The 144,179-nt window shown below is 41.9% G+C and overlaps 1 protein-coding gene across 2 annotated transcripts; it reads right to left on the bottom strand.

Annotated features, from left to right (window-relative positions):
* Positions 1–62,967: 62,967 nt before the first annotated feature.
* On the bottom strand, positions 62,968–133,646 carry TECRL (trans-2,3-enoyl-CoA reductase like). Of its 2 annotated transcripts, XM_054825707.1 has the most exons (14): positions 133,456–133,646; positions 133,316–133,374; positions 130,167–130,286; positions 115,572–115,623; positions 93,065–93,109; positions 91,714–91,817; positions 79,292–79,407; positions 76,570–76,675; positions 74,766–74,838; positions 72,661–72,704; positions 68,866–68,923; positions 67,437–67,522; positions 66,954–66,999; positions 62,968–65,377 (listed from the first exon to the last, which is right to left on the bottom strand). In XM_054825707.1, exons 2-14 carry the CDS (start codon positions 133,325–133,327, stop codon positions 65,250–65,252), a joined length of 990 nt encoding a protein of 329 aa, XP_054681682.1. In that variant the 5' UTR covers positions 133,328–133,374; positions 133,456–133,646; the 3' UTR covers positions 62,968–65,249. The 2 variants fall into 2 exon arrangements, with proteins under 2 accessions (XP_054681682.1, XP_054681680.1); XM_054825705.1 differs by lacking the exons at positions 133,316–133,374; positions 133,456–133,646 and having other exon boundaries at positions 130,167–130,490.
* Between the last annotated feature and the right edge of the window lie 10,533 nt (positions 133,647–144,179).

Here is a 144,179-nt window from a genome sequence, read left to right as displayed (position 1 = left end):
GAGGTCTCTTCACAGAAATTTACAGTCTCCATGTGCTCTTGGCTTATGTCACACTTACCCATCGTTAGGCATTTGGGAGTGGAGCAATTGCGTATTCTCTCCTTTTTATATTTTGCATGTTCCTGTTTCTAGTATGGTGAAGAGTTTTATATAGCCCCAAAGAGTTTTATGTCTTAGTGACATTTAGCCTACATACTCTCCTCTACTTCTCTGTTTCCTAATGAACAAGCTGTAGGCTGCATATTTGCATACATTAATGTTTTGTCACTTTGAACTTGAGTCAGAAGACTATTCCAGGCAGAAATACCATCTTGTTCCTGTCAGAAGGCTTAATACAGGAGAATATAAAAAAAGATAGCATTTGGAATCTTTTAACCAATTCTTTGCACGGGGTGTTTTCCTGCCTCAGCTGTTTATAATAATGTGTAAGATCTCAAATGAGAGCAGTTTCTCAGTGCGTGAGGCACTGAATACATTAATAATTAAAGAGAGCCTTTCTCCCTAAGCTGTGTGCACTTGTGATAGACAGAGGCCAGGGAATGACCATCTCTGTCCCCACGACCTGGTGCAAAAATCACCAAGCATGTCCAAGGTTCTACGGTGTGGTTCTGTCAGAAGGGAGATTTAATCTCTGCCACCAAATATATGACCACACACACACAAAATGTAATAAATTACTTAAGACTAAGGCTAACTAAAACAAACATGTAGCCTACTGCAATTTACTTTGGAAAAGAAGGAAGTGGCACCAAAAAGTTTACAAGACCTTTCCTCTTGCTTGGTAGTTGTAAATGGTGTGCTCCAGAGAAGGGAGATGTGCAAAAGGATTAAACAGTTTTGCCCATGTGAAGAAACTTCTCCCTCATTTCTGCCACTTGCACCCTTAAATTGGATTCTGAATGCATGTTTGATTGATGGCATCTGCAAAATGGTATTTTCCCAAGAACAAGCAAGCAAAATCATGTTGGGGAGCAGAGCTCTTCAGTGTTTTCTATTCCACTCATGAAATGAACTTTTTATGGCATTTATTAAAAAAACCAACCAAACAAACAAAAAATACCACAACCGCAAGAGAGCAATCATTCTTGGGTGTGTCTGTGTTTGCATTCAGGTGCAGCGGGCAATTGCTGTATAACAAGGCCAGATATCGATCTGGGGAGCAGACACTCCTTGCGAAAGGCTGAAAGGATCCACAAAGAAGCATCACAGCCCCTGGGGATCCCCTGGCTCTCCCCAACCTCTTTTGACATAAGCAACCCCGCTTCTGCTTCATTGCGTAGGGGTATAATCCCTACATGTGCCTGTGTGCACCTCTTAAATGTACTATTAAGGAGCCAGGCTCTCTATGTACAGAGGCAAGATATGCTGAGGAGCATCCCGTGCTCTCTCAAAAAGGGCACTGACTTACAAGCTCACCATCACATGTCCCCACAGAGACCCTGACATCTCAAATCATTAAGGATACAGTAAATCTAAAATATTTGTTTTAGAAGGACAGTGGTCTTGCCCTGATGATCTGTAAAGGAGCATGGAAAGCAGGATGACTTGATAGGTAGGTAAGCATGCAGCATATACCTTTCATCCTCTTAATCACTTTTCAGTGTTAGGGAAGCCTCTTTATTCTTGGCAGGGTGGGGGGTGTGTGGTGTGGTGTGTGTGTTTTACTTGTGCAAGCAGAGAAATGGGCATAAAAAGTCAGATATGCAGGTTCATAGCATCACTGGATGTCTGTAGCATCACCAAGTTTTTGTGGAGATTGCAGTATTTTGTAGCACTCCTTTACAGCAACTCAGAGAATTATTGGCTACAGATCATGGGAGTTATGTGGCAGTGGAAGAAGTATTCACTTTCTTGTGTAGCAGTTAGCTAAAACCTGACCTTTTTATCTTATTGTAAGCAAAAAGGGTGAAATCAATCATAAAATTAATATATATTCCCAAATTGAAGTGTGTTTCTTAATTGGAAACTTTTACTGCGGTAAATGCTTTCAACAAGTTTGATGTGATTTTGACATGTTGCAGTTTGGTCTGTGGAGTTTTAATGATTGTACGTGAGGCAACATTGATTTTAGACTTATTCTTCTCCTTTGCTGTTTTTCTTAGTCACCTGCTATGGCATTTGAATCTACAGACAGAAGATGAAGTGTTGCCCAATCTTGCCACTGTTGTGGCACTGTCATTCCAGCCAAGCTTCTCTCCTTCGATGTTAAGGGAGCCTGCAGAGACCAGGCTCCTGGCTTAAGCATCTGAAATTAACTGCTTAATGCAGGCTGTGTGAATACCCCTTTGCCGCCCCTTGTCATCTCTTGTAAGGCTTACTTGAAGTCAAGTACTTACTTAATTACAGCATTTTTAGAGGAATCTTTAGCATGGACTCGGTGGATTTCAGATTGGGAAATTCAAAGTGTCTCTGAATACGTTAACAGAAATATATTATGGTTTTACATGGCTACAGAGGAGAGAATAACAGTTGCAGTTTGGATATATATGCCTGCTCTGTGAAGCTGCTTGAACTGCACCAGATCTGAGTAAGAAGGATGACAGTGGGTGTAAGGAAAACATTGGGAGCTTTCATTTGGGCTGGCTAACCTTTCCATCCAAGCTGTGCATCTTCAGCAGGTCCTGTTAGAAGCAAATGTCCAAGTACCTGATTAAAATAAGTGCTCACATTACAGCAACAGTATTCCTCTTTGTAGGGAGCCTCGCACAGGCACTTCACAATCCATAGAAAAGTAATTCTTCAGGATCACAGAAATACTAATTTGGGGCCTGGCAGAAAGCAGAATATTTTTCACAGTAGTGAAAATTCATGGTGCTTTGCTAGCATTTATTTAATTGAAACATCAGACACACCAAGTTTGTGATTTGACCTTGGCTTCTGAAAATTTTGGGGTGACCCTAAAGAAAGCTTTGGCCAGAGACAATAGACCAGACAGCCAAATTCATCTAAACTGAGCTTTTGAATAGCTTGTATTTGTACTGTGCTTGTTGAAAAGCTGAATTTTTACCATTGTCCCCTAGAACAGGTTGTTGTTCTTGGCATCAGTATTCGTGTTATTGTCAATGATTGATCACTTTGTCCGCATGTGGTAGCCCCACTCCTCTTCTCCAGGTCTATCACATACACTGCTCTACTTGGAGATGCTTGGTGGGGCGGACTTGGTGCCCAGTTGCAACAGCAGAGACTCCTCCTCAAGGAGCTCCTGATTAAGATCACGAGGCAAAGTGCTGCTTAATTTAAGGGAAGGTATCCTGCCCAGAGGTGATTTATTCAGTCATAGCTTAATTGAAATCAAATAGCATGCAAAAAGGAGAGAGAGACAGCAGACGAAAGGTTAAGCAGAGCACCTTGTATCAAATGTTCGGCTGAGAATTAACTATTGATTGTGGAGCATAAGTTAAAAATCAAGTTTTATTGTGTGCCCTACAGTGATTTCTGTGTTGAAAATGAAATCTGAAAAGCAGGTACTTGTTTATGTCTGTACGTTACTGCAGCATGTGTGACAAGAAAATAAAGAAGTCATGAAATATCATTAGTGTTTTCTTTTTGTTGATTACTGAGTTTCTTTAGCTGCAGGAAATACTGGAGAAAATTTATGGCTCCAACTGTTAGTTTAAAATTAATGCAATTGTTAAGCTTTAGGATTATGAACAGCTGCTTGTTGAACAGTAACAAGCAGACAACCTTTACAAAAAACACCTAATAAGTCTAATTGCATCAGGGAACTTCTTCACAATAGGAAGAGTTGATCAGTAAGAGTAATCATCTGCTTTAAAAGGGGACTGTAGCTGACAGTAAATAAGAACAACTGTTGAAACTGGCAGTGCGAGGCACATAATGAAGCCATTTTAAGGAGGTTTGCAGTAAATACAGCTTTTTTCAATAACAGAATTATAGGATGTTTGCAAGTTCCTCTCACTTTTACTCCTGACTGTAGCATGGTAACTCCTCTGGCTTTGATGGCACAGTAATATAGTCAAGCTTGATGAGACCTAGATTTCTGTTCTGTAACTAACTCATACCAACTTCATCCTCTTAGTCCACTTTTGCTTGAAAATATTTCCTGCTGAATTCTGTCCTCTTCTTTCAGAAGAGTTAAACAGTGGGGGCAGTGGCTTTACAAATAAGGCATTGTTTTATATCAGCTTTTGGGGTTGCCTTCTGTTCATAACTTTAAGCTGCCATCGCAGTGCCATCATGTCTTCAGTGGAGTGGTGCCTCACTTTGCCCCATTCAGAGTGTCTTGCCCTTGCATGAGTTCTGTCCACAGGGACTCAGGAAAAATCCTTTTTTTTTTTTTTTTTTTTTAAAAAAACACCACAACAAAAAAAAAACCCAAAGAAACATTTTTAAAAGGTTGTTTCTGATTTTTGTATGATATTTCTGTTCCTAAGGTATCTTTCATCTGATGATTAGCATCAAAGCATTTGTAAGCCTTGATTATTTAGCCTTCTCGGTAGTCTCAGGGTATTTTGAGAAAAAGGTTTTGCGTAGGTCATGATTGAAACTTACTACTCAAAAGCACAGAGCACAGTAGCATAATAGCTTGGGCCAGAATTAAAAAAATGAGTGATGGTTGGCTAAAACCATGGGAGGAAGCTGATGTGCAAAAAGAACTGTAAAAAAGTTGAGTGTTTCACAGGCAATCAAGACCTCCCTCTCTTTATGCTCTGTCTTATCTGTAAAGCTTTGTAGGAAATAAGGAATTAAGCGCTAGGCAGAAATTGCGGAAAACCTTGTTGAGCTAGAGAATGGAAGTGTGGTTGGAGTACATCAGTGTTGGGTCTGAGGCAATGGCTAACTTATGAGAAAGCAGGGGGCTTGGGATGTTAGCTTTCTCATGGCCATCAGGTGAATTGGATGAGCAGCAGCACAGCTAGGATCTGTGGTCCTTGAAAGTCCTCGATATACTGGTAGCTGAGAACTGGGGAATCCAATAGCTCACAGGAGGGCTGCTGAGGATCTGGTAACGTAAGCCAGCTAGGCAGGAGAAAAGCAAGTCATCATCCTTCCTCAAAAGGCACGTGTTCCCAAAAAGCCTTTCAATTCTGGCCATTAGCGGTTTCTAATGGAAACAGCTCTGCTGGAAAACAGCTAGCCAATGTTAGCTATAAGCCCTCAGAGATGTTTGCACATGCTTTTTATTTCACACTAAGGAATAGTCAAAAGAATATAATTGAAGTCATTCATGGTAGGAAAACTGAACGAGCGCCCAGTCTTTCCAAGATTGAATGAGCAGATATGACCATTGGATTAACAAATACCCATCCAGTTAATCACCTTGGATGCCTGGTTTTCAGACATCTATTGCACCCAGACCAAGCATGATTGTTTAAAGAGCTCTGCAGTCAAAGGGACCGGATTTCTGAATGGCTTGGCACTCTTTGGGAACTGTATATTCCCCTAGCATCATGAAGAAATATGCACAGGGTGAGCTGGCAGAGCATGCTCGGACCCACTACAACATAGGTATGTGTCTCAGTCTTCAGTAGCTAGCTGTAAGTCCTTAAAGAGGGTGCTGAAATAGAAAAGGATATGCAGCCTGGGAAAATAATGGCCAAATTTGTTGAACACACTTTACTACAATGGTTATGTCACATAATTTTAAGTGAATCTTGTTCATTAGAGGCTGAGCCTCTGCATTCAACACTGTAGAAGTCTGAAGGAATCACGAAGAATTTGTCTAATTAGCATTGTGCATGAAGGCTGCTGAAGCGTAGGGAAAGGCTAGATCTTCCGCACCAGTAATGATCTTATTGCCATAGTTACAGTTGTCTCCTTCTTCCTGCAGGTTGACAAATAGCATTAAGGATATTTTCAAAAACCTGAAAGTCTCACCTAGGATACAAGTAGCTGAACAGCTGCTTTAAAAGCTAGCTCTGCCTATAGTCATGTGTAATCCTGCTTCATCTGTGCGTGAAGCATTCATTGTTTGTAAAAACAAAACATCTACCCACTCCTTAATCCCAGATACTGCCACCCCAGAGACTCCTTGAGCAAATACTCCGTGGAGGCTTGGGGCATGCTCAGCCCTACGGAGGTCTATGGGGTAAAGCAGCAGTTTCTTATGCGCCTCCTTTCCTAGGGAAAGGAATAAGTATGATGCTTGGAACTGCGTTCAGATCAGGATTCTGGGTTACATATCTACGGCTGGGCAGAGACACTGATTGGGATCAGGGTGGCTTGCTGTTGACTTGCCTTGGCAAGGCTGAAATTCCTCCTTTCTCCATGAGATGAGAGCTGTGATTCCAGCTGCCTCTGAAATATGGGTGAATGGAGCCATCTTTCATTCCCTGTCAGGAAGCTGTGCTCTACCTGAACCATGCAGGTGTGTAATAGCACAGGCTGCGAATAAGAGCCAGAGCAAGGGCGTTTATCACTTTTGACTGAAGAGCCTCGACTCTTGTTCTGTAAACAAAAGAAAAAAGGCTCAAAGGAATATGGTTGCTAATCCACTATGGCACTTTTACTGCCAAGTCCTGTTTCAGCCCTCCTCATCTGTATCCTTTTTTTTCCCTCTGCATCTTCATGTTAGCAAGCCATGGTAGCTTCTTTTTCCACTTTTTCCATTTCCAGCCCCCCTTGTCTCAAACCAGGTGGTGAACATAGGGGCCTGACCTAGCCAGGTGCCCGACAGGTGTTAAGAGGAATTTCTCCTTCCAAAGCACCTTGTCTCAATTTCCCAGCCTGTAAGGATCTGTGTGGTGCTTTGGGTGGTTTCAGTATACTTTGCAATCCACTGGCCGTCTTTCACCATGGAAAGTGTGAGGATGTCATGTGCTGTGCATAGGAACTAGACTGCCAGGCATTCTTGCATGCATTTTCTTTTTATTTTGTAATCTGACTTGATAAATTAAGAGTGGTTTCCATACAAACAAGCAGGCTAGCAGACTTCAGAGGACGCACTTCCCGATGCCTCGCTTAGTACAATTAATGGGATGGGCAAAGGGTCTGTCTGTCAAGCACATCGCCATTGGGTTCATTTGCCATCTCCTTTTGCAGTCTCATTCAAGGTGAGTCTGAATGTGTTAAAAGTTTCAGGAGACCCATCCATTTGAATCTTTTAATTGAGCTCAGGAAAGCAGAAGCAGCAGCAAAGTTGAAAATCTGGAAAGGGGAAAAGTCCTTTAGAGTCCAGCGCAAACCTTGTTGCAAAGGGACAGAGGTTTGAGAGGCAAGGCATGTGGGGTTTTTTGACAGTTTGCTGTAACTCTTGTGGAGGGTGACAGCGAGCTTTTCCCTCGCTCTCAGAGGCAGGGCTTCACATCTGGACCATGTCTCACGCAGGCTCTGAGGCTACAGCAGCTCAGGGAGGAGGAAGTTTTCAGCATCTCATGGGAAATGTAGTCCACTCAGGAGCCCCCGACTTGGAGGGAGAGAGGTTCTAGCACAGAAATACCCATGAGGAGCCACAGTGATATTTTCAATTAAGTGTTAGTGACACTTGACAATTGTCAGTGTTCAAATTTCCATAAAAAAGAAACTGTTTTCAGTGAAAAATGTTTTTCTAAAGGGTTGGGGTTTTTTTCAAGTCTTTGCCTACATCTTTTGCACAATTAAACCTTATTATCCAACAGTGTGAAAAGGATGAACTCCGTATCTGCCTGACATGCCCCACACTAACTGCATTAGCCTCTCCTCCTTGACCTTATGGATTAAGGTTTTGAACTGTCACCTGTAGCAGATTTCATAATAACTGTTAATAATATCTAAAAGTAGATGTATATTGGGAAGGGAGGGAAGCAAGTGCTCTCCTTTAGTTGATTGAACAGCTGCATTATATCTGTATTATCTAGGAAAAGTGACTATTTTGCTCTTAAACCATGGCTTTTTTTCTTTTTCTTTTTTTTTTTGGTTGTTGAGTGAATTGACTGAGATTGCATCAGGCGTGACTTAGAAGGCATTAGACCAATGAAATTCAATGACTTATACTGTATTATGCCATTCACAACTTGTTTGAACAATGGGTCAATAGTTTTTAATAGTTTGCAATGAGATATCAGGCTGTGGTCGCCGATATGGTTTTTAAGTTGAACCTTACTGATTTAACTGTGCATGCAGACTCTATGTCTGCAATCGCATCTTCAATTTTAAGTTATAACCAAACTGCAGGAAATAAAAACTCCATACCGAGTAAATTATAGAATACTTTATTCTACCTGATCTTGCCCAGCAAGTTAAAATAAACATGTGTCCTTAGATGTATCAGTAATTTACGTAACACGTTAATTACTCAGTGTGCAGTCATTATGTTTCCAGTAGCACTCATTACTCCGACAGCTCTCAAGTGTTTTTGCAGCAACGCTTGGCTCGTAGCTATAATGATACCATTTTGCAAGTTTCTGAAGGCGTTTTTTTGCTCTGACTTGCATTGATTGCATTTCATTTACCTTTTTGCCACTGCTATTGTTTATTACCAAGAGCTTATCAATTAGCTCAGTCAAGATCCCAACGAAAACTACTGTTTCACTCACTAAAAATCAATAAGTAAACTCAATAACTCCTTCCAAAACCCAATAAAGAAGCAGCAAATTAAAGTGTTCACAGCAGATATGTGCACAGTGCTTTGGTTGAATAGTTTATCTGATGAAAAAATGCTGGGTTTTGTTAACTGTAACTTTCCACTGAATGCAGCCTGAATCTACAAATAATTTGTTCCTGCCTTGCTCTTTTGCTTTTACTTAAAAATGCTGAAATAAAGGTGGCATTTTCAAAGAGAAAATATTTTGATTGTTTAGAAATCATATTTTGAGATAAAGTTTATGGAAATGTGAATGAGTATCATTTCTGAAGGTTAAAACTATGCTAAATCCAAACTGTAACGTTGTGTGGAGAGATGGGAAGGAAGAATTTTAATGTGGAAAGGAAACGTTGTGCTGCTCAGCTCAGACCAAAGCAACCACTCTCTGCCTCTGTTTTGTAGTTGTCATTTTGACCTCAGTGGACATTCATTCCTCATGTTTAAAATGGGAGTCCATCTGGAATATGGTTTTTGGGTCATGGACTGAAGCTCATTTGTTCTGTTTATGATGAGGCTAATGTGGCGGACTTCATAGCAGAAAGCACTAAGATATTATTATGTATTGTAGTTTGGGATGAAAAATTCAAGAGGAATATATCTGATGATGAACTAACTAATTCTAATGCAGAAGCAGTAGGGGTTTTCAGCAGTTACAGCAGGATCAGTTTTCAAATGCCATTTAGATATGGCCAATAATTCTTACTCTTTATACTACTGTAACAGCTAGATGCTACCAGCCAAGCTAGGATCTGGTATATTGTTTGATGCTGTATTGTTTGTACACATAGTGCAAGACCTTGCCATCCCAGAAGATGTGCTAAGATAAGTAGATAAGACAAAAATACTGAGGGAATGAATTTTTTTTTTTTTTTTTGGCTTGATGACCCATGGACATAGGGGAGGAGTTGAGATACTTTCTGATTACCCATGGAGTTGCAAGCACAGCCCTGAGGCAGAAACTATTACCTTGGTTTCCAGTAGGATACTTTAATCTTGTGATTAAATCCTTCATGTGCACAGGATTCAGAACACAGCAATTGGGAAACATTGTGTTTCTCACATTTTGAAATGGTCCAGAGCAAGCAGCCATTTATGCATAGCTAAAATGCTTAAGGTTTGTCAACAATTAACAGTATGTGTAGAGGGGAAAACATATATTTTTAAAATCTGTTCCACTCTGATCAGATTAGGAAATGCTGTCAAGGCAATTAGAGGAAAATAAAGAAGGATGAAATTGCTCTCAGAGTAATGGAAAAATAATTATCAGTGTGCTAGCCGATTGCATGTTGTCCCTGCTGGATGCCAGAGGAGAAATATCTATTTTCAAAATGCTTTTCAGACCTCATCCCACATCATCCCGCACCCCTCTCAGCCTGCTCAGTTCCCATGCAATGTCAATGGAAACCAGAGGCACCCAGCACCTCAGCGGCTGCCCTGAGCATCTTTCAGGATCAGCCTACCCGTCATTGACAACAGCAGCTCACACAGTGGCAATGAGAACAACACAAAGGAGTTGAAAACACAACAAATAAAAACAAAATGTATTGAAAAACATGGTAACTAAAGATGATGGCATTTAATCATGATTTATTAACACAGGTGCTGCCATGGTTCCAATGATTGTTTGCTGTTTTGGAAAAGCGTCTTCTTGGATGTGCTTACACATTTGTGTCTGTTTATCACTAGAGATCTCCACAAAACAGCTCAGCAGCTGGGAGATTGCTGGTGCACTGGAAAATGTGTACATCTCCTGGGGAAAAGTCCTCTTGACTTTGGTGAGGAGTTGATGGAAGTTATCACAGAGAGACTTGGAAACCTTGTCCTCCTGATCACAATAAGCTACTCCTAGAACGGGGCATAGAAAATAAAATGGGAGTATGGGAGTGGCTGTCTTCAAAGGCCCCTACAAAAAGACTAAATATATTTGGTCACTGCTGATAGAAAAAGAGAATAGCTCGGGGTTCGTTGTGCTCAGTGTTGTACAAGCATAGTTAAGAGACGGAACATTCCCATGCTGGTGCTGTTTTCAGCATAGGTACTGGTGCTGCACAGGCAAGGTAAAAACTGAGCAGTGAAATGACTTGTCCAGGGCACTGTTGTTGGAGGCACGAATGCATTTAGAGGTTAAAAATGGGCCTTACTGATGTTAGTGGACCTAAGAATTTAATCTGCATCTCAGCCCAGTTTTGGGCCATATCCAACAGTCTCACACTGTCTTACACCAGCACAGATAGTCAGTTAATGGACCTGACTTTAATTATAATGACGACATCAGAAAGGTTGACATTTGCTTTTGTGGCCTTTGGTTTACAAATTCTTTCAGCAGCAAAGGGAGAGGCCAGAAGAAGTACTGAGAAAGAGACCTAACACAGCTGCTGCTTCTCATGGCAGGGAAAACTGTAGCGAAACTCATGAAGCTGTTGTTTTTCTTCTGTCTTGCTGCTATTTAGCAAAGGTAAATGCATGTTGAAGATCAGAGCACAGCAATCATGCTCTGGCCTGTGACATAGAATCATAGAATCGTTTAGGTTGGAAAACCCTTAAGATCATCAAGTCCAACCGTTAACCTAGCACTGCCAAGTCCACCACTAAACCATGTCCCTAGGCACCACATCTACTTGTCTTTTAAATACCTCCAGGGATGGTGACTCAACCACTTCCCTGGGCAGCCTGTTCCAATGATTGACAACCCTTTCAGTGAAGAAATGTTTCCTAATACCCAATCTAAACTTCCCCTGGTGCAACTTGAGGCCATTTCCTCTTGTCCTATCACTTGTTACTTGGGAGAAGGGACCAACACCCACCTGGTTACAACCTCCTTTCAGTTAGTTGTAGAGAGTGATAAGGTCTCCCCTCAGCCTCCTTTTCTCTGGGCTAAACAACCCCAGTTCCCTCAGCCGCTCCTCACAAGACTTGTCCTCTAGACCCTTCACCAGCTTCGTTGCCCTTCTCTGGACACGCTCCAGCACCTCCATGTCCTTCTTGTAGTGAGGGGCCCAAAACTGAACACAGCACTCGAGGTGTGGCCTCACCAGGGCCAAGTACAAGAGGACAATCACGTCCCTAGTCCTGCTGGCCACAATATTTCTGATGCAAGCCAGGATGCTGTTGGCCTTCTTGGCCACCTGGGCACACTGCTGGCTCATATTCAGCCGGCTGTTGACCAACACTCTGTCCTGGCTCTGGCTAGGACAGAGTTAATTTTCACAAGGAGCCGGGATAGGTGAGCCAAGCTGGCCAGGTGGCTATTCCATACCATGTGGCATCGTGCTCACATAAAAGGGGGCTAGTCAGGGAGGGGCAGGTTCGGCCCAGCTCCTGGACGGTCTGAGTGTGGGCTGAGCGTCCGGTCGGTCGGTCCAGTCTTCAGATCGGTAAATTGCTTTCTGTTATCACCCATTGTGAATGTTCTGCTGTCAGTACTGTTGTTTCCTTCTCCCTTGCCATCCCAGTAAACTGTCCTTATCCCAACCCACAAGGTTTTGCCTTTGTCTTTCCAATTCTCCTCCCCATCCTGCCAGGGGAGGGGTGAGTGAGTGGCAGCATGGTGCTCAGCTGCCAGCTGGGGCTGAACCACGTCGCACGCCCAGGTCCTTTTCCGCCAGGCAGCTTTCCAGCCACTCTTCCCCAAGCCTGTAGCATTGTGTGGGGTTGTTGTGACCCAAGTGCAGGACTCAGCACTGAGCCTTGTTGAACCTCACACAGTTGGTCTCAGCCCGTTGATCCAGCCTGTCCAGATCCCTCTGTAGAGCCTTCCTACCCTCAAGCAGATGAACATTCCCGCACAACTTGGTGTCGTCTGCAAACTTACTGAGGGTGTACTCCATCCCCTCATCCAGATCACTGATAAAGATATTAAAGAGAACTGGCCCCAGTACTGAGCCCTGGGGAACACCACTTGTGACTGGCCACCAGCTGGGTTTAACTCCGTTCACCACAACTCTTTGGGCCCGGCCAGCCAGTCAGTTTTTTACCCAGTGAAGCGTACACCCAGCCATGACCAGCTAGTTTCTCCAGGAGAATGCTGTGGGAAATGGTGTCAAAGGCTTTAGTAAAGTCCAGGTAAACAACATAGAATCATAGAATTATAGAATAGTTTTTGTTGGAAGGGACCTTTAAAGGTCATCTAATGCAACTCCCCTGCAATAAGCAGGGACGTCTTCAACTAGATCAGGTTGCTCAGAGCTCCGTCCAGCCTGACCTTGAATGTTTTCAGGGATGGGGCATCTACCACCTCTCTGGACAACCTGTTCCAGTGTTTCACTAACCTCACTGTAAAACATTTCTTCCTTATATCTAGTTTAAATCTACCCTCTTTTAGTTTAAAACTATTACCCCTTCTCCTATCACTACAGGCCCTACTAATAAGTTTGTCCTCACCTTTCCTGTAGGCCCCCTTTAGGTACTGTGCAGCCACAATAAGGTCTCCCCAGAGCCGCCTTTTCTCCAGGCTGAACAAGCCCAACTCTCTCAGCCTGTCCTCATAGGAGAGGTGCTCCAGTCCTCTGATCATTTTTGTGGCCCTCCTCTGGACCCACGCCAACAACTCCATGTCTGTCTTGTACTGAGGACTCCACCGCTACATGCAGTACTCCGGGTGGGATCTTACCAGAGCAGAGTAGAGGGGCAGGATCACCTCCCTCAGTCTGCTGGTCATGCTGCTTTTGATGCAGCCCAGGACATGGTTGGCTTTCTGGGCTGCAAGCACACGTTGCCAGCTCATGTCCAGATTTTCATCCACCAGTACCCCCAAGTCCTTCTCCTCAGGGCTGCTCTCAATCCCTTCATCCCCCAGCCTGTGTTGATACTGGGGGTTGCCCCAACCCATGTGCAGGACCTTGCACTTGGCCTTGTTGAAACTCATGAGCTTCATGTGGGCCTACTTCTCAAGCTTGTCCAGGTCCCTTTGGGTGGTATCCCTTCCCTCATCCACAGCCTTTCCCTCATCCATTAAGTGGGTTGTCTTGCCATAGAAGGAGATCAGGTTAGTCAAGCAGGACTTGCCTTTCATAAACCCGTGCTGACTTGGCCTGATCACCTGAACCATTCTGAAGTCTTCTCCCTTCTTGGCCTGAAAAAATGATGGCAGCAGGAGCACTTATGTCTTACCCTCCTGCTGTAAACGTTCTTAGGCCCTTATAAGTAACAGCTAAGGGGAGAACTTTTTTAATAACCTCATCCATGATCTGACTGGGAAGGTCTTCAGCAAGGTTTATTATTTTCTTCATCTTTGGCCTGAGCCAATGAGATGGGTAATTAATTATGGTTTATCCATTTGTCAGGATGATTAAAGCAGCTCAGCTGTGTAGCTTGACCTTCATGTAACGAAAGAACTCCTTCCACTTAATGCTACCTACCATTGCATGAGATTTGTGTAGTCTTTTGTATGTAATATTTTCCTTTATGTTTTTCTGAACATTTGTATTCTTCTAGTAAGATTTTTTTGGACTGGAAAATACATAGAATCATTCCCATTATGACTGGAAGAATTTCTGGGGCCCACAAGAAAATTCACATTGAACATTGCGGGCAGGTCCTGTAGGTTTATCAGCTTCTCTACAAATCTACAACCCGTTTATTGAAACTAATATATATGCCTCTTAGTAATTCAAGCTCGCTGTCTTTACCAAAGTTAAAGATATTTCTTTTGCAGTCCTACTCCCAGAGGTTTCATTGAAAACTGCACTTTTGCTTACAGAGGATCCTGAGAGAACCAGTTTAAAAGTCTGCTAGAGCGGTGGAGGGTGGTGAGGTTTTTGTGACTGCGAGTCCAGACTGATGATCTTGTATGTCGTCCTCTTGCATGTGCTGAAACAGTAAAATAAACTATGTATGACTTACAATTTTTTTTTTTTTTGTCTTTGCCATTCCTTGACTTGAAAAGTCTCTCAGTTCCTTTGTCCTTCCAAATGATCTCTTTTAACTTCTCTAACTAGACAACTCCAGCAGATCCTCCTGTTTCTGTCTTGGGAAGGACTTTTGATCTAGGATCCTAAACCATAGCAAAACAGAACTGGCAGCATGATGGAGGACAGTAAGGCTGAAGCTTGGCTGCCTTCTCTCTGGTGTGCTCTTGAGAAGCGCCTGCTTTTTATTCCCTAGCGGCTTTTCTTAAAGCACTATTGTGTGTTAGTTCACTGCATTTCAAAGGAAAATGTTCTTATTTAAAATACAATAGCGCCTGGTGTTGATACTGTAATTGTGTATTCATATTCATAGATTACTTCAGAACAGTTTGCTACTTGCCAAAGTAGAGGAATTGTGAGCAAAGACTCCGTAAGTCATGAGATTGCCTTAAAATCCTGAGATTCCAGGATATGTGCATGTGTATTTCTCTTGGGTGTTTCTTTAGGGTTTACATTTTCAAGCTTTCCTCTGCCAGCTGAAAGGCAAGTCCCTTATGAATAAAAGAAAAGCTGAGAATTTCCTTCGTGTTTCAGAGGGCTTCAGGAGCCACAACTTGAGCATGAAATGTCACTGGATTTGTAATGAAATCATAGGAGCTGGCAGGACTGCCAACTAGCTGTCCTTTGCCTAGTCCTTAAGAACCAAACCTTTTAAAATCAGACTAGTGTTCCTGGAATATTGAATAATAATGCCCTTTAATACATTCCTCTTGTTCTGTGGATTCATGTTTAATTATTTTGCATAAAATGTATGATTAGCAGCAGAGCAGAGGTGTTTAATAATGATAAATAGCTGAGTATTTAATGTATATCATAGTTTCATCGACATGATTGTACCTCTTTTTTGTTGTTGTTTTTTAACTGCTCTTACATATCTGGGATAAACCTGTAGTAAATACTTTGAGGAAACTTTTACATTATTCCTTCCATAAAGATTTTTCTTCACATTCCAAACTTTTGTAATTTAAAACTGAGCATATGCATTGTCCATACATTTCAAGAGGCAGCTGGATTAAAACCTTTTGGATGAGATTTTAACGAATGACTGTGTTCTGTCACTGAATCAGTGCAAGGAGTAAATTTTTAATGACTCATTAACAAAGTTAATAGTTTTGAAATCATTACAGTGCAATTCCATTATTTTGTTTCTTTTTGCAGTGCGACTAATGCTCCATGCATCATAGTAATGTTTTTCATTTGGCGCTTCCAGCAGAAGTTGTTTTGAGTCAGAGCTTCCTCTAGGAAATGTATTATGAAAATGGCAATTTAGAAATACTCTGAGATGTTCAGGAGTCCTTAATGGATTTAGGATCACTATAGACCTAGTCAAGAGCCAGACACCACAGCCCATATGGGTCCCTTGAGAAGCAGATATATACCTAATATGATTTTCAAAAGTATTTTAGTAGCCTAACATCTTGACTTCAGTATGAATTAGAGGACAAATATCCATACGGACTCTATATAACCCTGTAAGTTGCCTACTTTAGTTTTCCTTCCTTCACCGTTTGAAATGTTTCAGATGGTCATAGGTCTGCGTTCATATGGCTGCTGACCAGCAACCATTTGCCTGGCATAACAAGAGCTTTATACGACACTACGTATTCCCCTCTGTCTACAGGCTGCACTTTCTATGAACTATTTTTTATGTGCAGACATATCTTTTATAGGAGCCTTTTTGCTACAGCTGTCGCCATGAAATAATTCTGTTGCATTCAATTCAGATTGACTGCTCCTAGTGGATGAAAAATACCTAAAATTATTTGCTGCAATATATCTCATAGTCAAATGTCTGTATAGTCCATTGCCCACTGAGCAAAGAGTATTTATAATAAATGTCAGCTAACAAGCTTCTTCCTTGCTAACTAGAGCATTAAATTCATTGACAAATGTTGTCATCAGTTGGTTTGTGAGAAAATAAATGGAATTCAGAGGTAAAGAGAAGAAATATGAGGTCACAGAAAGGGTCCTGGAGAAATTTGAAAGCTTAGCACTTGTAAGCTTTAAAGACGACTTTTATCCTGACAAAAATATACAGGACAAAAGTTTATAAAGTGATTAACAGAGGAGGTAGTATGGTCCCCCAACCCATGCTGAAAACTATATAGCTGTTCAGACACCAAAAGAGGTGAGTTTAAAGGTAAGAGAATGATTCCCATTGATTTGAGAGCAATTTATGGTACTAAATAAGATAAATATAGCTGCTCTTATTTTTTTATGAAGATTGCCTCCTGCATGGCATCATAACTGGACTACTCAAGAAGTCTTTTGGTATCAGGAGCAGTTATTTATTGTTTGCAGACAATGTCAGTATTCAACCCTGCACTCAGGACACCTTGCAGCTTGGGTTTAAATGTAAAATAACCATAAGCAACTGGCTTCCCCTTTTGACTATCTACCCCCTGCCAAGCATTGTGTAATTTTGTCTCTTTACAAGATCTTTGGGGTCAAGGAACCTCCTAGCCTGCAGCACATACCTCTGCTGAGGCCTTGAGGTGCTCCTATGGTGGCATTATATTTCTAAAAGATGCTAAATTGTAATTTCTTGGCAAAGCACCTTGTCTCTGTTTTAAACACTTCCTGCTGTTCCTAAGACTCTTACTGCAGTGTTTCTCCTTGGCCTGCATCATTGTCTTCATATGCATCTGTGTCACGATGGGGACTGCTATCCAAGAGGTCTTCATGGATGAGATTTCCTTTGTCTGCAGGAGAAAGACGCTGCAATATTCTCAGTCTGTTTTGCAGGGACTAAAGGCTGCCGTCAATAGCAGTGAATTGGATTACTAGCAGAAATTAATTTGAAGTGCTTTCATGGACAGGACTACAGGGAATCAAGGTTTTATGAAATGTGTAAATAGGAATTTGTAAGAAACAGTACATCCACTTGCTTTTACCTACTGATAATAAAAATGTGTTTCTTTGGCTGCAGGCATATTATCTTTCTTGTCAGTTATACGTGATACTCTATTAACCACTGTATTTAGGTTTACCATTCATTCAGTACTTTTGCTCTTCTTTCAATAGATATATGGGGGCAGAGTATCTTCTCAGTGTGCGTGTGTGTGTAAAGCTCTTTTGAGCTAATGGAAGAATCAGGTGGCTGCATTCATGCAAAAAGGAGCCAGCACCTGATGCTCTTTTATCTCTCTCCTGCCTACAAGAACAGGAGACCCTACTTATTTAACGAGGTGACTCCACTTAGAACATTTGCTTGTGAACTGGGGGGAGGGAGTCTTGCAGTTTGTTGCTGAGCAGGGCTCGGGGAGCCTGGTCCCAAGCCTGAGCTGGGCTGCAGACTTGGCTGGTCTCTGGGTATAGCTTGTGCTTGCCCTGTCCTGTCACCGTGCTGCCTCTCAGCCCCACGAGCCTCAGCGTGGTGGGTGGCTGCGTACGCAGTGTTGCACCACAGCCTTGCCTTTGGCAGCACCTCCCACGCTTCTTTGTGCTTTTGGTTAGGCTTTGAGGGGGCGGAGGATGTATGAAAACATGGAGTAATTGTTTAGATGGCAGCTTTCAGTGCATCAGGCTTGCAGCAGAGAAGTTAGGTGTGGACCGTGTAAAGGGTATGCAGTTTTCTCCAGACCTTCCAAGCAGGGTGTGAGCAGAGCCCATGACGGTTCCTGCCTAACCAAGAAGCACTTGCAGATCCCACAATTTCAGTTATAACCAGGAAGGTACCTATATGTCATTTATCCAGTCTCACTCCTGCTGCTGACGCTCCCCAGGTTTGGTTCCTTTTGACAGGGACACCAATGTCCTCATCAGTCTGTTGGTAGCAATACCTAAAAGTCAGAGCTGGCCCTGCCTGTGCCAGGAGTGCTTAGCACAACTGAACGGGTCTCCAGGTAGTTTAGTTTCAAAGGAGCAACTTTATTATTTACATTGGAAGTGTCCCCTGATGCTAAGGACTATAAAGAGATCCATGGAAAAAGGTTAACCAGCTTGAGGGGTTAGACATTGCTGGAGAATGTGGACAGAGAAGAAAGGAACCCATATTTTTGGGCACCAGCCTACAACCATCAGGCCTGGCTGCTTCTGCAGGTGTGCTGTAGTTTCTTAACAGGTTATTGCTGTATTATTGTAGCTGCTGATACAGGATATGCTCAACCTATGCAAACAATCATAAAATTTGGGCTCGAGTGCGTGCGTGTTTAGGTCAATACAGAGTGAGAGTGAGCAGTGTTTGGAAAGGAGGCTATTTAATATGTGCCACCCGTTACTGGACACTTAATTCAAGAGGAAACTCAGTGCGCTTTGTCCTCATAAGAAATCAGTCAACTATGCTGTATACTAAAAATTCTGTGTAGAGCTCTTAGAAATGGCAGTGCTTGAAAAATAAAATGGACTGATAGTATTGGCACATTCAGCATTGCAGTATTTTTAAGAATACTTATTGTTAATATATAGATTCTAACTGGTATTTCCCACTTTTAGTTATCTTACATTTAGTTACAGCAAATGATCCTTTTGTTCTTTAAATGTAAATAAATTTGTGTGAACATGAGTTTAATGTCCTCTTTCATATTTTCCTTTTCACCAACACTGAAGTTTATTCTACTCGAGCTAAGCACTTCCATATTTTGTGGCTCTTTATTTATCTATCCTTCTTCTGAAAGTATCAGTCAGGATAAATGGATTGGCACCATTTTGGTACTTGGGTGATTAATGTGAAAGCTATTTCTAACCCAGTAGTTTGTTGTACGTGGCATTTTATCTTTGTTGGGGTGGGTGGGGGAAGCATGAAGTGCAGATGTTAACTATAAGTTAAGCAGACTTGATTTATTTTGAAATCTAATAAACCTTGGAGAGGGGATTGCCTCCAAAGATAATGCTGTCACTCATAAGTGCTCAATGTGTCAAATATCTTTGTTGTAAACCCACTTTTACTTATTGCTTTGAGGTGTTTGTCCATCCAAATAACAATGCACTCAAACAGAACACACGTCAGTGTTCTGTTTAAGAAAAAAACAAACACCACCACCACTACTCAAAACGCACCTTTCCCAAATGTGCATTGTTATTCCTGCACGTCTCCAGCAGCTGAGGGGATTTAATATTCAAATATATTTGATATTCAAATTCCACTATAAGATTTTGTATACGTTACTTCTGATGTTTCATCCCCAGCAGTTTTTGTTAACACTTTTCATCTAACAAAAGCTGAAGGCTGTCCTTTAATGCTTTTTGCACTGATTTAAGTTACATATGTGATTTTATGTCTGTATACATCCTGGGTAAAGGCTTCGGTTTGAGTCCTGTGGGGCCCTCAGTTTTACCAGCTGCAATTTCTACTGAAAGCAGCAAAATTTCCAGCCAGTTCATGAGGAAGAAACTTCAATCCTGAGTGTGTAACTGATCGGTGGATGTCACAATGGCCAGCTAAGAGCATCACACATTGGAAAACTTTTGGGAAGGAGTGATTCTGGGTGATAATAACTATCATACAGATACACAGTCACTATTTGCAGTATGTCATCTGAACTTGCAGAGTAATAAAGCAGGGAGAAGGTACTATGAATTACCATAGGCAGGGAAAGATGGTCAATAGTGTGATATTAATGAGACTCATGGTATAGATTTCTATTTACGGCCACAGTGCTACTGATAGAGAAGTAACAACTGTGATGTCTCTAATGAAGGTTAGATCTCATGTGCTGTCTATTTAAGCCCTGGTTTTGTATCCCAAATCAGTCCTTGGTAGCTATAAAGCTATCCAACTGCCCAAAGAGAAAGAGGTGACTCTAGTCCTTGATTAGATGGGAAATTGAACTTACAGAGATAGTGGCTTTGAGTGACATTTATGGCAAACCAGTGCCGTAGTTTGGAATAGCACAATGTATTTTGGCTTCTATCCTTAAATATTACTTTTTTCCTTCCATATTGTGTCTACAAAATATTTTAAAACTTCACTCTTTGGGGTTTAATGTGGGCTGATTCTTGAAAGTGTTCATCTCCTAGCAGGAGCCAGGGAGATGGGAGAAGCATGACACATAACTGAAGAAGCATCATTAGCACTGTCAAGCACTGTTCCCCAAGGACAGGCCTCTTTAAAAGCCCCAGTTTCCAGGAATCCAGGAGATCAACTTGTGTGTCCCAAACATATTTGCAAATCATGCTTCATATGTTGTCAGTGAGGTATTCTGGTGCAAATTTGAAATGTTAAAGTCATGTGTATCAGGTTTCTGCAGAGTTTACACATACTGACCTCCCCAGGATTTTGGCCATTCAAAATATGCAGAACTGACTGACTGATTTCAGTATCCTACAGTCTGTCTGTCATATCGCATCTCATGTCATAGTAAAAAATGAGATAATTCTTCATCTTAATAGAAAATAATTTTGCAAAATGAGAGCTAGTGAGAAAGAAAACTCAACGTAGGAAGATACAAAACAGCATGATAGAATTAATAGACTAATCTGTTCATCAATTACTCTTTGAAGTATATATCAAGTTCTTTTCTTTTGATTTGTATCAGATGGATCAGCATTACTTCCAGGAATAAAGTCATCATCTTTTTGTTCCTTTTGCTTCCTTTCCTTTCCTGCCTAGGACACATAATCAATATCTATAAATTTCTTCATTTTTATTGTTCCAATGTAAAATCTATTTTAAAAATACTTTTAGCTAAGGCTTAATAGGCAAAACTTTTTTTTTTTTTTTTTTTTGCAATGACCACTCAAAGGTATGTCGTTCTTCATTCCTGCTCAGCATTTACAGTGAAAACCTCATCTGATAAGAAAGGAAAGAGGGAGCAGTGGCTAAGGCACACCTTTATCTTATACCTCTACACAGGAGCCTTTTTATTCCTGGGTATGAAATGCTGCAGGTTTGTTAACCACATAGATATAGTATCCTGAAAATACCACAGTAATTCAGATTTTGGCTCTGTCAAGGACTCCTGTGCAAGCATGGCGGGGAGCCTTTTCCTCTTCTTCTGTCTGGGTAGAAGTGGTCCTATTCTCCCAGACTTTCTTTTCCTGACAAACTATAAATCTTACGTAGCCTGGACCAACTTTCTGCCTCTTTTGATGTGATATTAGCTAATACTTGGAGATTTGCAAGTGGTTTCCAGTGAATGGAGAAACTATTGATAGGCTTGACCCTGTATTGCAGAAGCAGCAAGACTGACTCCCGTTCCCTCTGATCCTTCCAGTGTGCCAGTGAAGGAGGAACCGTCACTGGGATAAAATGCATCAGAAAAATAATGGACGTAAACAGAGAATGTGCATGATGATGTGGGCCTATATTTATTCCTATATTCAAGATTTCAAAACCAAATAAGATGGTTTGTTTCTGACCTTCAGTATTACTCATAGATCAGAGCTCACAAATCCTGCATGGAGCCTGTAGTTTTGGCAGAGATGCTGCCTCTCCTGAAAGGAGACACTGGATCCTCACTTAAATACTTCAAATGGCAAAGAAACCCATGTCATCCTTTAATTAGGTTGCGATTGTTAATTATATTTTCTGCTAAATAATAGCATACAGTTCTCTCCAGCATGCATTCAGCTCACCTTTCAGCCAAGTAAACCCGCCGTAGTGTTGCTGGCTACATGGAGAAAAACCCAGCAGTCAGCTATTTTCTCTATTGGTGTGTGATTAGGGACAGTGGGGTAACTTGTTTTGCCAAGCCTAAGATGCATTTTTCTGTTTCCGTCATTCAGTAGTGGTTGCTGTCTGCCTCAGCATATCAATGTGGGATCTGGGGCAAGGGGACAGTATTTTGTGTGGGCACACCCCTTAGTTTGTATTGCTTCAAGAAGGGAACTTGAGCAGGCATTGGCAGAGGTGGACTCTTTCGGTGCTGTGAAGCCTGGGCTGTGACTGAAGGATGTGAGATCCTTTGTGGTGAGAAGGGGAGACACTTATAAAAGTGACAACCAGTAGGCTGGAAATCATTTGTTGGCATTAAACCCTGTGATAAAATAGATCTTGTAATGCTACAGCAGATTGTACATCTTGGGAAAGCATTTTATTAAGTGTACATTTAGTCTTTTCAGTCCAACCTTACTAGAGAAATGTCATATGGATGCAGTTAGAGTTGAAAAGTTGGCTGGTCCAGAAGATTGCTGCTGATTGTTCCAGGTGTTTAGTGGCATCAATGTTACTGGATTTTGAAGGTTCTTGATTAGCTATTTAGGTGGAGAACTGTTCTGTGAAAAACTTTCCAGAGAAAAAAAGAAAAGGTAAAGAGTAGGAGGAGATGCAACAAGGACTGGTGGTTGTGAAGAGGCTTGGCTGCAGGCAGAGCTGTCAGTTTGACTGTATTCAGTAAATAGCACAAGTGTGTTCCCTTTTGGACCATTCTTCTTCCATCTTTAGTACAGACTGCAGGGGTAGTGCACCCAGGCACAGGCTTGTGGTCATCTTCTGGTACCTACTGGCATGAAATGAAGATGGCATCACCTGTTTCCTGCAGTATCAGATCCTTATTAACAGATCACAGTGTTATTGAACAGAAACCACAATTCTGAAGAATGTTTTCTTACTTATTGAACTAATTTCTTCTCTCTCTCTCTTTTTTTTTTTTTTTTTTTTTTTTTTTAAGAGCTGATTGTGAAGCCACATTGTCCTGTGCAGGAAAAGGAAAAGAGCTGTCAGACTCATGCAACCAGTTCTGTCTTGTGAACAAAAAGCACGTTTCGCATACTGGTGACAGCGGGGAGGACTAAAAGGCCTGGTGAGTCCGTGACTACATACATAGCAGGCAGAACTGCACTGGCAGGTCATCCACAGCATTTAAAGCACACCTGTGGATAATCAGATGCCTTCTTATAACCACTAGCAAGTAGATATGGAAATATTTTTTTGAATGAACATCTGGATTGGCAGAGGACACATAACTAGTCATAAGTATCGAAGCCTCTGCATAGAAGAGTTGGAAATGTTTGCAGATCTTGAAAGTCCAGCATGTTTTAGCATGAATTACCTGCATCTTCAGTGTCCACTTGTTCCTTACCGTTTTTTTTTGGAGGAGTAGATCTCTCAATTTTAAAGTGCTGCAGCAGATACTTGTGAGGAAACAGAGTACATTCTGAAGGGCATAAGCTATGGAAAAAGAAACAAAGATGCTATGATCAGTATTACAGGGCAGATCAGGAACAAAGCTGGTATACAGGCAAGGTTTCTCTTCAGTATATCAAAAAGCAGCTCCCAACAGCACCTTGTAAAGGGTCCTCACTGTTGTTTGCTATTTAAAATGTGATAGTCACACAGTCTGTCAGTAGCAATGACCAGTAGTTTAGGTAATCAACCACATGGACAGGCAGCAGCAAATATCTGATGGGAAATGTTAAGGATCAATGATTATAACAGTGAAAACATTTCTCAAAATTTTTCAGAAACAAGGAAATGAGCAGAGGGATATCAGGCTTGCTAACCAAGAGAGACAATATTTGTATTGATTAATAGTTGTAATAAAGTTCCAGTAGTTATAATGGTAGATAACAGTGGATAAGATCAATGTCATGGTTTAACCTGGCAGGCAGCTAAAACAACCACAGAGCTGTTCGCTCACTCCCCCCTAAGTGAGATGGGGGAGAGAATTGGAAAAAAAAAAAAGGTAAAACTCATGGGTTAAGATAAGACAGTTTAATAGACAGAAAACAAGATGATGGTAGTAATAGAATGTACAAAACAAGTGATGAACAGCACAATTTCTCACCACCCAGAACCAATACTCAGCTAGTTCCTGAGCTGCCCATCTCCCGGCCAACTCCCACACTTATATACTGAGCATGACATGTATGGAATATCCCTTTGGCCACTTTGGGTCAGCTGTCCTGGCTGTGTCCCCTCCCAGTTTCTTGGGCATCCCCCGCCTTCTCATTGGAAGGCCAGTATGAGAAGCTGAAAAGTCCTTGACTGCTTGGCAACAACCAAAACATCAGTGTGTTATCAACATTATTCTCATCCTAAATCCAAAACATAGCACTACACCAGCTGCTAGTAAGAAAATTAAATCTATCCCAGCCCAAACCAGGACAAACAGGCACTGTCGACATCCAAAACACCTTTTTCTAACTTTCTGTATGGCTATATTTATCAAAATAACTGTGTCTCTCAAAAATATTTGAGTCACTTTATTCCTCCAATGGTTGTGTAGGACAGGAAGCTGTGTTACTTGCTGTCCAGCACATGGAAAGGAATCTCCAGTAACAAATCCACCCAAGAACATCAGCAGGAGAAAAGCTTCCTGGCTACCATTTATGTGTTCTAGGCATGACATTCTTTGTGTAGGAGTGGAAAGAGGAGTCTTATAGGAGATGTTTAATTGTCATGTGCCAAGCCTTCCAACTTGGCTTTGATTTCTAGTACCATGTTTTTTGTGGCAGCCTACAATGGCTGAAACAGGCTGGAGTATTCTGAGTTTACTTGCTTTCAGTGTATGTGATTTCAGTGCCTTTAGCCGAGCCATGTTCTCTATGGTGGCTGAAATGTTATTGTTTAACAGCACACTTACCAAAATTGCGTGTTCCACGTCTACTGCAGGTCTTTTTTTACGTCTTAAAGAGAAGGTGATTTTTTTCTACCTGAGATGATGGCATACTCATTACAGACAAAAGATGATTACAGTAGATGTCTTCTCTTAGGCATACTTCCTTTCTGAGATTATTTTGAAAGCTGTGATCATGTAACTGTTACTCCTATAAGCAAATCTTCAGGGCTTGAATTCTTCCTGTTAAGAGTGATGCTCGTTACCTTTGGATTGGTATAATTTTAACATTTTTATCCGAGGTGGTTATGAAATTCAGTTCTCAAAATAATTTCCATTTTCACAGATTTGTTTTTCTTTTAAATTTTAGGGTTTTCATTGACAAATTGACAATGAAAACATATTTGCCTCCCTGTATGTATTCCCACCTTTGGTAGGAATCATACAATTATAGAACGGTTTGGGTCAGAAGGGACCTTCAAAGTCCAGCCCCCCTGCCATGAGCACGGACATCTTTCACTAGATCAGGTTGTTCAAAGCCCTCTCCAACTTGTCTTTGAATATTTCCAATGATGCAGCATCTACCATTTGCCTGGGCAACCTGTTCCAGTGTCTCTCTACCTTCACAATAAAAAATGTCATCTTTATAGCCAATCTAAATCTACTCTTTCAGACCTGGAAGTTTTTAATCTTTGTATTTGCATTGCAAACTTGAACACATTTAATTAAAATAACAACAAAATGATATTAGTATTTCCAGTTACTTGAGTGTCATCTCTTTCAAACCCTTTTGGATTAATTTTCTTTGAGCAGCTATAATTTCCATGAGATGCTGTTGAATAGTGGTTGTCTGGACTGTTGCACCTAACTAACTAGGTAGCTGCTGCAGGAATGTGGTACATGTGAGATGGATGATAGATGATTATTTGGTTCAGTGAACAAAACCAGTCATATGCTTGTGTCTTGTCTGGCCAGCTCATTGTCCTATTGTTATTCCTCTAATTAGCACAAGGGCAGATACCTATGAAAATGTCTCTCCTATCCAATGTCTCAAGAGCCCGATATAAACTCATTTCAGATATTTACATGGTTGAAGTAATGAGAAGTAGTATGCATAGCTTGCTACATCCCCAGGGGCTGACCATTTGGCTAGCAACCTACCACTTTATACATGTCTACTCCAGGGTAAAATATGTAAGACCAACTCCTGAAGAAGATACTGACAAACATGCTGTAGTTGAACCATGTTTGGGCAGCGGATTTACACACATACACAAGCACTTTCCTAAGTGAGTTGGAGCCTTAATGGATAAATCTGATTACTAACTGAGAGAAGCTACACGCGTGGTTACTTGTAGCAAAGTGGAGCAGATGGCACCATTGATTTAGGATCTTGTTGGGGAGACGAAATCAAGTTGAAGAGCGTGCATTTATTGCACAGTGGAATAAAAAAAGGGAAAATAGGAAATGAATATGTGCATGTCTGCATGTGTACATGTGTACACTGACCTCTGACTCTAGAACTACTGCACTCTTGGTGGTCAGGATTTGGGGATTCAGGCAATCTAGGAAACATCGTCCATGTCCCAGTTGTGAGTCAGCCTGTGTTCCTTGCACCCCAGCAGAACACTCAACCTATCAGCTTTTAAAGTGAGTTACTTTTTCCCTCATCCCTCTAACTACAGCTGTCAGTCGCAGCAGTATCTTCTGGGATCTGTGGGGAGGTCAGATGCCACGAAGCAATGCATTCAAATAGAAAAAATAAAGACCAAATTATCAAAGGCAACCAATGTTTTTTTTCCTTTATTTTTATTTCATAATGTAAAACTTAACTGCAAATACAGTACAGACTGTGCTGGCTAGGTTTGAGTCTGTAGTATAGGCAGGCTTATTTATATGTCCATGTGTATGTGCCTCTTAAAGGTTCAGGTCAGCTGCATCTCAGGTAGTCTTGGTTTTGTTCCAGCTCATGTTCCAATAATCTTCAAAACAGACTTACATACAGTTTTAGGCCAAGAAAAATAGGGGGACTTGAACAGTTTTAATTTCAAATTTGATCTTTTTGGTGCATATGGATATATGACATCATTTGTATTATTTTATGTGTGGGCTGGTCAGAGAAGTGATACATCACTTACTCTCCTTCACGGAGTACCATTTCAGGATGCAACACAAGATGTGATGGCTGGTTGGACGGAAGGTGAGTCACTGCAGCAGATGGGAATCAAGCTGTCGTTTTGATTTCCCCGTCCTGTGGCATCAGCCCAAAGAGAGAAGGGAGCTGCTGCAGGGAAAGGCTGCAGAGCCACGTGGCTGCTGAATTAAGAAGGGCTGGAGGAGGAATCAGCTGGGACAGAGTGACTCTGCATTACACCTCCACGCATTTTTTGAGGGGATTGAGTAATTCTTTGTGTGTGACTTTGAGGCCACTATATAATCTTGTTCAGAGTTTTCAACTGCAATGTGGTATATTAGCGCTGGATCCTGAGGAAACTATTTTAGGGCCATGTTATAAGAAGTATGGTTTGGAAACCCATATAAACTGGCTGTAGTTCTAGTATTGTATCAGAACATAGGTGCTCACAAGACACTTCTGCAAAGCAAAAAGATAAAAATATAGAACCTTTTTTAGACATACCTGTTTATGATCAAGAAGAGGATGAAACATACATTTAACAGTGTTTTCTTTCTCAATTTGCAAAGGCTGATGAGATCATTTCAGTGTGAGTGGCTTTCAAACAGGCAACAATGAAAACAAAAGTCAGGTTTACAAGAGATTTATGATTTCAGAAGTAATTATAAGGAATGGTACTAAGACAGAGCACCTATAACAATGCAACTGAATTATCTCAACAGATATGTATAACAAATCCTGTCAAGAGTAATTAAGGTCACCAAACATCTTCTACTGAAAAATCTCACACAGGGTAAAAAATAGGAAGGTTCTTTAGTCATTAATCCAATTTTAAACCTGAAAGATCTTATAAAAATAAACCCAATAGGAGAGGAGGACAGAAAGAATAGGAGTGAGTTACCCATTAGGCATAAAAGTTGCAACATGGAGTTTGAAGTCTTTGGTTTGGGGTCACTTTTGTGACTATCAGAATGAACCTTTTCTACTCTTAACTCTTTACAGCAAACTCTTTACAAAAACTGAAAATTCAGATATTATTAGTGTCTTTAAAAAGACACCACTTTTGTGTGTGAAAATTCGGTGTAAAAAAAAATCTGAAAGTAGTGATAAGTATCAGTAATCATGTTTGTCTGCTGCCTTGACTGCCCTTTTCTCTCCTGGAGTCAGTCCATAGTAGCACCATGAGCTGTAGCATCCCTTCTCTCCTATTTCTTCTCCATAAAACACACCTGGAGATGTGGAAGCCCCTTTCTGCCATTCAGGTCAAGGCTGCATATTGGCTAAGAGCTTGTGCCTCAGAAGGGGCAGCTGCCAGGATTGCTGAGTCAAGTTCCTGGAATGATGATCTTCAGAGTTGTCTGAGGCAAGCATATGGCAGCAAGTCCCCTCTGCGCCTTGTTTTTTTTTCTTCTGTAAATTGAAAGTCATGCTATTTGCCACCTACTATGCGTAGGGTGTATACTCAAGTAGCACACCATGTAGGTGCCAAATGTATTCACTCAGTTGCTTGGCTATAAATATTAATAGGCCAGAATACTTAACTTGGTGACCTAATATGGGCATTAACTCAACAGGTTCACTACTGATAGCATTAAAATGTGCACCCCTTTAAAAGCCTGACCTTTTAATCACACACCATTTTGCAGGTTAAATAATAACCTTTTGATGGGTAGAAGAGGCTTGGGATGATCTAGGTTTTAAAATTCCAAGTGGTGTCTTCAGTAGCAGCTTACCTTTTCATTCAGCTTAGCAGATCCTCGCCTGCCCTAACTAACAAAGCAATCCTTTTGCCAGGTGAGAAGACACTCTCATTTGGTGTGTCAAAGTGGCCAGAAGCTCTGCAGGAACGAGCAGCCTGAGAACATCAGTGAGAGATACTTGGATTTACCAGTGGCACTGGTTAGCGCTAAAAAGCCTCACCTGAGTTGGAAAAGGAAGTAGAAAGTTGTAAAAGAGCATTATGGTAGGCTGTGTTGTGCTTAATGATATTAGATTTTGAATTTGGGAAGGTCACAATTGAATATGGACTTTTAGTGATATTTACTAGGATTGCTGCTACTAAATCGCTGTCAACACATCTGAGTTGCATCTGGTGCCATCAAACATGCTGTAGGTCTCTAAACTCAAGTAAACAGAGAAATTTACCTGCCGTGATCTGAAAATTTCTTGGCAAATATTTATACTTTGAGTTAAAAGGGACACTATTTTCAAAAGCCCTCACCATCTACTAGCTTCCACTTCTCAGATAAGAGTTGCAAAAAAAGGGGATTCTTACTATCACAGCCAGCTTGTTTACCCATGAACAGTGTAGTGGAGCCTTTTTTTTTGAAGTGGACTCCATGTTCTGTATGTAGAAATAAGAGTGAAGCAAAATGTGGCAAAATGAGGTTTTTCTACTGGAATAGTGCAGTTTCAGTAAAGCAGAAATGTCATAGGCATGTTTACATTTTGATGCCATTTTCAATGGGAAGGGGTGGAAGCAAATAGCTTGCTCACGTCGTTTAAGTAATGCTGAATTTCTTGTCTCAATGAGTTAAAACATTTAATTTTCCTGCTATTCCATTTAATTCCATTGAGACTTTTGTACTATAATGTTCATTTTATGTTAAAATGCTCTTTATTTTCTTTTATACTACTTCAATGTTGATCTAAAACATCCTCTTCTCTTTTTAAACAAAAAGATTCAACATTATCAGAACGCAGCCTTTTGGTATTTCACAATTTTTAAGTTTCACAAGAAATCTCAACTCTTATGCTATTTTACAATACAAATACATTTCAAAGTGTCAGAAGATCCCACTGGATGGAAGCACTTTCTTCCTAGTTCTAGCGGATAAATTGCTTTTGGACTGTTACAAGTACTGACAGGATGTATTATTACTTCTGCTGGGTGGTATTTCTTCATTATGTCTTCAGTCTGAGTTCTGTCTAGAATGTGTTTAAGTAGTCATCATATTGGTCTTGTATCACAGGCTGTTGCTTTACTTTTAAAGAAAAGTATGCATTATTCAGAGTTGCGGTGATCATGACCTCACACTGTATGTAAAGGAGGTGGTCAACAACTTTCAAAAAGGCATTTTATGCAATTTCTATTCAGGTTATCCTAGCATAGCACTCAGTGTTGTTTGGTTTTTGTTGTTTGTTTGTTGGTTGGTTGTGGGATTTTTTTTCATCTGGGTGGCATATTATTATTTCTAATCACAAACCAAACTGCTATTCCCGTTAATGAGCTAGCTGGGCTTTCTGTTAGTTTCTTATTGCTAGGGCTAGTCCCTTTCCTTGAAAGGGCTTGCTTTTGTAATTCATCTAAATGGTTCCTTAGGATACCTGGGGCAGATCTGGTGAATGGGTTAATTCAAAGCAAGTTTAGGCAGCAAACAGCTATGGAGTTCAGTCTGGGCTAACATCAGAGGCATCTGGATGTCTGCACTTTTTGGATGTGTGCACTCTTTGAGTGTGTTCTGCAGCCTACAGTCAGCTCAAAGCCTTCACAGACACACTACTGTCAGCAACACAATAAAACAAAAGCTTACCCACAAAGTAATAGGTCATTTTAACATCAGGATGAACTATTGTGGCGGTGATTGTGATTTTATTGTGTCTGGTCTGTAATTTATCCTACACTGTATTGTTAGGAGTGGCATATGGCCTTCATTTGCAGGTGATGTTTGCCCTGTTCCTGAGGACATGACTCTTAATTCCAGTTTCCTGCTTCTGCAAACCTCTTGTCTTTAAATCACACCATTGTCTTGGATAAACCTAATCAAACGTCTTTAGTTTCTCACTATGAGGCATCTTGACTAGTGTCAGGATGCATTCTCTCAGATCAAAGATAATCATAAAAACGCTGAGGCAGAGTGGAGATGCAGCTGTGCAGAAGCAGCTGTAGTAGGCAGATGTGCACTACGTCTGAGTCGGTAGGCTGCAAGGACTGGCATGACCAAGGTTAGAGCCATTAAAATAAAATTCATTGGGACTGCTCACGCATGACTTTTTGAGGGTGAGGACTATGTGTTAACAGCTAACAGCTTCAGAACAGCTTGATGTTAGTATTGCATTATGAAGTTTAGTCTTCATGCAGTATCTCTGACTGAAGATTTCTGGATTGATTTGGGTTTGTGGCAAACAAGAACATAGCTTTCCTCCTCCCCCCCGCCTCGCCCCAGTGGTTGGTGACAAGCAAACCTACATGAGGAGTGCTACAAGTTTACTTTCTACCCTTACTTTTACAATCTTTGTAATCCATAAACGCCTTTTGACTTTGGGTGAGTACATTTTGACAGTACCACAATTATCAAGAAAAGATGTATCTGCCCTCCTGTATGATTCCCAGAATGGTGAGAAATGTTACAGGTTTGTTTTCTCTAAAACTTACTCAGAGCGGTACAACCAACCAGGCTTTTATCTTCTTTAGATAGCCCTTTCCCTGTATTCCTGTTGTGAACTCATCCCTAAGCCTGCACTGTTGAATGGCAGAACATAGAAGAGGGAAGGAAAGTGGTTGTCAATGTAACTGTTATCCCTGCATTACAGAGAATTTGCAACCCCTCTCTCTGCTGTCAAAAACCAAGTACCAGGGATGTTATGCTCCATAGTTATTGGGAAATTGTTTTCTCATTTATTTAATGCCCTAAGAGCTCTTAGGACTGTAGCAGTGCTCTGCATTAAAAAGGAAGACTAAAGAAAGATACAGTGCTTTCCTTGACTTGTCTCCCCTGCTAACAGAGCAAGCAAACCAGAGGGCATAGCTTGTGCAAAGTCCAGGGAATGCCGCATCTCTTACTCCTGAGGTTCTGTGTAGGAGCAAACCAAGTGTAAAAAAAAAAAAAAAAAAAAAAAATCCAAATCTTGAATGATAAAATAAGCATTTCTAATGGTGTTTTTAAGGGATCGTTTGCTGTCACAATGGCACTCCATCAACAGGTCTGAAAAAAGTGAAGGATTCCTTGGCCATGCTGGTCCATATCTTTCATGACACATTGTCCATTGTAGATGATCATGTCAGAGCTGGGGGCAGCCAGGACAAAAAAAAAAAAAAAAAAAAAAAAAAAAAGTACTACCCCCAAATTATAATTTCCAAGGCTACAAAACTGAGAAATAAAATCAAAGACATGACTGTCATTTGGTGACACTGAAAATGTTTTGCTAAGTGTTCCAGTAAAGATGATACAGTAATGGTATCACATTGTGCATTTATATGTCACAATGCTTTTTACAGTAGCTATAGACTTGCAGATGCACTCCTTGATAATCCTGCAATTTTATCATCAGGGAGTGATAAGCTCTCAGATATGAAAGCTGATGTCAGCGTCTTCTGCCACTTTGATCTGTGTGAGCTGATGCCTTGAAAATTAATGAGAATGCTACATGTGAAATCAAAATCAATCTACTGTGGATTTTTTCCTCTCTCCGCCTTTCCAGGAGAGTTGTCGGGGGAGGGGGTGGGTGGGAGACATGCGTTATCAAATCTGAAGCGTGGCAGAGTATAAAGGCTGTAATCTCATCTCAGGATTCTTATGGCTTTAATAAACTCTTCATGCTTCATTCTTGCAGTTTACTACATCATTGGGACCTCTGTGCAAAATTGCAGCCATAAATTTTCCCTTCTGCTGGACAGATTTTACTCCCATGCTTTGGTATATGTCATCCTGTTTTCAACAGAGTCGAGACACAACAAAACTGATTAAATATTTGTATTACCTTTCCAAAATAAATAGAGAACTACAACTTCTTAGATGGAGGGAAAGAAGGCAAAAGAGTTGTTGAGTACAGTTCACGGGTACTTCTTGGTGCTTTCAAACACACAAAGAAAAGTAAAATTAAACTCCTGTCACCTCTTGGGATGAAAATTCCTGGTCGCTTGATCTAAGATGGGCAAAATATGTTTATTACCACTGGCATTTGGCAAAAGGTATTAGTCAATCATCCAAAAAAGCATTATTGTCCTGCCATCTGCTCCCACATCTGCTTAAGTCCTGATGGCCCCCAAGAAACTGTCTGCCATTAGCAGTGATCCCTAAAAATAAAGTCCTTTTTACTATGGGTAAGTGCACTAAGTAGACCACGTTCTCCCTTAAGATGGTCGTCTGGCTGCGAATGCACATTAATTATGTTTGGGGCTGGCAGCTGTAAATTGCAGTAATTGTTTGCCGGCTTCTGCTGGAGGAATTTTTGGGGTGGAGCCTATTACGGTCCCATTATATTTTCATCTCTATTCTTTGTCTCCAAGGCCCAGGCATGGCCTCAGCTCACCCTGCTGCTAGCAAAGCTTTCTCCTGTGCTGGCGGTAGCAATTGCTGTTGAAATGAGGACAGCGATGGAGCTACCTGCCAAGTGTGACACCTTTGTGTCCTTCCTGCTGTCACCCAGGCTAAGCCAGTGATCTCACCGCTGCCTGTAGGGCCCTTCCCAGGAGGAAGCAAGCACCGAGGGCTCTGGTTTCCTCAGCCAGGAGTGCCAGAGCCGGGATGGTTGCTACATTCTGCAAGGATGGGATATCTGTGCTGGGGAGACAACTGTTTTCCAGCAGGGAAGACATCCCCAGAGCTTCCAAGGGAGGGAAACTGCAGAATGCAATTACAGTCAATACAGCTGGCAAACATTTCTATGCCCATGACAGCAGTTTGGTAGACACAAGTGAGCTAGCATCAAATTAACAGTCAGAACTGGAAACAGGCATCTCTGGGCACTCTGTGCGCACATTTAGGTCATGGTCTACACTACATGGAAACTGTACTTACAGCTAGAAGTAAAGTTGTATGTGTTTGGTCTTCAATGCAAACCGTTTTGAGCAAAGTGTCGTATCAGCATTGAAATGGGGTGACAGTGTAACGTTAGTTAAACCTTTGCTTTATAACATTTTGACCACTAGGAAACAAGCTAATCAGAACCTAGCCTTTGGGAGTTTGAGGTGACCAGAGAAGTTTTTAAATGGATAAGGACATTAAGAGCTTGATCTCCATCTTCTTAAAATTCTCAAGTAAGCTGTAGAAAAAGTAAGATGGTTCCATTACAAAAAGCTTAACTTAAGAGTTAGAAGCATTCTTCTTGCTTTTCATTTGTTACAGGGACTTGTGTTCAAATTAATCATGACATAATATATTGAAGGGTCTTTTACTGATAAGGAAAAATAAATTCAAATAACCCTGGTGCCTTGATATAAATGTCACGAAGTTTGAAAATGCAAGTCTAGAGTATCAAAACTCAAAGGTCTTCAAATTAAGAACCAATTTTAAATTTGCAGCTATCATGCTGGCTTCAGCAGGGAGCAAGTCTAAAAGGATGCAGTACATGAATTGAAAAAGCAGTTAAGATTTATGTGTCTGCATTACCATTGCCAAAAGAATCTTTTTCATTTTCTTTAAAGGGCTCATATTAAGTCTGTACATTCCTAAGGAAGGGAAGAAAAGGTACCGAACCTTAAATATGAAGACAAGGATGAAACATAAACATGTCATAGTTAAGGACGATTGTAAGACGAATGGGAAGGAAGATGGACAATTACTGGGACTTTCTTCTGGCCTTATTTTCTGTTGTCCTATAAATCTGAGAACTCATTCCAACTATCTGCATCCATGGTGGGACCCACTGGTGTGTGGCAGTGGAGGTGCCCCTGTAGATCCCTGACGGGGTCCAGTTGTATTTGTGCATGGACATGACTTGAGGATTGCTGTCTTCTCTACTGTAAATGAAGACCAGAGATTAAGCCCTTTGGTTTTAGCTAGGTTTAACCCACATTGCAATACGCAGCTCAGCAGTTGGCTTTATATATTCATATGTATTCACAGTGTTCCTAGAACCTCTGTCCTTCCATAAAGAAAAGTGAATATTTCAACTGAGTTCATATTTTTTTAATAACTTCCCCTGTTCATTATTTTCTTGCCATTAGCCTGTGGAAGAGTTTGAGGCATACAATTTTCTACAATTACCTTGCTCAGCTCTTTACATACATATCCACGAGGAGCACTTCTGCAGTGTGTTGCACCTCTGGTCTGTAGGACTCGCTGCTTCTTCTAATCCAGAGTGCTGAACATAGAACATAAAGCCCTCCCACTGCATATGCGCTAGCTATATTAAAGGCCCTGAGATGTACATGCCAAAAAGACTTTGAGGAGCTTTACAGTGTCTCACTGATGTTTTGCCTAACAGGTTGTAGCAAAAAGGTGATTGACATATGGAACACCAGATTTTCATTCTCAGTGGGTAGAACAAAAAAAAAAAAAAAAAAAGAAAAGAAAACCCAGAAAAAAACCAAAATGAGGCTTTCCAAAATAGTTATAGGATTTAGGAAGACTGGTTTCTTAGGTATTCATTAGAAATTCATAGATCTGGCCAGGAAATTGATATCCAAAAGATATTTCAGCAGAAAATATGATTCCTACTAGATTGTTAAAGGCATTTTATTTCCAGTGTAAAAGCTGAAAAGTCCATTTCAGGTCACTTTCAATATTTGAAATTGTAGGGATCTATAGAGTTTCATTCCAAACTAATTCAATGAGAGGTTAAAGTGTGCATTCTTCTAGTAACCTGTATTTCCAGCCCTTTCCATCTCATCTGGACAGGGTCTCCTGAAATACTGATATTTCCTAAGAGACACTATGCTAAAATATATTAAACTAAACTGTACAGCACAACTTGCTGCCAACATAGCCATAGTGCTTTAGGGAAGATGCAGTTCGTAGTAGGAGCTTGGGCCACAAGCACAGCAAAGAACTACAACTTCCATGAGCCACCTTGGGGATCTCAAAGGAAGAAGCAGTCACTGTAGCGTTTTTCTGCCAATTTTAGCCAGACAAGGACTACGCTCATTAACCTTCACATGACATTGCAAGGTCTATTTGCTCAAGATTTTCCTTAAAGGAGAGAGGTTATATGATGAGCTGATTTGACAATAAAAGCATCAATGTCACTTCTGCATTCTTCTCTGAACTCATAATGTTTTAAATTGAAATACATTTGTTCAGAGACTGCCATGGGTATACATCCATCAGAGAGGAAAATAAAGTATCACGCTATTTCTGATTCACCAGCAGCTGCACAGCGCATCAGAAGCTGCTGTTCTATGTCAAATGTGCTACTCCATCAGGTGGAACAGGGGAAACAAAGTTTTCACAGCCACATCCTCCTTCCATTGTCCTCCTGTGTTGGTTGCTGCATTTCCAAGGCACTGGGTTCCTACCCAAAACTTGCCTGAGTGTGGGAAATTTTCAAAGACATCCAGGACAGCTCATTGCCCTGTTCCCACACCAAACCCTACACATGTCAGGATCCAGATATGGGTCTACCCAGACAGATCAGATGTTGTTTGTTGTAGGTTTATTCAGTCCCTGTAGTTGTACATACTGGAAGGTGGAGCAGAAGCAGAGCAGCGTGCCAGAATGAGTCAGTGCTGGGACCAAGGGAGAAGTGGATGGAGATCTGCTAAGCCAGAGGATGACCAGGGGAACATATTGATCCCCAGTTACTCCCCAATACTCTGATCAGACTTGTATAAGTGAGGTTTGTGATCTGTACTGTGTCCTAGAGCCTCAGAGGGTTCAGTCAGTGTAAAGCAATTTCTTGTTCACAGGTTACATTGCACTGGAGTTGCAACCTGTCTGTGCTCTTGAGCTGGGTATCTCAAGAGCCAGAGGCAGGCTACAGGTTGTGTAGTAGTGTTTGGACTGTCCTCTGTCATTGTCATGCATTATCCCTGTCATTTGGCATTTGCCAGCTTTCTGCCCATTATGCCTGCTCAGCTACTTAATCTGTTCACATAACAAAGCTACAAGAAACAGGTTAAGCTACATATTAATGTTTCAGTGCAACACTGCAATTTGATAACAATAAACAGAAGCTTTTATGAGGCTGTAAATGTCTCTTCCATTTATAAATATTGTACTATAACTGCAGGCTCTGGGGTTATCAGGCAGTCAAACCTTTCATCAAAGCCAAATAGTTCCTAAAGTACCACTCTTAAAAATCTTTTGCAGGCATTAATGTTTCATTAGTTCTCTCAAATGAGTCTCCTTGGGAATCTGTATAGCAAGTAAAATCTAGCTCTAACCCATGGTAAAATTAACTGCATTTTTAATTCATTTCTTCAGAATTTGCTCCACATAGCTTGTGGTGGTACATAGCTGGTATTCCAAATGTACTCAATTTTAAAGGGAAGCGGTAAAATTAATAACGTATGTACAAATGCACATTGTACAAATGCACACTCACCCTCCAGCCAGCTTGCTTTCTGTGTGCCCATCCAGCTCTCCATCTACTCCTCGCTTTTCCATGGAGAGGGGCTGTGTCTACCCCGAGTATGTGCATACTCAACAGAGCATACTGCAAAGCCTGATGAAGCTCGGAGTGTGCTTACACTACCATGCAGCACCCTGCAGGGATAGCCCATTTCATCTTAAAAAGTGTGTTGTTCAGCTACTGCAATACAGCCCTGAAGTTTGAAAATTTGTCTCTGCAAGATATAGCTCTTGTGGTGGGTTGACCCTGGCTGGAGGCCAGGTACCCACCAGAGCCGCTCTCTCACTCCCCTCATTCAATAAATGGGAGAAAAGGCATAACGAAACGCTTGTGAGTCGAGATAAGGACAGGGAGAGATCACTCACTAATTGTTGTTACGAGCAAAACAGACCAAACTTAGAGAGGGAATTCATCTGATTTATTACTAGGCAAAACAGAGTAGAGGAATGAGAAAATAAAATCAACTCTTAAAACACCTCCCCCCACCCCTCCCATCTTCCCGGGCTCAACTTCACTCCCGGCTTCAACCTCCGCCCCTCAGCGGCACAGGGGGACGGGGAATGGGGGTTACGGTCAGTTCATCTCACGTTGTTTCTGCTGCTTCTTCATCCTCAGGGGGAGGACTCCTCTCATCGTTCCCCTGCTCCAGCATGGAGTCCCTCTCACGGGGTGCAGACCTTCAGGAGCAAACTGCTCCAGCGTGGGATCCCCCACGGGGTCACAAGTCCTGCCAGCAAACCTGCCCTGGCGTGGGCTCCCCTCTTCACGGGTCCACCGGTCCGGCCAGGAACTTGCTCCAACATGGGCTTCCCACGGGCCGCAGCCTCCTTCAGGTGCCTCCACCTGCTCCGGCGTGGGGTCCTCCACGGGCTGCAGGTGGAATCTCTACACCCCCTCATCCTTCCTCCATGGGCTGCAGGGGGACAGCCTGCTTCACCATGGTCTTCACCACAGGCTGCAGGGGGATCTCTGCTCCGGTGTCTGGAGCACCTCCTCCCCCTCCTTCTGCACTGACCTTGGTGTCTGCAGAGTTTCTTACATCTTCTCACTCCTCTCTCCGGCTGCAAAAGCTCTCTCTCAGTGTTTTTCTTCTTCTAAAATATGTTATCACAGAGGCGCTGATGGGCTTGGCCTTGGCCAGCGGCGGGCCCGTCTTGGAGCCGGCTGGCATTGGCTCTGTCAGACACAGGGGGAGCTTCTAGCAGCTTCTCACAGAAACCACCCCTGTAGCCCCCCCACTACCAAAACCTTGCCACGCAAACCCAACACATTCCACCCCTCACCTCTGTGAATCACATATTTAAGAATTATTAAAATATACATTCAACACAAAACCTACACACACACTAATCACATCAACAAGGAAAAAGAAAAAAGAATTCCCCCCACCAGAATCAAAGCAACACTATCACAACACCAAAGAAGAGTGGACAATACACACAGAAACCACCTCTCATCCCTTCACCACTATTTCACTCTCAAGCTAAGTTCAGTCAATGTTTTGCCCGTTACCTCCTCTAATTACTGTCCTTATCTCGATTTTCTCATGCCCCACGTTGGGCTCCAAAAAGGACTGACGTGGTTTAGGCCCAGCCGGCAACTGAGCACCACGCGCCGCTCGCTCACCCCTCCCCCAGCAGGATGGGGAGGAGAATGGAAAAACAACGGCAAAGCCTCGAGGGTTGGGATAAGGGCAGTTTACTGGGACAGCAAGGGAGAGGGAAACAATCAACAACAGTACTGATAACAGATATTCACAATGGGTGATAACAGAGAACAATTTACCGATCCAACTGACCACCCGCTCAGCCTGTCCCGGAGTCACACCCCACCCGTCCCTGCCCGACTGGCCCCCTTTTATGGTGAGCATGACATCACATGGTATGGAATAGCCCACGGCCAGCTTGGGTCACCTGTCCTGGCTCCTTGTGAAATTAACTCTGTCCTTGCCAGAACCAGGACACTCTGCTGCTGCTACTTCCAGATTGGCCTCCTTTTGCCCAGACTGGGGAATCCACATTGCATGAGGTCAGCATGTACGCAGGCGGGCGGGTCTGTATGTGCATCTCTCCAAACCTGGTGCTTCCTGTCTTTGCTGAGTCAAGCCAAACTGAAGTTGCACCTGTGGAGCAACAAACAAAGAAGCACAATCCAGCTTGATTGATTCACAGATTTTCAGATCAGCAGGGACCACTGTGACTGCCATAAATACACCTATTACCTATCTAATATACTACTCAAAACAAATTGTGCCAGCAACACACACAGACTGTGTATTCACTATTCCTTTTTTTTTTTAACCTCTAGCCTTCTGAAATATATATCCTCAGTTCCTGCTCAGTGTTTAAATGTGAGTAATTGGCAACCTGTTGTTACTGCACGTTGGCATGGGGCTTTATAATTGGTGTGAAAGAAACTGATTTTGGCATCTGCAGCGGCTTCTTTTTTTCCCCATTCATATGTGGTTTTCCAAGCAGTGCTTAATTTTGTGTAACTTATCCAGTAGACATGTAATATAAAGTACAGCCAATGTGCAAGCAGGTAAGATTGAACCTGCATCTTTCATTTCACAAGTGACTGACGGTTTATCCTCTCTGAGCTGGCTTTTTTGGGACAGGCAAGGCTTGATCTGATCAGTAGTGCTTTGTGAGCATTTATGGTCTTATAAGGCCTCTTAAAAGTAGAAACAAGCAGAAATGCCTGTATGCTGCCTCTGCTGAGACATTGGTAATTGGGATGGATGGCACTGGAGGGAGGAGAGAGGTAGGTGAAGGCAGAAACACATTGGGGAGGTGCATCTCAGGGTGTCAGGGGGCTGCAGATGTGGAAGTGGACCTGAGCACGTGAAGTCCTGTGGTTCACACTGCTGTTCACATTGTTGGGTTGAACAGGGTTATAGCTCAAAGTACAGTGAGCTGTTTCTTCCTTGATCACGTCCAGCTCGGTGTGACCTTGGCTCTCCCACTTCAGAGAGCTTTGGATTTGGGGCTGAAATGAACTGTTAGCACTGGGAAGAAGTGTGAGTCTGTCCTTGACAGTGAGCTTGAACACAGTTATACCTGATGTCAGCATGTCCATAGATTTCTGCAAAATGCTGATATTCACCTCATTCATCTCTCAGTTATTGAACCAATTGCAAGCATGTTTACTGATAGTTACCCAAAAGCATTAGTAACCAGGGAGTCAACAGCAAAATAGTCACTTATCTGATGGGCCTCCCAGGACTCTGTTTGGACTGATTAGTCTACATTATCTCTTCCTGTGGTCGGGAAGAAACTGTCAAGCCTTTGCTGGGGAAAAAAAAATGATAAATTGAAAACAATAGAATTGGTAGAGTGAAAAATAGAATGGGGACAATCAAGTTGTGTGGGGCAAGTGAGATTGGGTGTTGCCATTGCTTGATTCGAACTACCTCTTTAGCACAGACAACACAAGATTATGCATCCGGGAATGCACACTATCATTCCCACTGACTAGATGGTGTTGAGTATCTCAGAAAATGGTGTCTCAGGAAAGGAGTTGAGCATCACAAGAGAAGTAGTCAATAGAATGTGAGTTGACAACTTAATGTGAGTTGACGACTTTGCAAAAACCTACCTGTGCCAAATCATTATAATAGGCCCACAGGGAAGCTTTACTGATCCACTTGCTGAAAGCATTTGTCCTGCGATATCACATGGTCATCTGCAGTGAGTACAGGGGCCCAATTTGTGCATTCACTCCCCAAGTTTTCCCTCTTTCTCTCACACTTTATAAAATTACTGTCTGTGGCAGTGACAAGGCAACACGTAAATACCTTGCAGAAGAGTTACTCATCATTAATGCAGACAGTGTGAAGGCATAAGCAAACAGCATTTGGCAGGAAAACTTTTTAATGAGAATGGCATTAAGGGATTCAATTTAAAAACTGTGAAAGGATTCTTTGCACATGCCTACGGCTTCTCAGCCTTCCAGTTCTTTTCCTGTCCACTAAAGATAAAAAAAAATAAAAATAAAAATAAAATAAAATTTTCTTTAAAAAAAAAGCAAGCTGGGGTTCATTTTCCTGAATTCTGGGCTTCATTGCTTTAACATGATGTCTGCCACTCAGCTTCTCACGAACAGGAACGACAAAAAGACTTTACAGTTAGGGGGAAGTGCAGCAGGGATATTTGGTACTAGAAATCTCTAGAAAAAAGGCATCATGAAAATAACTGGCTGGAAAATGAAGCTGGTCAAAATGAGTCTATAAATAAAGTGGAAATGTTTAACAGGGAAGGAACACCTAACCTCAAGTTGAGGTGAACGATCTATCTCTTCCTGTGACATCTCTCTAAAGCGACTGCTTGTGCTTAGTCAGGAATCACAGGGTCGATGCAGAGATTATTTGGTATTGATCTTCGGCCTGGCTCTATGCAGAGCATGAGTCTGTAAAATTACAACGGTCCTTGCAAATTTATTAAAATGCCTTAAAATTTATTAATCACTTTGGAAATGCAGGTCATGGACTCTGAACTGGAATAATAAAGCTTTAAGCCACTACCAATTATCCAAGGAGTTTGTACAACAGGATGGTTCGATTACCCTGTGTGCAGGTTTCCCTGCCAAACTGCAGTGAGGCCACACTCGCCATCTGTCCCTCCCTAAGTAAATGGGGCTGCTAGCACTCCCCAAATTAACACCATATCCCACCATCAACAATTCATTCTCATTAGTGAGGTATGTCTGTAATTTATTACAATGATATTCAAATAAAATATTAATATCAGACTCAAAATATGCCAGACATGAGAAATGGGAAACATTAGAAAAAGCTGCGGGCATGCATCACTGTTCAGGGGAGTGGCGGGGGGATGCTTTCTTATCTACACAGAAATAATGGCTGTGCTGTCGTATCCCATTGCTCCTGATAAAGGAAGAGGTCATTGTTGTACATATTTTCTGACAGAATGAGGTCGTTGACGTTATCCCTGATTAGTTGAATAATGGCCATGACAGATTCTTCCTTGTCTTACCTTAGAAATGACAGTCTAGTTTCCTATCCTGGCTGACCTTTTTTTCTTAAAGGGAACTGTACTTGCAAAACAGCAGCAGAAGCTAAGATCTGTGGGGGCTGGGTTTTTTCTGTTTCTTTGTGAAAGGATAGTGGGAAGAAGAGAAGAAATTTTAGTGGGTGCTGCACCAAGAAGTGTCCCGGTTTATGTTGCGGTGCATGTGAAGAATATGGTCTCTGCAGCAGCAGAGCTGGTGGAAGAAATTCTTCCACCTCAGCCATGGCAGATTGTTGCTCGTCAGATGAGGCAGGAGAGCTCCTTGCAGGGTTATTCTATAAAAAGGATCGCAGAAACAGTCTGAGTTAAGATCAATGCCTTCTGGATGGAGGAGAGGGGGGTGGCAGCAAGGGGAGGGCACTTGAACCATCAGCTCTGCCATCAGAAGTGGATCTGTCCCCTCCATCTGGCAGGGTCTCACAGGCTCGTGGTGGCTGGAGATGCTGCTCTCCCACCTCTGCCAGAGATAATGTCCTTGTAGCAAGGATCGCCACTTGTCATCATCCCACGGGAAGTTGGAGGGTGGTGGCACAACCCCAGGAGGGATAGCAGGCTGTGACAACTCACAGGACTGTGATGAGGAGCACCCCAGCTCATCTCCCGAAATACTCAGCTGGTTAAACTGAGTCTCATACATCTGGGGCAGATCTCTGCTGAAGATACCCTGAGCAGCAAAGGGATACTCTTTAAAGGAAAGATTGAACTGGTTTGCCTGTGTGAGAAATTTCTTAAGTTTGTCTCGGTAAGATATGGTTAAAACATTGCAGAGCTAAAATTGGGGCCTTCTTATTTCAGATAAGTTTAGCAATATTTCCACACAACTCGATTCAAACTGGAGAAGGCAATTTTATACAAAAATGAGAGTTTAAGTTCAGACTTTATTCATTTTCATAAATTTTAAGGCCAGGAGGACACATTAGATCATCAGCTTTGCCCTCTATAGCATCTCAGCCCCGTGCCCCGGTACCGAGCACAATAACATGACTAAAGCTCCTCTTAACATTTAACGGCCCCATTAATTTTCCATTGATGCACCACTCAGACTAAGGGATCTGCACCCTTGACCTTGGGCATCTAACACATAAACTATCAGATTATGTTTTTGCAACTCTCTTGTACACATTCAGTCTTTCAGTGCTGGGAGCACAGACGGTTATAACCAGCTCAGTCAGCCAACATAAAAACCACTTAAACTTTTCTGGCATAGACAAGGTTAGAGACACCGGAGAAATTCAATGTCCTTGTCTTGTTTAATAAGTCTGCAAGCTTGAAAGTGTTATTAAACATTCAGAAAACAGAACGTGACACAGTTAGAGAAAGTTTGTGAGAATAACCTTTTCTTTTTAAAAAATTCTTGTTGAAGTCTCATTGAAAAATGAGAACTGAGAACAGAATTCTCATTTGTGGTGCCTTACAGTAATTTGGATTGAACGTGAACTGGTTTCTTTTCCTCTCCATTCATTTAGCCACCAAATGTAAAACATATTTGGCTTGAAAAACCTTTAGGGAGTGCATGGGAATGAAGTTATTCTAACTAACCATTGCATTAGAGCAGTAATATAAATGAGGTTCAGTTTTTCTGTGGAACTTCTCTTGAATTTGACCTGAAATGCAATGAACTAGATCAGAGACACACACTTCTAGGAATAGTTAAAGTATAGGGAACAGGAAGGAATGTGAAAGTTAGAGCTAGAGCTGACCCGTGCCTGTTCTCTGGATCATCCTCCCTCCCTGCCCACCAGACTTGGATAAATTTGGAGTTTGTAGTGGATGTTGTTGATTATTCACTTCAGCAACTCATGGGAACTAATAAAGCACTAAGACTTCATGAGAGCAAACTTCAGTGAGTTAAGTGGCTGCTTTACTGGAAAACTCCTTCAGACACTTCTTACTCTATTTGCAGCAGGAAGAAGGGCGAGATGTAGTTACAGGCTGGCTGTAAAGCAAGAATAAGCTCTCAGATGAAGCACAGTGCTGTATTTCTGAGACTGGTGTGCCACGTGCAGCGCATCTCAGGATCTGACAGGAAAGCAGGGAGGTTCTGAGACCCTCTGCAGTGTCTGTGCTGCGTGAGGTCTTCCTAGCCACCTATGGGCCCTTAGGTCTTTCTAGGCACGGTGAATCTTCAAATGCCATCTCAGTGCAGGTGTCTTGGCAGTGTACAGTGTTTTCAGGTCACTAACAAAGCTAGAGGAAACCTGCTAATTTGAAAGAGGACCAAAGACAGCAAAATGCCTTCTCTAGGGGCAGGTTTGTTATCCGTCTTTGAGGCAGAGTCAGGACTCGTGACACACAGAGCACTGAGATTATGGGACTCGGGTGCAGGCACATGAGATGGAGATGGCATCAGTCACCAGGCAGGGGCACACAGGCATTCCCCCAGACTGCAGCAACGCATTTTCTGGTTTGGCACTGCCCTGTGTCTTCTTTCCTGCAGCACGGCTCGGTTTGCTAGCCCAGCCACTGGCCAGGCCACGCCGGGCATTCTGGAGAGGGAGAGATGCTCCTGCCGTGCCATAGGAGCAGGGTGGACGCTGAGACATCAGATCTCACACGCTGCAGGTTTTTAAGGGATGTTCTAAGCAACAACATCTCTATTTCTTTACATTAAATGACTTCTCATTTTGAAATCTGTTAGGAGGCTAACTCAAAGAGCTGTAGTGTTTGGCTCATGATCCAGTATCGTCCACTACTTACAATGAAAATAATGGCCCAGCCCTTTGTAGAAAAAGAGAGGGGGCAGTCTGGAATGGAGTGAAAAACAAACTGACAATCTAAAGTTATAACCACAGACAGAAAGGCAAAATAATATTTTCCAAGGTTGTTATCAGGGAAAGTTAATAGAGGTCTAATGAATATTAATTTATATCCATATAGATTGCTAACTTCTGTGCTTTTGCTGACATGGCGAGCAATCAGTATTTAACTGTCTAGTATTTCTTTTGATTTGCCACAATTAATGTTTCATGGCATGTATGTGAGTTTATAAATTAAAAAATTTAATTAGAAGTTGTCATTCTTGGTTTTTTGTAAAGACTGAATGGCAAACAGAGCCATAAAACCATGTCATACTCAGAGTCAGGATGCTGATGTAAACATGGGTAGATGATGCTAACGACTCTGAGTTATTTCTTTTTAATCTCCTCATATTTTGAATGGAAACATGGCTTTAAATGAAAATGCTCGTTATACAAATTAGATGGATGTTATTACTAAGCACATTAATCTTTTTTTTCTCCAAATGTTCACTTTACAAATGTAATTATTTTTAATCATACTGGTTCCACTAAATTAGAGATTTGGTTTCCTTTTTATACTCAAATTCAAGGTCTTTGTATTTAAAAGCACATTATTTTTTATAGATTATTTCCTGCCATTTTACTTCAAAAGCACCTAATAAAATTTCAGTAAATGTGATTAAATAGCACAGAAAAGTTGCCATGGTATTTTTCTTCCTTTCAGCATCATAAAATAGCTGGTTTCTCTATTGCAGGTTTGCAGCTTCACAAGGATATAGGTGTGCAATTAATCTGATTCCTTAACGTGTGTATCAAAAATATATTTTCTTGCAGTTCAGTGACTGATAGTAAGCTATTGAATATTTAACCCAGGCAGAAGATCAGGACAGGGCCTGTATGGCTTTCACATACTGCCTATAGCTTATTTTGAAATCTCACAAGGTACTTAGTAGACCTTGCTGTCACCCCAAAAGTAAGCATGAATTCTATCCCGTGCTTAAAAAAATCCCAAATCCTCAAACCCATGGGATATTTTGCGGACTGCTTTTCCCCTGGCAGTCTGCAGCAGAAAGAGCAGCACAACATGTTGAGTTATCAGCTGCCATCTGGCAAAATTTCTTTGTCTGAGCTTTTCACCTGCTTTATGAGGAACAACAATTAAACTCCACACTGAAGACTGTTCAGCCTCACAGTCATTTTCAGTACTGCCCCTCTGTTAGTGTGTATAATTAATATGGACTTTGAGACATTAAGCAACAAATTCTGTAACTGGAAGATATTTCATGTGCAGATTAGGAAGCAACCATCTGCCACCTTCTTTGTTTGTTACTGTGGTTTATTTTAGAAAGTGAAGAAAAACCCTAACATATTTGCTGTTTTGCAAAGACCAAACATGCTCCCTAGAGAACCTGGCTTTGCCTTTGCTGAAAATATAGCTCAGCTACAAGTGTAAATTCACATTTGCCATGGACATTTTCTACAGCAATTTGGCTTATGTGTTAAGGAATAGTACTTCTGTGAGATTCTGCTTAACAAAAAGTTTAGCAGAAGTATTAAAAATAATAATAAATAAATCTGCCTTTTATGTTAATCCACACAGCAATCCATGAATAGCATATTATTTGTCTGTGATACGATGTTACTTATCGTGGTATCCCATGCTCTAATCACAATGTTGCATCCAGTGCTGCCACACTCCATGTCTGATCTTGTATGTTACAGTGGTTCCGTGGGTTAACTCCCAAACTGCACTTCGGTGATGTCTACCCATACAGCTTGTACAATCTTCATCTTTTTTTAGAAAATAAAAATCCGCCTAGCTCCTATTGTCCCTGACTTTGATGCTGGTTATATGACCAAGTGTACCTCTCCACAATTTGTCTACAAAAGGGATCATGCAAAAATGCAGATGAAGGAAAGAGATTAATTGATGGGATTTTGTAATTTGAGATGAAGCATAGATGTGCTGTGAATATTTGTAATAGTTAAATGGAGCTTAGGCATTCATAAACCTGTAAAAGAGAACATCCATTGCAAAACTATTCCATGGGAAAACTGCTTATCTCGTTGCGTTAGCAATTTAATGCACTTTGAAAAATAGCATGAAATATTGTTCTTTTTCTTTCATTGTACAGCAGGCTGCTGTTGTAGAGCATGGTGTTATAGCATTGACGATTTGTTGTTTCAAAGGCATTTTTTAAAATTGGCAAAACATCTATACCAGTTTTGTAAAAGTGAGCAAAGATCTGTAAAAAAGAAGGACTGGGGGGGAAAGGGATTGAAGACATTGAAAAGAGAGAGGCCCGTTGGTAGCTATTACATGCAGTGGCCCACTTGTAACCTGTTGGATGCAAGTCTCCACACTGCAAGAATGTGGGAGGCAGTCCCAGAGGAACGGGTACTCTGCCCATGTCCTCCTCTATGTTCTTCTGCAGGGGCCTCTTCCTGTCAAGCTCAGCGGTAGAAACTCACTCCATGGACATTTGAATTGATCCACAAGGGCTGTGTATGTAACTCCTGTGTTGCATTTTTATAGTTTTTACTGAGATGATTGTCTTGGATTTCCATGCGAAGTTCAAGGAGGCGGGGAGCTGTGTTTCACTGAGTTGTGCTTGTCTCAGTCCCATAGGGTTTTGTAAGATCCCAGCTGAAATATTTCTCTTCTGCACTTTTCTTTACCGTGTAAAGCTCATTTTTCCTTTCTGCTCCATAGCAGGCACAGTGGAGTTATCCCCTCCTTGCAGCTCTAAATATAAAACCTCTCAGGTGAATGACTGCAGAAATCCAGTACCATAGACAGTCAGGGCAGTAATTATTCTGCCAGTGTTATTGCACCTCACTGGCATGTTAAAGAGCTGGCAGCTCCATCGGTGGTGGGATGAATTTAGCTTGGTTTCCTATGACTTTTTGTGCCAGTGTTGTCTTCTCAGAGACTGATGCGGGTGACTCATCCCCATCTGTTCTTTCAGTGGGAGGCTGCTAACATCATAGAATCACAGAATGGTTTGGGTTGGAAGGGACCTTAAAGATCATCTAGTTCCAACCCCCTTCCACGGGCAGGGAATATATCTCTCTTAATTAGCTTTCCCAGATCTGTGAAAGTTTTTAGGCATTTACTGTCTTTAAGATCTCTGCCTTTTTGTCAAATTTGATGGAAATCTTTGCAGTTACTGGGGAGGATGAAGGCATAGATGTACACATACCTGCAGCACAATTACCTAGCCTTCATTTCCTTAGGGAAGCTAGGTAAAAAGTGTCCACTGCATCCCCAGTCCCCGTCAGCCCGCACTGGTGAAGCTGTCTTCCTTAAAAGGCATTTAATTATGGCACAATTTTAAAAAAGAATGAGTGATGTGAGTTCTATCTAGTTTGTAGTAAATGGGCTGGTATTTTATTTTCACCCCTCAGAATCCTTGACATATAACCTTTTGCTTATATAAAACACTTCAGCTGTTCATTCGTAGGTTTAACTATGCTGAAGACTATCCAGTGGAAAGAAATCTTATTATCTCCAGCTTAATGTTTCATTATCTGGCACAATATGAGGATATTAGACTTTGATTGCTGGTTCTCTTCAGAGATTACAGCATTTAAGTTCTTATTCCCATCTTCATTTTAAACTTTTTTTTTTTTTTTAAATTGGTCACATTTACGTTACATTTAAATCTCTTCTTTCAAGTTTTCAGGGTAAAAAGTTTAGGTGAGAAATAGCCTAACTATTGCCCAGATTATTCTGGTGTTCATCCACTCATTTTATATCCTAACAATACGTAGACAAAATAATAGAAATCAAGCTATTGCAATGGCCATTCACTACACACCAATGTCACGCATCTGACCAAAAAAGTCCCTTCAAGAATAATATGATGACCTGATGCACCTATGCTTTTTACAAAACCAGTAAGCTGTGACAATGTCACCCAAAGTTACAGTAAATAAGTTATCAAAGTAGTTTTATGGGTCACAGTAACGTATGTATTTGAATCTGTTGTACTCAGAAAGGCATATACATTTGCTGTAAATGGATCTTCAATGTCTGTGAATCAGTTTATTCTTTTTTTACACACTATAAAATTGCCATTTTTATGGCCAGGCTTGATGTACGATATGGCTGAAGAATTGTATGAGTTAATTAAAGAATAAAGGGCTGTCTCTTCTGCTGTATATTTCAGTTCATGACATTAGCATCTTAGGACCACTGGTTTGTACCATGAAGAAATTTAACTTTAAGTGAATCATATAGGTTGTGATAGGTGTACTATCATACTGTACAGGAGCATGTGATTTGGTCCAAAATCCAGAGGCTTTGTATCACCAAGGCAAGCATCTGCACTCCTAAAATGTCTTTACATGTCTTCGAAAACGTCAATAACATCCCAGACTGCAAATTGGAGTAGTTTCTGTAAATGGTGTAAAACGAACATGGAAAAGTAGGGCAGGAAAGGATCACTTAAATTCTGTCTGTGGCTATCACAGATGGCCATGCTGTCTCATCCCAGTCAGGCATGCATCAGTCTCTACCTTAAATCTCCTTGATGTTTTCTTTTTGTTGCTTTTTTTGTTTATTTTTGCTTTTTCTACCCCCACCAGAAGGCTGTTCCAGGAAGTCAGTCCTTGAATAGCTAGAAATCACCCTCAGCTTTCCAGCCAAAATTTATTCATGCCAATTAATGCTCATTTGTTCTCATGCCAACATTGTTCTTTAGCTTAAATTGCTCTTCTGGCTCCCTGATGCTTACCCCAATGAGCCCAATCAGATCTCTCTTGGCCTCTGCTTTGCTAAGCTGAGACAAACACTCTCAGTTCACTCTTGAGAGACAAACCCGTCATTTCTTGGAGCATCCTGCACTGCTGCCCTTTTGGGTTTATATTTTTGCATGGAGCTGGGAAGAACTGTCCCCTGAACTTTAGTGAGGGTCTTGCCAAGTTGTCTTATGTGGGAAATGATACTCTTCTCTCCTGGGAGGAGGGAATTGGGTCACCAAAGTGGGCCATTTTGCATCAGCCTTCAGAAGTTAATGTGTGTACCCAAGCACCTGACTCTGAAGTGGACACTAGCCCTGTATTTCCAAGTCAGTAGCCCTTATCTCATACTAGAGATGAGCAGAAATGGTATAGCCAGGGAGCATCTTCAATTCTGATATTTTCCCTTTGAATCCTGGCTGCTGTGCATTAATTAAGATAGTTTCTTCCTCTGTAACTATGTGATGGGAGTTCCCATGAGCCTTTTCCTTTTAATCAAGAGAATATTATTTAGACAGCCGAAAGGAAGGCAATTGTAGCATAGAATGATCATCAGAAAGAGAACAGAACACCTCCTTATATTTACATTTTAGAAAGCATGAAATTCTGTTTAGCTTGCTTATCATTATCCAGTATGAGCTAAGACATTTGCAGAATGTGTGCTCTCTAAAACAATTTTAAAAGATAAAATATTCTAATTGTTCTGAAGTGTAGAACTTTTTTTTTCTCCATATTAATCTCAGAGAACAAATAGCACGAAAGTGTGAGGAACTATAACTCATTGCTGTTTTTCCACGTAACGTAGTCATGTGCCTTAATTTCGAAGCCCATATCCAATAATGCAAGTTCACTTTTAACAGCATCTTTAATAAATCATCCTTTCTCTGCACAGCCTTTGTTATTGCTGGGCCTTTTCTGTCATATTTTTTCTTCATGTAAACGCTATTATATATGCAGATTTTTAATATCACATGGATACCTATGCTTTCTCCTTGAGACCATTTTGTTCTGAGAAAAGAGGTATAGCCGTTAGTTTTAGTTACAGCCAGATACAGTGTCTTGTTCCCGTGGGGCACTGGTTTGTTGCCAACAGTCTAGAAAAGCCAGAAGCACAGAGAAATGAGCAGTGGAGATGGCAAAACACCACGAGAAAGGTTTCTAACGCCATGCAGGTTATAGGGCTTTAAAAGGTACATGGCACTGTCATATTCCTTCCTAGAACCCAATTTTGTCTTCACAAATATGCCATACAACTATCATTCCTCTCACATACTAAGTTTATTGTCTCCTTGCCCTTTACAGCCTTCCTCATGTCCTCTGTTAGCTCTAATAAAAGTTAATCCATAAGAAAAGGCTCAAAAGACCAAGATGACCAAGCTCAATTAGTTCTTTGATTAACTTTATAATTGAGCAATAAGCCACAGAGCCAGACCTTCCTCAGCCAAAAAGGGATGGCACTCGCAGTGGCAGGCTAGAGCCTGTTCAACGTGCATTTCAGCACAATTGTATTTATATCATGGTCTTTTATAACTTAAAGCATTTGTTCTCATTACCCGAGCCTCCATGCATTTTTCTTTTAACTCACCCTGTCTGTAAGCCAACTGGAAGGGCACTCTCATAGCATCCCTGTATCTCATCACACGTGGACTGCAGTAAATGAGGATGCCAGCCCTGTCTACTTGGCACGAGCCACTTAGGACCTGTAAATCCAACTTAGCATGAGTGCAAACATTTGGGAAAGAAACCTGTAGTTCCTTTTCACGCGTTTCAGCATAGTAGGAGGAGGGCTTTGTAGTCTAATTAATGTATACAATGGTTAGCGGTGTGCATCTTGGTTAACACCAGGTAGAGAGGCATAAGATCCTCAAATAAGACCACAGTTTGTTTTGCTTGCTATGCTCTGAATTGGACAGATGCACACCAACTGTAGCCTGCAAGAGACAGATCTTTTAAGCAGGGTGTATTTGCCTGGGCATATGTGGTGTTGCTGTTACATGTTTTCTGCCTCAGAAATATTTTGGCTCTGTCTTTTTGGATTGTATGCTTGAGCCTGTCTGTTTCTGCCCACATAGACACACCTGCTGAGTCACAGTCCTGAGGCATATGCAATCACTTTGTCACTGTATTCCTCCTTTGTCATTCTTTCTGGATGCTCTCAAAGACAAGATGGCAGGTCAGATGGGCCTTTCATGTGACACAGCGGAGCCATAACGTTGGGCTCTGCTCTGGACCAGGCTGCCCACAACTGTGCCCCAAAACCTTTCATGTGCTCATGAGCCTTTCCCTGACTTCATCACATTTCCATTTATAAGGTTTAGCAGGGAGGTTTTTAGGGAGGTAGTCTGGGTATAGCATGGGCTTTTATTAGGAACACCAAAAGGTGAGAGGCCAGAATTAGACAATTTTTAAACCGTCTTTTCTGTGGTTAGGAAGTCCCCTTGCAGCGTACTGCAGAAATGTCATCTATTTGAGGCAGCTCTGTGCAGATGTGTTGTATTAAAGAGGGTGGGAAACACAAGGATTTGGGTAGGAGGCAGAGGGGAGGCACTAGAGAAGAAAACGGAAGGGTCCAGGAGGGATGCCTGTGACGCACCAGTATCTGAGAGCACAATCCAGATGTCTGTCCATGCAGGGGAAAATCTGTCTGTCCTTCTTGGCATAGTGTGCAGTAGGTGGGGTTTCCCATGTGTGTTTCTGTACTGAGATATCTGTATGTACGAGACACTATAGGTCTTTGGAGGAGAAGAGAGGAATACATTTTTTTAAGGGCTTTGCAAACAACTCAGATGATTGGTTTCAGAAGTTTCCTCCTGCAATTGAATATTCGAAAAATGCTCTCACAATAAACATATACCCGTCTGTGATATTCACTAGCAGCTTGTTTTAACTTTATGACGCTGGAGACAGACCTCTAATCTCAGTGGGTGCATTCTCACTGAAGAAATAGCCCTATAAAAGGTAATGGGTAATTAATATAATCAAAAATTCTTCAGTCATGGATGGGGATATCAGAATTTGGCTCATATTTCCTTTTGGGACCATGGAAATTAAGTTTTATACTTTCTGGCAAAAAGGCTGGTCTTTCTATTCTGAGTACTTTTATCTCAAAGTGTACATGCAACAGCAAATAATACACTTCCACAGTTTTGTAACATTTTTACTAGAATTTGATTTCTTCCTTTACTAGTTAAGGAAGGAAGATCTGAAACACCCTCAAAGTCTAATGAGATGCTAATGTGCTGGAAAGAGCCTTTGAATGAGCTTGTTTTAGTCAAAATATTGCAAGTGTGTTAATTCTGAGACCTTCAATGACGCTAAAAACACTCATTGACAAATGCCTCATTTTCTCTTAATAACACTTGCTTTAATGTTGCTGTAAATGACATCAACTTCACTGTAATGATAGAGCATTAGCAGTTAAAATCTACCTTCAATGGTTATTTGTATTTTAAAATTCGCATTTTCATTTGATCCCATATGCTTTTGACAACTCTGTATTGATTTAAACCCAGGTGATTACAGAGCATTGATTTAAAGCAGAATCCCGGGTACATTACAAAGGTGAGGGAGCAGCTAGATTCTAGGCAACACCTGAGCTAATGTCTCTTTTCTAATTGAGTGGTAGTCAGGCAGTTTGCAGTGCCAGCAAGTATGGTTAAATCAAATTGACTTTTAGTGTTAGACCAATGGTGCTAATAGGCTGGGTTCGCTGTCTATGAATGGATATGGAAAGACAAATACATTAAAAGCAAAGGTCATTCTTATCTTTTGCTTTTGGCAGCACAGACTTAACTGTATGAAGTTCATTTCCCCTCCAAGAAATTATAGTTCTTCCAGTTTATCTCAAATGAGTTTGGTAATGAAAATCTAGAAGGATTTTTTCTTTCCACATCATCCTCCATAACTCAAGACTTATCACCCTCATACTTCGTTGTATTTGTTGCCTCCCCTTACGCTCAGATGGGAGTAGGGATTGTTTTCCTTTTTTATTTTTGCTTACAGCACCTAGCACAACAATGTCGTGATCTTTGCTTCAGGTGCTAATGAGCCAGTAATAAGCAACAACAGGTCCAAGTATGGGAAACAGGAGGAGGCTGTGAGCTGTCGGGGCGGGGGGGGGGAGGGAGGGGAACGAGCACATGGTAGGAGATACAGATCGTTTCTTTCTTCAGCATCCAACAGAAAGAAAGAGGCACAACGGTGAACTTGCAACACTATTCCCCTGATGAGTTCATGAACTTTTTCCCAATGCTAAAAGAATGGCCTTTTCACATAGCTGAATACTGTGGGCAGGGGAGGAGTTTTCATACTGCTTTCAGTGTTAAATGTCAGGTACTGAGGGCTGCAGACGTCTTGGCCCATTGATTTGTGTGGGGCTTGCAGTCTGCTTGGGGTTAAGTACGTGCCTGTGTCTTGGCTGAGGATAGCGACCAGAGGGCTCTGAATGCTTGTGTAATGCAGATTAATAACAGTGCTGGTAGCTGTTAGGGTACAGAGTAACTACCTTCAGCACAGTGGTGGCAGTGACAGCACAGTAAAAACACTGCATGTTTACAGCTGAAGGTTTGTACCTGTTGATGAGGCAGTGTCGTGGCTTTGCCCCAGTTGGCAGCTAAGCCCCACGCAGCCGCTCGCTCACTCCCCCCACAGTGGGATGGGAGAGAGAATTGGAAGACCGAAAGTGAGAAAACTTGTGAGTTGAGAAAAAGACAGCTCAGTAAGCAAAGTAAAATCCACGCATGCAAGCAAAGCCAAACAAGGAATTCATTCACCCCTTCCCACTGGCAGGCAGGTGTTCAGCCATCTCCAGGAAAGCAGGGCTTGAGAACAGGCAGGGCAGAGAGTCATGCACTTTGTACCTTCAGCTGCTGGCATATTCCTCGGAGCTGGCCAAAGCCATTTTCTGGAATGATTTTTGTTGGAAAATGCTATTTTGTTGACATTGGAAAATTCTGTAGGAAGATATCCAACAACCAAATTCAGACAAAGAACTTTTTTTTTTAGTAGTTTCATTTTACCGATCAACAGTACTGCCTATTTGTATTAGTTTGGATTCTAAGCCAATTTTAAATGCAACTGTCATATTCTGCACTGTGAATTGCAGTGATTTTACCATGTTGCAAGGAAACATTTTGACACTGTGAAAACTAAACTTTTTACTCAAACATTTTTGAAATCTACAAAGGTAAAATTTTGGTATGGTCATTTCATGGTTTCACTACAGACTAGGTTTGAAATTCTGTTCCACAATATATTTTGAGTGTTCAACAAATTTTTCTCACTTGATTTAGGGAGGGCAGAATAACAAGTGAACTGCATACCAAAAATCTCAAGCTTCTTGCAAATTGAAAACTCCCTGTTTTGTTTCGTTCTAACACCAAGAGAGAAAAGGTTAATCTGAAAGTATACAGAAATTCACATTTACAAAATCTGGTCTCCGCAAGGCCGTGAAATCCTTAATTTGTTTATTTCTCCCAGGACAATATAAATCACTGTTGCATCCCCCAAATGTTTGTGAGTTTATCAAAAGGAGCATTTATTCAGCATTCATTCAACTCTGTCATTAAATCCTCTGGATTATATGGCTGTTGTTGTCTTTTAAATTCCTGGTAAATTTGTTGCTGACAACCAGCTGTTCCTTTCAATGCATCATAACCAAGCGTCCTAGAGTAGATCATTAGTCTGCTTGCATCCATCTATTTTGTTCCTGTCACTCATGGAGATTACAATGGCCATCTGCAACTATGGGCAGCTTTTGTTTTGGAGAAATGTGCTATGACACCAGTGAGGGCAGGGGGACGTGAGGGACAGGGCAGAGCTTCAAGGATATTAGCTCACTTGGAGCGACAAGGCTTGCTAAGAGCCTGGTAAAGGGACACTTTGGTGCCTCTGGTGGCTTTGGCCCTTCCCGCCCTGAGGTTGCTTTGGAGCCATGCAGACCAGTGACGCTATGGGAAGCCTCTTGGTTCTGGAGCTCCAAGCAAGGCATGGGGAAATGCGTGACCCATTGCATGTTATCCCTGGGAGGCAGCGGGTCTCAGAGACCCTCTGCCCCATCAGACTCTCTGCTTCCTCCCAGCCCCTGGACAGTGAGCCCATGCTAGTGGCAAACTCCATCACATCACCTGGGGAAGGAGAGAGGCAGCCTGTTTCTCACCTGTTTTTCTCCCACATCCGTCCCGTGGATGGAACAACCTGGCCTCTGGCCCTATGTCTACACTCCCATTTCAAGTATAAGGGTAGCCCATTTTCAGAGCAAAAATTTGGGTGTACATTGGATCTCAGTTATGGTACAGCCTTTATCCCCTCAAACTCTTACCCCATGCTACATTTGTTAAAGAAAAGGTTACAGCTTTCCAGTTACATTTGTTTCCCCCTTGGCAGCACGCTGAATCTTCCTGCTGCTGTTTTTGACTTTTCAGTGGTCTGAAGCACCAAGTTTGGTTCAGTTGCAGTTCAAGCCATGTCAGACTCCCATGTGCAGAGCGGTCAGAGGATGTTTCTGCTGGGGAAATCAAACACTATGTTTTCCAGTTTACAGCATTCAACCAGCTGGTTCTTTCTCTGAAAGCAAAGGAATGCTGTCCCTTGCACTTGTAATTTACAGTAATTAATATTGAAGTGATGTTTGGTTTGAGGGAAAGAAGCACTGTGAGCAATTCTTTCCTAAAAAGGAGATTTGGAGAGGGGGCTCCCCAGTGGGAAGTAGTACATTTTGATTCCTGATTCATTTTGATTTAAACATAAATATTCAACACTTTCTGTAAATCAAAAATTGGAAGGAAAAAACCCTTTCCCAGCTTGTGCTGAAATGCTTAGTATTTCAGCTGTGTGTGGAATGCAAGCAAGCTGACAGATTAGTTGTATTAATTAGAAAAAAAAAAAAACTAAACCAAAAAAAATCCCTGCTGAGACATTTTACTTTCAAAGAACAGATGGCTTTCACTTCTTGTGATTGTAGAATATTTTGCTGCAATATAAAGGCATATAGAATATCCTCTGGGGATGAAGGAAATTGAGATGGAAAGAAAACATAGCAGGGAAATTCATTAGAAGCTCTAGAAGTGATAGAAATACCAGGCATGATTTTTGGTGCCATGAACCTTCGTTGGCTTCAACTGGCAAGTCCTACAGTGCTTGAGGTCAAGGCATCAGGTCCCCTACTCGCCTTGAGTTTTCCATCCTTCTTCCTATCAGGACAGCAGCAGGAGAAGCCCCGTCTGCAGACATTTGTTGTGGCAGAGGACGTATTTTATATTTTCTGTACCAGCCTGCCTGGCTTAACCTTTTGACCATCCTTCAGCCTGCCTCTTAATGTGACCGTTTTACCAACAGTTACAGTTAAAATGGCAGTCAGTTTAGCCAGTCCTGTCTGCTGCTGCTTGAAATTTTTATGTGTTGTGACCTTGTTTGTGTCCTTAATTTCTGCTGGAGATGCTTATTTCCTTGCACTGTAACCAATGAATCAATGTTATTTGCTCTGCTGAAGGTGTAGGGGGGGAAACAAAGTTTCTCCCCCCACTTCTTATCTCCAATAAGAAAATTCCTGCAGTTTTTCTCTCTCTGTAACTGCCTATTGATTGCGTATGTCAACCGTACATTTGTGGGCGCTGAAGGATTTGATTTTATTTCTGTTTGCTCAATGATATCTGAAAAATGACTGCTCGAAGGGCTGCTGAGAAGTGGGGATCTTGTCAACATGTTTTATAATGTGTTATTCACATATAATTGCAACACGACAATGTGATTACATGAGGTATTCCCTTTGCTTGCTTAGATATTCTTTTTGGATGATATATGCATCTGCAGTCCTGAGGCCCCAGAACTGCAGTAGGCGATATTGCCCCATATTGCCTGTTGCGCATGCCCAGATTTAGTGCTCTTATATAAACTGTTTGCCAGTAAATAAAAGTAGTCATTTTTCTACGTGTTTGATGGCAGTGGCTGCTGTGCTCACTTCTGTTGGTCTGGGCAGTCCTCTGCCACTGAGAGCGAGTCAGATATGTGCCTTAAGAAAGCACAGTCTGGGAAGGACCATAAGAGTTACTTAAGGAATGAGAAGCAAACATCGATGACTTGCTCAAGGATGAAAAACTGTTTGCCGGGCTGCTTATTTTGGTGACTAAGCCCATCTTACATCTGGTTTCAGCATCCTGGCCTTGCACCTGCAGCACATCTTCTAGCACAGCTGTGGCCGGCTTGTGACACTTCAGCTCTTGAGCAGGTCAAAGAGGGCTTGTGCACTGAAGCTCTTGGCCAGGGCCATGGCCTGTGGGCAAAGAGACTCTGAGAGGGAGAAGCAGTGGCTGAGATAGATAGGCTTTGGTCCATCGTGGGCTCAGGCCTATCAGCACTGGAGCAGGGCAGCCTGTGGAGAACTGTTACCTTCTGTCTGTGAATGACTCCTGAACTCCCTCACACATTTTGACACACGCAGTCAAAGTCTTGTGTCTGCCCTAAGGATTCGGTATTGCAGCTCATAAGGGCAGGAAAGTTTGCCACCCCTTCTTTTGTGGGAAAAACACTTAATTTCCCTGAGAAAAAATGAAGACAAGTAACTAGATACAATATCAGGGCATGCAGTAATTCCCTGTGTAACTTGCATTACTCTGTGCAAGTCTGTCTTGTGCTTATAGGGTATGAGTGAGAATTATTCTAAAATTGGTATTTCCAAACCAAGTGCAAAAATGTTTGAGGTACAGCTTCCAGCAAATATTTGCATGTGATCAGACTAGATTACCTGTTTATTTAATTTCAGATCCATAATCAAGATCAGCATTGCCTTTATTAGATTGCAGTAAATCAAATCTTTATTGCACTGCCCTCTCCTGGGATAGGTGCCCAAGGCACTGAGCCCCCCAGAGTAGACGCCAGCTCTCAGATTACTACAGCCCTGCTCACTTTGTCCCTGTATCCATATAAGCACAACATCCATCTTCCTTTTACCTGCTAGGGCCCTCTGAATAGGGAAACATGTCAATCGTGTGAGAGTGTTGCAGCTTCTATTGTTACAGATTTATGGTTTAATAGTAAAATACTGTTGCAAACCTGGAAGAATTACACCTGTATTTTTGCAGAGAGAAGTCCCTGAATAGCTTCAACCCTGCAGAGGTTAGGAGCAGAGGAAGCAAGAAGAGTCGTTTTGAAGTTAGGGCTCAGGTAGTGTAGAGTATTGCAATTCACTGCTTCGAGATTTAGCTCTGTGCTCTGCAACTGGATTAGGGTGGGATGTTTGGCAAGTCTCTGAACATGGCATCGTGCTTCACATAACTATTGGAAGGATAGCTAAAAATGGCAGCAAAATAATCATGTATGTGTGGGGCAACAGGGCTGAAATTACTTGTGTACAAATAGATCCTTCATCCTTAGTGTTTTGAAATCAACAGCTGGTTTTCCTGTGACCTCACTGCATATATCAAAGCTCTAGTAGGTCAATAATTAAGAGTTAGAATCAAGGGCGTACAAGTCCAAATGCAAAGCACCTTCTGCAAAGAGATGATGTAAACCAGAGGGTGGAATACAGTGTTTGTATATGTGACAAATATTCCCTATGGCTTTAAGAATAGGTACTTTGTTTTTCTTTAGATACAATATTGGAGATGTGTCATCTTTAATCCATTTCTGTCAAGCTCAGTTGTCAGAAAGAGTGAAATTTCTTTCCAAAAAGTCATAGCTGCTAATCCCTAAAAGCACACTGTGACCACATTCTGGTCCTTCCAGCTCTCTAATCAATGTTTCCTTCTGCAAGGATGCCCTTGAACCTGGGAAATGGCCTCCTATTATTAACAGAAAAGACAAAAAGTGCCTTTTTTTCCTATTCTTGTCTTGAGGAGAGGGACACTTTTTTAAATATTTGTTTGATTTGTAACTTACTGTCACAGTGTTTCACCAGTCAACTGAAAACTCATCAACTTGTCAGTATGTGTAAGAGGAAAAGAATGTTTGATGTGGTCTGTTTTCTTTGGAGTCTGTCCTGCAGTGCTTTAAAAGAGCCTCCAAATGGTGAAACCTGTAATTTTAAAACAAAAGCCTTCCTTATTGAGTATGGCCAGGTACTCAGAACTATAAAAGGGATCACTGGTAGAGCTATAGTACTTTTTCACAGGAATATTACTGTGTATTAGGAGAAAGCTGGCTAACAATCAGATTTTTTTGACAAAAGATGTACAGTTTACTTTTTTAAATAAGGGATTCATTAGTATTATGGAATACTCTTATCATATTTCTTTTAACTATAAATGATTTCCTCTTACTTGGTTTCTCAGTCTTCAAAGGCTTTAGAAGTTAGATAAAAGCAGATATATGTTAGAAGCCTGGGTGTTGTGGAGGTGTTAACATGTGGTAGATTTTTTTTAATCTAAGCGCACATATTTCAGGACCCATTAACTTGCCTTTTCCTTTGGTAAAGAGGTTTTATATTGACTATTACATTGCAAGGAAATCAGTGTGGATTATTTCAGTCATGCAGTGACTGACACTCCTCACCTGGACAACTGCTTGTCCAGTCAGACAAGATGGACAAGGAAATGTTTTCTCAGATGCCCTCACAGGGCAGAGCCAGGTGAGACCCAGCCTCTGGTGTGCTAGACAAATAAATAACCAAACACCAGGACCATGATAAAGGCCCAGGACAGCCTGGCTTTTGGTTCTGATGCCTGCAGAAAGAGTTGTATGTTTGAGGCACATATGGCTGAAGATGTGCAGACACCATTAAAATAAACATTCTTCCATGATGCTAAACATGTGTGATGTGAAAATTGCCTTCAATCGTAGCTACACAGCAGACTTTATACACTCATCTATGATAAACCAGGCTTTTCATAATAAAATATTATTCATGTAGATACTAATCTGTGTGCAATGACAGCAAAACACTTCATTTATGTTTATCTGTGGAACACTGGAACAGGCATACAGTGTGTTTCTCTGAAAGCTTTCATGAATGTTAATGGCAGGGAATATTGCTTGAAGACAAAACTTGTCCCTAGGAAAATATAGAAGAGGGAAGCCAATAAAGCATCATGTGGAAAATACTACCTTGCTGGAAAACTCTTTATGGTTTGAATTAATTTTTAGTTCAGCAGCACTTGTTAAAACTATAAATAGATAAATAGTCTCTTGCTTTCCTGTAGCTTTCTTCCTCTTATACTGTGCTTTAGAAGTCTTTGCATTCAGTGATTTTTATTTTATTGTATTTAGCTATCACTGCAGGCTCTCTTTCAGAGAACTACTTTGGTATCAGGCTGCTTTATCTCAGCTCCTAGTGTGATAAAAGCCAATTTAGAGTCACTTTCTCTATACAAAACAATGGAAAGTACAAGATATTTTGATGATAATAGCATCTTTAAAAAAGGATGACCATCTGCCTTTATTCACTTCTCCTGCTTTCAGTGTCCTTTCAAGCTCTACATTCCCTATAGAAAGATGAAAACGCTGAGATCATTTTCAGTCCTGTCAGCTGAGAAGCTGTGGTAACCATCTTATAAGACAAGCATATGGCTGAGTCTTAAAGGCTTTTTCAAACTGGGGATCCAAATATAGGTTGCCAAGTTGTGTACAGGAGCATCTGCCACTTCGGTTCCCCATCACAACACCTTCCTGCATCACCAGGAAGCCTGAGCTGGTGCCTGCTCTTTTCCATGTTGCCATTTCATGGCAAGAGCAAGCCACGAAAATGCAGAGGTGCGTATCTGAAGGCTTAACTTTAGGCTCCTGAATTTGAGTGTCTTGGGAATACTTTGGGAAAGATGAGAATCGCCCATCTAGAGGATCACAACAGGAATCCAGTTTCTGGGGTTTCTGGTTCGAGTTCACGCAGCCACAGGGTGAACACGGAGGAACCTGGATGTTGAGCAGTCCCCCCGGGTGGACCCAGAAGCGATTATTTTGAGATACACTTTGAGCGCACAGGCCGAGCAATGCCATTCACACAGTCCTTGTTGGGCAGGCCAGGAAGGACCCATTAGGACTTCATTTATTTTCACACAGTTCACCCAAAACTGTTGTCTAGTAGGCCCAGTGTCTCTGTATCTTGCTTCATTTGTGGTCTCTTGGCTTAGATGTCTTAGCTTCTGAGGAGCACTGAGCAGGAATTGCCCCTATACATGTGGGCCTAGCTGTGCCAGTGATTGCGCTGGCTCCTTATATCTAACCAGAACATGTTTCCAACTTTAACCACTCAATTTTTCTGCTGTACAGTGCTGCTGCCTCCTGCCTTTTGTGACAAATGCCGTAATTTGCCTCTACGAGCTGCTAGGAGAGCTGTGGGGCTGACAGAAGCCACATAGCAGCTCAGTCTGGCCCTGGGAGCAAAGGCCAGGGCAGTGCACCACGGGCACTGGGCTCACTGCGCTGCGGTCTGTCACCTTTCCAGATGCAAAAACTGAGGAAAACGGCATCAGAAAGGGATTTAGCTCAAAGGGGAAAATTGCTTTTTGTTGCAAGTACTGGATTTCATGGCCCTCATGGAGAAGCAGGATTGCAAAATGTAATTTATGTCGTCTTGATTGTTCTCCCCTTTCCATGGACTCCAGCGCATTGGATGCATGGTGAAATCCTCAGCAATGCCTGTCAAGTGCCTCCATATTAAATGTGGCCAAAGTGGGGAGCAACTACCCAAGCTGCGTCTGATGGCTCATGTTGGACGTTGACTCCTTCACTTTGACCCTGAAACACAATGACATTCTGGTAGTGGTGTGGTCTTTCCTGTGCCTTCCTTCTACTGATGACTCTGAAGAAGTTAGGTCTTGGCTTAAGAGAAAATATTGCCAATGGAATTTGCAGTTAACCATTTACTTCCTTATCAGCCCCTAATACAAGAAATACCAGTATATTTAGAGCTCGATAAGGTTCCCCCCCCCCCCCGGGTAATCAGCACAGTCATTGCAAACTTTGCCATGAAAACATTTCTGTGGAGACAATTGTTTTGGTTCAAAAGGTGCATGGTGCTTCTCGCTAAAATCACTGTCAATCGCGACTTTTTATATAGTGATACTTAAATTTTTGCCCTTTTTTTTTGTTTGGTTGATTTTTGGTGGTTTTCTGTGGGTTTGTGGGGTTTTTTCCAAAAGAAAGGCCTCCAAAATATTTATCAAAACAACTATTTTTATTTACTTTTTGTTTTGAAGCAAAACATGCCCCCCATGCCAGGAAGTTAACTTACCTGTTCTAATCACATGGAACTTGCCCTGAAAATCAGAGAGGGCAGAGTAATACAGAAAGATCTGTGAAGGTGCAGGAAGCTGAATTTATTGCTATTTGTGAAGCCATTTAACACTGTTCAGAGGAATTTTAGCTTCTCAGCCCCCCATTGATGAATCCCAAAATATCTGCCATGTTTATCTGAGACAGCCTTCTGTAACGTATCTTCATTTGCTCTTACCTAGTGTTTGCTCTTACCCCCATTTTGGAACTTTAGTCATTTAAAACAGGAGCCAAAACCCTTCTCACCCCCACTCCATGTAACGAATGACCAGCTAATAAGCAGGGAGGTAAACAATTCCTGAAGTACTTCCTTTGCTAATTGTTGAACAGGAGCCCTGCTCCTAGCAATTGGAGTCACTCTGGAAACATGCCTTGAATAGACTTAAAGCTGCAGCCATTGTAATCAAGAGACTAACAGATAAGTAAGTAATTTTGGCAAGTAACCCTCCCACATGAACTATTTTAAACTTTAAGATTGCTAAAATGAGACATTTAATAAACATGAAATGAAAACAATCCCAGTGGCTGGATTAAAAGAAACAGACAACAGTCTTGATTCATGCATCTATCACTGGCTGGAAAAAAAATGGGTTTCATAACTATTGTTGTTAGGTATAAGTGACTAATGAGTACAGAAAATAATTTTTCAAAAATAGGTCTTTATTAGCAGTCTGGGTTAGAGAACTGGATGTTCACTGTGACTCGGGTTTTCCATTGAGAGGAATAAAAAATTTGAGGTGTTCACAGGTTACAAGTTAAAAAAAAATGTGGAAAGTGATTTATTTACATTACCAAGATGAAATTGAGTTACAGTGGCTAATAGGATAAGTGTTGCGAGTTAGACATTAGAAGAGGGATATGAACCCAATTTACTGGGCAAATTAACTTCGTTAGAACACTTGAGCTGGCACAAAGATAACAGCGCCTTTAGGAGACAAACTGCCTGCCTTGCTTGTGTACTCTGGTGTTTCTCTAATGATTAAAGTTCTTTAGGCAACCTTTTTCACCAGCCTAAGGGAGTCAAAAGACACTGATAAATGTGCACCAGAAACAGAAGGAAAACTGGGCTTAATGCCCTAACTCTCATATCTTAATACTTGCTGAAGCAGTTCTGATTCTTTTGCTTTCTGTAACTAAAATTGCTAAAAATTGTGCTTCTGCATGACATGGATGCCACTGATTTGCAAATGGAGCTAAATAGAGTTTTCAAGACTTGAATAACAAGCCCAGAGAATTCCTTAACAAATAATGTCCTGGAAAGCAAAGTAGCAGATAGAGACTGACCAAATTGAAGGGGAGCAGAAGCCTCTCAGCAGTGTCCATCTGAGGCAGTTCAGATATGGACTGAATTGCATTTGGCAGGATCCCTTTCCCTTTCAATAATGAGCTGTACTCTGGTTCACCTTGTGCCTAAGGATTTCACAGAGCTTGATACAAGTAAAGTGAATGGCGTTCAGTGCTCGATTGCATCCAGACACGGGGATCTTAACATGCTGCTTAGTCCAGAAAGTCTTCTGCTATTTCCAGAACTGTTCAATGTGAGAAAGGGGGACGGACTTAAATTATGTACCCAAGGTCATGCTGCAAATTAGTAGCAAGATGGGAAGCACCTGAGAAACAGTCCCCTCCTGGAATCATGGGGCTGATCTGCCTACCTGAAAATAAAAGAAAGCCAGACCTCTCTGCAGTGATCAATTCAAGCCAATTTGTATTGAACAATTTGCTATGAGATTCAATTAAAAAAAAAAAAAAAAAGGAAAGAAAGAAAAACCTTGTAAAGCTAGACTAAACTGTGTTAACAGCATAGCGGTCGTTCTTTGATGTGATGCTTTAGAGGAGCTGAGGCAGAACATGCTGCGTCTGTACAGTTTAATAAAAATAAGGCTGTGAAACATCATCTGATGCAAAAAATCCAAGACTCTTGTCAACATCTAACACTGAACCTTAAAATTACCAGACCTGAATGCATGTAGATGAGCTGGACTTGTTAATTCTAACGGCATCTGTGCCCATTTACACCAGCTAAATATCTAGCCTAACATTCAATATAAGCAATTTTCTTGTCCCTTCCCAATTATCTCCATTACAGAAAACCTAATTAAATCATATCTTTTAGCAGGAACCGAGAATTCAAGAGCTACATTTTTTCATTTAATTAAAAGCTCTTCGTCTTGAACTGTTAATTTTCTGACAATGATATCCAGTAGTTCTTCCTCTGATCCACTTTGGTTACTGAATGAAATGGCTCATTTACTCTGTGTTAGCTTTTGAACTGTACGCTTAGGCTCCAACTCTTGTGAAGAGCTTAGAAGATGATAGGAATCATAGCTGCTTTTCTCCGCACCTCTGGATAAAATCTCTTCAGGTACAGCTTGTGTTTCTTTTGGGCCCAGAGAGACATCTGGACGACCATCAGGAAAGCAAAAATGCCAACTACCAAGGAAAAAGAGAAAAAAAAAGAAAAAAAAAAGATCATGTCTCTTCTTTCAATGACTGTTTCTGTGAATAAAAGAAGGTTTATAGAAAAGTCTGCAGTCTCTTCTGTGGGCAGAGACAAGTTAACTCTGCCCTTGCTCTGAGCCTCGCAGTTGCTGATATACCATAGCCCAAGGCTCAGCCTCCACGTCAGAATGCACACAGATGATGTTCACATCTACTAGACACAGCCTGTGTCACCTATGACTTCACCATAAATCACAAGGCCTCCTTGGGTTTGGTGCCGTCTCAACACAGAATTACCCATGGCCTCTCTCAACTATTTTTCTGGTTTCCTTTTGGCCTACAACACTTCTTTGCTTTTACCTCTGGCTCCCAACCATAACAGGGAGCTGTGCTGTAACTTCCTGTTGAATGGAGGGGGAGCTCAGCCCTGGAGCAAGTAGGCAATAGGTGCACAAACATATTTAGTTGCCTGGCAGTGTGGTCTCACAAAGTCTAACTATAGATGCCCAGGACCCTGCTGTGGTTGTCAGGAGCCAATAAGTGGTCTCTCGGGTACCTCCCCCTTCGGGCTTACTGGCACCAAATGGGGAATGCTTTTACAGGTGCTTTTTGCAAATTCATTATCCTTTCTCCCTTAAAATGAGCTGGGGGATCAGAAACATTCATTTGGCATCTGGTCAAGTTATGTTTGGGACAATTACAGCAAGGATGCGTGTGCTGCATATGTTGCTGCTCCCTGCCCTCGTAAACACAACCCTACAATGTCCGCAAACTCTCAGGTCATTTCCATACCAGAGCCTAAAGCACAAAAATGTTGTATCTTTTCAAACAAAATTAAAAGTTTAATTTTTGCATGATGCAGTTTAATCCACTTTTGAAATTTCTTTCTTTTTCATTTGTAAACCATGTGGGGCTACTTTTTGCAAGTAGCTTTTATAGGTTTCTATTTTGGAATAGAAAAATAATTAAAGAGTGAATGTTTTGGAGACTCAAGTCCCAGGGACCATATTTGTATGGGTATTTAGGTCTCTAAGGATGCAGGAAAGTACTGAGCAAGAGTTGCAAACGCCACTAAGCAGGCTGCCGTTAGAAGCTGGCTGCCCGATATAAGCAAACAGGGAAATCCTACCAGGAACATGTATGTCTGTCTTCTTTTGAAATACTAAGTATATCTGTTTTCCTCTCCCTATTAGAAATATTATTCCAGATTTAAAATGCAAATAAATTTTCCTATATCAAAAATTATTGACTGTAAATGAAGAATACTGGCTTTTTTTTTTTTCTTTCCCCTAAATTTCAAAGTCTCTTTTCACAGTGGAAACAGAAGAAACAACAATAATTCACAAAAAGCAGAGAGCGGATTTTCATCAAAAGAAGGCGTTACAGTAGCATTTGTGCTCTCCACAGGTTTCTGAGTAGCACTTTGAAGGTTTATACAGTGATGTCACAGGGGAGATTTGATGCCAATATTTCATATGCCAAAAAATTTTTTGCAAATTTTAGATTTTCAGAGTTCACTTCTGCAAACAACAGTCTAGAGGCTATCTTCATTCTGTTTCAAACTTACCTGGCAGGGTTTGTGTCATCACTGTGAAACTAATCCAAGATCCAACCTGTTGCAATGAAAAAGGCACCGTTAATTGTATACTTTCTGTAAAGCAAAAGGGCAAGTTTTCAAAAGTGACCACTTCCTCAAAAGCTCCCCCTGGAAGAAGAGGGTGATACTCATACTGGAAACGAGAGAGGAAAAATAGCTAGAAAGGGACCCCCCTGCAGTGTGCTGGATGGGGGTGAAGAGATGGGTGGTAAATCCTTGGATCACTGGAGAGTCTGTAGTGGAGGGGAATACACACAAAAGCCACGAAACTGATGTGGGGGAAGAGAAGGGTCTGGTGGAGAAACATTTTGGAGCAAGGAGACTCTGACATACAGAACGTAATGATTGATGTGCAAAGGGAACTGCATGGAAGCATTGCAGATTTTCTGCAGGCAAAGGCTGAAACACAGTAACCATCTACCCTTTGCATATAAGCAGAAGAAAGTCATGTACCTCATACGTATAGTTGGGACAGGACACCAGCAAGAAGAGCCACGTGAAGGGGTTGTAGGTTGGACTTGGAAAACAGGCTTTACTTCCTTTATGAAAGGGGAAAAAAAGAAAAAGAAAAAAAAAAGGAAGGACAAAGAAAAAGAAGGAAAGAAAAAAAAAACAAATGGACAAAACCAGTTTCAATACAGGGAGGGGAACAGAGCCTTATCACAAACTTGCCTATGTAACAGCCATCCCCTTGGCCAATGCTCCCAGAGTACAACTTGTTAAAAAAGTTTCAGTAAAATCTTTTGAGACAGCAAAAGCTGTATTTATTCTAGTGAGAACGCTGCTTGGCGAGCCATGTATCACTTTTTACAGGAAAGGTCTGCCATGTCCAAAGGATGCAACCTTTTTTCAGAGGAGGAGAGAGACAGGCAGTTTAATGCGGACTAGCTGGCAGGCGAGGGCTAAGGGCACTCTTGTGGCATATAAAGGATGCAGCTGTATCTTATTCAGCCTGACTCAGGAATGCGAACCTGTCCCCTCTCGCATCCTCATCCTGCGTTCCAGGGTAGAACAGGAAAACAACTCCAGAGCTAACAGCGTGACTCTCTAAGCCACTGATAATGCTCACGCAAAATGCCACATATGCAACACTTCGTTTTTAAGTTCTGGCAGCAATGCTATCTTTAATACTTGTGGGCATTGAGAACGCTGATGAATTATTTGGCTCCTGCTGCTTTTAAACTGAATTAGGCGCCTTGCAACAAACAATATAAGCACCTGCCTAACCACAGCACATCAAAACCTTTCCTGAATGGAAACTGACATCAGTGTGTGTAGTTGATCATACTGTGGTGAAGTATTTTCCTGAACAGGGTGTTATAATGCGAAATTATACTATTATTATCTGAAAATATATTTTACTTTCTACTATATCTATAGTATAACTTTTATTCTCATGGTACAAAAGACCCTGAAATCCCATGCTTGGAGCATCCTTTTAAGAGCATACATATACTTTGATGCCTGTGTAGGTATTCATGAGTCTGTCTTTGTGTGTTTGTATATGTGTGTGTGTCTTTGCATGCGATGCACGTATCTAAAAACTCTGCAATCTAGTCGAAAAGTTTTTGAAACTTACTTAAAATGGAATCCTCTGTTGTCCGCCAACAGGATGCTTTAGAGAACTTCCATTCTTAAATCCATATTTAAATTGCAGTTGTGTATAATTAAGATAAATTTACTATAAACTTTGGAACAACAGTCATGCTAATATTTCCTTGTCGCCACATTTATTTTGAAGATGTTGTGCCAATGGCGTGGTACCTACTTCATCTTTCTTTATTCTGTGGCTGTAGATACATAAATTACTGTATACCAACAGAAGATGGATAGGTTAAGCACACTTCACTCTTAAATAGACAAACAGGAAACAAAGACAGACCTGAATGATTTTGGTGAGCTAAAGTTACGTTGATAAAGTGATTTCCAGCTTCACACATCTGCAAGACATTAAAAACATATTTTCAGTTGTATGCCTAAAATGCTGCAGTAACTGTGTTGCAGTGCGTAACCAGAATTCCCCCATTACAGCTTAGTCTCGTTATCCAAAAAAATATGTACTCCGAAATGACAGTCCCATGGGAAATACGTTCTGTGAGCTTTGTCAAATGCACAAGTGTCTAGTGAGCACCGTGGGCGCAGCCTGGGGTGAAAGCCAATGTTTCAGCTCCGTAGAGCTCAGTGCAGGCAGGCCTTCGGTGTGGTTCCATGCCCAGCATCTGCAACGTGCTTTGGTCTGGGGAGATCGGAGAGGCTCCCTGGGGTCTAAGGAATTTAGCAAGATACTCCTCTAAACTGAACATTGTTGTCAGGATGAATTTAATCCAGCCTGCAAAGAAGCAGGTGAAAAGTCAACCACTGGTTTTGTAAAGATGTCACGAGTCAATGTCCTTACCCTCCTCCTATGCACACTTTCAAAGGTGTTCAGCCTAACGCCCCTGTTGCACTGGTTACAGAGCACTGTAACCAGGTCTCTAGGTAAGTCATAGAGGAAGGAAAAATAGGGTGAATAAAAAGGCAGTGGTTCTCTGAAGGGCAGACTGGTCGAATGGATAGTAGTCAGGAACTGATAAATGAAGGCAGCCAGCATTATTCCTGGTTCTGCTACTCTGGTTATGCCATTTCCAGCCCTAACCAACCTCTCGAACTTGGTCTTTAATCTTTAGATGGTTTAAATGTTTGGAAGAGGTACTATGTCTGTGACTGTCTGTGAAGTGGTACCATGTCTCCTCACTTGGTTATACAGAATGTAGTGCAAGGTGATTTCAGATTTGCTCATGATTTTCAGCACTTCATCAATTACAACTACTGTAAAATCAAAAGCAATTACTATCCATATTTGTAGTGGGAACTGGTATGAAAACCAGTATCAATTCCTGAAAAAGAAAACCTATCGGTACAACAATCTAATTTTATGGTTTTCATTTTTCCCCTGCTTTATGAAGAAAACTAAAATGCTGTATACATTTCAGTCTTGGACTGAATTGAACTTTTTTATTCATTTCTGGGTTTGAAGACTGATCTCTCCTCTCAAATTGAAAAAATGCAGTGTTAAAAAGCTGTGTTTTCTTATATCATCTGTCATTCTAAATTTTCCAAGGCTGGAAAAAATTAAGAAATTAAAATAAAAGGAAAAGTGCTAAAACCTAGTGGTATTAAAAGTGTAAAGTCACAAAATTAATACAGAAAAAAAAATACAACTTTAATTTTTTTAAGCCAATTCTGAAAGTCATCTATAACAAACTTCAATTAAAACTAACTGAAAGGAATATGTAAGTTCATTTTATATTGAAATGTGCCATTATCTGAAATAACATTGTAGAGAGCATTGCTGAAAAATTTTCCCCTTTTTTTGCAGAGAGATTTCTGTGAGTTTTGTTAGGAAAGTTTAAATCAGTTCTATTAGCAAAGCTATTATTCTGAATGGATATGTAGTCATGGGTCAAATCCTGCAGTCTTTTAATGTTTTTTAATTACAACTAACTGGCTGTCATCTATCATAAACACCAGATGTAAAACATTAAATAGCCAGAAAAGGAAATTCTATTATAAAACACCATATCAGAAGCTATAATTTTAGCCATAGCAATAGAAGTAATTTTAATTTACTTACTTCCAATTACAAGCTAGGAACCTGATTTTTTCTGATTACTATTATTTTAAAGAAAAAAAATTTCAAAGTTAGAAGTGTTTTTGTGAAACACTATACATACTGAAATGTGCAATGCCCCTACTATTGTGGAGCAAGAGAGATTCACACACTATGGTTAACACCTACTAATTTTATAATCAATTATAAGTAAAACAAGCAAAGGGCATTTCTGCAGGGATTTTTACTGGCTTACCTTTGACTCTGCAGCTGCATTCTGCTGTAATTAGCTCTTATGTCCCTCTTTAGAAATGTGGCTGCTAATGCTCTATATCAAGAAGTACTGCTAAATGTAAGCTAGTCCTTAGTCAGTGCCTCAGATATAAAATATGGGGCAGTGGGGAATAGCAGAAAAAAGGCTTACTGTATTTATGATGATAAAATATTGAAGTCTACATACTGTTCCCCCTCTTTATATTCTATGTGTACCCTATGAGAAAAACGTCCCTGCAAAGATTAGAGTAATTTCTCTAAGTATGAGAATCTCTCAGAAGGGCCTGCTGACAGTCTTCAAATTACTCAGTACTGTTGTTTACAGCAGCTGCAGATGTATACACTTAAATCAGGATATATAATAAAGACAAGCCTTAAAAGAGGGGGGGAAAAAAGAAATCTTCCAAATATATTATTCATATGTTTTAGAAACCTGTGAAAACAGCTTGAATTTATTTTATTTTGTATGTGGTTGTTTAAAATTCATTTTCTGTGAACCTGCCAGAACAAGGTCTGAAAGGGAAACGTTTTGAGGGTAGGAAGTTCTCAAAAGGGTTGCGAGAATTCAGACCACAGACCAGATGCTGATGCAGATCCAAAGGGGACGGCCATATTATACAGCAAATACCCCCAACGGGACTCATGTCTTTGCTTGGTGGCAACGTTTTCCATAAAAGCTATAGCAGGGCATATTACATTGAGGAGAGGAAGGATGTTTCATTAGAAAAGGAGACTTTTTCTATGCAGAGATTTTGACAAGGACTACTTTTACTGGTAGTACTGAATATTCAGGCAAGTGGTTTGCTTGGTTTCAAGTAACCCCAGGGCTTGGGAAGGGCGCAGACAGTAATGTCTGGGCACACCACTGCCTACCGCTGCCACAACCTCCTGTCTCCGTAGCACAGGATTATTGCTTTTGGCTATACAGACTCATTGAGTGCGTGAACTTCTTGTGAGTATTTTCTTGGTCTTTGCTATACCTTATTAGGGCAGGAAAAGCCGCGGCATGGCCAAGCCCCAGAGACAAACACTGCTAAAACTGTGATCTTTAAGGGTCCCGATTTACAAAAGCATTTAAATATTGCTAAGGACTTCTTTAAATGCTTTTCTGAACAGTGTTTGCCTGAAGGAGCCTAAACACGTTAGTGTCCCATCTTCCTGTTATATTTCTGGAGACTGATCTGGATCTGATTTTCAAAGAGGCTGACTGTTTTGGCTACCGACCCATGCTTGCTTGGGTAAGTCAACACTCAGCATTTCCAAATGCTATGCCCATTGAGAGAATATACATTTCCATGTGAGAATTTCTTACTGAGCCTCTGTATGACTACATGGTTATGTTCATTCAAACATCAGGTTCAGTAGTCTCAGCCATCCTTCATCACCTGTGCTTTCCCTTGGCTTAACCCACTTTGGAAGAGATTTTTTTTTATTAATAGTTGTTGAGGTTAAGTTACTCAGGGTACACAGCAAAGTCTGCAAGGGTGTAATGCTTCAGTGGTTTAAAAATGGCAAGTTCCAATCTGTCTAAATATTTGTGGTTTTACACAATTATCAGTAGTAAAAATGCTGATGATGTTCTCATGGCTCTCAAATACAGTACTTCACATTAAGCTCTGTATAGGTAAATAGTACTAGGAGACTTCCTGGCCTAGAAACCTTAATAGATTATCACTAAATCCAGTCAGAGGACACAGGGCTGTGGGCATGGATGTATATATATATATACACAAATGCATAGTAGCATTACTGCATTTTGCTAAAATGTGAGTTACTCCTATTCCACAATCATTAATCAAACATTTTCGTACGTACCAGAAAAGCAAGGGCAGCAAATGAAACTTGTCTGTGGCCAAATGCTAGAAAACAGAATGAAATTATAAATTGCATTTTATGGTATGCACATGGTTTGCTATGGGTGAAAATATAGTGCTGAGGAGCAGAAATACTTCTTTCCTGAGAGGCTCTGCTGAAAGAGCGGGTACTATCGCACACAGTATGAAGACAATGCAAACAGTAGCAGCAATCTAGAAACGCCAGTCTCCTCATCACTGATCTCAAGGCAGTTTTCACCTAACTTTTTCTAGTATTTGTCAGCTTCATATATGCAAGTGCTTTGTCAAAGCAGCTGGTGGTGTTAAATTCCTTGGAAAGGCAAGAGGAGGAATCAAGTGAAGGTCAGTGGCAGAACCAAGCTGGGAATCACAGCCTTATCCATACGCCCTTCTGTCTCCATGAGCAGAGAGCCCAAGACATAACCTATCTATTACTTTTTCTTTTTTTTAAAGTAGTGAGGCTTTACTATATAGCTGCTATCTGCTTCACAGTTTCACCATGCAAGAAATATATTTAGCCTTTGCAATTTTTACCTGCGCTTTTCCTGCCCTCTCTTTTTTGCCGTTGTCCCCAAACCACTGTAGTGCTGTGGCACGTTCACCTCCAAAGGTTTACAGTTCTCAAGTAAACCTTGGTCCTCACTGAGGGACACAAACTACGTGTATGTACCTCACTTCCCTGACCAAGTCTCATCGACCTTTTACTTTTGAGAACTCTTTTTCTCTGGCTGGCACACGACTCCTCTGTGTTGCCAAGGGCACGCGCTAAAACTCCTCAGAACAGCCAGCACATGTCAACGTGTGAGTATGTAGCTGCTAAGCAGATGTTTTTCATGGGCCCTCTGTCAGCCTGGTTTAATTCACCACTCCTGCATAGCATTCTGCAACCACCTGCTTGCCATTCCTTACCTGTCCCCAGACCAACCATCTCTGGATAAGGCTGTGGAGGTCACCTGCTCCTGCGTCCAAAGTAAACCATCGATGTTTTACTGATCCGGCTAACTATGCCAGAGGGCTAGTGATCTGCAGCATTAGATCCATGCACCTATAATTGTCATTTTAAGGCAGTAGCAAGCAATTAGAAGTACTTCTTCTGAATGCTTTCTCTGTAGGAAAGCTGTGTCTTGAATAAATGGTTTCCTCTATAAAGCAGCCGCACCTACTGATCTGATGGCCCAAATGGCTAAAAACTGTGTCTAGGGAGGTTTCATCGTTTGCGGCATTACTATTAAAGACACACCAAATTCAACTGTATTTCAATGAATCACATCATTTTGAAACAGAACATTTGTGTTATTTTGAAACGAAATCAAGTGCCGTGTAGGAGAAATTTTTGCCTGAAAAATATTAGTAATTTAACTGAGTGTAAATAAAAATGGCAAAGCAAACCCTTTGTTCCTAAAGTTCATAGATAAGTATGAGATGAAGAGGAAAAGAAAGACTAAGGTGTAGCAAGGAAAGTAAAGTAGCAAGAAACAAAACAGTATGACAATTATGCTCAAAAGAGCAAAAGTTCAAAGAGTAAACAAGAAGAAAAAAATCATGAAGAAACAGCAGTGCAACAATAAAACAAAATGAGCGGGAACAAAATGATAAATGAAATCTGGAAGCAAAAATCAGGATTTTTTTTTTTTCATTATTATCAGCAGTATCTGATTGACTTTTATTGGTTTCTCACAAAAAAAAAAAAATCTTAATTTTCATGAAAAGGATGTACCTTTAGTAAATACATATCTCCTCCAAGAAAATGCAGCCAGATCCAGTTCTCTCTTGCATTCTTAATACAAATATTGTGAAGATGAGCAAAATATATCGATCTTTGTGTTTTCTCCACTTGGCCAATATTTCCAGTTCTGAAAACCGGACAGTGACTGACCATCACTGAACAGGAACATACATTCAGTGGCACAGCAGCAGTGCCTCCTGCACAACCGTCTTCCTTCTGACAGGGAGTAAAGGCTAATATCTGGCTAGAATAGTCATATGATCTCATGTAGGGGCCATCTAGTGATTTTGGAGGACTTAAGGTTACACACCAAAAACCTTTTAAAACCAAAGTCAGTTTTGTGTTCTACTTATACATACATGGTGGCGTATATCGTGGATGGTTGATGTAGTATGCAATCCAGGAAGTGAATCCCCAGTAAAAGGCGCAGCCCTGGAATGGACAAAAGATACTTTTTTTTGTTAGAAAGAGCAATAAGCAAGTACAAACTTCATAAATATAAATTCTGGTAAGTGCAAAACCCAGATGACCATTGAAAGACTTTGCAGTGCCTTCTTGAGTCACAGAATATAGATCTTTTTAAGATGCTATGAAGCCACTAAAAAAAAAATAAAAATTTGTACAGTGTAGATTTTTTGGATTGTGTTGAAAGTGTGTTATGCCTGTTGTAGGAATTGACATTTGTTTTCTCTGATTCTACTGCTGAAGGGCACATTTCTCTGAGTTGTACTATTAAAAGTCTAGGGCTGGTTAGAACAGCTGACCTGTTACTATACCTTAAACTCAGCATTTCCAAGCAAGATAGATCTACCCAAACAGAACACTACACCAGCCGAGACAATAAAGAGTAAAACTGAATAGGCCTGGTTTAACCCTTGCAAAAAAAAAAAAAAAAAAAAAAAAAGGTACACAGTTCCTATAAAGACATTTGAGCCTACACACTGCATCTACACCCATGGAGATTGAGCCCCACTTCATCCTCTTGTTAAAAAGCAGCACCCCAGCTGCCTTTGCTTGGTGACTGAAGCCGTAGGCTTGGGAAAGACCAAGCAGGGATAATGTGATCATGTTCTTGCCTGTGTAGGGGTCGCTGCTCCCATCCTTTGAACAAGGGAAAAACAAAACTCACCAGCCAAACTACCACAACCACCCTGGAGACTGGACAAAGCCTTTCTACATGTCTGAGTTAAGGGTGCCATGCTCAGTACCTTCTCGGGAAGAGCCGTGTGCTGGGACTGGCTACAGCTCCATCCCATAAGTAGGGCTGCAAGTTAAGCTTTCTCTTTTCATCTTTTTATGCAATGCCACTGTGGTACACATACCACAGACACGAGGGGACAACAGTAACTGTTGAATGCATGAATCACTTTGGAAATGGCCCTCTGGTTCCAAAGCCATTTAGCTTATATTCCAACTTTTTTTTTTTTTTTTTTTTTTTTTTTGTAAACACTGTGTGTTGTAAAACAACATCTCATTACCTCCTTTCTGACTGGAACCAAGTCAAGCCCTCTATCGTGGCCATACGTTTATCTCCTTCACTAAAATCTTAAATATATTGCAAAACTTTTAAAGAGAGGGTCTTTATATCACACTGAATGGGATGGGGAGTGGGGTTATACAATATGACTGAGACTGAGTATGTGAAATAAAAGATAGGAAAGCCTATTAGTAATGATACACAGTTGAAATTGGGGAGGCTTTGGGAGACAGAAGACTTTAGGCCAGCTCAGTATCTTCCTTCCCAAGGCCTCCACCTATAGAAGGAGAATATACTTTTTTCTACTTGTAATTTGATTTTTGGCATCTTAATGCAAGGCCTGTCTCTTGCTCTATATTTATATTGCACTGAGGAAGTGGAGTGTGATTTTTGTCAGCAGTATATCTCATAATAAAATAGCATTGGCTCTGAAAAATATCCTGGACATGACAATCATCCCCTTGGGTGGATGAGTCAAAGTGGACATTGACATGCAGGAGCTAAAATGGACATTGATTTCATAGAATCATAGACGTGGCCCTGAAATTCTTCCTGTGTTTGTATTTTGACTAATCATAATTTCTGGAGCTAGAAAATAAATTATTTTTTATTTTCCTATCTTCTTCCAAGGACTGCTTTGATATAAGGATATTCTTTCTTACACAAAATGATAAACATATTGTCACCTTTATCATGTTTTTCAGAGGAGTGTGCCCTCCCGAAAACTTGTGAACAAATAACGTCTCCAGAAGATGTCTGATGTAGTGTAAGCAATGACAGAAGCAGGCCAAGCTGGAAGAAGAAAAAAAAAAAAAAAAAGAAAGAAATTAAGGTAAGTGAAAGATTGCTTTTTATTACTTCACAGTTTAATGTCACAAAAGGAATAAGGACTAATATTCCAAAACTACAGAGTCACACTGAAATCGTGGGATTTAAGATGTCTTAATTGAAGCATCTGGATCCAAAGATTAATTGAATCATTTTCAGTGTTATACAAAGTTGCTTTCATTTTGCAGGGAAGCATCTTATTTTTACTAGCCTTGAATTAAAAAGAGCTCCTCAAGCTCTGAATGTGATACATAGCCCTGACAAGACATTAAAACAGGACAGCTGTGTATACAAGCAGGCGTCTGCTGTGCTTTTCCAAAAGACATCTCCCACGTTTTAAGGCCACCTTAATACTCCTGTAGCACGTGTCTGACATTTAAAAACATTCTGAATATCTTCTGAATTGTTTCCTTGTCCTTTGCCAACTCAAGTAGCTGCATGGAGGTAGTTTGTATTTCATTTTCTTGTGGACACAAAATGAGATTTTGTTGCAAAGTTAATCCATTCTGATGGCTTTTTTGTTGCCTGTTACAAAGAAATAAGGTAATTGTTGTAGAAATTATTATACTGGTTCTCTTTTGAGGAAGATTATGAAACAATAACAGGCATTGCTGATTTGCTTCCAAGAATGAGTTGCAGCTCATAGAGATTGAGTTCCAGAAACAAATGTCAAGAGTGATTCCTGGTGGCATTTTATCTTGGTTACATTTACCGTACTACCAGAGCCCGTCTCACTGCAAACCAATTATAAGACATAAATGAAAAGTGGTTTTCAGCATGTGAAATCTCAAATACTTTTATTATGCATCTTGTATGGTAGCCAGAGTCAAAGATTAAACAATTTCAAAGTAATTAAACCAGAGAGAGTTGAGCTAAGAAATTTTCAAACAATTAATGAGTTATCCAAAGTCTGGAGCAAACTTCCAGCTTTGCTGGCAATTTTTAAATTAATTTGGCTTAGGAGGGGGACCTCAGATGAACCCATTAAGGAGTGGTCACTGGAAGGATTCTGCACACCCCTTGCCCACTTAAAAGAAGGTAAAGGTATTGCTGGCTCCTCTGTGCTACCAGAAACTCTCCTTTTAAGTGTATGAGCAAGAGAAGGAAGGCAAGCGTCTCGCAGCTCTGGATTTGAATTCAACTATTCTGTGTTCTCATTCCCAGCTCCACTAACTCCCCTAATGTGTCTCCAAGTCTCTGTTCCTCTGTCTGTAAATGGTATTATTACTCACTCTGTTTCTCTGCTGTATACCAGCTCCCTTGATTCTGCAGTGTGGAAAAAGTGTTGTGGGAAAGCTGTACAGTTCCTTGAGGCTCCCAGTTCCCTGTGTGCCCTCCCACTTCCAGTCCTCCAACTTATGCAGCCAACAAGCTTTCCTTGATCACGTTCAACCCCTCTGCCAGGCACTAATCCCCCAGAATGGGGACAATCACACTGAAGAAAAATAAGTTCCGTAAGTGTGAAAGCTCCCAGCCTGCCTGGTGCATTAACCACCATCCTGCGGAGGGGTACAGTTGGTGGCGGCAGCGTCTTGAACCTCCCTGGCAGTTACTGTGTATAGCTGCTTGCCACTTTCTTGTCTGTAACAGTTCTTAATCCTTCCTATTGATCAGGTCTGCTTTGTTTCTTCCAGAGTCTTTCAAAAGGCTTGGGAATGGCAGGGGCTGTCGAAGGTCATAATCTTGGTTGGCTGTCCTCTCTTCATTGCTTGTTGGCATGCTCTTGAGTTCTAGCAGCCTAAGCAGGTTGCCTTTCCTTGTGGTCAGCTCCAACAGTGTTATGTTGGAGCACTTTGATTTTCCTTGTTAGCATTACTGTTCCAGGGATGGAAAGAAGCAAAGCTATCTGATTTACACTTATATATGAGCTCCTCTGATTTGTTTCTGTGCAGCTAGATACAGCCTGTGCTCTTCACTGTTCTATAACAGTGGCTGAGCTCTTATTTTTGTTTTGCCACTTCAGTCTTTTATTTCTTATAAGTCTTTCAGAACTCAAAGACATTGCGTATTGCCCTGGGGAACAATTACAGTTTGAAGAGGTTAGTTTCAAAAATCAGATTACCAGTTCTGAATTCCTGTGGTGCTTCTTTTGAGTTTCTCAGTTGTTCTTGACCTGACTCATGACATGCAGACCTCTCGAAATTCCTCCTTGTTGTGCCTAGGTGCGAGCTGGCGTGGGGGTAGTTATCCTCAGTGCTGGATGCTGATGTAACTCATCTTATGAGTGGGAATGCACTGTAAAGAGACTGGGAGTGGGACACCTGAAGTCTTGTCCCCCTCTTGTTTCACCTTCTGTTCAGGCTGTGTGTCTAGAGCGCACACTATTTGGGGAAAATACTACATCTCCCATTGTGACCAGGTGCCGTGACCCTTGTAGCTGGGATCCCATTTTTGGTCAGGCTTACGAGCGCTGCTAAAATGCTGAACCGCTGTAGATAAGAACAATCTGAAACTCCCACTGACTCTGAGACCAGGCATGCAGCCTCACACCCCCTGCAACCTCCTCAGCCCTGGAAATGCAGTTTGCATCCCTCTGGCTCCCTGTCCTCCAGGAAAACAGCTCCCACAGGTGTCACTTACTGAACCACTGGGTGGCGGAAGTTCTTCGTACTTTCCACTTGATCATAAATAGTTGAGAGACGAATGTAAAAGAGCAGATATATTAGAAGAGGCCCGGTGTATTCTGTTAGAAAAAACTAGAAATTAAAAAGAAAATAGCTGTATCAGAGTAGGAAATTGTACCAATAAAGGCATGACAAAAAGAATACACCTATCCACGACACCTATTCATCCTTCAAATGTCATTTTGGTTTCATTTTGAGGACTTAAATGACATGTAATTTTTTCTGCTGTCTCTTTCGCAAAGGAGTAAAATCCATCTAGGAAATGAGAGGGAGGTTTCTGTGCAGAACATTAAGCCAGTCAGGAAGGCCTCATGGAAAGTGGTCAAAATCACAGTTATCTCCTCTTTATACTTTTGGCTGTGCCATCAGATGCCTATTTGGAATCTAAATAGCACAGAAAATCAAGGCCCAAAAGCTGAAGGCAGCTTGCTCTCTGCCAGTGTTTTTTGCAGTTAACCGATACATCAGTTAAAAGCCGACCAAGCATGACAGAAGCGAACATAGCTTTGAATCCTGGTTGCTAGCAGAGACATTTGGAAGGGAGGGATCATTCCTTGAAATTTGGTGGTGGGTGGAAGAGCAGGACCTGCCTGCCCGATGTATGGTGCTTTGAGCCTTTGTTCAGTGACCGAGTGGGATTCCTCCCTGCGCAGGCATCAGCAGGAGTAGTCTGCGGCGGGCAGACTGGACAAGTTAGTTACCCTGTAAAACAGAAAGTAATAATTTAATCTCCCCACTGGCACGCCTGCTAGCCACAGAGAGCCTAGAGGAGATATGGGGGCAGGGAGAGAAGCTGGAGTTACAGCGCTGAGCCACCCTCGGTTTTACCTTCTGGCTTTGGTTTAGTACAGCTGTATTGCTTTTTGTCAGGGCACACTCTTAAGCTACAAACAGCTGGAGGAAGTAAAATGTGGTTAGAGTGATGTGAGGTCTGGGTTTGATCATCTGTCCCCACTGGAGTGAATCTCAGAATAAAATGGAAATGGTGTAGTCCTACATGTTTACAAGAACCAGCAACTGGCAAATCGTAACTCAAGTTGCTTAAGGGATAAAGATTCATAACTAATGGGACATTTGGCCTTAAGGTGTCTATTTGCACTGCTATAGAATCGTAATGGATAAATACCTGTGCCTTAAGGAAGCAACACTGAATTTAGACCTTTCTCAAAAATAGCATTTGGCAGGTGGTCCGACCCCCAGTGTGCTGTTCCTCTAATCGCTCTTCAGAAGAGCTTTGAAACAGAAAGGTTATCCTGCAGAAATATTCTGCAGTCGGGTTTCCTTCATTTGGGACCCCCAGTACCATTTCTTTTCCTCTATTACAGGGAGAAACTTTCTGAAATTTCAGCTTTTCATAGCAAGACCGTCTCCAAAAGTAACAGACTGAAGTGTGCTCTTCCAGGAAAATGTCAAATTCTCTTTTGTTCCACGTGACACCATGATTTCTCTGCTACATTAACTCTGTGTGATCCCAAGAGCGGTTTTGTGTGAGCGTACATATGAAAACATTTAATCAAGGAGTGTCTAAAAGCCCACATTGTTATGGAACACACCACAGCCAAGGGCTTATTAGACATTTGTCCTAATAGCAGTTGTATGGGTCTATTCCTAACTGTGAGCCCACTGTGTTAGGCACTCTGTGAACACTGTAAGAGACAGCCTCCACTATTAAAAACTAATACACTAAACGTAGACAAAGGTGGTATAGGAGGTGCAGATAATATGGTCCGGGCAGGCCAGTGTAAGCGTTTGGAATGAGCTGCTTGCTTCAATGCAGTTTTTCCTCTCAGATATGAGTTGCACCACAAAATACACCCGTAACTGCCAGCTTTTATCATCTGTTTGGCAGATTACAATCGGCTTTAACCATTGGTAATCAAAGGCAAGCACAATTATTTTACTATTGATTATCAATGAATATATGCAATTCAGCCTACGTAGTATCTTCATACTCATCCTATAGCTGACTAATTGCTGGGCTTGGGGAGTAAGTTAAGGATAAGTTCAACCTATCATTTTTACAGATGCTCAAAAAACCTACAAAATTACTAAGATAATAGTTCCTGCCAAAATATCCTGTAAAAATAATAATAAAATTTTAATCAAAATCCTAAAATAGTAACTTCATAGCTTTTATTTTATGGACAAAAGAAATATCATTTTGTAAAAACAAAAAAAGTGACCATTTAACCCACAGAGAATTTTCCTTCTGCAGAAATGTTAAAACCATCCAATATTCAGAAGAAAATTACTTTGTCTTTACCATCTGGTGGGCCTGCCTAGATTTTTTTTTGGTGTATTTGGTGCAGCCAAATATGGTGGTTGATGGTAAACACAAATATCTTTTCCTGGAGGAGCATTACATCTCTATTACAATGTACAAAGCTCAACAGAATTTAACTTTTGAGCTCATCATTAACTCCCTGAAGAAAGAAAACAGAAGATTGCCCCTTTTTTCCCATATCTGTATGCTCTATTTCATATCTTGCAGAGTGTCCAGTTCTCTTAACTTCTTTCTCTCCAGTGTCTGGTATTATATACCCTATATATCTCATATTCTCTGTGGCATAGAGAAAGTGCTCTTCTTGAATCCAACCTCTCCCAAGCATGGTCTCCATACAGGGTGCTGAACTCAAGCTTCTTTAACTGTCTCAATTATCAGGTCCTTGGAGACATGATTCAGTAATACTTAAATTGGAAACGTCTACTACATAAACAACAAAATGGAAATCTGAAATATGTCAAAAGAAAGCTAATGTAGGCATCTCCATCATTCAAGAGATGATGAGACAAATGGGAAAACAATACAGGATAGCTAATACGCAAACCAGCAAGGCATCTCATCTTACATGAGCCAGATTGTGTTTACTTCTTTTATCTCTGTTCAGATGATCACGCCAGTAACACCTTGCTGAACTGAGTAACGACCAGGTCAGCAATTATAGTCCCAGACCTTATGAGGCGGACGGTATATTTAGGGAGATATGAATGCAGCAGAGGTGAAAGGAGCTCTTTAAAGTTATTTCAGGGAATGTGAGGTGAATTTTCTGGCTGGTAGGGGGAGCTGGCGTAGTGCCTGAAACCGTCCCAACAGGACTACTGCAGGGAATGGGAAGATTGCTTTATGTAAGTTAATAGTACAGTGTGTACTGGTTGGGAAAAGGAAGAAAAGGACAAAAGGAAGCTATAAACAGAAGGGATGGGGTGGAAGGAGTCTGAAAAAAGCCCAACAGAACTTTTATAAATGAACAGCCCACAGATTAGCAATCTTCACATGAGGGCATCAGCTAATTCCTCTCTGTAATGTTTATGACATGCCCTTTCTGTAATACCACACAACACACGCTATCTTGTATCATGTTGCCTTCTGGCATAGTCTCACATTATCTCATTTATGACAAGCTGCAGAGCAGAGCTGAGGAAAGGCCATACAGCCTTTTCCATGCTGATCCCTTCCCGCAGCTCTTTCCATGCCATGTAGGGGCAGTTTCCCGGTTCATCGGTGCTGGTCGTGATGTTTTCCCTTCCACTGCCAACAGGATGCCTAGGTCCAAGCAGGGGAAGCGGCGGGCGTAGCATGAGGATAATACCTGCAGCCAAGACAATGACTTTGGGTCGTTGCCCGAAGCTCTCGGCACAGCAAGTGATACAAAATAGCTCAGGCGTGTCCTGAGTAACTTTGGAAAAGCAGCTGCAGTATATAAATTATCTAATGGACAGAGCTTAGTTTCTCTGATAAATGTGAGACAAAGGCACTAGCTGCAGGTCTGAGCCAGGGTCAGACTGAGACAGTATGTACCGCGCAAAGAGGAGGATCTACTGATATCAGACAGACAGACAGACCATTACCACGTGTGAGTGTACAGAGAGCAGCCAGGATTTCTGAGAAACCCAAGAGAAACAGGCAGTTTAACCCTCCCTAGTCCCCAAATCACATTAAACTTAGCATCTAACTACTTTAGACTCCTTTTGCAATCCCAACCCTAAGTACTCTTGAGCTAATGATTATTAAGAAACATTATTAATTTCTGGACTAATTTCTGCTTCATATGCTTTGCTACCTCATTTAAGTCCATATAGTAACCTGGGGATGATAATGGCATAATTTTAGCAATATCTCTAAATCTTCATCTTTTAAAAATTTTGTATTTTCATGTTTGCAAAAATCCTCAGCAACAGCAGTTTTGCATCAAGCAGTAGAATTCTTAAGGGCTGCTTGAATATTCAATGATTTTTGTTCCAGTTCTTATGAAACTGGCTGATCCATTCTACAAAACTTAAATAGTGCATGCAGGGGCACCTGAAATTTCCCTTGTCTGGGCAGATTTTGCAATTACTCGGTGTCTGGGAGTATTTCAGGCTGCAGCTCAATATTTCCTGCAAATACCAGAGATAGGGATGGATTTTCTGTAGGATTTTATAGGCAAATTGCAGCTGACTCAGGACAGCTTCAGGAGCTGGGGAGTGAACAGTGGCGGATGCTGTTTCTCCCTGAGCCAGGCCTGGGCTCCCTCTGTGGGGAAAGAGAGGTGAAATCACAGCTTCCTCCTGTCCCTTTTAAGACTGAGCTGCCTGAAATCACTGGTGTGGCATCAGACCACTTCATACTCCCCTGAGAGCACAAACCTTTGCATGTTTCTTACTTGAAATGGAAAATTACTGCAAAATACCAAATGCTCTTCTTATGCACACATGTGTTTGCATGTTACATACGTTTGTACCTATACATATTCAGCAAATCACTCGAGTTCTGTTTGTAACCAAATACCAATGTGAGTTCAGATTTGCTGCCAAATCTTTATGGGGCTTTTACAGCATTTTGACATCTGCCCTATAATGTGTATCATTTTAAAATGTATATCCATCATCTGCTATGTAGATAGCTAAATGAGTGCTTTTAAACACTTGGCTGTTACTAATAACCTCAACTACCTCTTCCATAGAGCTTTTTATCTAGAAGCCTCAAAGTACTTTGCAAAGAGGAAAATACTGTTATTTTCTTGCTACAGATCTGGAAACTGAGATACAGAGAAATTCAGTGACTTGTCAAGGTCACCAGACAAGGTGGGCAAAGACTGACAAAGGGGCACCTGGTCCTCCCAAACGCTGGTTCACTCTCTGCTTCACTCTCCTCTTTGTGCTTTCCTTGCCCCAGTATCGAGTTGGGCAAAAATTTCCCATACAAAATATTTTTTGTCAGGCTTATGTATTTTAGAGGGACTAAACCTTCTCAAATTTGCATAGACTGACAAATTGTCAACCTCCCTAGTTACTCTGAATACAAATAGGAAAGGGTCTACACTTAATCAGCACCATACATCAAGTAGCTCTTTGTTCCTTAAGTAGCAGAAAGGGTTTAAGCATAAAGTTGTGTATGAATGAAAGAAACAGCTCGTTCTGTTTATGCTTACTGAATTCTCTCCACCTTCTTTTTGTGTTTGACGCAGTAAAAACTCAAGGGTATTATTACAAACACTTATGCATAGGTTCTGCAGCCTGTACTGCGCTCAACAGCAACTAAAACATTCACCCCTCAGAGTTAATTTTCCTAGTAGCTCCCTAACTCCCTTTGACGCCTGAAAAATTGACACACTGGCATGGTTCATCGTCAGCTTGTGACATTTGCTGCTGAGACCAAGAGAAATTATTGCAACACTGTTTGCCTTATTAGAAGCAGCATCTGAGGAATCCAAATCAGCCAGTTGGACAGTTTCAGAGTTCTCCTCTTCCCTTATCAGTTGACTTCATGCTGCCACTGGGCAGTAACAAAGAGCCAAAAGTGCATGTGGCCCAAGGAGAGGCACAAACAATATAAAACCATGGCAAGAAATCAGGCAAATGCAAGCTGTTCTCTCCTGATAACCCTGGAGGTTGAAAACTATTAGACTTAATTAAATGAAAAATAAGACCAATAGTTTGCCTTTGTGAAAGGTTACAATGTTTGGAAAGTTCATAGCACTTGACTGGGATCAGCTCAAGGCTTGGCCAGCTCTACCAAGGTAGAGCAACACTTACTGCGTGTAATATTATATGTTCAAGCAGAAATGTCTGCCAAGTACAAACTGTTAGTTTTAAAATGGAGGTGTTTTGCATGACAAACAATTGTAGTTGGAAAAGGGGCTGTAGAGGAAATAATGACTTCTTATTTTCCTGGAGATCACTTTCTATGATCAAATTACCTATTGATCCAAGAGATTTAGCAATGAAGAACCATTTGAGGATTTCTCTCTCTTTGGCACTTCATTGTAGTCATTCTTAAGCCACTCACAGATTTACACAGAATCACGTTTTGTTTATTTGGCAGTGCTGCTAAGTTTTCCAGGTACCCACAAGTCCCTGAAAATGTTACTCAGTTTCTAGGGTCCTGTCCCACAACTAACTGTATTTGAATTGGCACAAAATATGCAAGCTCTGATATGTATCCACTGAGAAACATATTCAGTGACACTCTCCACTGATAAATCCCTACACATCCTCAGGTCTCTCTCTTACCTTGATCTCAAATTCCTTCCTAAGCAATGATCATATGAGATTTCTCACATTTATCATCTTCACACCGGCCCACTAGTTTTCTGGGACTCCCAGCCCTCCCACTCCTTCAAATTCCTCAGATCCTGTCTTTTTTTCTTCTATTATTATTGTCTGTATTTCTATATGCCATTGAGAGGTTATAAACCTTTACCGAAGTCTCTTCTTCCATTCCCAAAGAAGGGAAAACATCTTAAGTTGCTCACCATGGGAAGCCCAAAGCTGACCTTGGTATAAAGAAGGTGGAGAAAATGAGTCTGCAGCAGTTTGGCTGCCTCTTTTTCAAACCCATCAATACTCATAAATTGCTTCGTATCATACTCATCCCACAGACTTCATGGGATTTTTCCACGTTTACAGGACCAACTGAATGACCTCTGCCAGCCACAGTCAGAGCAAACTGCTCCTCCCCCGCTCACCACCCACCCACACCCACAGAACAGAAAAACTTCAGTACGCGTGCACTGTGGAAGAGGAGAGAACCACGCTGACCGAAACACTGCCTTCTCCCCGAGAGAACAGGCACACCTTGTTATTCAGTACAGCCTGCGCTTCCTCACTGTGTACACCTGCTATACATAACCACAAAGCTTCACACATTGATCTCTTGGCTTCTTTTTCATTGCCCACAACGTCTAATTTGGTGATTATTTTGCTTGCCAGCCAGAAGGGAACAGACCAATTAGTGAAAGCGTGGATTTTCAGATTTCAAAAATGTTCTTGGGTTTAAATAAGTATTAATCTCTAGATTTCTAAATTGAGCAGAATCTTTTTTCATTGGATAATTTGAAATTATTCCAGAAAAATGATGCATAACATCACCTTAAACCTATTAAATACAGTTCCTTTTTTCAGTCAGCTCTGTTTTACACCAGCAGAAGTCTAGTGAAGTGGTAACTCAAATCGCAGAGAATCATAGAATCATAGAATGGTTTGGGCTGGCAGGGACCTTAAAGATCATCTAGTTCCAACCCCTCCGCTGCAGGCAGGGACACCCTCCACTAGACCACGTTGCCCAAAGCCCCATCCAGCCTGGCCTTGAACACTTCCAGGGATGGGGCATCCACAACCTCTCTGGGCAACCTGTTCCAGCGCCTCACCACCCTCACAGTAAAGAATTTCTTCCTTACACCTAATCTGAATCGACCCTCCTTCAGCTTAAACCCATTACCCCTTGTCCTGTCACTACACTCCCTGATAAACACTCCTTCTCCAGCTTTCTCGTAAGCCCCTTCAGGTATTGGAATGCTGCTATAAGATCTCCCCATTTTTATCTGTGATTATTTGTTTGTATCACAGAGCTGTGTGGAATCAGAGTCATATAGAGAGGGTATGGCGTGGGGGGAACTGTACAAACACAAAGTAAAAAAATGCATAACCTAAGGAACTATAATCTAAGCAAATGGAGCAGTTCTGCTGCCAGCCTCAGTATTTTAAGGGTTTCAGGAGTCAAAGTATTTAAGCAATCCCTAATTTTAAGTCACAGTTACAAAAAATATTTACTGAAGTAGTGTGTTTCAGTGTTAATCTTATGAAATTCACAGACTTGGAGGTAAAATATATTTTTCACAGTTCTATGCTGTTTTCTCAGTTCTGTTTTGATCCTTCTGGTAGCCTGCCTGGATAGCAACTAGACAGCAGAAGCTGATAAATCAGAAATTGCAATCACTGCTTAAATGAGGAAAGCATTAACAGAAGTCTGAATTTCAGCAGGAAGAATGGTTTTCTTTTTCCTTTTGAATACAGCAGCAGTATGCATTCTTAGTGGTAAAACGCCAGCCATTTTACAAAAAGTCACATCAGAGGATCACAGAACGGTAGGTGTTGAAAGGGACCTCTGGAGATCGTCTAGTCCAACCCCCCCTGCTAGAGCAGGATCACCTAGAGCAGGTTGCACAGGATCACATCCAGGCAGGTTTTGAATATCTCCAAAGGAGGAGACTCCACAACCTCTCTGGGCAGCCTGTCCCAGTGCTTGGTCACCCTCAGAGTGAGGAAGTTTTTCCTCATATTGAGATGGAACTTCCTGTGTTCCAGTTTGTGCCCACTGCCCCTTGTCCTGTCACTGGGCACCACTGAGAAGAGTCTGGCCCCATCCTCTTGACATCCACCCTTTAGATATTTATGAGCATTGACAAGACCCCCTCTCAGCCTTCTCTTCTCCAGGCTAAACAGACCCATCTCTCTCAGCCTCATGCCACATATTGCAACATATAAAAATAGGTCTCTGTCAAATATGCTTAGGCCCAAAATTGGACAGATTAAAAATAAAACCCATCACTCCTGTGGTGGGAATTTCAAACACCCCTGGGGTACAATCTTTGCAGGAGGCATATAGAACAGATCTGTAAACTCAGTTCCCATTAGGATCTCTGCAGCATCAGTCAGCAAACCTCAACTATCCCCTCCAGGTAGGGTAAAGGAATTGGTAAATCTTGTACAGAAGTAAATTATGTGTTTCAGATAATATTTGTTTTATAAAAATGAAGGCAGAGTAGAGAGAGAGTTCTAACATAATCCATGATACTAAGAAGCAGGTTTTGTTTTCTCCCTCAGTTGCTTTCTGGAGATGAGCCTTCAGGGCCTCCATTCTTCTAAAAGAGCCATCTGAGGCTGGATTTCTACCCACATTATCCTGGGAAAGGGCCTCATTCTCAAAAGAGATTGACAAGTAATTGCTCTAGTGGAGGAGAACTGCAAATCCCTCACCCCAGTTTGTCCCCTCTCTTCCCTCAAAGCAACTCAGCCTCTGGAACTTACTGAAATCTGGTCAACCAATCTCAGAGCTGTGGTGCTGCCTGAGCCCAGGGGATGTCTGGCCTTTCACAGCAGAAAATACCCAAAAATATTTCAGTCACTGTGCAACCATGTTTTAAGAAGGCTGAAGATGAAAGGGAAACATCCTTCCTACAAAGAAGCAGCCTCCAACAGAGGGATTGAGTAAACAGCAGAAGATGATGAACTCTTGAAGCCACCAAGGTGGAACGTGACAAGGACTGTAAATCAGAGACCATGCATGGTCCATAAGGGAAGTTGAGGTTTCTTGATTCAGAAATATGCTCCTACACTTAAGGACCCAAACTGGTTTTTTGGGAACAGAAAACAGCGTCATCTTTTATTTTACAACATGCCTCGAGAGGGTACTGCTCCCAGGAGGTGGAGGTGGGTACCTCTTTCCCCTTTTAAAAAACCCGAGCCCATTGTCTTGGTGTAAATTCCCAGCATTGGGGGTCTTAGTGATCTTGATCCTCAAGTGGGCATCTCAAGTGTGATCTCCAATGAGGTGACAAAGCCCTAGGGGACCCACTTCTGTGCTTAGTTTTCCCCTAGACAGATCCATGCCCAATGCATTGACCTCTGGAGCACCAACACATCTCCATGTGCTTCTGTGTCTATTTTTGGAGTCCAGACCTGAATGTGGCCCTTTGTACCTCAGCTATCATTTTGCTGATGAGATAAGAATATTTTTATTCTGTGCCTTGTTTATTTAAATGTCAACCCTTTAAATCAGAAGCATTTCTCACTGTGTGCATAAATCTGATAGAGCATCAAGGGGGATGGGAGAATGGGAGCTCTAAGCACAGTAAAAATGGCAGTAAAACTATACATCCTGTGTACAAATGCATCCTTAATTGCTATTGTTAGAATACAATCTTCTAGGAACTTTTCATCTATTGCTATAGATTAGCTATAATATAAAAATCTCTTGACTGTTTAAATGATGTGGCTAGGAAGATTTCTCCCACTGAGAATGGAGACAATTTAGAATATGGAACAGAATGGGATAACATGAATATTCAGAAACTCATGGAGTCAACTTTCTGCACACACAGATTAAATCATAAAAAAAATGCCACTGCCTGCAGTATCAACGCCTAGTCATAACTACACTATTTATAATGGGATATTAAGCTTTAGTTATGTTACTGTCTTAGGCTACATAAACCACCAGGAAAGGAGAGAATAAATAAGGTTCTTGCAGATTACTTAGTTGTACCGAACAGAAGTCTGCACTACTCACAATTTTGCTTTGCAAGGAAATTCCGCGGTTGAGAGGTGATGGGATGGGTTGGGGGTGGAAACAGGAACCCAACTAGCACTAATCAGTATGGCCCCGGTTGGCCATTAATCAGTGTGGCAATCAGTGGGGTAAAGCCTCAGCCTTGGTAAACTCGCAGACCTCTACTGAAACAGGTAGGTGACACAGTGTGAACTGCTCTAACTCCACTGAAGTAAACTGCTTGTCACCACCTGGGGATTTGGTTCCTGTTGTTAGAACTAGGAAGGAAAAAATATAGGTCGTGTTCTTGTTCATAGGGGCTAAAACCTCCCAGAGTTTGCACTGCTAAGGGCTGTCTGCTTCCCTGGAGAGAGAGAAATGCACTTGAGCTTGAGCAGGTCAGATGGATATGTGACTTTACAGTGCTGATCCAGAAGCTGACTCTTTCCAAAGTCAAGGGCAGTTCTGGCAGTAACACCCACCTTGAGTGTCCCGTTTAATGGACAAGGAGCTGTGAAATAGCATGTCTTTTCTAAGTGTAGTAGTAATTCTTCCTATAGCCCATAGTGACCTACTGGAGAAAGGAAACAATACCATCATCTGCCAGCTGCTTAAAGACCTGACACTCACAAGCTCCATCCATATAGCACAGCCAAGGAAGGACAGTGGCCTGACAGTGGGCGTTGTGGTCACCGCAGGGTGGGATCTGTGCACTGCCTGAGGTAAGAATCTAATTATTTGGCCTACAGCCATGATGCCAGTTAGCAAAAACTCACTTGCTTCATTAAAGGAATTGCAAGCAATTAGTGGTTTGCTTTCCATTGCTATGAATAGACTCAGCATGGCTTTTATGGCTTTCAGAAACTGTAATTCTATCTTATTCATGTTTCTCACTGCAGAAATCAGAAATCTCATTACCCAATATACAGATGTGGGCTGTGTGTTACTCCAGCTAACGCAGTACATGCAAACTACAGCAAAAGCTAGGTCATCTAGTAGCAAGCCACCTATGCCTGTTGCAGGATGTTGGAAAGGTCTCTTCACCTCCCATTCCTTCACTGTCCTTTCAAACCCTTCTGTCGTCTGTCTTTGGGCTGTGAAAGAATTGAATCTTTCACTTTGTCCTTGCTTAGATGAGCTCATAAGGTTAGAGTTCCCCATGACCCCGTTTCGATGGAATGTGTTGCCTCTCTCCCACCACCCTGACCTTCCAACACCTGCTTACCAGAAAATAACTGAAGTCAAACTGAGACCAGAAGTAAAAACAGATCGTGGTTCTGCCCTCAGCATAACGCAGGTATTGTTGCTCATGGCAAATGCTTTTGTTTTACAAAGAGATTCAAAGGTTTTGTGACTCCTGAGCCTGGCTGGGCATCTTCTGCCTGGAATCCTTGGCCTCACCCCTCTCTCAGAACTGTTTAGGTGAACAAAGAGTAAGACATTCCCATCCAATAATTTTCCTGCATTAGTAACAAGATCACCAGAAATCCATTTTTTTCTTTTTAATACCTTCCACTTTCAAAGCTGAGGAGCCTTGCAGCAAATGAATGTATTTGGCTACAGGTCCTGCACAGGCATATAAACCTCAGATAAGCTAAAAATGTTTTTAAAAATGGAATTTTTTTCCCTCGGGCAATGTTGTTATGTCCACCTTCTCATCTCTAATTGGATGTCAGAGTTAGCTCATTGATAACTTGGCTCATATCCATTTAATTCTGTTTTGACTGCTGATAAAGTAATTGCACCATTTGACTTAGGGAAGGACAGGCTGAGGCAGTTGGAGTAATTTGATGGTAAAACACATTGTACATTAAGATGTATCATGTTGATTGTTACGAGGACATACTTACTGTGGTCCAACCGACCTGCTGACCTAGGTCTGTAAAATACAGTGTAATGATGGAGGAAACAGCAAGGCTTTGAATGTTAATGGAATCCTTCAAATAGGGCCCATCTGTAATGGCAAAAAGGGAAGAGGAGATGGTATGAACAGCACGCGTCTTCTCAGAGGCTCAGCATAACACGTAGGTTGCCCTGCTAATGGTCAAGGTGTAGGCCCAACTTGTATTCTGATTTATTTTGGTGACTTGGTACTTATTCTCCAGGTTAGCAACTTAAAGCGTTTCTATAAGAGTTATCCTCTTATTTTAACAAAAGTATTAGGCTGACATGACACGGGGTGGCAATGCATAGCAATTGTTACGATGCTATCTCTGTTAATCTAGACCATTAGAGACATGCCATGCAATCACACAGACAACTTCACAGAGCACTTTTTGTTCTGTCTTGCAAGACTAATGGAAAAGTCAATGTTATGCAGTGTCCTCTTCACGGATATCTTTTGCTGAAGCATTTACATTCTGAGACTATTTTACAATAGGTGGCACCATTACGATGAGCACAACCTCTTGGGCAAAGGCCCACAGTCCAAGATTTCTTTGTAAGCTCTCTAACCTAGGCAGACCAGGTGTACCTGAGCATTACATTACTTTTTACAGTATTCTGAGGCATCTGCTTCCAGTCGTGATGGACCTAGAGTGTACAGGCAGAGATATAAAATGGCAATATCTGGTTGTCTTTTTTTTTTCAGTAGAGGCAGTGAGCTGGATATTAGGAAACCTCAACATCCACTGGCATGGGGCATTGCCATGGCTGCAACACTTCTTTTCTCTTTTCCACTTTGTGTATTGTGTCTCCCTTTCGATATATGTTTGTTGACTGTTTAAGTCAGTGAGGGTGCTAAATTCCACTGGGTGCTGAGCCCTAATTTTCTAGGGCTTTGCAATGCTATGTGTCCACAGACCAAATGCTGTGGCAGCTTCATGTCCCGCTGCCGTGTCCATTAAGAACAGGCACAAAAATAGAGGCTGCCTCCTGCAGCTAGTTGCATCTTCTGATGAGGCTGTGAGCAAGTGTTAAAACAGATAATGCAGTGAGTGAGAGAAGTGAGTGAATGGTTTTAAAACTTGTCCTCGTTATTTGATCATATACTGTACTCTGAAATATTTTTATCTAGTGGTTATGAAAACCATTAGACTATTAATGAGAAAGCTAATAAGTTAATCATTGATATCAATTAATGCAAAAGTGTTAACAGTTCACCCAATAACACATATGGAGAGAGCAATACTGTTAGAAGGAGAACTTGCCAGAGGATTAGTAATACGTTAGGTGTCTATATTCAACCATATGAATACTTACTGCGTTCTAGTTGCAGGCCAACACGGGAAGGGTACCACTGGGGACCTGTTCAAATCACAAAGCATGGCTGTTAATTTCATGGTGAAGGATAGAAATTTCTCTTTCTGTTAGTGTTCTTTTTAGCTGATAGCTACAAATGTGAGATTTAAAAAAAAAAAAATTCCTCTCTCTCTCAGTCTCAGCCATACAAGGACAATACAAGAGAGCTAGGAGGTCCACACAATACACGCATTAGAGCAAAAATCCCTTCTCCCCACTTGAGCGTTGGAAGGGCCATTCTCAATGCTGAATGCTCCATCAGTACACAAAAAATGGGCATGCGTGTGCACCACTGGGAAGTATGAAGAGGGCCGTTTATTACTATATTTTCCAAAACTCTATACTAAATGTGTTAGTCTTGCCCCTCCCTCCAAAGTGATGCTTGTTCTACAGTCTGGTCCAAAGGGGTTTTTTTTCCCATTTAGGAATATAAATACCTGACTAGGGGTGTACAGCTAGCACTAGTTATTAATCATGGATTAATCAGGCAAATAGAGACACAAAAAGCAGAAGCACCTGGGTAGCTAATACTGGGTTACGTATGACTTCCACAATACCTGTCAACTTAAAGATGTTCCCTAGAAGCAGGTTTTTAAACGCTCTAGTTTAAAGATTGCTCCTAAATGCACAATAGCAGTTGGCAGTTGTTATCAGGTGCCCTTTGATGATTTTGGACAGAAACCCAAAATAGTTTGTCCAAACAGGTACAGGTCTCCAGCAGCATTTTTTTCTCTCAGTGGCAAGGCAAGTGGGTAAGTGCCACAGAAAGACTGCAGAAGGGATCATGGCTGCTCAAATTGTTAGCTTGTCCAGCTCATTGTAATGCCTGTATGCAGAAGGCTGTGCCCCTACAGCTGTGCTGGCTGAATGGACAATACAAGCACTCCTCCTTTGCATTGCAAAGACTCTTAACTTAACACACACACACACACTTTGGTTTGCTGTTGAAGGTTTTTAGGGCTCACCTGGCACATTTTGGGGCTGACCTGGAGCAGCCTGAGGAGCCCTGACACAGCCCATGGGGTTGACTGAGATTTGGGGGCAGCAAAGTCTGACAGAGGAAAATGAGGGAACAGCTGCACTATCACCACCCCTAGCCATTTCTACCGCATTTGTCTTTATTTCCTTTGACACGCCTTAGGACAGCTGATAGCCTGAAAGAGATTTGCTTTGTCTTTTCAGTTCAAAGTCTGGGTGAAATTGGTCAAATATCGCCATGGTTTTCTTCAGACCTATCTTACAATTGTTAGTATTCCTGTATTTAAGATACCAGCATTCCCATACCTTAAATAAATGGGAAAAAATTCTTCACGATGACTGTGATCAAAAGTGGGAACATTTGCCCGAGAAGCTGTGGGATCTACTTCCCTGGAGATAGTCAGGCCTCAGCTGGGGAAGACCCCGAGCAGTCTTACAGGACTTGAAAGCTGGCCCTGCTCTGAGCAGGATCCTGGACCAGATGAGCTCCAGAGGTTGCCTCTACCATAACTGTATTTTAGGGTGATTGCGAGAGCTTGTTCACCCCACCGGCTGCCAGCTGGAGGGGGAAGGGAAGCTGTACACAGTGTGCACTCCCCCCCTCTTATGCAGTGGCACCCAGCACGCTCTTATTTCAAAAACACTCGGTCTGAGTTTTGTAGGCAAGAACGGGTATTAGATGAACCTATGAACCAGGGTTAATAGCAGGAGGTGAGACATCCATCAAGTAAGTCGCAAACATTTTTTTCAAGGTACCACAACAAACCATGGCTATTAAAGATAACAAAAGGAAGACAGAGAAAGAGCAGCTGTCTGACTTGTCAAGGAAGATATGATTTGCTCCAGGACAGCAGATATCAATAGTTATTTGGGAGCCTGAAATGCAATGTACTTGTGTTAAATTGGAATCTTCCCTCCCAGCACCCCCCCCCCTCATATTACAGTATGTTTCAATAAAAGCCAATTTACCTGATCCTGTGGCAATGCGCTTTTAGGTATGGCTCATAATCTTCACAAGGGCAAATAGAGGTTGTGCGTCTAAGCACGTCATCCCACATTTCCAGTCCTTTAGCCTCAGTACACCATTATGTTCAAAAGTACTCAAAGATTTAGACAGATGGAAGAGTGCCTTTGCTGCTGCTTGTCTGCAGTGACCTTGTTATCACACCACTGTGTCTCTCTGGTTTCCAGACCATCCTTGGGGTGCTGTGTGTATTTTGCTGGAAGGACCTGGAATTAGCTGTTCAGATGTTCCTTCCCAGCTCTTACTATTGGTGGGGGGCCACTAGCTAATGTCAAGTGGAAATGCTATGCAGATGGAATGGGGGACAAAGTCCAAACACTCTATTTGTAAGTACGTTGGTTTTAGTCTGAACATGAAAGCTTCTCACTTTCAATCTTTACTGGCAGCAGACTTTAGCAGAGCTGTTCCCAAGTCTTAGCTGCCTGGGGTCCTGCAAAAACCAGCATTGCTTTCTGGTTGGAAGCGTGATCCCACTTTATTCCTTGGGAAGTCTCAGAGGTCTGGCTGGTTTGCTCTCCCAGCCTGATGAGACTCATTTCAGGGAGAGGAAACTCCATACATTCCTAGGCATCAGAGATTTGCCTAGTCACTGCTTGGTAGCAGTCAGCCAAGGGAACCCTGGCCCCACTTGTCACCATTTACCTGCCTTCTTCCTGTGACCGAGCATTTCCCACGAGGATCCTCCAGAGCTCTCACTGGGACAGCTCTGGATTTCTATTTGGCAATGCGAGAAGCCATTCCAATCCAGGCTGACTCTGGCAAATACATATTCATGTCATTCCTATAGGAGAAGGGGTCTCCTTTCTTTTAATAGTGAAAAGAAGCCAAATACAGTGACTAATTACTACCTGTATTAATATTGCTACTGCCTGTCAGAATAGGGCATTGATAGCTCTCTTGGATACCTAGAGCCAGTTCTACCTGGCAGATTAGCTTCACCCGCCATCAGCAGGAGTTCAGACGTCCATGTGGAGAGTGTGTGCTCCCAGACAGAGCAAACAAGCACTCACTAAAGACAGAGACACAGCTGCAGCTGTGTGCAGCGCTCAAAGGTCTCTCTGCGCTCCCACACCTGGCAAAGCTCCCCTTGCTTCCAATCTAAAGCTGGAGGGTTTCTCTTTTCCAGGGTTCTTTGGGTTTTTTTAAGTAGGGTTTACTTCCCAGTTTATTCTTATTAACACTTTCCATCTGTGCCTACTGCAGGGATTAATGGCAATCCAAGAGCATGGGTGACTGAAATTTATCTTGTAACTCCTGTTCCCTCTAAGATCAGATGTGTTTTTTTTTTACTTTCTGACATTATGATGGTGCATCAGAGCTCAGCCACATGGTACTCAGTAGGTCACAGTCTGTACATTGTGCTCAGCAGAGCTGTTCAGCTCCCTTATGCAGGCTTATGGGTTTGGCTATGCATTTCACACTTGGAACAAAGTTGTAAAAATAACATTTCAGCCCATTTATATCCCAGACCGGTTTTGACTTGAAAAAGCAGATATAGGCTGACTAGCAAATAAGAATGGCCATCACAGATCAAAACAAAGGTCTATTTAGCCAATATTGTATCCTCTAATATTTAGCCAATATTGTGGTTCATCCATCACATTTCTTAGGTTTCTAGCATTTGTGTAGAACGGTTTTGGCTCCCTTCTTTGCAGTGTGTTTGAAGAGCTATTGAAATGTCTTCCTGCTTTTCCATCTCCTATTTGATTATTTCCACCCTCCTGACTTATCCTTCTCTTGAAGGATGTTTGTCTGGACAGACTAGAGAGTTGGGCAGAGAGGAACCTGATGAAATTCAGCAAGGGCAAGTGGAGGGTCCTGCACCCTACACTCAAGCACCAGTGCAGGTTAGGAGTTGATGGGCTGGGAAGCAGCTCTGCAGAGAAGGACCTGGGAGTCCTGGTGGACCACAAGCTCTCCATGAGCCAGCAATGTGCCCTCGTGGCCAAGAAGGCCAGTGGTATCCTGGGGTGCATTAAGAGGAGTGTGGCCAGCAGGTCGAGGGAGGTTATCCTCCCCCTCTACTCTACCCTGGTGAGGCCACATCTGGAATACTGTGTCCAGTTCTGGGCTCCCCAGTTCAAGACAGGCAGGGAACTACTGGAGACAGTCCAGCAAAGGGCTACGAGGATAATTAGGGGACTGGAGCCTCTCTCGTATGAGGAAAGGCTGAGAGAGCTGGGTCTGTTTAGCCTGGAGAAGAGAAGGCTGAGAGGGGATCTCATCAACGCTTTTAAATATCTAAAGGGTGGATGTCAAGAGGATGGGGTCAGACTCTTCTCAGTGGTGCCCAGTGACAGGACAAGGGGCAGTGGGCACAAACTGGAACACAGGAAGTTCCATCTCAATATGAGGAAAAACTTCTTCACTCTGAGGGTGACCGAGCACTGGGACAGGCTGCCCAGAGAGGCTGTGGAGTCTCCTCCTTTGGAGATATTCAAAACCTGCCTGGATGTGATCCTGTGCAACCTGCTCTAGGTGATCCTGCTCTAGCAGGGGGGGTTGGACTAGATGATCTCTAGAGGTCCCCTCCAACCCCTGCTGTTCTGTGATTCTGTGACTGTCTCAGTCTTTAGTACGGTCACTCCCCAAATGCATGGACATAGGCACCTGAAAGCTTTGCCAATTCCTCAGCTGCAAGGTTATTCACAAACTCCTTGATTTTAAGTGTTATCAATGTCATTCTTCTTCGCTGAGCAACCTGATCTGGTGAAAGATGTCCCTGCCCATGGCAGAGGGGCTGGACTGGATGATATTTGAATGTCCTTTCCAACCCAAACTGTCCTACAGTTCTATGAATCATTTCTGTTATGATTCAGACAATGTTCCTTCTATGTGTACAGGCTTCCTTTAGTCTGGAAGGAACTCATCATTCATGATGAGTCTTAAGCCTTTGTTACCTTATTCCATGTTCTCTGTCAGGAATCTGTTCCAACTTTGTGGAAAAAATCCATACATTTATTTAAAAACAGTTAAAATATTTTAATGCTATTACCTTTAAAACATTGTAATTTTTCAACACAGGATGGTATTTCTTGGAAAAAATATTTAATTTTGGATGGGTTATTTGTTGTACCTGCCAGTATTTAAAACAAAAATTAAAATATAAGCAAACTGACAGGACATATACAGACTGACAGCTACCTCTAATTTGACCATACTCAACTATGACACCACCTATTAATACTGGATATAAAAAGCAGATGCCATTAAAAAACCATCTAAATGCTTGCTAAAATGACAGCCTCAGCGCCACGCCCAGCTGCCAATACCACTACGCAAAGATGCACAGAAAACCAAGTTCCACTGATCCCACTGCTCACAGTTTGTTTTTTCACTGCGTTTATACTAGAATTTCAGTAAATGAATCAGCTGAAAATCACGGGAACTGAGGACAGTTTTAAAAGCCCATATGCAGTTTTAAAAGCATCCGAACGTACTCTCTATCCACATGATTCAAATTGACCTTAATGTGTGCTCCACCACTTAAACATCACAAGAGATTTTGAAAATTTAACAACTAAGAAACCTAAGTACTAGGTGCTCTCCAATGGTTATGAAATTGAAGGGGTCAGTCTAATTTTCATTAAGTGTCATAAAGAACCTTCCATAAAAATTCTTTACTGTGCTGGCTGTTCTGTAGTAAATTACACAATCAGATGCCTGTTTGTCACAAAGTACTTATGGAGTTACATGAACCTGTATGAGAGCGAACGTGTAGCATGATGATGACCTCTGTTGCTGGGAAATTCAGCGTGCTCCTCAGAACGCAGCCCTGCAAAAGCTATTTAAGAAATGCAAAACAGAGCTGATGGACACAGTTTGGAGATAATTAGCAGATTGACTTTCCACGAACAGCTAATTTTATTATCAGTTAAATTGTTTGCTTCTCATTGTATTTCACCACCCATGCATCTCTAATAACAAATAGCCTTAATAATTACAAGCAATACCTGCTATGATATGAATAGGATGATACAAACAACAAAATTACTATAATCAATCATCAGCAGCCCGTTGTTTAAATTTGCAGAAATACAGGAAATTCTGGGGAGCATGCCGGCGCCAATATGCCTTATATGATCACAAAATGTTACACATTAGCTGAGAAATGTAACAGCATTTGCTCATGTGAACTGCGCAACCGAGTTTCTCTTGGCTGCAGCGGGTGTGTTTGGGCGTTCTCAGGAAAGCTTCTGAGAAAACAGGAATAGAGATATCACCGTGCTGACAGCTGCAGCCTGTGCTGGACTGAAGTTTGCATACCCTTGCTTCGCTGAGCTGACAGCAGGAAGGCAGGATGCTGAAATGACTTGAAGCTGTTGCTTTCTGCTTTTATTTGGAAGAAAAGGCTGTAGGATTTATTGTGCGAGCGGTGCACTTGAGTGATTCCTGAGCATGGTGACAGTATGCAAAGCACGCCTAAGAAACCACAGTAAACCTAAGCTGGGCCACAAGACCAAGAGAGAAAGTATCTGAAGCTATTACTTACTATGCTTGCCTTCACTGTAAAAAATGACAGCCGCCGAATACAGCAATCTGAACCACCAGCCCACGCGAGGAATTGCAGCTCTCAGCAGCAAGCCGGGGGCAAGCAAGGCCCCAGCATCTCTTCACGTGGCCCCACTCAAAAGGCCTTTTTTGGCCACAGACCTTGGCCCGCTAAATACCAGCACAATCACCTGGGTGTTTTTGGTTTTTTCAGGACTAGTGCAGAGACCAGCTCTAGCCAGGCGCCCTCCAGGTACTGCCCAGCTGTACTGGCCTGGCACTGGACTGAGCTCCCGAGCCCAGCCAGGCTCACAGCGGCCAGGCTACCGACTGTATGCTGCCGCTGCCTCTCCCCAAGTCTTTAGGGAACAGGGCTGGGCTTGGGAAGGCACTTGCTGGGTCCGGGATCGTTCAGCTAGGCTGTGTTTTTCTCGTAGAAGGACCTTTGATATGGTGTATCAGAACAAAGAGCGGGAGCAAGGTCTTGAACCAGATCCATGTTTTTATCAGAAGTCAGTGGAAAGAGTGATCCAGCGTGTCCTGGTCAGTAAAATCTCAGCAGGGTACTTAAATAGATGCTGTTTTTAATGGCTCCATACCCAGGGATAAATCCCTTTTCTTTGTCAGCTTTTTTTTCTGAGTATTTTGTCTGATTTGTTTAATTTGTAAGCTTGCCAGGGAAGATCTCTGGCCATGTGTTTTACAAGGCACCTTGACCTCTAGTTGCTATGGGGACACAAATAACCACTTTCTTAATGACATGTAGAATTTGAAAAAGGAGCCATTTGATCATAAGCATCTATTTCTTTCTTCTGCTTTTTGTAATACATGAATGCATCTAGCCACAGCCATACTGCTTGCACAGGGAGAGCGAGCAGTCGTCTGGCTGAAGTGATATCTCCAGACATTGGCTAAGACCAACAGTGCTAAGGACGGGGTCTGGCCAAGGGGCAGAACAACACGCACTTCCCACAGACTACTAAGCAAGTAAGCCCCGGCCTGACAAAGTGTCCAGCCACATGCTTCCCTTTTAGCTGTCCATTCGATTGTTCCCATTGGCCTTAAATGCTTAAAATCTGTGAGCATCCATTTTTCCTACATAAAGTCATGTAACTGTTACCCCGGTCACCTCTGCTGAAGCTCCACAGAGCCTGATCCAGAAGGTTTTTCAGAGTATGCCTAACATCCCTAGAGCATAGATTATTATATTGCATACAATGCCTGCAGCCATTCCCTTAAAAAGTGACAGAATTTTGCTTTTCTTGCCGAGGATCTGGCAAACAGGATAGTCCTGTCCATCCCTTGGTTCCTGCGAGCAGTTAATCTGCTGTGACTGCGCCCAGATGTGGAATTCCAGCCCATGGGACTCTGCACTGCACCTTGGGTCATAAATTCACCTAATTACATTGTCATTGCAAAAACTTACATAAATGCCTGAACTTGTTGAGGAACGGAACACTCCTTCCCCCCTCCCTGACCCAGCCTTTTTTTCCCCCCCAAAAAAAATCTCAGACTTTAGCTATAATCTGATTGGGCAATAATGGACAAATTTCTTAAGAGTCAGCATATTTTTCCTTAATGAAGATCAATTGTTATTAGTGCTAAACAGAATATTATTTGTCATTTAGAGGTCAATTTATGTCACTAGCAGATTAAGCTTTCAATTTTCTTTCTGAAACAGCTTGACACTGAAAGCAACTGTGAAAATTTAGACAAGCAAAAAACATCAGAAATTAAAAGCAAGCAAGCATACAACATTCAGATGCGTATTTTAATATTTTTGCTACATTATTTCTCCTTTCCACTTCCAAAAAAAAAAAAAAGAGAAAAGGAAAAAGAAAAGCCAGCCCTGTGCATTTCAATTTTCCATGTAGCCTGCTGCAGAAAGTATAATTAATTTTGATCTTTCTGTGTGGATTTGCATTTAAATTAATGTGCGTGGGCAAGGGAAGGGAAAGAGAATGAGGCTCACCTTTTATTTCATTAATAACAACCGTGGAGCAGAATACAGAGAAACAAGAAAACAGATAACTCTGCCAAGCCTGGAGCTTGAAGCGACGACGTTCCCATAAGGAGCTGCCCTTAATCAGAGCTAGGAGGTGAGGAGGTGCTGAACGCATCCCGCCGCAGCAGGGCACAGCAGCCGGGTGCGGGTGCCCAGCTGCAGCAGCGTGACGCACGGGCTCTGCCTGGCCCGGAGCAGGGCTGGCTCCCCTTGCGTGGGCTCCCCTCGCATGGGCTCCCCTCGCGTGGGCTCCCCGCTGCCTTTACCGCCTGTGTGACACGCAGTCACTGCACAGAGGCGAGCACTGTCCTGCGAGGTGGCGGGGGGCAGGTGGGCTGGTGAAGCAGGACTCTGTGTGAGGGGTTTGGGGAGTCTTTAGAGCAGGGACCTCCAGGGAGGGCTGCACCCTGTAATCCAGGCACTAAAATAGCATTGAGTTTTCTTCGTATTTGCAGACAGTTGTGTTCTAGCTCTGAAATGCCAACCCAATTAAAAGACGGATGAGTACTTTATGCCAGTTGAGGATCTGTATTCTGGCAGTTATCTTTGTCTGTGATTCTCCTGTCTCTGCAAGTTTGGAAAGGGTAACAAAGATAATTGCTGAGGTATCAGGAGGATGTGAGAACTCGAGCAGGATTCTCTTCCTAAATATAAACTCTATCGGCGAAACCTTCATTCAAAGGGCAACCCAAACATGGGAAAATGCACGTTTAGGAGCATACATTTGACAAACTAAATATGCGTTTCAGAGACTAAAAATATCCTTTCTTCTCTATCTGCTGGTCCGTATTCTAACATGGGATTTTTAAAAATGCAGCTTAACGTTTGGTGGTGTATGAAATCAGTCGCTATCTATCTGAATCCTTAACTGCTCAAATGCCTTTACTGGTGTGGCAGTAGCCAACCCAGCCAGGGGTTTCATAGGCAGCAAAGCAGAGCATTTAAACACAGGTATCTGTCCGTCCTTGTGGTCTCAGGAAACACAAGCAATAAGATACAAAGGCCTGTTTTAAAATGTCGTTTCTTTTAAAACCTTTGTTCGTGTTCAGCCTGTGCCAGGTTCTGAGAGAACAGAGTGCTGTGCCTCGCAGTGAAGATGGTATGCGATACGCTGTGTTTCAGAACACTGATAACAAAGGTCATTGCCTCCTCACTTCAGAAAGCTCCAGTTTGGATACTGCCGCAATCAGCACAACTGCTAAGCACATTCAGGTAGCAGCTCTCAGCAGAGCTGCACGAGGGGCAGAGAGCAGAGAACTGCCAAGGTCGCTGTTTCACCCTGCACTGCTTGCATGCTCTCTGAATGCGGTACGGTGCTGGCGCGCGTTACAGCAGGCTTGAGGCCCTGTTGATTTACATTCCAGTGTCAGAACGTACCCAGTGGTCCAACAATCACAGCTGATACAGCAAAGATATCTTAAAAGCTCATTTGTGCCTCCACCTCAGATGTACTGGTCAGAGGAGAGTCATACCCCAGGCTTTAGCAATGTTTCTTTAAAAGCATTCCTTAGTCGATTAGCTAATAAAATATGCTAATGAAGCATAATGCTCTTTCAATATTTGACTGTCCAGGGATAGCACTTTCTCCAGCCTCTAATCTAATCAGGATGCATTCCCGCGCTAACCCCTAATAGCCACGCATTTTTTGTATCTTAATGGGCACACCAATGCCATCAACAATTAACTGAACACATTTGAATTGACATGATTTCTTCCTTGGTGCAAATTAACTTCTCATAAATTCATTGGTAAATTCACCACACTGAAAATTAATCCCCACTAATAAGAGGGCTAAATTGTAGTTTCTCCCCGAGCGATGAGGAAAAAGCAGCACAGATCTGCCCTGCTTTGGCAGCAGATCAGACACTAGCATGCGAGCCAGAGACTCAGTCATGTTCCCATGTCCTTCCTGGGAGAAGTTTGTTTGGGCTGGTTTAATTCCCCTGTCCCACTGCCTTAATTAGGTTGAGCAGAGGCTTCAGTGCCTCAGAAGCAGCTTGGGAAGCTGCTCTTCCCATCTCAGCTCTATGACAGAAGACAAATAATTTTCCCTCTGCATACCGCAGTTGCCCTGCTGTGAAATGAGGCTGTAGTACCTTTCCAGTGAATAGAGATGTTGTGAGGACAGACAGCAAACATGGTTGATTCCGGGTCGCCTCCTGTGCACGCTGTGAGTGATGCTCTAGCCCACTTGGAGAGCACAGGACCCACCATCCCACAGTCTCTCAGCAGGAAACGAGCCCAGGCAGGCTGTCTGCACATCAACCACGAGGCAGACATGTAGAAAGAAGCGTAGCATGTTTAAAACTGATCAGAAAACTGCTTTTCCACAGTTAGACAGACACAGCCCAGGAGGGACTTGATTATGGTGATATTGCTCGGTACGTTCATTCTGATACTTGAGGGATGATGTTTCATCCCAATCTATACAGCAAACACTCAACGGCTTTTGAACACCTCTACTGGTTTTCCTCTGTAAATGCTAAAGCCACAACACATCTGGACTGTTTGTGAACTCTGAGCTTGTTCTCTAATGGCAGAATATAAAAAAAATATTGCCTTCCCGTTAGTATGTATTTAAACCAGAGCAGCACATGTTATTCAAAGCAAATCACTGGCATAACCTCTGTTCGGTCTGTTATTTGGTAACAACTTTTTGAGCTGGCCGCCTTCTTTGCAGGCAGAATTAGATGAAAGTTTTAAAAAATATTTTTGATACTGTTGAAACACTGCTTTTGTTTCAGAATTCAGAGTTGTTTATGGAGAAAGTGAGACTGTATATTTCAAACCCAGAAAAACAACTAGTCTTGTGTTTGGTGACTGGCTTCCTCATTCTTTTTCAGGCTCTGATTTTCCATGTAAATCTTTTTACTTTTTCTACCTCCAGATTTTCTTTCTATCCACATTTATGGAATAATTTTCACTATAAACTCTTTTCTTTGAAGTTTTGATAACTTCTGGTTGGCAGGCTAAGAAGTTATGTTTGCCTGCCTTAAGGAGAAAATCCAGTCTCCTTAACTGATGCTAGGCATGACTTAGCTTTCTCAGCTGGAAATCTTGATTGGAAAACATGGTACCTCCTATATTCATTTTGATGTGAAATCAAAAGTATGAGCCATACAACCCAAAAAACAAGTCAAAATGTAAGTGTGCATTGAAAACAGGCTAGTTGTCTAGATTGCAGCCTTAAACGAATGTCTAATGTATGTAATCACAACAGCAACAACAAAAGAGGTGAAGGAAAAGCTAAGACTTTCCAAGGTGTATGCTAAATAATTAAAAAGTTTATCTAAAAATAAAATGGTGCAAAGTACACACAGAAGCACCCACCTTTGCCCTAGGCTCAAATGCCTGTATCTTTATGTGGTAAATCTTGTTCTGACCATACAGGAAATGTGGCTACACAGATCAGGGCATTCAGCCAGTACTGAATCCAGCGTGTTTGGACTCACACAGCTATTCGGTTTGAAATGGAATGTTTAGGAGAGATCTTCAAAACCTCGAGAATAGTACCATTTTTTTTAGGGATCAGAAAGGTGCTGCCACACAGTCATTTCTGTGTAAATTAAGACAGTCCTTGGCGATGGTCAAACTAAATGGTGTTGTCAGCTTTCTACATGGGAATACAGCAACCCAAATGCTCTTACCTACTGGATACTGGGGTTATCTCCAGGAAAAACTGGCTTGCTCTCCTTAAAGATGAGCATATTCCAGGGAAGTCCCCATCCACTCCTAGCTAGATGCTAAGATTTCCACACTTCCAGAGGCCCCTCTATTTGTGTATGTTTTCTTGTTTTCAAATGTTCAGAAAAGATGAAAATAATTTGAAAGGGAAGATAGTAGGTGAAACACCACAAAGACTCAGAGACTGGCTTCTCTTTCTAGTGTCTTTTGAGGGATCCAGAGATGCCTGTGCCTCTGTTTCCCCAGATATGAGATGAGGTGTCTGGGTCCTTAATTGAAAACTTTGAGACTAATTGGTGGGGATAGGAATTAGTCTCAATCTAATGTCGGTTGGTGGAGCATGGTTGAGGGACTGGAAACAGCTGAATGCAAGACTGGAACACAGAGGTAGATGCACAAAGGCACCTAGCATCCGATGAGAGCCAGACAGTGGGCAAGGCCAGCCCACATTTTACATCAGCACAGCTTGTGCATGAGCTGCAGATCCAGTATAACTCGCACATCAGTTATTTCAATGGTGAATGATTTCCAACAGCAAATATATTCAATATCATTGCAATTTGGGGACAATTTAGAAAGAGGCAGAACTCCCCTTTACTACATTATTTTTGTTGTGAATCATTTGTTCAGCTTCTTGTCTTTGATGCATTGCTTTCATTAACTTGAAAGAGTGGCAAATACCAAGTTTTGTTTGAAAGATTTCTTATTTTGTTTGGTTTTAGGGTTTCTTTCTGCCCATGCCTGAACAGGAAAATAAATAAATAAACAGGCTACAAATATGAGAGAGAGAGAGTGAGAGAGAATGTACATGTAAACAAGTGCAAAAGAAGTCACTGTCACAGGGTGTCGTTTTTCACATTCAGGTCTGAACAGCCTCCTTTGCTCTTGTCCTGCTTGCCTGACCCTACACCCAGGATTGCAGCTACTTTTTAAATCACATCTCCTCTTGGCCCTCTAGAAGCTGGGAGCTGCAGAAGAACATCCAGGGAAGCCATGAGGCAGAGAAGACCTGTGGGAAGTCTGAACTTACCAGCTGAAGCTGCTGCCTCTTCTCTAACCTGTCTAGCAGAGATGACACCATGGACCTTGTCATTTGTTTTCTCATGCTCTCCCAGAGCTTTCCAAGAAGGAGGTAGGTTCCTCTCATTCTAGCATGGGAATCTTCTTCTTCTGTTATCCAATGCCTATTGGCTCTGTTTCACCAGAAGTCCCTGGGACACTTCATGCAGACCCATTCCATGCAGGTCCTCATAAGAGAAACTGTTGGATCTTTCTGTAAAGCCATCTGCCCAACTCTGGTGTCCAGAAGCACAGGGACTGCTATGGAAAACCTGATGTAGATGCAGAGCACATTTAAAAGCCTGAAGTGATCTTGACCTTTCCGTAATCAACAGACATCTGCCTTATTAATGGACATTAGATTCTTTTCACAATCATGAAGACCCATTGTGACTTTTAGTATCTTGAATTCCTTGAATGAACATTAAGCCCACATGAATCTGGTGGTGAACACAAGGTTAACGCTGGAATCTGTTCTTCAGACAAAAATGTAACACCCGAGTTTAAACTGATGTAGGAGCTGTTTAAAAACCAAAACTACTTTGGCATCTTCTATTAACAGATCAGGCTTTCAATCTTCACTTTACCTGAGACTAGATTATTCTCTAGGGCCTGGATTATTTCTATAAGGCCTTGCACTGTCCTTTTCTCAGTTGAGCCACAGGCACTAATATGAGACACATTGTAACTAATATTAGGCAATTCTGATAAATTTTGTTGTTTCTCATCTAGATCTGTCAATTAAATCTACTGCAAAGGCAAGAAAAGCAAAGGATCTAGCTATGAAATTTCCTTTTCTTAATGAGGCATTTAAATAGCATCTCACATTTGTTCTCAGATTGTTTACATAGGATGTCATTTGTGATGCATTGTTAGAGCCCTGTAAATCTCAGCTGGGAACAATATCCCAGAGAGCAAAGAGGGCAAGTTCTGCTTCAAGCTACATCTCAATAGATTCGCTGCCTTTTCTTTTATTACGTTACTCATCTGAAATGATATCTGTAATCCTGCTAATGAAATGCAATAACATCAGATGCAGCAGCTGCCAAAAAAAAAAAAAAGGAGAAATAATGTGAATTTCCATTAAAATTTTTGAGTTGATCTTCACTTTTTCTATTGCTGGTTTAAATATCGATGGGTTTTTTCTGAAGGTCATCTTATTTCTATGAGTGTTTAATGGATAGCCTGGCTTTTGTGTTTTTGACACTTTACTCCCTCCGGTTCAATAGGTCATTACACATATATTTAAGTCATTCTTTGTCCCAAATGTTTCTTACAGGATCACAGCCAAAACAGACAAAAGATCCCAAGGTGGATGAAAGGCAGGTTAATTATTCTTTTTTTATAGATAGGAAAATGAAGCTTGAAAGGGAGAAAGTGTCTAGCACACAGTGCGCCCCACTCAATAGCGTGACTCCCACTGGTTTTGAATCAAGTCTTAAAGACCTCACTCTTAAACATCACATTCATTTCACTGTGAATCAGGAGAGTTCAAAAATCCCAGTTGGCCCTCTGGCTTCTATTGTTATCTGTAGAAGACAAAAAATGTTTTAAAAATCTGACCCTAAAAGTCTTGCTTAAGGTCGTATGTTACTAAGTGCACTCCTTCTAAACCAGCTGGGTGAGCCAAACCTCAACCATAGTTTCCTAATTCAGTACATAATGAAAATATTGTCTGTAACCACATGTACATTTCAGAAAGCAAAACTCCTGGGATATCTGATCAGATGCATTTCAGACTGATTTAATATTTCTTTCTCCGTAATTTATAATGAGATTCGAATGCTCAGCGAAAGTGAACTGCAGGTGCCTAGACTGGTGCTTGCACTGATTAAGTCCAATAGTTGGGAGGAAGAAGTCAAACATCAGCACCCCAGCTAGAGATGTCCAAATGCAAGTTCTGGGCTTTAGCCGTGTCAACAAGAGACATGAGTCAGCGCTGAAATGGGAGCATTATGACCACAGCTCAGGATGCAATACAGTGCCTGTGAAGCACATGGCACCTTCTAGGGGGGCTACCTGATGGCTACACCACTGTGATGGCATGCATTGTCTGTCCCTTTTGAAAACTGGCCAGAATTGGTTTTCTGCAATTCCAACGCAGAATGTGGGGGGAAAAAGAGATTTTGGGGTCTAAGTACAAGGTAAATTTTTAGGCATGAGGCTAACTCAGTTTGGCTTCATCTTTCTTTTAACTGTGTAGGTCAATAACACCATTCTCATTTCCTGATTGTCTGTTACAAAAGAAGTGAAAGTATTTCCAGGTTTCACAGGTGTGCTTCAATTATTTTGACAGCTAAGCCACAAATTCAAATTACGCAAATCTGTATCGGCAGACAGGCTCTTGTATTTTGTATACAGAGATTTGCACAGATATACCACAAGTAAGCTGAGAGGAGGTCATCCTCCTTGTACTTCTTCCTGCGCAGATCAGAAATGAAGTCTACTGGACAGGCTGTCCTCGTGGCTGAAGCAGCATGCCAAGGCGAGAATTTTGATCTCTGTTCTGACATGCATGCGCTGCAGAGGCAGGAAGCAATTTACACATGGATTAGATCTCTGATTGTGAGCTGGGGAGGAAGATGGTAGTGACTGGTTTGAGTTTTGTGGCAGGAGCTGTTGCTTTGTTCTTAGCCTTGCAAAACAAAAAGTAAAGAGTTTAGGTATACACAAGCCTCACTCTGGCAGTAACAAGAAATTCAAGGAGTTTCTAGTAGTTTAGGAGTTTAGAGAAATAAAAAGAGCTTAGGATTGTGTCATTTGTAGGATACTGAAATACATCATAAACTAGTCTTCTCTTGCTATCTGCTGTGTGATTAAGACAAAAGAAAAATAAATTATAAATATAAGATGAAATAAATATCATGTTTCCTCCTAATCTAGTCATTTTTATTTACAAAGTCAACACAGATGAATGAGCAATTTACCCAGATGAAATCACTGTACTTCTTAGTGCCCATTTGCAATAACTGCCCGTCCCTAGTGATTCGCCTTCATTGTTAATTTCCAATTGAGTTGTTATGAATGCAGACAGGGGAAAATTTATTGGAAACAATAGTTAGATGTGATTGCCAACCCAATGCACTCTGCAAATCTGCACTGGGGACGTAATGCTGGGCCTATGAGCTCTGCAGGCAGGCAGCCTGCACAGCGGGATATTGCCTGTCGCTTTGAAATCTCATTCATATATGGATTTGAGCTGTTACTCTGGGCTAGCGTGAACTACTTAGGATAAAACCAGGGAGAAAGGAGTTTGAGATTTGTTAAAAGCCATAGACTTTGTAGCTGCCTTTCTGTCCAGGAAGTATATCCAGCTCAAGACGACTCATGGCAGGATCAGATTGTGGCCCTCTTTCCAAAATTTTGGCTTTTTCAAAGCCTGATCTCCTAATACAGGGCAGAAGAAAGATCCCTCTGGAAGGTTCTATGCCCTAGATATAACTTATTTGGGTCTCTTCAGTTTGTGAGACACATGAAGGGCTCCTGGTAGATTGACAGGCCAAGACTATGAAGTCAGCTTGGGAGAGCCATAAATAGCATAATTCAGCTTCTCTGAGTCCCCAGCAGGTGTGTTCATCGGGCACATGAGTCTCTCCAGGCATCACAATTGACAGATTTCATTAACTTTCTTCAACCTGAGAATCCAGCTGTAATAGAGAGTGTGGAGAAATCAGAAGAACTGCAGGTTCTCAGCAAGACAGTGTCATCAGACAGTCCTGATTATACAGAGCCGGTAGGCAAGGCACTGGCTTAGCAGTCACCGTTCCCCCTGGTACTGCTGTTAATGACTAATCCCCACAGCATCCTTTCTCACCTCTCTGAGCCTTGCAGTTTAACATCACAGCCAGCCTCTAGAAGGGAATTACATGATGCAGCACAAACAGTCATCGTTTCCAGCAACAGCTCTGCATCCAGCTCTTGTGTTTTAGCACAGGCCTGGCAGAATATAGAGTTATTCCTTAAGCCCTTGCTCTTGGAAGCATGCTACTAGCTCTCAGATGTCATTAAAAACAGGAAAGTTGCGGATTCAGAGCGTGAAAACCCTTAGCAGACTTTTTGGAAGGGAGAAAAGAAAGAGGACCTCCTCTGCTAAAGGATTAATTTTAGTACCTCATGTGCCTTAAAGCTCCTCTCACAAGGCTTGCTTGTGATTTCTAAGCAATGAGAGATTCGTCTCCTTGCTCCTCACCAGGCCAGCTTGGCGTCCGCTGTTCCGTGTTGTACAGATCTGCTTCAGGTTTTTGGGCGAACAAGAACCTGTTGGTTTTAAAATGCTGCTCTCCTTCCAGCTGCTCAGCACGGGCTGAGCTGAGCACTGCCAACACGCAACTGGGGGGAGAAGTGAGCTGGAGGTGGTGACAGGTCATTTTGAAGAGGGAAGGAGGGAGAATATGCACAGCCCTCCTGCACAGCTGGGAAAGAACTGTGTGATACGGTACTTCTGCTTTTGTTTGTCCTCTGGGATGGTAAGGTATCTCCTTGCGATAAAGATCTCATTCAAGGCATGTGGAAGTTGGTGGGATTGTTTTATAGACTCGGTGAAATGGCATGTTGGAAGGGCTGGCACGGGAGCCTCTGATCTTGCTTTTGTGCAGGGAGTCAGATGGGGTAGCTCAGACTAGGTGGTCTGGAGGGTGATGACATCTAAGGGGCTGCCTGTTCTCCTTTGGCTCCTGGGGAGCACACAGGATGACAGCAGTATGAATGCATCCTAACACACTGCCCTACAGCCTGTATGGAGGAGGCTACAAGAGAGGTTGGTCCCCACCATGAAGAAAGAATTGCACTGTCTTTTTCCTTGTCCTCTCTCTGGAGGAAAGCAACAGAAGATATCTCAGCGGTTTTCCAGGGAATATAGCTCTTAGGATCGCTATAGAAATGCCTGTTTGAAGCAGTTGTAAAATGGTATAGCATACTTCTAAAGTTTCATAGTGACCAGAAATTATGCTGTTTATTCTTGAGTGCCATCTACTGACAATTTCTTTCTTAATGATTTACTTTCATTGACATTGCTTATTTTAAATGCCCTATGTAACATCTGTTAGCTTAGATGGAGGGGCCTGAAAGTTTGAAGCTGAAGGATTAGGAGTTAGCGTTTTATTGTGACAGCTGGCAGTTTGTAATGTTGCTTATTCCTTGAGCACTACATTCCCCACTGCAGACCAGGATACTCTGCACAAGATGTTTTCAACTCTCTCTTCAACTTCCCTTTTTCCTTCCACCCATCATCAGGCTTCCTCCCATCTGCCCTTCCTTCCCTGCCTGCTCCTTCTGCCTAGAGGGCAATTTCTGGCTTCTCTAAGCTCACTCTTCTGACTTCAAAGAGTAGCTGTAGTTGTGCTCCCTCCTTATGCAGGAGGTTGCATCCATCAGTTTGTTACACTATTGCCAAGATCTTATTTCCCCCTTTCCTTTCTGTTCTTCCTCTTCTTTCAAGAGCTTTTTCAGCAACTTTTGTGCAGTAACCTTGAAAATATTTAACGATCACTGACTCCACTATATTACCTGTTCTAGAGATATTTTATTTTAGTTATATGATACTTGAATTAGCATTATTATTACAGTTTTTCATTTTCTACCTGTAAGATTTCCTCCCCTACAAGCCCAATACATTTTGCAAAGATAAAAATAAATTAAAGGTGAAGAGTTATTGCCAAGGACAAGAGCTTGTGAAGTTTAGCCTACAAGATATGTTTCTCCATTGAAAACATAATCTTTATAGATAAAGAAAATGCCAGATACCTAACTCATTAGAAGCAACTGAGAAAATGGGACAAGAGGCTTCCTTATACACTTAGGTTTTGGCTTGTTTTCACCTCTGCCAGCTAACCAAAGAGCAAAATAGTAGTAAAGTCACCTAGTGCACAGCACCAATTTGATTGAGACTTCTTTGACCCTACCTTAGATAGGACAGTGTGATGGCCTGTAACACCCAGGCACTCAGCTGCCACTCAGTTTCAGGCAGAAAACCTCAGGCAGTAGAAGTGTAGACATTTGTATGATGCCACTATAGAAGATGTATTTTTGTCCGCAACATACTTGTATTGCGGAACTCCTTTCCAGAGGATTTTGCTGAGGTCAAAAGTGTAAGTAGGTTTGAAAAGGATCAGACAGATTCACGGTGGGCACGTGTGACGTTTGCTATTAAGCATGACAGCCCGGATCTAACATCTGCTGCAGAAAGCCACTGTAGAGCTGATGGCTGGAAGGCTGCAACAGGGAAACTGCTGTTCCGTGCTGGCCCTGGCTGGCGCTGCCAGTCCCTGCCAGGGGCAGTGGCTACAGCGACCAGGGGCGGTCTTCAGTCTGGAGAAAGCCTTTGAATTTCCATGGAAGTGGTAGTTTGTCTCAAATGGTTATTCTCCACTAAGAGCTCATGGATCCCCAAATCTCCAGTGCTAAAACTGGGATTGCCCCCCTGAACTCAGTGACTCAGAAAGCACAGGGTTAGGCTTTGCTGGGGTTGTTTCAGTAGAGACAGTTTTGCTGAAGTGAGGACTGAGGAGTATTTTGGTATCTGCTCCTGGACTTCTAAGTCCATATTCTGCCTTTCATATAAAAACAGATCCAAACTAATGTTTGATTGACTTAGAACCTACTGAGCAGTAACATATTATGTGTCACTTGCATCCCATTTATTTTAATGATTAACAGCCTCCTGTGCTGCAATTCATAACTCAGTCTTTTTCCTCCTTTCTTGAATCAGGCAGCAAAAACTGATCAGTGACAGAGATGATGTTTGTGAAATTGCTGCACAGGGGTTCCTCTCACTGAAGGGCTGACAAGATACCAGCTGAGGAGAAAGCTTAATTGCATGGGTGATCAAAGGAGAATATGTGAAGACAGGGAGACTGTAAGGGGGTGTGCGTAGGAGTGTGTTTTAGCAAGAGATTATAGGGGAACACGTGAGTCTGGCACACACGAAATGACAGAAATGAATGCATGAGCTAGTACAAAATAGCATGCTAACCAAAGGCATCCCCTTCTCAGCTCTTGCCTAAAAGAACTGTATTCTGTAAGCTGTCATCCTCCAAACTATATGAAAAGAAAAAAGGGAAGGTTTGCTCTTTGCAAGTGGGAGAGGAGGAGGAGGGGGGAATCTCATGAGACCACAACATCCAGGCTGCACTGGAAAAGAGAGATCAAAGCAATGAGCTGGAATGGGAAGAAAAGATACAGGACATGGACACAATGTACTGCCGGGAACGGTGGGATTGAACAAAAAAAACCTGAAAACAGAAAAAGCATTGAAGGCACATGCAAACCCTTCCACGTGCTGTAAAATACTATACTGTCAGAGTTTTGGTTCAAGATTTGTATCGTGCTTTGTTGTATTGTTTACTGTCTTCCTTTATACTCAGCTCTACTTACATCACTGGGAGTATTTGAGGAGTAAGGTACCTCTAAATATGAAAACAGGTGTCGTTAAAATGGCTTAGACTTGTACCACTTTAGCCCAAATCCATTAAAAACCTCATTACAGTTAAATTGGCATAAACCTCTGTGCCAGTGATCTTCATCTGTTTTAAGCTGCATCAATATAAATCCAGTTTCAATTGATTAAGAGAGTCTAGGCAAAAATGTACTGCATTTCACAAACTGATGGGAGGACATACTCTTATTGAAATACTAAGACTTATGCACTTAGTCTATTCATACTCAGCTGTGGGGTTTTTGAACTTTTGCCATTTTATATTTTACAAGCCCTTACAGGGAGTGGAAACAAATAGTTTTGGAACAGTCAGGTCAACAGCCTTTTGTTTCATCGAACCTTTATGCAACCACAGAAGCCTTCAGCTTTAGTGTTTTATAAAATTCTAAGGACAGAGGAGAAGCGTAGTATTTCTTCTACTTACCCTACTCTGAACTCAGTATCAGTGTCTGACTAAAGCTTTTTTTTTGCAAAAGGCATCTACCCTTTTTTGTAAAAATGATGAAAGCCATCATCTAAGATTCTTACTCAAACAGTAAGCCATCCTGCCTCTTGGAACTAAATACCTCATTCCTAATTTGAGTTTCACTGGCCTTCACTTTCAACCCTCAATTCTTGTTGCATCTTTTTTCTACTCAACTAAATGCCTTTGTGGTTCTAAGAAGTCCAGTCCAATAGGCCTTGGATAGACTCGCACATCTCAAATGTGGGTGACACTCAAGGTTACCAGTCCTCATCACAAGTAGCACTTTACTTCCCACAGGCAGGAATGAGAGAAACATATTTCAGTCTAAGAGCAAGGGTGGCACAATTAGGATCTCTACAAACACAGATACAGCACTGTATACACTATACACACATATACACTATACACACTATACACACTATATACACTATAGACACATATACACTATACACACTACACACACATGTACATCCCGTAGGTTTCAGGTACATTTGGCCCCACTACTCAAAATCTTAACCAGCAATTCAGTGGATAATGGTAAATAACATCAAATTTTGCACTTGGCTACTTTCATTGCCCTTTCTCTCACCTTTCCAACCACCTCCCTCTAGTAAGGGCTGGAGGCATGTGGCTAGGAGGAGGCAGAAAGGAAGCATCCAGCAAAACTGCTCCGTTCTCTGGCAGGAAAAAAAAAGAGGGATTTTCAAGTATGATCGCTCTCATCTCTTCTCATGTACAAGGTCTATATCTGCAGTCTGTATGTGCAAAAATTACCTTCTTCCCCACTATTTTCTCCCCTCCTCATAGACATGAAAAACAACAACAAAAAAAAAGCAGTATTGGAAGAAAGGAAAGTTGCCCTGACCATTAAGGAAGGCTGAGTCAGTTGAGAAGTCTGTCAGATTGCCTGCCTAATCCCAGGTAAGTCATTTAATCACTCTGTGCTTGAGTTCCCCACTACAGTAGTTATTTGGTCTACATGGTCTGCTTATGGCCAGCTTGAAGCAGTCTAATGTTATCGACGCTTATCTAATGTAACACTGTGAGGGCAAATGCAGCTGTGGTCTTGAATAGACACTGTGTAATTTTAAAAAGAGGATAGAAAAGTATTGCCCCTCATGGGCTGGCAGTGATAAATTATGCAGTCCTCTCCTTCAGCCTCTCACATCTGCAATAGCTACTGTAGAACCTTAGTCCAAACATTGCTCTTATTTAGCACTGGAGCTGTCGAGCCAGTTTCAGCTTTCATGCAAGATTTCATGAAAAATAAATTCAAAAATTTCTCCAAGCTGAAAGGCCTCTAACCATGCCTCCAGCCATAGTACTTACATGCTTTGTGAAATTTGTGTTTCACATCAAGAAGGGTAGATGATGGAGGTACCTGGAAAAGAAAACAAAATGCATGCAGATTAATTTTTCTGTCTTCTTCACTCTGGGATCCCTTCTCCCCTCCTCTAATGAAGAGATAATTCAATTTGTCTGCAAGTTCCTTAGGCAATAATGAAGCAAATCAGCAAATTTGATCTCACATGTTGATATGTTATCAAGGATTGTCCACATTTGATTTACACATTACCTGGGCCACCTCTGCTTGGCCAATGGAAGGTTAAAATCCCAAAGGTCAAGAGGGAAAGCTGCTGGCCCTTCTTGAGGCAATAAATGCCCCCAAGATCAACCCAGTGGGGCAATTTGAAGGGTTAGCTATAAAGTAGGTTCAAGCATGCTTGAGGCCTGGCTCTTAGAGACATGAAGGGGTTTTCTGGAGGGGCTGGTAGCAAAGGCAGCAGGTTCTGTCCTTTCTGCCTGAAATGAGTCTGCTTCTGCATGCTGTTGTTCATGTGCACTGAAGCAATTCGAGTGTCACAGTGTTAAATGGCAGTCTGGAGGCCTTTTAGGCTCTATTTTATTATGCATATTGATTTCTTAATTCACTTTGTACAAAGTATCTGAGAAACACAGAATTTACTAGGGCGAAAGACTTAGAAGTCTCTTGCATTTACAAGGAAAGGCAGTGGAGCTCTTCGGGAAGTAGTATGTTGAGCTTGAGGTTGAGGTGGCAAAAGGCAAGGGTCTGGTCTTAACAAGCCCATCCCTTTGCAGTTGATACTGATTTAATATTCTGTATTGTTCATTTAAGCACAGAGACTGAGAAGTAGATTGAACTGTGTCTTAACCGTGGGGATCTGCTTTGGCTCTAGCAAGAGCCCTTATTGCTGCAATCGGACAGCCGAATGCAGAAAATCACCTTTTCTGGAGGCTTTAGGCACCACCCGCACAGCATAGGCTAATACCAGTATGAAGTGGTGGTGAGATAGCAAAATCTTGAAGAGGTGCAGATTTTCTTTGGGCTGAGGTGGAGAAACAGCCATGGCACCATTTTCCCTGGCTGGGCACTCATCACCTGGTTCACTCCATCTCCAGCTTCCCTCAGTCTAACCAGAACGTGGCGGTTTTCTGATGTAGCCTCCTTGGCAGTTACACAGGAACTCAACAGTTCTGCTCTGCAGAAGCTCGCCTGTCTCTTCCCACTTAAAGATTTCTATGGGGTTTGTTGGGCAATCCAATTTCCTCTTTCATTGCATTAGTTAGAACTCATACACTTAAGCATTAATCAACTTACTGAGCCTTGTTTTGATCTTGGCACCATCTTTAGCCTGTAGCCCCACTTCTTTCAAACGTGATTAGTGATATTTATCTATCTATCTATCTATCTATCTATCTATTTTACTTATTAGTGATATTAGTGAATTGTGACAATAACCATGCATGAAAAATAGAGAAGAGCATAAGAAATCCTGCTAGTAGAGATCAGTCAGCACCTTAACATAGGTTGTTTTGCTCAGAAGATTGAGTCTGGAGAAACACTCATGTAAGAAAACAAAATTGCTGACTCTAACGCAACAAATCAGTACAAAAAGAAAAGTTTTGCTCTTATATAATTTGACACTCCACAGAAATATATAATATACGTGCCATTAATGCTTAGGAGTAAGCTGACTTGTTTCCAGTAATAATATGAACAGGCAGAGAGCTCAATACAGATTTCAATGATCTAAAGCTGTAAAATGATACTTGTGCTAAATGGTATGTAAAGTTCAGATTTTTCCTAGCTTTTTCTTTGGGTTTAGATGATAATGCTTTCTTTTCCACAGATACAGAGGGTTTTACTAGGCACTGGAAAAGTCCTTATTTGCAGAAACTGATCTAAGTGAACCTCTACTTAAACCCTGACTTGTCTCTCTGATGCACCTGCTAAGCGATGCCAACTCCACCCAAATCAGGGGCTGGACTCCTTGAAACCAAGGCCGTACCCTTTCCCCCTCGCCGACATCACCAAGGTCTGTGTTGCACCTAAACCATGTTGAACAGCACTGGGCCAGGAGACGGACATTGCCCTTCGAGTTCCTGAAGCCAGCTGGCTCCCTTCTCTTCCCAGCTACAGGGAACAATAGAAGAAGCCATCTTACCTTTCTCAGTTCAAAAAGGAAAGAAAACATTTTATCTGCATTCATTGCACTTAAGTCATTCCACACAACAGTAGAGCAGCACATCTCCCATAGTCTACATGTGCCTTTTCCTGCAATGTGTACAACTGCTGTGGACTTGAATACAGAAGATAGGGGGGAGGGGGGTGTATGTTTTCAAAACCTCTAAAAATATCTGAAATTGCTTTCTCACACCTTGTAATCTCACACCTGTGGGGTCTGGAGCCCAGAATCTGTCAGGTATGTATGCAAGTGCTGTTAGCTGGCAACGACCACACAGCGCACAAGACTGCAGACCAAAATCTGTCAAGTGTCCTAGTGCAGGGCAGGTGTGCAGGTTTCAGAGATGGCATTGCCAGCTCAAGGATGGGGATGGACTTATCCGATGTGATGGAGGATCATCTGGCTTTCTAAAGAGAGTATAAGCCACATTACTGCAGGGCCTGCATCCCTGCAGGAGATCAGCACCTCACCATGCCAAGTTCCAGAAAAGAGTAGCCAGGGCCAACCCGTGCTCTGGAGAGCTGATCATCTGGTTAACTCAGGGGAAGCTGAAAGACTGTTAAGCTGAGCACACTCACAGAGCAGCGCTAGCTCAAAACAGAGCCCAGGGTCTCCATCTCCTGCATGTATGTGACGATTCAGGGCAGCGCTGCTTTCAGTCAGTGCAACATTTCTAGTCCGGCCCTTCCTAGCAACTCTAGCCAGCCATGGGATTCGTATCACCTAACTTTAGCTATCAAAAAATTAGTCTAAGCTTGTGGTATAGGTCGACCTATAGAATCACTCACATGCCTTAGGTGTTGAAAAGTTACAAAGCACCTGCCAGGATATGTGCTTACAATGGCCTGGCTGCAGCTGAGGAACCAGTGAGTGCATCCACGTGGTGTGACGTGAACCATCACACACCACCTCCCCTACATCCACAGCTGGTGCTTGAACCACGTAGCTGCAGCTGGCGGGGAGTGTGCTCTGTACGACACCTACGAGAGAGGCAGAGCTCGTTAGCAAGAGCACTGCTGTGCCTGAGTACATCCAAGCTGCTTTCGGCTGGCTTAAATCCTGCCAGCTCGGGCGCAGGCAGAGCATGTGCTTGGTTGGTCAGTCGCAGCCTGGCAGCTCTGTGTGGCACCGCGCTGCACGGGCTGCCTGTGCCCAGGGAACGCCTGGAGCACACATCAGCCGGGAGGGCAGGAAGACATTTGTTTTATGGGCCAGCTGGCTTAGAGAAGGACCCTTCCACTTGAGACAAACTACACAGATCGTAAGTTGAAAAATAACACAACTACTTTCCTCTTCAGAATGGGCTATGACATAGAGGAATCACAGTGTCCTTTCCCAGGCAGAATAATGAGGCTATAGCCACAAAAGAATGAAATACATTTTTTTATGATCTTGATAATTCCATGTCCTTTTTCTTAAAGACCTCATAAAACAACCGGTGAAGTTATAGATTCTAATATTGATCAATGTGAAGATGGATGCTGAGACATCAGCTTACTACTAAGAGTGTCTTCTTCGTAGACCATTAATTATCTTTTGTTCTTTCCATTGTACATCAATACGAGCTAAAGAATTGTAAGGACTGGAACAGCATCTGCTCTTATTACCCTTTGTGCTAACTGAATAAAACACCCTGGAACATTTCACTGTAATTATTAGTCTTGCTCTCCTTTTATTCTTTTAAATTATTTCTGAAAGTGTTATAACTTTCCTTTTCCTCTATTTCAGCACTTTTCAAATATGCAAAGGGAAAACAGAGTGAAAGACCACCCTTGATTTATTTAAAACAAGATTAATTTCATTGTAAAAACACCTCTTACTTGGCACATATTTCTACGTCTGATGGTCAAGCCAGTTTTCCCTCCAACTTCTTAACGTATAGTCTAACACCAGATTTTAAATATAGTCAACTTTCTAGTAAGCTGCTATTGTGTAACGTTCAAGACTACTTTTTCTTCCAAAAAAATGTTATGAAGAAATGCAGATTTTACAGGCTTGGGTTGCATTCATTATACTTTTCATTCAGAAAAGGATGAGTTAAAAACCTTGAATCCTTTTTTTTCTGTACTTTCGTAGCAAAAATACTTTTACTTTTCCATTCGAGGCAACTTTTCATTTTTTAGGAATTCAAGAATGAAAGGACCTTCTGGGTCATCCATTCCTGTTCTATCCTTCCTTTATGCATCAATGCACAAAGCATCACATTTCTTTTTAAGATTTAAAATACCGTATTAGTAACTTAGGCTATGACTCAAGGAAGAGCACTAAGTGGAAGATATTATGAGAACTTAATACTGCCTTTTGTGAGTGCAAGCTAATCAGATAGTTACCCACTTTCATACCTCTTTCACATTTATAAGTCAAGGAATTATAACAAATCTGGTGATCTGTATGTAATTGCATCACACAGTTCGTTCACTAAAGAATTATTTTAGGGGTTAGAGGTTAGCAGAATATCAATAAGAATATGAATAATAGAATTTTGACAAATAAGTGATCTTTCATTTAACATTTCCCTTTGAATGTTTTTTCTCTTTGTGACATGTCAGTACCACTGCACTGCTGAGTCACCTACTTTCCAACAGACAGTCATTTTCCATAATTGCAGAAATTCAGAAATTCTGCCACTCCAGCTGCTCTTTAACCACACACGGCCCCATCTTCAGACAGGGTAAATTTGTTCAAAAGGGTGGCATCAGCTTATTGCAGCTGAGGATCTGACCCCAAAACAGATAACCTGCTAACCTGGGAAAGCCAGGTAATTTCCAAATTCGGCACTCAACAGATACTTCATCATTACTGCTTTTGCACCCTGTCCTTGCTTTGGGACCATGCTGTATTATTAGAAATCAGCAGCATTTCACAGAAAGTTAATCAGGAAAACACCTGTTCTAATTGATCTCCATGTTTTATGAATTTGGCTTCTAGATCAGATTACTTTTTCTTATTGATAATTTTCAAAGACAGTATTAAAAATTGGGTACTGTTTTACTGTAACCTCCCTCGGTGTGTCCCACACCGCCCTCTTGTTAGCCTGGTAGAACCAGTGTGCTGGTCATGTCCAAAGAGATGTGAACAGATGAGCCCACCGTGGAAATGACATAGAAATAATGACATATAGACAAGTGTTGTCAGCAACTACACACAGGCTTTATGTTTAATTTAATATTTTACTCAGTAGACTGCAGTGAGCTGCCTGCTAAAGAGCTAGCTCCGATCTTAAGCCAGTCTTTCCAGAAAATGGAGATATTCAAAACTATGGGTTTAGTTCAAATCAGTTCCAGTATACATGAGTAGGTGGCTGTATCACTTAGTAAACTCCTAGATTATTATGTGGTCACATGAACTTTGGCATATGAGATAATCCAAGTGACTAATATTCCCAGTGACTATGGGTCAAATTATCTAAGAATACACATAACCACATGCTTACTGGGTGCAGTCACGTCAATTCACACTAGCCAAGTTTGTGTCTAAAGATGTTATATTGGTTTTGTACTGATGGCTGGGTACCTATATTAAAAAAAAAAAAAAAATCCTCTGCCTTTGCAAGAAATTTTCTGAAAAAGTGTCAGACACCAGAAGGAGCTTTTTTCCCCTCTGCTAAAGATGACAGTGGAAGTAAAGAGAATGCAATCCATTAGCAGACAGAAAGTGTGCAGGCCATCCCTCAATTTACAGAATCCACCACATTCACCTATTTCTGAGCAAATCTGACTAGAATTGGTACACCTCTGTGCCTTCCGACCTTTTGCTAAAGGGAACTGAGTAAGATTGGTGTATTCACTTTGAGATCTTAACAGCAGAACCAGTCAGGAAGCCTAAGTCACAGCACTTTTCTACCAGGAAAATAGAATTGTTCTGGCAAAACTCTGGATGTGTAAATTTGTACTGACTTCAAATTTTAAAAATGAAATAGAAAATGTATGTTTGGGTTTTTTTAAAATCCTGCTTCAGAAACATGCTGAAAATTCATTTTGTTGTGCTATTTTTATTTCTGTTATTTCTCATAGGTATGAAACTTTCATTACTTTTGCATTATTTTATGACACATCAATCATGACAGTGTAAAATAATATAACACATGGCTCTCATGTCATGGAAAATAACCCAACAGGAAATAATATTCAAATAAATGCACTATTAAATTGTAAAATAAATTGCGCTTGAAATGAAATATTTATTTTCTCATAACAGATTGAAATATTCCAAAATTAATTTTTAATTCAATCTTTCCCAAATTCTACCTCATAAAAAATTAAAGACTCATTTGTTTTCACTGTAATTTGCAAAGAAAACAACATTTGGGATATGCACTTAAAAAAAAAAAAAAACAACCCAAACAACTAATTTTGACCAATTTGTCTCAGGAAGAAGGTGAGGTTTAGAGTTTTGTTTGGATTTTGATTGCCAGTCCTAGCACAGATTAAGCATATAGCTTAGCTGTGAAATCTCTCTGAATTTGTCTTCCCTTTTCTATCATGTGGCTGTAGAGATTTATGCTTGCTTTTTTATACCTATGCAAACTGCTAACATTTAAAATCAAGCAGTGCACCCAAGAAATTCAACCAATACTTCACATAGGATGGTCAGAAACGATTTGGGGGACTGTATGAAAACAAAAAGCAAGAGTGAGGTCAACCAGCTCAAGAGAAAATTCACAGGAGAACCTGTATCAGCAAAACAAGTGGTTCCATGAGTAGCAGGGCTAATAAAGCCTTACTTTTTACTGATAAAGGATCCCAAAGCCTCTTCCAGCTGCCCCATATCCCTTCCCCGTCTCCGGTGATGTTTCCACTGGGCAAGAAATGGGGGCTGCTCTGCTGCCGTGCACTGCCGTTTGCCGAGTAAGAACGTGCACGCCGAGCTGACAGCTGGCTACCGCTGTACAGCAGGGCAGAAGACCGCTGGTGCTCCCTGCTCCCAAACAATATGCCACCAGCCTCCAGCTTCTGCTGGACAAGCAGGAACTAAGTAATCTTTTGAGCCTTTTATTTTTTCTCTCTCAGATGTATTTAGATTTGGCCAGTAGGTCCAAAGCTATGTTGGGGAGAGCAGGCAGAGGAAGACGGAGAGACAGGAAGCTCCCTGCGGTCCATGAGGGGAAGTGTGAAGCTGAGAAGCAGAAGGGAATGGGAAATGAGGGTGATACATGAGAACAATTAGACATCATTGGGTCAGTTAGAAATCTAAGTACTTTTCACCATACCGAGTGCAATGAAGAGATGCTTGCTGTACTTCTGGTACAGATTCTCTGACTGCCACAATTGGTTCTTTTGTAGTACGAGTTGTATATATTAAAAAAGGAAAGTTTGGATTTTAAGGACTTTTTAAAATCCAAAATTGTTTGAACATAGGCAGATATGTTATAATGGTAACATTAATATATACTGTTAGATATTTATAGATCCATTATTACATGGCTCAGGTATTTTGTGAAGAATCACAGGTCTGATTTCAGAAACAACCTGAAGCGTGTTCTGATGGACCAATAAATCACGGGCAGGAGTATTTAAATGCTACAGTAATGCCTATATGAGAAGCCATTATACACCTAAATTTCTATCATGGGTTATGCTGGTTAACTATTAGACTAATAAAACACCTACAGCTCCCTGTGGTCTTGTATTGCTCCAGTACATTCATAAATTGCAATAATGTCTGAATTATCTTTGATGCAATAAGGCAAATGTGCAGCTGGGGTAAAATGTCATGACTTTGTTGGGAAAGAGGACATATTCACACTGCCTGGGAATCTGTCTCTACAGATACACTTTTGGCAACATTCACTGCTCTGGTAGCATAGCTGGCTTTTACTGTTGGCCGGAATGGCTATGTTCATGAAGAGCTGGAGCACCACTGATGTTTCAAGAATTCATTCTCTTGTTTTCACTGAACTTTGAATCAAGCTTAAATTTTTTTTATTATTTATTACATTTCACTCTTTCTTTCTTTCTTTCTTTCTTTCTTTCTTTCTTTCTTTCTTTCTTTCTTCCCCCCAGGCTTAGACTTTTCTGTCTAAAAGAAGAGGTGTATAAAACCTGTCATTTAAAGGCACTTCTAAGCTTTGAAAATTAGTATCAGCTGAAGCATTAGTCTTCCGTTCAAGCATTAGTCTTCTGTAGTGGCACTGTAATTCTTTAAATTATCCCTTTACAAATGCTAAACACTCTAAAGTTACCAGCTTCTCCCCTCCCCAGTCTCTCTCTCCTGGATAAATCAAAGGCCATTTCTCCACATATTCCATTTCAAAAGCCATATTGAAACAATATGAATGGTGACCGCAAAAAGCAAGCAAAAATTAATATGTCTAGTTGCCTTTTTTAATCTCAAACTACCTGTAGCTATACTGACATTAAAATCATGTGAATTTCTAGTAGAGCAGGAAGAAATTAGTGTAATGCATTGCTTCAACAGAATTTGAATACATTTACCTACTTTACCAAGTGTAACTAATAACTGAGGAAGAAAATACTACTGTCATCACCTCCAGCACTGGGGGGGTAGGCATAAGATTCAGTTCTTACGGGCAAGAAAACGCATAGATTTTATAACATGTTTGTAAATGTAATGTATTTTCTTGCAGTGCTTCCCAGCAGGGACCAGATCCCTGATGTGCTGGATGCTGTGAAAACATACGGTAAAAGATACAAGGCATTATGAAATCTCCCTTCCAAAAGGAAGTAAAAAAGAGGACTTCCCCAGCAATGATCCCAGGTTCAGCTAGTTTTGTGTCTGTGCTCCTTCACCCATATTGCTGTGGGAATCCCTAGTTTGTGGGACTCTGCACCAACATATGGTCTTCCCATGGAAGCCCCCTCCTTTGACAGAGCTAGTTGTTCAGTCCCTTTGGGTATCTTTGGCATCAGAGGCAGGACATCTCTAATGATAGATTGCTTGAATGAGAAAGATGATAATCTTAAAAATCCTATGCATGAAATGAGGCTGCTGTGGAAGTGCTCAGGTTCTGCCCATTCTCCACAAGGAAGAATACAGAGTTCTGTGAAATGAAATATTAAAATTGTAAGGCAATGAAAATATTAATCTCTTTCCTGGGAAAGGATTTCTTTGCCATAGTTTCCCAGAATGAAGCAAATGAGGAGAGTCCGATGTAAAAGGCAATGTCCTGGTACTACAAAGAGCTCCTTTGCAGACTTTCATTGCCTACTTTAATGATTGTATTTGCTCACCTAAAATGAATGTGGTATGTCTAACCTCCAAGTTATGATGTGAGAAGTTATTTTTATTTGCTAGAGATGACTATGCAAAAGAGAGCTGGTGACGACCGTTCTTCTTGGCTGCTCACTTTCTGTGACAGAGCTGCAACCCACAGGCGAGAGCAATAGATTTCTAATACTGGAGATACCAATTCTGCATGTATCTGATTTTGTTGTCATGCCAGTGTAAATCCATTGCATTGCTAAGCCACAGTGTGCAGATTCAGGGACATTATTGGTTTAGGTGCTTTAGAAACAAAAATGCTTGTGAACTCCTTTAGAGACAAACAAGCCTTTCGGAGTAATCAGAATAAGCCCTAATTCATCTTTGGCAAAAGATGTAGTAATACACATACAGTGTGATATTTAACAGCAAGAAGAGTTGTATATGTAAGTGACTGGACTGATGCATAGATTTGCGCTGTGCTGGGCGCAACAAAATGACTAACAAAACGAACAGGCCCTACGCAGGGGTCCCTTAATTTATGAAAATAACAATGTTCTTGTGACTTTCTCTGTAGGCATTGCACGGCATATCTACACCCACAAACATACAGTTAAATGTTCCTACAGTATATATTGTTAACCACAAACATTTAACTATCAGTAACTAGGTTTTCCAAAGAGTTTTCAGTGTGAGAGGGCACTGGGTGCATGGAGGGCTGGTTTAAGGAGCAGTAGGAAAGTAGCTTCCATCACCTTTGCAGCACACCAAGAGAAGAGGCTCTGTCCTGCACACCTTAGGAAGCAAGCTCTCTTCTGTAGGCCCTACAAGTCTTCCAAAAGAAGGGCCACTGTGTAGCAGCCAAAACCTGAGTTTGCACCTCTGCTTATAGCTTAACTTGCAAAATCGTACAGCAACGAAACTACTGAGCTCTGAGGCTTTTGATGGGAAAAAGCTTTCTTTGCTGGTTTACCCAAAAGTGATTTATTCTCCAAAAACTATATTGTGTAACACTTTCTGCCTTAAAAGCAACTCATGCAAAATTAATTACCTTGCACTATGTTTGTGGGAAAATGCATTTTACTACAAGTTAATTTGAAGAACGAAATACTACAGAATGAATGCTATAACAGAAACACTTATGAGTTGCCTTAACAGCATTTATAAATCAAATCACTGCACATCGATAACTTTAAAACTAACCTACATCAGGCTTTTGGAATAATGTACAAGTAAAACAGTTTTTGAGTAGCTATGTATTTTTCATAAGTTGACAATGAAAAATGTGGATTATTTGTTAAAAAATACAAAAAGGAATTATTTTCTTTCATTTTTAAGACTTGATGAATTTTGCATGTTCTGTTCTTTTCTATAGCTTTTTAGAAGTAATATGGGAGCCAAAATCCTTAGACATTTTCAGACTCTCTTTCACTGAAAATATTTCTAATGAGAAATCACTAATTACGTGCCCTCTCCTCTGTACAGACACAGAGGAAATTCTTCCATAGAAATTAATAAATTGTGAAGGAAAAAAGGGACTTGTGACCATATAGGCTCACCTGCTGTTTTACACTGGCCAAAGAAGAGATTTATTCCTCGCTGAATACTTCCTTCCCTCCTTGAGCAAAAAAACCCTGTACAACTCATGTGTCAACTACAGAATATCTTAAAAAAAGGCAGTATTGCTTTGCATGTTGAAGAGACTGAAGATTCACCCACAAGATGCCCAACTTACTTATCACCCCTTGACTGACTGCCAAAATACAGGCCAATTTTCTTGTCTCAATTTGCCTAATCGTGGCTTTCAGCCACCAGCTCTTGCCCTCTCGTGGGCAGGGCACAGAGCAGGAGGCTGCTCGTCCATCTCCTCAAAACTTCGGTGCCGTTTGTGCCCCTGCCGCCATCACGCCAGAGTGCCGATACCTTTGCTCACGTGAGTACAGTCCCAGGGTACTCCTCTGAGCATTTATGTACCGCTTTTAAGGACAGATGGATGGGGTTGAGGCCTCGGTTTGAACTAGCTTGCTCTACTAACTCCTTTTTGAAACCTTTTTCCAACTGTCAAAGTTAGGCCCCCTTTTGTCTATAAATCACTGGTGCCTACTGTCCTGCCAGAAGTAGTTTGGGAACATTTTGTAAAATAACTGGGAAAAGATTTTGAGACAGGTTTGTGTTTCCTCCCTTCTCTCCCCATCCCCAAATTCTGAAGCCTCTTCTCCATGATATCTCACCTCAGAATTAATTTCTGTACCAAGAGCAAATCTGGGGAAAAAGATCTCACACTGTTATTATTTCTCTTTTAAATTCTTTAAGTAACTCTCTTACTTAAAGGAAAAGCACATGGAAAAGCTCATGCACACAAAACTACTTGCATAATGTCATATCCATAGCAGAGAAAGTCCCCAGAGCAGGTTGACAATATTAGATAAAAGAAATGATACTCCTATAAAGATTATTATGTTCAAAGTACGCATGTGCAAAATGAACTGCCAGTGTTGCTGACTCTTGTGAATTTACTTCAAGTTTTGCAAGATTAGGTATTTTTCTTCAAGACCCAGCTCCTGGAGGGGATGACTATGGGACAAAATATCTGGGGTTTTCCTCTTCTACTGCTTTCTTTCAATATTTTTTTTTCTGCCTTTCCTGACTGTGGAAAAGCCTACAGTACGATACGAATGTATCTCACAGGCTTAAAACCCAGGCAAATATGTATTTATTCTGTTCCTTTAAGCCAATCTTAAAGACAATCAAGACCTTATAGTAACCACTCAGTTCACTTAACAAAAGTGAATGATCCTTCGCCAAAGTATAAGATGGGTAAGAAAGCCAAAGGAAATAATGTTATTTTCATTTTACAGATGGAGAATTAATTCACAGTTACTTATGCTAGATCCAAAGCCTATTGATGTCAACTGATTGCTCAAAATCACACACCTCTTCTAAACCCCTGACATTGCATTGAGCACAAGACATCTTTTCCTTCTAAATACCGAAACTAGTTAGATGTATCATCATTTTGCAGACTTTACAGAGCTCCCACTAGTCTGAACAGGATTCATATGCTATGCATATGCAAGAGTCTCATAGCAACTAACCCTCTGGAAGCAGTGACTGGTATTTAACCACAGAGCATTAATCATCTAATCACTCTGCCTGAGTTTCTACTAGGTAGAGAAAGAAAGGAGTCTTCTTTCTGCCATTATACTATAGTTTGTCCCTTTAGATTTATTAACCTGAGAATAATACAAATGCATTTGCTAAATTATAATAGTCTGAACTACTAACAATATGCAATAAGAGTGTAAATACATACATTTTAAAATCTATGGTTCCTATTCTCTCCTATTATAAATCCTGACAAGTAATAATTACATGCAACCCCAAGAAATTAAGCTAATCATAATTCTCTTACTAACAGAAAACAGGCATTAGAAGTGTCATGTTGGGTCTGTATCAATGTTATATTTAATTAAGCAGAAGATTATGTATAATGCAGTAAAATGGTCTCTTGTTTGCTCTAATAACCAACTGAAATGAAGTTCACCAATACTAATAAGTGTTCACAGAAGTAAGGAACTCAACTTCTGTACTTTCAGGGTTGCCTTAGGAAGCCATTATCACAGCAAATTAAGGGACTTAGCCAGCCAGGTGAACATTCATCCAAAATCCAAATTCTTTAGGCAGTCTTGGAACTCTCAGCCTTGCACTAAACTTGCATCAGTCCCTTGGTACTGTGCCAAGAAAAAAAAAAAAAAAGAAAAAGGTCCATACTGCTGGCCATAGCCATGTAAATTAACCATAGATTTCTGAGCACATGCTTTCAGTTTACATTTGTTATTGCTCCTCTGTGTGTATTTTACCTCTATATTGAGAGTACTGCACAATCACCACTTGTAACTCTCTTTCCACCACTACAGGGACAGAGTCCATGGTTTGGAGAAGGTGTAGAAAATGTTCAGGCTCATCAAAATTCAGAATAAAGATAAAAACACTGGTCTGCTATTGTCCCAGCAGACTACAGTTCTTCCACGCATCATGGAAGGATTCCTGAAATGTGGCGCTTTGCCTAATTCTGTTTCTGGGAATATATTCTTTTAATGACACTGTAGGAAAGCTTAAGATAAGAAACAGACTCAGTCTTTTTTTGAATTGAAACCTTATTCAGTGTAGTATTTATATAACCCTTTTTAATAACTGTATAAACCGCACTCAGTAAATGAAATAATGCAAACTCTATCATTGGAACTGGTATTAATAGTCACCATATTTGTTTGACTATTTTGTACATTTCCCTTTTAGCTAGATTAAAAAAACCCTCAATAAATATGTTGCCCCATTAAGAATGAATAAATGAGATATTTACCTTTAACTAGGCATACCAATTTCAAAAACGCCCTTTACACGATCAAGAATGCTAGAAATCTGGTAGTATTCCGCCCTGCATATTTCAAAGGCATTAAATTAAACAAGTGAAGCAAACTTATCCACTGGTTGCAGCTATTACCAATGAGGATAAGGGAATTTTTTAGGTTGTTTTTTTCTTCTAGCAAAACAGTAAGTCTCAAAACTCTACTACGTTACTGAAAAATCCTATAGTCTAAATAGATTAGGATTCCCATTTTCATGGCATGCAAGAGACCAGCTATTCTGCTGAGGGACAATGAATCACAAAAAAGTGAAAGTATTCATGAAGCATTTTTTCAGCTGTTGTTTACTGTGTTGCAAACTTCCTTCCTACCCAGTCCTCTCATCCTACTTATACAATTTGACTGTAGTTTACATTTTTTGATTCACATTATAAAAAAAAAAAAGCCTCTTTTAGCTAAGACCCTTTGTTTAAAAATAATATTTTTTTTTAAATTGCCAGGTTCTTGCTCAATCTGATAAGTAGGGTGCAGCTGAATATGTTTAGATACCAACAAGCACCCACAGCATTGCAGAGATGCTCAGTTTTACAAATGTACTAAAACTGAATATCCATTCTGAAGTAGATGTTTAAGTACCATGCTCTAAAATCAACACTGTAATCTAAGTGTCAAGAGACAGCCTAAGGACATGTCTTGAGCCCACAGAGCAGCCAGGACGTCTAAAAGAAACCAGTGTTGGATTATTTGTCAAAATCCTGGAGAAAAATAGCCAAGGATTGTGACTAACGAGAAGTTCTGAGTACCTCCCAGAGAAAAGAATGAAAGTATTTCTATTACAGAATTAAGACCACGCCAGAGTGAAAACAGAGTCCCTGAACTGGCGCCGTGTGCTGGAATAATACACTCACCTTGTCCACAATGCAGATCTGCTTCTTGCTTTGCACATCAAGAATTTCCACTTCAAAGTAAGTGATTTTTGAATGTTTGAGCACTGGTGGTGATTTGAGATGGCCAGCAGAGAGCACAAGCTGAGAGAAGTTGAAAAAAGAGCGTGTGTCATTGCGGGACACGGACAGAGCTCCTCCATGAGCTCCAAGATCCCTCTTGCGTTCTGGAGAGCTGGGCTTCTGCCTCCTGTGCATGGCGTGACCCAGCAGCAGTGATCGTCATATCAACAGGGGACAGTTCCAGGGGGAAAATGTTTCCTCCCTGCATCAGTTAAATACAGTCACAGACTGATGAGACTCGAAAGGTCAAGTGGCATTCCATTTTAAGAGTACTGTCTTATTTAGCAGGAGTGAAAACAATGGCTCTGTAATCCATGTCTATATTTAACCTGCTATTGTGATGTGCTGAATTACTGCTGCTTCCCCCCCCCCCGCCCCGCTTTTTATTTAAACTGGCATTTGAAACAACACATCTAGAGATTCCTTATTAGAAGTCAGATCCTGAAATTCCAGATCCCCAAAGGAATAAGGAATGATTGCAGCAAATTCCACTGTTATCTACTGAGACAGATGTTTAAAAGTGTCCACATATATGTATAGGTATGTGCGTGTGTATATATGTTATATATGCACGTGTGTGCATGTATGAAGCCTTAGTATGTATCTACAAAATTATGTTAGATGTCATCTATTCTAGAAATATTTACTAACAAAATGCCAGGAGTTCATCAGCAAAATTTAGGAGCTGCTTGCAAATATAGAGAGGATCTTGTACCTGCTTTTATTTAGTACTATGGACTCTCTGTTATTTAATAGGGTAGAGCTTTCCTTGCAGTTCTGCCAGAGAAATTCAACTGAAGTAAAGGAAATTATAACTATAAAGGCATTAATTCAGAGCTTGGATCATTTTACTATTTTCTTATTCTTTCCTGATAATTAATTTTCACAATGTAAGTCTGCAGCAAGACAAAAGTAGCCTTAATGGTAAAAATAAGGATTACTTAAACCAACAAATTTTCTCTTATAGAGATTCCCCAAGCCTTGTTTAAACTTCATTTTTCCTTGTATGACTTTTTTATAGGATTTAATAGAACTAGTAGCACTTTTAGATCCTGAGATTCTCCCTAAATTTCCCTGGGCTGCCTAGGATTACAGTGTTAGAAGGGCACCACGGATTTCTGCAGACAGCTCTTTCCAGTGGGGACACAGAGTAAGTTCTGAATACATTTCTACATGGTAAAACCTCAGGGAAACTGCAATCACTATTACAAAAATCTTATAGGTTTGTTACAACTAAGGAAGTTTAATTAAGTGAAAAAAACCTTCCACAAGATAAAAGTGACCACACAATTAAAACCCCCTCTAGGAGGCAGGGTGGGAACAGAACAGGTCTCTTTGCTTTGATTCTGCTGTAACTTACAGAAAATTTGGTGGTCACCACATCTTGTCTAGTGACACATGACAAGAAGTTCTATGAAATAACAGAGAAACTAATTGATAAGCTGTTGCAAGCATTAAAAACGAGGACAAGGGGGACCCCCAAAGGAAGGCAATTTTCAAGCTAAAGCTCCTCTCCCGACAATATTCACGGGTACGCTTGTCTTCACATGTATGAGTTACCTGCTTGCTGCTCTTGGACTCGAGTTGTATATGTGCGTAAGTTCTGGAGAATCAAGCCTGCATACATGAAGTGTGTCCTGCTTATAGACATATGGAAAAGACATAGGAGAAGGAAACAACGAATTAGCAGGGGCTGAACTCACGAACAGGTCTGAGCTCAGTGGTAACAGGACTGGGCATTTGAAATGACAAAATACTTGCAATACCAAGGGCTAGCCTAATTTATTTATGATTCTTTAGCCAGTTGTTCTGATTTAAGAGGCTAATCCAACTCCTAACTAAGATGCTTTATGTCCATATGACATGACAAACTTGTGTGTAGCTAAGGTCTGAGAGAAAAGTTCCTGTTACCTGTTGGTGCAGTCATGCACCCTTTGAATGCCTTCACTGGCTCTGTCAGCAGAAAGCCCTGACCCTGGAAATGCAGGCGTGTAACAATATTGGTCACCTAATGCAAATAAGGATTAAATTTTGGCTACGCTGAAATCACTTAGTGTCTTGCCATTGACACAAAACAAGTCAGCATCTAAAGAAAAAAATTGTTGAACAAGATTCTATTGTGATTAAAGAAGTACACCTGTCTCTGAGTTTAGATGAAAGGTGTGCAAGGAACCACCACCTTGGTGGAGTCAATATAGCAAGCAGAAATTTTGGTATATGCTAGTCAGAACGTGGAGAGTGACAAGTTATTGGCTAAGTGTAAGGGGCTTCCTAAAAACAGCCAGGTAGAGACCACAGAACACGCAGGTCCTAAATTTCAAGTGTGAGATAGATAGACTTATTTGAACAGACTACTGTAAGGAAACTGTATAAACTGCTGTACAAGAGATGAGACAAACTGATATAATATCCCCTTTTAGTGGCAAAATCTATGAATCAGTGAGCTATAATAGCATATATTAATAAAATTCTAAATTTATTTCAATTCAAAAGCAATAAAGAGTAATATTGATCATCGTGGCTAATTTCTGTGTATATAAGGAACTGGCGTTGGAGTCATTACTGTGGGTATATTTATAACCTTATTTGAAATGATAACATCTGAGCTACTGCTTCTGAAAAAAAGCTTTTGATTTACTGCAGACATTTAAATGATCAGAATTTTATTACTGACCAAGAAACACTTGAATATCTGAAACAATTCCAGGAAAATGCTTACAAAAATGTATTTTTAATTTTTTAATCCAAGCTAATCATATGCAATTGCAATATTTTGATAAACAGCAATCTTTACAGAGCCAAATGCTTTGCTGACATAAACTAGTAGGGCTTCCCTGAAGGTGACTGGCCCTTTCCTCACTGTATTAAATTATGGGGCTAGGATTAGACTGCAGTACCATGTCTACAGCAAACATATTATTTGCATATAAGGTGGATGAGAGCACCTCTACCAAAAATAATCAGGGATAGAGTTACCACCTAAGCTCTAAAAGGGAGATGCATAAAAGCAGTGGAGATTTTGCCGTTAATGTGACAAGTGCTGCACTTGCCTGAAATGTCATCAATGGGTTTGAATGTTCTGGCTCGATGTGAAGTAATTCAGCCCATTCTACATGGAAGTGCACACAGAAAGGAAACATTAATTACTGGACAAAAGGCACATCTTCCCTTTCAATACAGTTATACATACCTCATCTCAGTCCCCGGCACTGGAGGTGGGGAGTCCCAGCACATGGGGACAAGCGATGGGTCCTGTGGTGATTTATTGATCCACATTACATGGGCACGGGCTGCTGTTCCCGGAGCTGTGGCAGGGCTAGTAGCCAGCAGTCACCGAGTCCCTGACCTCAGCTTCATTCTGGGACTCTGAGAGGAATCAAAGAGCACTCAGCAAGAATTAGATCATCTCTGACAGCTTCAACTTGTACTGAATTTCCTGCCATATAAGGGGCCGAAATTTTCGAGGGGCCACGAGGATGGGCATAACTCTTCTCAAACTGTGGCTCTACCTCCTGTCCTCACTTGGCACTTGGCTGACGTGAGCCGTTTTGCAGACGGGCGGGCATTTTGTTAAGCCATCCTTCTGAAAGGCACTTTTTTCCAGGAGGGAAGGAATGCCTGCCCCCAAAGCATGCAGCAGGGCCATCATTTCTGGTTAACTAAACTGCTGATATTCTCACAACAATATTTTGCACCCTTCTAATAAAATATCTTGAAACAAGCATCAGGTCATGACAAAACAGGTAACAAAGCACTGGGCAGGGACTAAGACTTAGCATTCAGTTTCTCTTATGACACTGATTTCCTGCGAGGTGTTGGAGAACTGCTGTTTTTCCTGCGAGGTGTTGGGGAACTGCTGTTTTTCCTGCTTTTCCCTTCCCGTTCCACATGCCTTCTCTGCGTGAGGCTCTCTTGCACCGTGCGTCCAGCAGACAGCCTGCCACAAAGGGATTTCACAAGATGTCAGCTGGGGCCTTAAGGTACTTCTGAGGTTCCTTTTCATCTTTGGTCATGTTCTGCACTCCTCCTTCCCCAGAGAACTGGTCATCTCCTTTCAGTCTGCAGAATGCTGACTGTGAAGTCAACAGCAGAGGGCCATCTCATCAGTCCAGATGCTCGTCAGCAGCCCCTCACACATTGCTTTTTTATCCCATGCACTTCAAATGCTTAGTGGAAGCCGGGTTATGCCTTCCCCACCGGCTTTGTGATGCCAAAGAACTGAACAACGTCCCCAAGACACCAGACTCCAGAGCCCAAAGTAAGCGGGGTTCGGTACTGCAGGTCATGCAGCCCAAAGCAAAGCGGGTTCCCAAGGCCACACATACACACTTTGGTGTCCCATTTTTGGAGATTCTGCCACTCATTTTGCTGGGGAAGAAGATGCTGGGATTAAGTGCTCAACTGCGTTGCAAACCAGCAGTAGAGATCCCCCAGCTAAAGGAGGTCTGAATCCGTACGTTCGGGTGGTACGTACCATGCCCCACGGCCCCGCCAGCCTGGTTTAGCAGCTGCGCAGCCCACGGTCCCGGTGCTGCGCCTGGTCTAATCAGCGCTGCTCCACACCCCCCGTCGCAACCTTGGATTTAACGTTTCCAGAGCCAGGCAGGAGTGTGGCTATGCTCGCAGTCTCTTTTACTGAGCTGTCCAAGGAAGGATTTAAGGACTGGATGCAATGGAATCATTTGGAAAAACACTAGCAATAATTTCTTTGGGTCCTGGCTTCATCTGGCTGAGAGGTTAGGAATAGGTTTATCAGGTTATTTTGGGGGCCAATGCTTTTAAATACTTGGTTTGATTCCGTTATCCATATCATATTAGTAACAACTAGAACGCATTTCTCAAGCATAGTGGAAATTTAAGCGTGTGAACCCAGCTGTTAGAAATGCAACGTATAGTATGTGAAATTTGATACTGTTATTCCCAAATACTGTTTATAAAGGCTACATGGGGGGGGGGGGGTGAAAACCTGTACGGACCTCTGGGATTTCTTCGCCTCCACATGCCTACCTTAGCAGCCTCAAAATCAATTTGAAGCACTCTGTCTACATGTGCATACACACAAAAAAGCCACTTAGAAGAAGCCCCACAGTGTTACTATTAAAACTACTTGAGTACTTTAATTTTCTCTCTTGAAGCTAAATCTGTTAACAAATAAGTAATGGACAGGACAGAAAGGCGCAGAAGGAGAGTGCACTGACTCTGTAACACAAAACAATCCTGGAGCTATTTTAAATAGTGCTGAAGTCAGAGCTAGACCTCATCACTGCTAAGGGACAGGGCAAAAGTGATATACACCCATGTTCCTCCCCTCCTGCTCTACCGTCAGGGCTCCTCAGCAAAGGATGACAGCCTTTCTGACCCCGTGAGCTGCACAATGGACACGTTGCATGGCCAAGAGCCACAAGCCTCCGGCCACATCCTTCGGAGGCTGTGAGAAGGGAGAGTCCGGGGAACAGCTTGCAAGCGGGGCCCGGAGGTCTCCGGTGTCCACCTTGTCCCTGCCGGAGAAGTTTTTACCACTGACTATCACAGCAATGGAGTTTTGCCAGCTGTTTAAAATCCCACTCTAGTAGCCTGGCTTTATCCTTCTGGCGTTGAAAACTGAAAATGTTGACTTTAAACTTTGGTGTGGGTGGTGCCAATTAGAAGCAAATTCGCAGTGCAAATCAAATCCAAAGCCTGTGCTTATTTTATCCCCCACAGATACCCACAAGGGACATAAGAGAAATAAGCAAAGCCAACAGACAGGCACAGTAATTCTATCTGTAAGAAGTACAAAGTGAAACCTCCACCCCCAGCCCCTGCCGCACACAAACACAGACCTACTTCTCTACCAAAATAAATACAGCGTGATACAGAGCTCAAATCTGATGACAGTAAGGATATATTGTAAAAGACAGCTGTTGGACGGTGGCATAGAAGAAGCCTGAGGAGATGCTTCTGGTGATGAAGAGGCCCAAAGGAATCTTTGTAGGTGACCTGCTAGATCAATCCTTTAATGTCATTGACAATAAATTGCATATTTACAGATGTGCAGCTGAAAATTTTCAGTTCTTGTTTAAATTAAATCAGTGCAAACTGTACTATTCCTGATGTTATTACCTCTCATTATTTGAGGCACATGATGGTCTTTTCCCCTAAATACATGGCATTTGGAAGTACGTGACTACGTCAAATGCTATGTGAAATGTCTTTTTTTTTTTTCAACTTACGCGTTTTGTTAGCCTTTTTCAATTAGGTGAATGTGTAGCCCTTAGAAACATTCAAGATCTCTGAAAACTTGACCTCAAAAGATCTAGAAACAAAGATACTTTCCACACCCCCCCGCCCCCGCAATAAAGTCTATGATTTTTAAGCTAGTCTTGGCATTTTGCAGACAGTCAGACAGGGAGATCAACACTGTTCGAGTTTAAGTCCCTACACAGACAATATGTTTTGTACCCTGTTGTTTCTTTGAGGCAAAGATTAGAAAGCAGTATTAGAAAGCAGGCAAAGAAACGTCACCCAAACTTGTTCAAGAACTACTTTTAAGGAACAGTCCACTGACCTTTACCTGAAGAATTTTCCCTACAGCACTACACTCACCCTTTAGCGTCTCCTTAAGCAGCCTTTTCGTTTCAATGGCAAAAAGTGTTTTCATACATTGGCCTTAATAAGGTGCGATGTCCCCTTACTGCATCATCAATTCTGCCTGATAAAATGGCACCTCAGTTAACAAAGGTTAGAGACTTGCTTCCAAATGTCTGGCTTCTTCACACTAGGCTTTGTGCCCTCTCACGCGCCATTGCATGCTTAAGGAAAGCCACTGTGATGAGCTCCCTGCCAGTCTCAGCACCCACACTCATGCCCAGCTGCAAAGCAAGCAGCGAGGCAGCATCTAGGTGGGTGAGAGTCCTCAAAGCAGGAGCGGTCAGAAAGTTTCCCTGTATTTCATTGCGGCTTCATGTTATCACGGCACTTCACAGCGTAAAGAGAGAGGACTGAGCGGATTAATGAAGGACAGGTGCTGATACCCTGCACTTTGCAGCAGTGTAAGCTTACTTCATGTCCTCACTTAATTTCAACTGAGTATATGTATTACTGACAGCATTTTTTTAATCCCACTCCAAGAACATATCCTGATGAGATAATGAATTGTAATTTCACAGAGTAAGATCAAGTAACCACATTATCGGAAGCTGATCAGCCACTAAGTAAGGATGATGAAAAGAAATACAGTGAGGCAGAGCCATTTTTCACAAACAGCAGCAGTACAGAACTGGCAAATCCATGCTCGTACAGCTGAGATTAAATGCATCTTTCTTTTGTGCAAAACTATTACATGCAAGATGAAGCCAGAGGCACTTGGAATAGTTTCAGAAAAACAAAATGTTGTTCAAATATGCAGTTTCTATTGACGCTGAAGCACTTAAAAAGATTTACTCATTTGGATGAAAAGATTTTGAGGTTCAGAACAGTCTGGTCTCTAATAATTTCTGACCGGTAGGAGGGAAGAACAACCTTGACTAGAACACCTACAGATTCCTAAGGGAGCTATTGCAACATACAAATATTCAAAAGGTTTTGTTTGCTGATGTAGAATGTATAAAAATTCTGAAACCTCAGTAATTGTCACAAAATATAATCATGGTCTTTCAGATAGTTCTATCCAGAGATATGTTTAAAAAGTTTACAATGATAAAAAGAAACCTAACTCCTGTTTTATAATCCTTCTTTTTTGTTTGGAGTTCTTGGGGTGATTGGTCTTTTATTACTTTTGAAATGTTATGTGTTATTTCTTCTCATACAAGAAGCCAAATTGTTCTCAGTCTTTTTCATTTCAGGGCTTCATTAATTAGGTTTCTGAAACATCTGTCAGCATAACCTCCTTCTTTCACAAACTTTCAAGTTTTCAGAAAAGTTGCCATTTAGTATGACATTTTTAATATTCAGGCTCAGCCCAAAAATCATTCTCGAGCTAAAAGAAAAATGATCAGTCTTTTTTTTTACATTCATTTTGTGACTAAAAAATATTCTTGTGACATTTTTCTCTCAAAGCAGAATGATTTTGAGAAACAGCAGAATTCCTGAAAACTTGGAATTAGACAAGCGAACAAAAGAAAATTTTATTTATTTCATTAGACCTGTTGTTCAGTGTCAGGTTTTTTCAAGCTTGAAATGTTTGGAAAAATGTTTCCACGCAGCAAAACCAAAAAACAAAGGCAAGCATGCTCATCAGATTGAAATACTCTTACTTTTTTCTAATTCCTTCTCCTGTTTAGACTCTTCTGCCTATACAGCTAAATCATCTGCCCCCAGACTAGTACCATTCTCAGTAATGACCCCGATGAAGAAGTGACCCCACCCCAATTTGTGTACTGTCCTGGGCTAATTTGTGCCCTCTCTTTCATGTTTTGACCATTATTTCTGCCAAGGCTGCTTCAGAGACCAGGGTGTCCTCACTAGCATTGTTTAAAGTAGTACAAGAAATCTCTCATATTTAAGGCACTACAAGAAACCCACTCTTTATTTACACTTCAGAAGCAGCAAGAAGAAAAATTATCTGAGACCAGATAATTTCTGTGCTAGGGCTGGGGCCGGGTGCTCAGCCAGGCAGTTCTGCCTGCAGCAGGCTTAGGTGAAAACATCACTAACATTAGCAGGATCGTGTGCTCAAGATCACCACTTCATCAAACCTGCCATCCTCACAGCACCCGGAGCCACCATGTACCCTGAAATAAACCTGCCTTTCCTCGGGAAATCCAGCCAGATTGGAGGATACTGACAGGATGACAGTAAGTAGTAGCTCCATGGGGAGCCCAGTGGCACATCCACATCTGCCATGCTGAATCATGAGAGCTGGCTCTCTTCACAAGCCAGCTGAGCAACCTGGGCCTTTCCTTCATGCCTAAACATGATAAGGCTCCAGAAACCAGGCACAGAAAGACCTGCCTCCTGACTACTTCTCTCTTCTTGGAGAACACCCAGCAGATCAGGCTCCTGAGTCCCTGCGCAACCTCAAAGGACACGATCCAGGTAAGTACCCCATGCTGAGATACCTGCCTCCCCTACACAAGGTACAGGGTGCCCTGGTACCTCAACACCAGGCTCTGAATACCTCTCCAGGACCTGCCTGCCTCGGAGCAGGCTGTAGCACTTTTACGATCTGTCCTGTGCTCTCATGCTCTGTGCCACAAGTTTGTAGTCTGAGAAGAAGGCAGAACTGACCCGTAGGGGAAGTGAGCTGCCCACACGAGTCGATGAATCTCAGTACAGCATCAGGGCATCCTGCCGCACACATGAGGATGGAGCCCGTGCGGGCTCCAGCCCTCCCCTGCACTTTTTCACAGGAAAGAAGTGCAGACACAAGTGTGCATTTCATCTATGTGATGGTATTATGCCTGTCCTGGCTTTTTGTGAAATTAACTCTATCCTTGCCAGAACCAGGCAAGGATACGCTTACTCCCCACCTGTACAGACCCGTATTGCAGCTGTTAGGAGTAAGCGTTTTTCTGCTCCAGAGAGGGGATATAGAGCATACACACCACGAGATATCCTGTGGTTTTATCTGCGTGACCACGGAGAAGACATGAGGAAATGGGATGGGAAGCCTACCTCAACCCTGCGGGCACGAGTACATGAGCTACAAGGCAAGACAGCTGTAAAAAGGGACTCCTCCAGAAAGAATGCTGCTCCAGTTTCCACCCGGCAGCCCCCCAGACCAAGTGAAAGGCCCGATCGTACTTATGATCCTCTTGAAGGGACTTCTAAGTCCTTTTTGCAAGAGGTGAATAGTGACTATGATGAGCAGGATTAGAGGGGCCCTGCCTCCAGCCAGGTGGAGGAAAGGGACAATAGGGTTTATTGGACTGTGTGGATCCGATGGCCTGGCACATCGGACCCACAAGAGTACAAAGCCCTAGTGGACACTGGTGCACAGTGTACCTTACTGCCATCAAACTGTGAAAGGGTGGAACCGATATCTATTTCTGGTGTGACAGGGGGATCCCAACAGTTGACTCTGTTGGAGGCTGAAGTAAGTCTAACTGGGAATGAGTGGCAAAAGCACCCCATTGTGACTGGGCCAGAGGCTCCGTGCATCCTGGGCATAGATTACCTCCGGAAAGGGTATTTCAAAGATCCAAAAGGCTACCGGTGGGCTTTTGGAATAGCTGCTTTGGAAGCGGAGGAAATTGAACCATTGTCTAGTTTGCCCGGTCTCTCGGAGGAACCTTCTGTTGTAGGGTTGCTGAGGGTTGAAGAGCAACAGGTGCCGATTGCTACCACAACTGTGCACCGGCGGCAATACCGCACCAACAGAGACTCCCTGGTTCCCATCCACGAGCTAATTCGTCAACTGGAGGGTCAGGGAGTGATCAGCAGAACCCGCTCACCCTTTAACAGTCCCATATGGCCAGTGCGGAAGTCCAATGGAGAGTGGAGGCTGACGGTAGACTATCGCGGCCTGAATGAAGTCACACCACCCATGAGTGCTGCTGTGCCAGACATGCTGGAGCTTCAATATGAACTGGAGTCAAAGGCAGCCAAATGGTATGCCACAATTGATATAGCTAATGCATTTTTCTCGATCCCTTTGGCAGCAGGGTGCAGGCCACAGTTTGCCTTCACTTGGAGGGGCGTCCAGTACACCTGGAATCAACTGCCCCAGGGGTGGAAACACAGCCCCACCATTTGCCATGGACTGATCCAGACTGCACTGGAAAAGGGTGAAGCCCCAGAGCACCTGCAATACATTGATGACATCATTGTATGGGGCAACTCAGCAGAGGAAGTTTCTGAGAAAGGGAAGAAAATAATCCAAATCCTGCTGCAGGCTGGCTTCGCCATAAAACGAAGTAAGGTGAAGGGGCCTGCGCAGGAAATCCAGTTTTTAGGAATAAAGTGGCATGATGGGTGGCATCAGATCCCAATGGATATTATCAACAAAATAGCAGCCATGTCTCCACCAACCAACAAAAAGGAGACACAGGCCTTCTTAGGTGTTGTGGGTTTCTGGAGAATGCACATTCCGAATTACAGTCTAATAGTAAGCCCTCTCTACCACGTAACCCGGAAGAAGAATGATTTTAAATGGGGCCCTGAGCAACGACAAGCTTTTGAACAAATTAAACAGGAAATAGTTCATGCCATAGCTCTTGGGCCAGTCCGGGCAGGACCAGATGTAAAAAATGTGTTGTACACCGCAGCCGGGGAGAATGGCCCTACCTGGAGTCTCTGGCAGAAAGCACCAGGGGAGACTCGAGGTCGACCCCTGGGGTTTTGGAGTCGGGGATACAGAGGATCCGAGGCCCGCTACACTCCAACAGAAAAGGAGATATTGGCAGCCTATGAAGGGGTTCGAGCTGCTTCAGAGGTGATTGGCACTGAAGCACAGCTCCTCTTGGCACCCCGACTGCCAGTGCTGGGCTGGATGTTCAAAGAGAGGGCTCCTTCTACACATCATGCAACCGATGCTACGTGGAGTAAGTGGGTTGCACTGATTACACAGCGGGCTCGAATAGGAAGCCCCAGTCGTCCAGGAATTCTGGAAGTGATCACAGACTGGCCAGAAGGGAAAGATTTCGGAATGTCGCCAGAGGAGGAGGTGACACGTGCTGAAGAAGCCCCACCGTATAATAAACTAACAGAAGATGAGAAACCATATGCCCTCTTCACTGATGGGTCCTGCCGCATCGTGGGAAAGCATCGAAGGTGGAAGGCCGCTGTATGGAGTCCTACACGGCGAGTTGCAGAAGCTGCTGAAGGACAAGGTGAATCGAGCCAGTTTGCAGAGGTGAAAGCCATCCAGCTGGCTTTAGACATTGCTGAAAGAGAAAAGTGGCCAACACTGTACCTCTATACTGACTCATGGATGGTGGGCAATGCCCTGTGGGGGTGGTTACAGCAGTGGAAGCAAAACAACTGGCAACGCAGAGGGAAACCCATCTGGGCTGCCCCATTGTGGCAAGATATTGCTGCCCAGCTAAAGAAGCTAGTTGTAAAGGTACGTCATGTAGAGGAACATCAGAACAACCAGCAGGTGGATCAGGCTGCCAAGATTGAAGTGGCTCAGGTGGATTTGGACTGGCAGCATAAGGGTGAATTGTTCATAGCTCGGTGGGCCCATGACACCTCAGGCCATCAAGGAAGAGATGCGACATATAGATGGGCCCGTGATCGAGGGGTGGGCTTGAGCATGGACGCCATCTCACAGGTCATCCATCAATGTGAAACATGCGCTGTAATCAAGCAAGCCAAGCGGGTAAAGCCTCTGTGGTACGGAGGCCGATGGTTGAAATATAAATATGGGGAAGCATGGCAAATCGACTATATCACGCTCCCACAAAGCCGCCAAGGCAAGCGTTATGTTCTTACAATGGTGGAAGCAACCACTGGATGGCTGGAAACATATCCTGTGCCCCATGCCACTGCCCGGAACACCATCCTGGGTCTTGAAAAGCAAGTCCTGTGGTGACATGGCACCCCAGAGAGAATTGAGTCAGACAATGGGACTCATTTTCGGAACAACCTCATAGACACCTGGGCCAAAGAGCATGGTATTGAGTGGGTGTATCACATCCCCTACCATGCACCAGCCTCTGGGAAAATTGAAAGGTACAATGGACTGCTAAAAACTACCCTGAGAGCAATGGGTGGTGGGACCCTCAAACACTGGGACACACATTTCGCAAAGGCCACCTGGTTAGTTAACACTAGGGGATCTGCCAATTGAGATGGCCCTGCCCAATCAAAATTTCCACGCCCAGTAGAAGGGGATAAAGTTCCTGTAGTGCGCATGAAAAATATGTTGGGGAAAACAGTTTGGGTTATCTCCGCTTCAGGCAAAGGCAAGCCCATCTGTGGGATTGCTTTTGCTTAGGGACCAGGGTGCACTTGGTGGGTGATGAGAAAAGATGGGGAAGTCCGGTGTGTACCCCAAGGGGATTTGATTTTAGGTGAAAATAGCCAATAAATCAAATTGTATGATATTAATAGCTATATACTGTATCAATGGTATGACCATAAGAATCACCCAAAACTAATGAAGGATGGATTTTGAAACTGAACAAAGTGCTATGATGATGGAACTAGAACTGACTTCAACCGGTGCCCAGGAACTTCATTAAAAATCACATCTTTGACATCCAGACTGTGATCATGGACCACACCAGATACACCAGCCGTGAAAACTCTGGATGTAGCGTGCAACAATCCAGTAGCACGCACCATTGCTCCTGCTCTGAGAGACTGTAATGGCAGATGGAACCCAAAAGCCATGGACTAAATGAACTTGACAGGCGATAGCCCGTAGAGTTAAGGGAATGAGATCTGTGAAATAATCTGGGCATGACGTAGATGGTATGGAATAAGGGGTGGATAATGTCCTGGTTCTGGCAAGGACAGAGTTAATTTCACAAGGAGCCAGGACAGGTGACCCAAGCTGGCCGGGGGCTATTCCATACCCTGTGACATCATGCTCACCATAAAAGGGGCCAGTCGGGCAGGGGCGGGTTCGGTGTGGCTCTGGGACAGGCTGAGCGTCAGGTCGGTCGGTCGTGGGATCGGTAAATTGTTCTCTGTTATCACCCATTGTGAATATCTGTTATCAGCACTGTTGTTGATTGTTTCCCTCTCCCTTGCTGTCCCAGTAAACTGCCCTTATCCCAACCCTCGAGGCTTTGCCGTTGTTTTTTCCATTCTCCTCCCCAGCCCGCCGGGGGAGGGGTGAGTGAGTGGTGCGTGGCACCCAGCTACCGGCTGGGGCTAAACCACGTCAATGCCACACAGCATCCTGGAACAAGTTGAGAAGAACAGGGTTTTAAGCTTGAGCTCAAAGAAAAAATGGTACTGATAGCTTCAGAAATGCTTCTGTGGCTTCTTGTGAAACACTCGTATTCCTAGTGAAGAAAGCATTTTCCACCTGGCTCTCTGTTG

The sequence above is a fragment of the Grus americana genome, chromosome 4 (genome assembly GCF_028858705.1).
Source record: "Grus americana isolate bGruAme1 chromosome 4, bGruAme1.mat, whole genome shotgun sequence".
Taxonomy (NCBI): domain Eukaryota; kingdom Metazoa; phylum Chordata; class Aves; order Gruiformes; family Gruidae; genus Grus; species Grus americana.
The sequence above is the reverse complement of the archived record's forward strand: the minus strand, read 5'-3'. Positions and strand labels throughout refer to the sequence as shown.

Bases quoted from the DNA above. Each gene is read 5' to 3' on its own strand.
- TECRL (XM_054825705.1), bottom strand. From the start codon at position 130,400: ATGCACAGGAGGCAGAAGCCCAGCTCTCCAGAACGCAAGAGGGATCTT. The intron at 74,839-76,569 runs GTGACAATATGT...TGTCCATTCCAG, and splicing joins CTCTGAAAAACATGATAAAG to GGCTGCGCCTTTTACTGGGG. The intron at 67,523-68,865 runs GTCTGTCTTTGT...CCTTTCATAAAG, and splicing joins AGCTCACCAAAATCATTCAG to GAAGTAAAGCCTGTTTTCCA.